The 119,056-nt window shown below is 46.7% G+C and overlaps 5 protein-coding genes across 17 annotated transcripts; 1 reads left to right on the top strand and 4 right to left on the bottom strand.

The window, feature by feature from the left end:
* Positions 1 to 617: 617 nt before the first annotated feature.
* Positions 618 to 26,767, bottom strand: LOC120951034 (ichor). Of its 4 annotated transcripts, none has more exons than XM_040369515.2 (5): positions 26,436 to 26,767; positions 24,148 to 24,501; positions 23,181 to 23,342; positions 22,942 to 23,052; positions 618 to 4,953 (listed from the first exon to the last, which is right to left on the bottom strand). In XM_040369515.2, the coding sequence occupies exon 5, from the start codon at positions 4,590 to 4,592 to the stop codon at positions 2,679 to 2,681; it is 1,914 nt and encodes a 637-aa protein (XP_040225449.2). In that variant the 5' UTR covers positions 4,593 to 4,953; positions 22,942 to 23,052; positions 23,181 to 23,342; positions 24,148 to 24,501; positions 26,436 to 26,767; the 3' UTR covers positions 618 to 2,678. The 4 variants fall into 4 exon arrangements, with proteins under 4 accessions (XP_040225449.2, XP_040225446.2, XP_040225445.2 ...); XM_040369512.2 differs by having other exon boundaries at positions 23,732 to 24,501; XM_040369511.2 differs by having other exon boundaries at positions 23,181 to 23,442; positions 23,732 to 24,501.
* A 23,678-nt stretch (positions 26,768 to 50,445) lies between these two features.
* LOC120950087 (cuticle protein 19.8-like) lies at positions 50,446 to 51,562 on the bottom strand. Its single transcript, XM_040367840.2, has 2 exons — positions 51,217 to 51,562; positions 50,446 to 51,142 (listed from the first exon to the last, which is right to left on the bottom strand). Exons 1-2 carry the CDS (start codon positions 51,226 to 51,228, stop codon positions 50,552 to 50,554), a joined length of 603 nt encoding a protein of 200 aa, XP_040223774.1. The 5' UTR covers positions 51,229 to 51,562; the 3' UTR covers positions 50,446 to 50,551.
* Positions 51,563 to 58,957: 7,395 nt separating this feature from the next.
* On the bottom strand, positions 58,958 to 60,526 carry LOC120953715 (uncharacterized). The gene is made up of 3 exons (XM_040373907.2): positions 59,605 to 60,526; positions 59,332 to 59,533; positions 58,958 to 59,239 (listed from the first exon to the last, which is right to left on the bottom strand). The coding sequence occupies exons 1-3, from the start codon at positions 60,519 to 60,521 to the stop codon at positions 59,003 to 59,005; spliced, it is 1,356 nt and encodes a 451-aa protein (XP_040229841.2). The 5' UTR covers positions 60,522 to 60,526; the 3' UTR covers positions 58,958 to 59,002.
* Positions 60,527 to 67,628: 7,102 nt separating this feature from the next.
* LOC120953449 (ATP-dependent Clp protease ATP-binding subunit clpX-like, mitochondrial) lies at positions 67,629 to 90,468 on the top strand. 7 transcript variants are annotated; one of them, XM_049606451.1, is made up of 7 exons: positions 67,629 to 67,721; positions 72,834 to 73,192; positions 86,856 to 87,990; positions 88,111 to 88,387; positions 88,479 to 88,628; positions 88,705 to 88,926; positions 88,999 to 90,468. In XM_049606451.1, the coding sequence occupies exons 2-7, from the start codon at positions 73,120 to 73,122 to the stop codon at positions 89,215 to 89,217; spliced, it is 2,076 nt and encodes a 691-aa protein (XP_049462408.1). In that variant the 5' UTR covers positions 67,629 to 67,721; positions 72,834 to 73,119; the 3' UTR covers positions 89,218 to 90,468. The 7 variants fall into 7 exon arrangements, with proteins under 7 accessions (XP_049462408.1, XP_049462405.1, XP_049462404.1 ...); XM_049606448.1 differs by lacking the exon at positions 67,629 to 67,721 and adding an exon at positions 67,728 to 67,978; XM_049606447.1 differs by lacking the exon at positions 67,629 to 67,721 and adding an exon at positions 67,728 to 67,892.
* Positions 90,469 to 91,148: 680 nt separating this feature from the next.
* LOC120953450 (tumor necrosis factor alpha-induced protein 8-like protein) lies at positions 91,149 to 116,104 on the bottom strand. 4 transcript variants are annotated; one of them, XM_040373364.2, is made up of 5 exons: positions 116,011 to 116,104; positions 113,492 to 114,072; positions 95,076 to 95,390; positions 93,131 to 93,285; positions 91,149 to 93,033 (listed from the first exon to the last, which is right to left on the bottom strand). In XM_040373364.2, exons 3-5 carry the CDS (start codon positions 95,161 to 95,163, stop codon positions 92,620 to 92,622), a joined length of 657 nt encoding a protein of 218 aa, XP_040229298.1. In that variant the 5' UTR covers positions 95,164 to 95,390; positions 113,492 to 114,072; positions 116,011 to 116,104; the 3' UTR covers positions 91,149 to 92,619. The 4 variants fall into 4 exon arrangements, with proteins under 4 accessions (XP_040229298.1, XP_040229297.1, XP_040229299.1 ...); XM_040373363.2 differs by having other exon boundaries at positions 115,937 to 116,074; XM_040373365.2 differs by having other exon boundaries at positions 115,997 to 116,067.
* Between the last annotated feature and the right edge of the window lie 2,952 nt (positions 116,105 to 119,056).

Here is a 119,056-nt window from a genome sequence, read left to right on the forward strand (position 1 = left end):
CAAGAGTATAGCTGGGACATCAAAAGCATTTCACAAGATGTTGAATAATGTGTCCAATAAAAGAAGCCATGTGTCTTATTGCTGTAAAAAAGAACAGTGAGTAAACCTTACCTCAATTCGAACATTTCCATTTCTCTCATTTGCGGCATGACCGAGATGTGTGCCTTATGTTTACAAACAAGCATCAAAATGAGAACCTCTGAATCAAACGTGACACGCATCTTCATTTAGTTTGTAGGTAAGATTGAGTTTTATTTCTTCATCTTTATGCGTGACCATATTAATACATTTATATAGATGAGTTTTCCCTTTTCCGCTCGAGAAGGGTGGTCGGAAGAATTGCTTACTAAGTTAACAATGTCTGGCTTAAACGCTACTCTACCACGCGCGAGCTGCTTTACACCTTTACATTCTACATCGTCGTTTATCTCAAGCTTGAAGCTTTCTAGGCTTGTGTTTGTGTGTACTTAAGTATGTTGTTGTGTTGCGTGTGTGTGTGTGTTATTATATGTGTTGTTTTATTTTACAATACTTTCATAATATTAGAATAACGTTAGAAACGACAGCCGAACAGATTGAGAGTGGAAAAGGAATAAAAAATGGAAAAAAGCATTTTCACTAGTAGTTTTCACTAGCTCCCCGATAGTTGAATTGATAGATTTTGCCTAAAGAGCAGCCGGTACGAACCAACTTGGAATAGGAAAAGAAAGAAGAACGTTATAAGAAACTAACGTAACGTAATCGCACACCTACTTGAGAAGTGGATATGATTAAAGTTAAAAATTGCACATGTTTTTTTCTTCTACTATCCTTCCATTCTACACTTTCTCGCTACACAATTACCATCCCAGTTTTTTGCCGGTCGGTGGCTGTCGCACATCCATGCACACACACACACTCACACTTACTTGCTAGTGGATGATTATTGTTTAACCCGATCGTATTTTAATTCCCATGTCCCAGGTTTTGTTGTTGTTGTCGTTGCTGTTAGGTGCTAGCGGTCTACTAAACACGTGGAGTTTTCGCTACCTTACCTGACCGAGTCGCCTGCCGTAGGCGTGCTTAAATGATGAAATGTATATGGCCGCCCGAAGCGTCGATCACTTCGAAAAGCAGGTGGTGGTTCGTGTTGGTGCGGATAGTTTGTGTAGGCTTTCTATCAATAAACTGTTTGATTTTGTTTTATTCCATCAAAGACAGTCCTGCCCTAGTAAGCATTGCTTTACAATTACTTTATCTACTACTAATTACACTAACGTTAGCTTTACACACACGCGCACCACTCTTCGGCGCGCTTTGGAGAGGGTGAACAGTAACGACTGTTTTGCTCAACGTTTGCTTTCTACTAACTGCTTTCTGCTACAACTACAAGGAAGACGACGATCTGTTGTGATTGTGGGTGAGGCGTTTATTGTGCATCCTCCCTACCGCTTCTTTACAATTATTACTAAGCGAAGGTACTGACAGCGTTCGGGTTCCTGTTTTCGGCGACGCATACTTAAGGCGAATAGAAACTTAAGACGTACCCTACCTAATCCCTCCGTCGTAAGTAGTAAGAGCATTTTGTTTATTTTGTTTTTGGAATAAATGTTTGAACGAAGAAACGAAGGGCTTCGGAGGGAAGAACTGCGCTGCTGCCAGTGAGCCCGAAGTGACAAGATGCGGGAAGGGTCGGGTACAACAAAACAAATATCTAAAAAATCAATAACAATAACACATCTTTCGCACCTTCCCGAATCTGCACTGGGTCACTCTTGAGCACTCTAGTTCTTCTTCTTCCGCAGTGTGACCTCACTATGAGCTTAATAGATGTGTGTGTGTTATCCTGTTCCTTTCGTTCGATAATTCTCTGTTATTGTAATAAAGGTGCAGCCAGCGAGCACACGCAACAGATCACCCTTTAACCAACTGTTCAAGAGTTAATCAATAAATAGCTAACTTAGTTTTGTAGCATACATTTGTTCTAGATATAAATTACATCCACCAACCTTTGATTGCCGTGATGCTCGTGATCGTGCACTAAACGCGCTATCGTGTTTGCGTACTGTCACGCCAAAACTCATCGACAGCAGTTAATAATTAATCAATCTTGCGTAACGCTCGCACCATTAGGCGAACAAACTCCAGCGTCCTCTAGAAAACCGTAAATCCAGAGGGGAAATAAATAAATTTTCGCTTGAGTGTCACCAGCAGTTATGCTGGCAGTGTTGCTGTCCATCACGAGCCGTCCACCCTTTGCTATATGTACACGCCCGGGACCTTGGCTGCCCTTGCTTCTCAACCGCCAAAATAGAGGAACAACCTCTGCTGGGCTCGCTCCTCCCAGCAAACTACATCACTAATCTCCTGAGGTACGAGTGTTTTGTTTTTGTTTCTTTGACACAGTGCTGCACAGTGCGCTTCCAGCCCCCTGCAAGAGAACCTCACCCAGCGTGGAACCACTCTATGCTGTCCTCTCACACGAACGGTACGAACGGTCGATGGAACCGATGCTGGCCTGCCGCATCCTGTTCCAGCTCCAGCTCCAGGTCCAGTTCCAGCTCGGTGGGAAGGCTGTGCCCATCGCCGTCGGTACGATAGGCGCCGGCAACGGTGCCACACTCGGACTCGCCGGAACGCCGTTTGCTCCTGCGCGAGCCCGACGAGTTTCTCGGCTGCACCGTCACCGTCTCCGATGGTCAATCGCGCCCGATCCGCTTGTGGATCTGCTGGTGCTTGATCAGGTGCGCCTTCTGCCGGAACGCTTTCGCGCAGACCTCGCACCGGAACGGTTTCTCCCCTGTGTGCGTCCGCAGGTGCACCTTGATGTTGCTCTTGTTCAGGAAGCCCCGGTTGCAGATGTTGCACCGGTGGACCGGTTTCTCCTTGCCGAGAAGCCCGCTGAGATCGTTCGCCGCCTGGAAGCTGAGCGCTGCGGCCTGCTGCGACTGAGCGTTGAGCTGATGCTGGTGCTGCTGTGGCTGTTGCTGGTGCTGCTGTTGGTGGTGTTGTTGTTGATGGTGTTGTTGTTGCTGCTGCTGCTGTTGATGATGTTGTTGCTGGTGCTGTTGCTGCTGCTGCTGCTGCTGTTGGGCGGATAGGCCACCGGTGGGCGTCGGTACGAGCGTGCTGCCCGGCTGCTTCGACTGCTGCTTGTGGGTTCGTCGCTTGCTTTTTGGTGTCGTCGGGGAGTTGCTGGCGCTCGAGGAGGACGTGGAGGTGGTGGTGGTGGTGTGGGGATAGTTGCCGAGCCCCAGCTCGGGACTGCACAGGCCGTCCGGTTTGCCGAGCGTCGATCCGATCGAGCCGAGCCCGAAGTGCGTGTGCCCGTTCTGATGGTGATGGTGCCCGGTCTGCTGCAGGTACCGGCCGTTGAGTATGAGATTGTCGGTGGAGGTCGAGACGACCGACCCGGGTGGACTAGTGGAGGTGGAGATGAGCTCGCCGCAGTAGGACGTCGAGCTGGGCGCTTCCAGCTTGATCGGCGGCCCGTGCTGCAGCCGGTTCTGGAGCAGCGGCATGTAGCCGTGCGTCAGCAGGCTCTGCAGGGTGGAGCTGGTACCGGTGGACGTGTGGACGGGCGAGTTCGGCAGGATCAGCTCGCTGAGCGAGTCCTGCTGCGTGACGATCAGCTTGCCCCCGTCCGGCACACCGTTGCAGGTGCCCTCGATCCACGCGTCCAGATCCATCCAGGAGTCGCGCGTGTCGTTGCCGTCCTCCTTCTCCACCTTGCTGCTCGGCACGGTCGTGTCGGCGATCGCCGACCCGATGATCGCCGCAATGTCCTCGATCGAGCTCATGTCGTACTCGGACAGCTCCTTCGTGTCGACGAATATCCGCGCGCCCGACACCGAGTCGGCCCCGTTCATGACGCAGCTGTCGGCGGGTGCGCTGTAGATTTTGGCACCGTCCAGCGAGCCGTCCGAGAACAGCTTCACGTCGGCCAGGCTGCACGTCTGCGAGCCCCCGTTGTCCGCACTCGTGCCGTCCGGGTTGAGCACCGAGTCGGGCAGGCAGGTGGACGTGGAGGACACGATGTTGTTGTCGCTGCCGGTCGAACCGACGCTGTTGCCGGTGCCGGGCGCTCCACCATTGCCGTTCGTGTTCCCACTGCTGCCACCGAGGTGGCCGTTCGTCCCGCTCGTGGCCGCATTCGCGTACGTGTTCTGCGTGTAGTTGTTGTTCTCTTCCGGCAAGCGCTGGGCAATCGCCGTGTAATGGTAGCCCGAGATCCCGTTGATCGACAGGTGGCCCGTGTTGAAGGAGGTAAAGGAGGGTAGCGGCTTCACGTCACCGCTGCCGAGACCGCCGCCCCCAATGTGCCCGTTCTGGTGGCCGTGGCCGTGGCCGTGTCCGTTCGCCCCGTTGCTCGTGATGGAGGCGGCCGAGTTGAGCAGCAGGTTCTCCAGCACGTCCATCGAGCTCTTCTGCGTTTCGCCATCGCTCGGCAGCGAGTCGAGTTCGGCCTCGAGCAGCAGCTTGTGACCGTCGAGCAGGTACTGATCGGAGACGCTGGTGGACTGGTTCCAGCACGGGCTCATTAGCAAACTTTCCACCTCGACCGAATCGTTCTGCGAGCTCATCTTGCAGTTGACCATGCTCTCGAGGTGCATGTGGGCTGGGCGGTGCAGGTGCTGGGCGTTGGTCGCGAACCGGGACGCCTCTCCGTTGTAGAGCAGCTCGCCCGTTGCTGACACCACTGCTGACGTGCCGGCTATCAAGAGCTTTTGAAGTTCTTCCAAGGGATGTTACTGTGTTTTTTGTTTGTTTTAAGTTAAATCAAACGCAATTACTGGACTGCGGCACTTATTGAGATGAAGGCGAGGCTGGCTCGCGCTAAAGGTGGCGTAGGTACCACACGGGTACCCGGGTAATGCTCAGTGCTCTGAGCTAGGCTCCGATCGTTGGCTCGCAAGCTATACTCCGTTGAAGATTCTCCGCCGATATCCGAAGCTGATCGTGCATGGTCCCGGCCTGAACGAAACGATACAAAACAGAAACAAAAACGAATCGCTTAGATTGAAGATGTGTTGAGGAGTACGCCAAAGTGCAGATTACATTACAATCTATCTTAAGAATATCCAAACTGTATCTAGATTACTTAATGCTCATGTTTAAATTGTGTTCTTAACTAACTAATGTAATGTAAAGCAAATGTAAATAATGTTATCTTTCATTAAATGATGGTGGTGCATCTATAAGCATTCTGAAACCCCCAATCAGTCACTGGGAACTCGGTGACTTCGGTGTCCCAATTCTCCCAATCAGTTGGTAATGTCTTGAAAAATGCTTGACAAATATGTAAACACATCTTTCCTTGTTTTACCAGCGCATTATTGAGCCCGTCCCTCTCCCGCCGGTCTCTACTGCAAAAGTTCAATGCTTTTGTTTGCCAAACGCATTAGAATATTCAAAACAACGGTCAAGAGACCGTGGTCCTGCTGTGCCATGTTGTGAGTGTGTCGATATGTTTTGATTGTCATTGATGCCGGTCAACTCAAACAAGCCGATTTTAGGTCGAGTACATAAAACCTTTCCTTTGCTAACCCGTCTCCCAAGGGATGAAGCGTCCCTAGATAGCGTACGGTTTTTTTGTCCGGGATGATGCGAGATGCGAAGCAACAGAATCGTTGCAGCTCATCTCCTTTCGCTCACAGTATTTTCTCAGACAAATCACCCATTTACCACCGCAAACAATGCAGCGGGAACGCGTGACGCATGACAGCAAATGAACGCCGAAAATAATGGAATATGGTAGGTGCCACAGCGTGTCGCATTGTCTGTAAAACGAATGCAAAACGCTGCGTCGAAACAGGTTCACCTGAGAGCTGTCAGTTGAGTGTTGAGCATTGGTTTTTGGGGGACCATCACCAGTAACGCATGTGCACACGAGTGCCTGTCGTTTGGATTTAGGTGTTTTAAGGGGTTGAGTTCACGCCGTCAGGCTGGTTCCCCCCCCCCGGGGGTGCCTCCAATAACCCAGAAAACGGATGTAGGTTTGTTGGATGATCTCCTTCCCCAGCCCGTGATCTATTTCCATAAGCACATTGCAACACGCCGTGCTAGATTCGGTCGCTTGGCTCTAACCCGGTTCCCGACCGACCGACCGAGGGGTTGCATGTGTCATTTTTTGCGTCCCCCCTCCATCTTCCCTTCCCTTTGTCTTGCTGGAGTGCGGTCAGGTAGTGCCTCGTTGGCGGTGCACGCGTGATGCGTTCAGCCGGAGGCTCATTTGCATGCGACACCAAAAGCGCAACTCGGTTTACAGACGCGCGCTCGCGCGCTACCGGGGTCGTTGAAGCGCAAGCTTGGAGTGTATGTTGTGTTTGCGTTCCGTTCCTCATTAATCGGGAAAGGGGAACCTCTTGGAGCTGGCAAAGCGGCCTGGTTTGGTGAAAGGCAGCAAGCGTCGTACGCTACATATGAATGGAAGACGATGAGGTGGCAGGCTGGTTTTTGGGCAGGGAAGCAACGGTCCACAGCAAACAGCCAGGCGGAGAGCAAATAAACAAAAGTAAACAAAACGGAGCTTCGGTGCGGTGCGATCTGTGAGTGATGAAGTGTCACCGTGCGCACGAAGCTGCTTGTCACCTGGTGGCCGGGCGATTTGTCTTGTCGGGTCGTGATGGATTGGGAATTTATTCGCGTGGATTTATTTGCCGAAGTCGAACGGCCCGCTTTTTTGTGCGTTATTTACACGGCAATTTGTCTTTCTGTTGTTCTGGATGAGCAAGCTGTTGTTGGGTATTGAAGCAGTGCTAAGCGTGGTGAAGGGATTTAATTAGGATCTTAAATCGTATGGATTGCATGAACATAAAATTGAAATATTCTAAAAAAAACTATATACATAATTCTTACTTTGTCATTAGGAAACCTTCATTGTTTGTTTCCCAACGCCCTTGGCAGTGTAATAATTGCAAAATTGTAACGCAAGCTTTCGCAAGCAGGATCCAATTCCAATTCCATTTCCATTGCCAAACACACGATAGCGAAAGTATATAGCGACGGAGCCGGATCGAAACAATCGTCCACTCGTCGACCGGCGGGAGGAAATGAAAATCGAAAACTGGCAGCAAATAATTACGAAAGTAATGCCGGCCAACGGCAGCCAGCGGACGCGGCAAAGAGCCAAGCTAACTCCGGTGGGCGTCTGGCAGACGTTCTAATGAGCAGGGATGGAAGAAAAATGGCACCCACGAAGTGGCAGTAAAAGCCCACCCGCCACAGACACCCTCCCTTTTTACAGCCGTGGTTCCTCTGCGCGTTTAAAGCCCAGCCGAGAAGTTGAAATAAAACAGCAATCATAAAACATCACCCAACACCCTCCCCCACCGGGGTGGAAGAATAGCACCGCGAGGAATATGCGAGCTGAGAAGTAAAGCAAAACGCAACGATGAAGCATACAAAAAAAAAATCACTCTTCCTATCATCCGACCCATGGCCCAATCATAAACATGCTGCTGCTGCTGTGGAATACGTCTGTGCAGAGCATTCCAGTAGGTATTATTACAGCTACAGACACACACACACACACACACTTCCCACCGAGAGTCTCGAGCCCACCGCATCCAGTCAACCAGCCAGATTGACCTATTTTCCACGTTCGGGTTTTTCCATTTGTTCGCCCGGTTCGTTCGGTTCGCTCGCTTCCCAGGGAAACATGGTCCGCGTCCCTCGCGCCATCTAGGGCTCCCGCGGGACCTGCGCCTGGGTGCGAGAGGGTTGCAGGCGGTTGGTGCTCTTTGCGCGAAAGCGTACCAAAATGGCCGGTGTAAAGGTGGAATGGGATGGAAAAATACGTCGTACAGAGCGAACGGTTCGGTGCAGGAAATGTGCCGACCGAATGCTGGCGCAACCCGCGTGAAAAGGGAACGGGAAAATTCGCTTTCAATACAAGCGATGCCATTTTGTGGGGAGGATTGAGGGTGTTTTTTTTTTTGCTTGCGTTGTTTTGTTGAGCCCACTACCATTTCCGACGATCATTGTGGGGCTATTGTGTGAGGTGTGTGCTGGAGAGCCCACTAGCCACCTGCATCAAAAGGGGGATTGAAAGAGCAAGTGTTGGAAGGGCGGGAAGAATATCATTCTTCAATGCGGTCACAGTACCACTTCAATGGCAGTGTGTATAATGTATGATGCTTTGTTTTAAGTCTGTAAACGTTAAAGTTGCAGTGTGTAAACAGAAAATTAAAACAAAATACAATTCTTTAATTTTGTTTTATTTGTTAAGCTCTTCGATCATCACGCCTAGAAATCAATGCCACATTTTATGTGCAACTACAAACACCGTCAAATAATATTCACCCATCGCTGGTTCGTCACTGTTGCCATCGTGCAAATCTTTTAGTCGTTTTCCTCCCTTGCGGTTCACAGCAACGGCTGTGTTTATGTGTGTCTGTGTGCAGTTTTGTATTTTCTTTTTTTTTCAAGCATCCTCATTCCTCCCGGTCCCCTCCCCCCAGCCCACAGTGGAGCGCACTTGAAAACCGGGTCTTCACGCACACAGCGATACGGCGCATGGGCGGCCCACCGCGAAGAAAGAGCGCAAAGCGGAGACGAAAGTAAACAACAACAACAAGAAATACCGTTATTCGCGAGACCTGCTAACACACTTCCGAGTACGCCGTTTGCAAGCAGCACGATCGAGCCGACCACAACCCCTATCCGAGCCACCCCATTCGGGGGTTGTTTGCGAGTGTATGTGTGCGAGAGAGAGAAAGAGAGAGAGAGAGAGAGAGAGAGAGCGAGGTAGAGAATGATGCGAGAGCGGACGAAGAAAATACTAAACCGAGTATACGAATGGGCGACGCAGCTTGGCTGAGGAAACAGAGAGCTATCTTTGCTGATCGCGTACAATCTTTGTCTCTTTTCGGCTTGCGGTTTGTTGCCTTTGCTTGGTACGGTTCGTCTTGCTGCTTCTATCGCTCAATTTCTCTACTTTAATGTGCCATTCGCATTCCGCAGTAAAAGGTTTCTGGTCTATCGACGAAACAGCCAGATGCTGCAGATGGTGAATTAAAACGCCTTAAAATGATCGGTAGAACGTGGCAGAAATGTTTGCTAAAAGTGTTTGTGGCATAATTGAACCTTGCTTACTTTGAACTTATTTTGCAAACTTTTACCATAGGTTTGCAAAGTTTTGTGCACGAAACTTCGCAACCCGTAACAACAAACACCTGTTTTAAAGGATTTGCTGTTGTTGCTTCCTACAAGTCGAATCATTCACAGACCCAGAGCGGAAGAAGTACGAATGCGAAGCACCTTGATTTCGTAGCCGGTGTGCGGTCGTACGATTTCCTCTTTACAATTCCTTCATGCTTTCTTCGCCCGAGGCATGTGCCCCGAGTGCCGCCGCCCTCGGATGATAATGATGCTAAATGATGTTGATGATGATGATGATGTGGTGGTGCTGGTGGTATGCTCTCGTTTGCCCCTATCCCATATGGCAACGTTGCTATGCAGGTTTTTGGGGTGGTGTGCTAATTGTTATGTTTATGGAGTATGTATCTTTTTTATTGTCTTTCTCATTCGCTCTCTCTCTCTCTCTCTCTCTCTCTCTCTCTCTCTGGCCAGTGTGAGCTATATTTATGTTACAATTTTCCTCTCCTTCCCTTTTCCATACCGTCATCCCCACACGGTCGCTGAGCATCAATCGCTCGCGATCGATTGGACTGCACACCGGCAAGCGCTCGCAGCAACAATGTGTGCACCAATAATTTTCTTAACGATGCTACGATGAAGGCATTGGCCGTAGCAGGTAGTAGGTTTCCAGGTGACTGTTGTTTTTTTTCGTATATTACTGGATCTCGACCAGAAACAATCGTCCGAAGGAAAATAGCTAAGGTTGTATGCTGCACAAATTTCTCATTTTATATGCCATTTGTATTACATTCTTGAAAAGTTTCTATTTTGAAGTCAGAAGTTAAACTAAGCTTACTGTCAATATTTTCTTCTAAAAGACACCTTTATAAATGTTTAGCAAGTACATATGAGATGCTTGGCTAACACACACACACACGTACACCGTATGGGCAATCTTTGATATACCGTATGGGAATGCATGTTTCCTTTCTTCTCCGGTGACATGGTATCGTTAACCTTTGTCGATAGGGGCCAACCCGACCTTTTGGGAAGGTACGTGGTGTTTCGGCATCGTGCATGTTTTTTTTTTGTTAATGTCACCACCGTACAGAAGAAGCGTCCAACTTAGTGGCTTCGTTTGCTCAATCACAGGTGAGAATGATAATGGGCTCGGTCGAGAAAAGGCGAACGGTTAACCACGAAACTCGTTTTGCTTGCGAGGGTCGCTATTTTTAATCTTACAGTCAAATACGGCCTAAAATGAGATGTGAAGAAATGGGTGTCGACGCTCATAAATATTCCACGATAAAGCTGGGCTGGGGAAAACCCCCACAGCGTGTGGCGCTACCAACATAAGATAGCTTAAATGTAGCTTTCTTTTACCTTACAGTTAGCGTCGTATGCAAATTAATTAGAAAAGTAGTTAGCAAGTTGCTGTATGTGTGTCGTATCTTGCAGCAAATATTGGTGAATTAAAATAAGAACAGCTATTCAATTAAAGCATCAGGAGATGATAGATATTTGTGACTGGTTAACAGATTTATTGCGCATATTATTTTAATAAGGAAGACAATCAGCAAAATTTTCTTTTCCTCAAATAAAATTTGGTTAATGAACTTGAAGCCTTTTGGATGACGCTTTAACAGCGATGGAATAAAACTCGTCGTATAAAAAGGCAAGCCTTTAACGTCTTGCTGAGTGTCACGCCATCATTTCACCCGTGCTGGATGATCGTCTTAAAATCCCATCGGCTAAGGCCAATGTCAAGTCCGAAATATATTAAAAGGTCAACATCGTTCTGACACGAACGGCACAAGAAACATAATCGATACATACCCTGTGGCCACACGGCGTGAGCGCACAGTCGAATGTGGGTCAGATTGCCGAATTGCCGAACCAGAAACGGGGCGGCTGCCATCATCGCAACAAACCGGGATACAGGCAGTGTTCGGCAAAACGGCAAGAACTTTAACCCCGCGGGCGGCGTTTGCCGTTGTTCGGTACTCGGTCGCAAATCGATCCCCGTTTCAGGGTGGGCAGAAAAGGCTCACAACGGAACAATGATTGGCGTGATCGTGAGAAGTTGAGGCAATGCGCAAATTCCGCACCGGCTTGTTGTTTGCAGTAAAAAAAAAAGAAGAAGAGAGAATGATAAAAAAGTAAGCTTGCACACACATCAAGGATCAGCCTGCGGCAGTGTTCGTTTTATCTTACAGACCCATTCCTTGTTCAGCACCATCCTTTTTCTGTGGGTTACCACTGAAGCAGCCAACAAACGGGCAATGACCAAGCGCAGCGTGCGTATCAGTTTTTCGATTCACACAAGCAAGCTAGCAAAATTAATCTTTTGGCAAAGCAAAAAAATAAACCGTCCTCGGCAGTGAAAAGAAAGAGCAAAGTTGCGCGCTTCTTATTCTCTCTTCTCAAAATGCTCCGAGGTGAAATGCCAGCTGAATCGGCAAGCATAGCGTTACGCTTCGCAGCAATCTTGTATGAGGTCAGAGCGAAGGTTCCTCTCTTGCTGTACCGTTGAAGTCTTTTGATATTGTTCATCGATGATGATTTATGAGCTTACAAATTCTTGCCTTTTTTTTGGGGTGATGTGGAAGAACAAAAACTTGCTTTGTAGAATGTTTTTGCATGTAAAAGAAGCGAAAGAATTTAGCTCATAAGTCATCGAAAAAAGCATGAATATTTATCAATGCAAAGTGCTCAAAAAACGCACGATTTGACGATGAATTGTGGGTTTTTTTGTATGAAAATATTTTCGATTGAAAATCAGCTAAAAAACGGAATTTTTCTCAATTCATGAATGAATTATTCGATTGCAGGACGTAACAATGAATGGACAGTACTGGATCTATGTTTTTGCACTGCCCATTTCATCACTTAAGGCCAACAGGGGTGTCATAAATCAAACGTTCACTAATTTGCTCATCACACTATTGCCACCGGACGCACGAAACGCACCGGACGCATGGCTCTACGCATGGCCGAACGGTCGCCGGTGCTACCCGAGACGTTTTAATTTATTAATGAAATGTTGCCCGAGAAATGTTGTACAATTTATAGCGATGCGTTCGCCTGAGGCGTCTGGTTTGGGTGTAAGCAGAGCGTGACCACCCGACGCTCTCCATTGCAAGTGCACTGCTTGACGGTGTACAGTTTGGGAGCACCCAAAGACACTGGCAGAGGATTCCGGTCCGCACTGTCCGCGTGGTACGACTCCTATGCGGGTCCGTTTAATAGCAAAGCTTATCCACTTGCTAAAAGCACCTCCAAAAACGGGTTCAAACGGCTACCGGACAGCGATGCTTACCAACCGGTTGCAATCTGCCCGCTAGCAACACGCAGGAATTTGTAGAAAAATGTACCACCCGTACCGCCGAAAGAACCTGTCACCCAGTTTCTAGCTTCTGGTGCTGGATTCATTAATCACTCCGGCAGTATGCAGCCCGCTGCAAGTCGGTTGCAGCCTTCCGTGACCTCGGGGATGGATTCATTTACTGCATTTAGCACCGAACCACTGCTCCCGTCCTGCCGGCTATCGAAAATGAGCTTCCCAGCCCCGGCACACAGCCCCGGTGCGTTCCTGCCAGCGACCCAAAACCCACCCGGGGGAAAGGGTAGGGCAAACGTGTGCCTGGCCTGGTGGCAGGATTTTTTCTTCTCACACCGCTCGTAATGGCGGCGCCCGGGTTTTGCTCGGGCTCGGGCCATTAAAAATTAATCAGAAGCGAAAACTAGATTCCCGTTTACATGAATCCCATCCAACTGTATGTGTGTGTGTGTGTTTGTGTGTGTGTGGTGAGTGTTGATTTTTCATGCTGCTCCGTTTGAACTGGGCTGATCTGAACTTAGCACTGTCATCATGTCTAACGATCGTTTGATGGATGATGTATCGTTCTATTGCTGCCGCTGCTACTGCCGCTGACAGCGAGGATCACGAATGTGGCAGCAACTGAGAGTGGGAAAGCACATCCCTGCACGAGCAGGATGCTTTGAGGAATGATTAATATTTCCAATGTTCCTTTTTTTCATCGCTCTAGATCGGTTGTTTCCGTTCCTCCCAAGGGTACGATTCTACGGTTGGAGTGGGCGTGAAAAGGCAAGAAGAATTGAATTGTATCCATTCTGTAGCTTTTGTAGTTGGAACGCGTGGGTAGGGTTAGCTTGGAGAAAAACTTAAATTTGTTTTTTTTATCTCCTCTTGCCCTCTAGAAAGGGTTACATAATTAGGATGGATTCGCTTGTTGAAGGGTAGAAAATTGAAATACATTTACAACGCGAGACAATTAAAGCTCCCAAGTTCCATTAAATGAAAATAATATGTGTTGGTTGTACCGGTTTTTTAAATACTGAACCAAATTGATGATGAATAGTATTTTTCGAATATGTTGTTTATTCTTGTACAATTCAATAACTACATGAGTTTCAAAATTTCAATACAAAGCTTATCCAGTAATGAAATTGATGAATTCTATTTTACTCCCTTTACGATTTCTGCACGATGCATCTTCACAATCTAAATAATGAATACCCAATGAGCTATGTTACTAATAACTATTGCATTATTGCATACCTGCAACGCAATAGCAACCAATACTGTTCGTTCCACTGTTCCGGTAAGACCTGCAGCGCAAGGACAAACTTACACTTGTACAATCCTTTGCCCCTTGTGCTTACTCAATACCAGGCAGCATAATTCGGCTCGACCATCAACTAACAAGCGCTGGCGGTGAGCTGACGAAATCACGCCACCGAAGCGCCCGCACACACGCGGGGCGTTCTAATGCGGTGCTAATTAATTTGCTTTGCTGATTAACCGTCACAACCGAGGGGGCCGCCTGCGTGACGCGCTGCCTTCCCCTGCTAACGGCAATTAGGGGCCGGGTGAAGACAAACGACCATTTCTTAGCGGTAATTGAACGGTGAAACAATATTTTGAAACACCGTGACGACGTGGCGTTGGTTGCACTGCCAGCGAATCGGATCGTTAGAACGTCCGCGCCGGAAAGCTGACCGACGGAATCTGTTCCCTAGCTCTGTGTGTGTGTGTGCGTGGTAGATGGGTGTAATCTAAGCTAATAAGAATATTTCGTGGTGACAAACTGTGCAGCAGGAAATGAGAAAATTGAGCAGAAGCAATACAGCGGTACTCGGTGACTTACGATGCGATGGATCGTGAGCCAGTGGTGAAACCAATTATTTGCGCACCACACCGCCACCGTGTGGTGTGGCGTTGGTGGGTTTGGTGGTGGTGCAACCGCGACGAACGAATCGCGTGCCCGTCATCGAGCTGCGTCATCGTCGCAAGCGTGCCGCAAGCGTTCCACACGCTTTTAGTCGTCCGCCACCGGTGGGGGCCTTGTTGCCGGAATAAGAGATTAAATTTTATTTTGGCAGCTGCAGCGACAACGCAACAAACGCACCAGCAAGCGAGAAAGAGAGCGAGAGACAAGCCCCAGTCTAACAGCATTCGGGTCTACGGGTGATTGAAATCGGTGAATTGCCATCGTCGCCACGATCGAAGGTTGGACATGGCTGGTGGTTTTGCGATCGTAAAAATCAGCGAACCATCATTACTAGCATATCTTCATTATTACTATCATTAGTATTATAACGCCTTATGGAGGCGCTAATGGTATTGGGTAGCTACGCCACCCGGGGTAGACAAGCCGTGGAGTAGCGCATTTGTCTACGGGTCAGCCTTTTGTCGTAGTTATTTTTTACCCAAGAAGAACGGTTAAACATGCTTTGGCCGTTGCATCTAAGCTTCAGTCAAAAGGTGTTAGCGCAGCGCATCCAAAAGGCCAAGCGGGCCAAACTGTAGGGTTGCGTACCGTTGCGTGGTGCTCATCCGCTAGCGATTAGCGTACGCGGAGGGCGTTCGCGCACGAGCAAAAGACGTGAGGGGGTTCGTCGCCGGAATCTTTTGTCGGTGCCGGCTCGGTGGACCTGGTTTCGGCAACAGCGGCGGTGGCGGAAAGCACCGCAGTGGAAACTATTTCGGTGCGGTCCGTTTCCGAAAGGGTTGGAAATTGCATCGAATTTAGAAGAACCGGCACCGCCCATCTCCTCTCCCTTACCCTTGCAGCGCGCTCTTTCTGGCCCGGGGTGGTTCATCGGCACCGCTCAAGGCACTGCAGAGCTAGCCTTGCGCACCGCTATTTATTAGCTTGTTTCGAGGGATCGTTACGATGCCGAATGTTTTCTGATTGAATTTGAGCGGATTCGGCTGTAAATTGCATCGCACGTTCGGCAGGTTCGACTGTGGTTGCAACCGCACCGGGCAAGCGGGGTGTATCGATGTCTTAAGGAAATAAAATCAAGATGAGGCAACACCGTCGAATTCTTCGGTTGGCCGCCCATTCATTTAATTAGCTCATCGACCAGCACCACCACCGCCACCATCGAAGGGCGGCCGGACCCGTTCGTTCGTTGCGTTCTTTCGCTGTGTTCAATAACGTTAAGCTGCAGTTTTGCTTTTTGGTCCGATGTATCTTGAAAAGAATGAATAATAATTATGGAACCGAAAAGTCGTTCCGAGCCTGTGCCTGTGCACGCTTTTGTGTTTGATAAATTCATTACAGCGATGACATGCAAACACCCTTGATGCATTTATTGGCGTGGTTAGGGTTTTAGAGGCCACCCGTTCATAGGCGCATCCATTTCGACATCGGCTTCCTATGGCACAATCAGCCGTATTGGCTCACTAACTAATGAAAATCAACACGCAACAATGGTTAAAAAAATGGCTCCAAACTTGGTGGCACTCTTGCCTCGGCTGGTGCATTTGAAATGAACGGGAAATGTAACTGTTCGATAGTATACGAAGGTAGTTACTGTTTGGCTCGTGCAATCAGTTGGTAGAGTAGGTTCGTATCCGTTAGCGAGACCAGAAAGGGATTTAAACAGTTTAAAAACAATGAAAATATAACGCCGTGCTTATTTAACTAAGATACGGCTGTAAGGTGAAAAATGCTAGAAGTTACAGCAAGATTTTGTACCATATTTGGTGAATCCCTTTAATCTTAAAGCATGAAGAATTATTTAAATCAAATTTTATACAAAAAACTGGGTTATCAATGCTATAAATAATGAAACAACCACATGCTTAGAGCGATAAAAAACTATACGAATCATGAAAAATTTCACCCAATCAACCTAGAAAACGTGTCCCATCATAAATAATGTACGCACTTGGCGCATCGCTCCCAGCCTCAATCAATGAAAAGCATAAGTTTAATAAATGCAGGGGAGAAAAGTGGAGAAAGAAAGAAAGAGAAGAAGAAAAAAACGCAACCAACACCGATGAACGCTGACCTCGAAACATTCCGGAGCCATTCAGCCAGCGAAGCCACCGAGGCCAAACCATCCGACCCTCATGGTCGATTATGAGGTCAAGTGTGCGCCGTGTGCCGCACGGCGTGCCTTATGCGCAGGTTCACATGCGCACCGACCTAATGAAATTATCAATCCTTCTCACACGGTGCTGCGCGGAGCACGGTGCTCGTTGCCAGCAATCCATCTGCAGCGCGCGGTGTAAAATGGTCCGGCCCCGAAAAGAAACGATTCTTCGCGTTGTGCGGAGCACCGTTTTCCAATGAAGAGTGCGCGGTGTGCTGCGCTCCTTCGAGTTTTGTTTCCGACGCTTTAATCGTCTGAAAACTGGATCTCGTACGTTTTGGGTAATGGAATGAAGAGCAGAGCGCCAGTGTGTCAGTAACGAGAGAAGTAAAGCGGCTACGAATCAATTACGAAAACGCGAACGTACAGCGTGTGTGCGTGTGTGTGCAATTTTGGAAAGAGCTGGCAAGTTGTCGGCAACATATGACATCTGTTGGTGTTTTACTTCGTATTTTGAAGCCAAGCTTAATAGTGACTGTTCCCTGTGAATTGCTGTCAGATTGGGTGCGCGCGGTCTGCCATTCACTGCACACTATTTCTTGTTAGAAAACTTGAATATTATATTTTTAAATCAAAACCTCTGCCTTGGAACACATTGCCACAAAAACCACCGAACGTCGACAATCTAACGGTATCAAGGCTTGGAACCACCGGCACAAGCACGATACACAGATTAAAATGTATAAAGCTTTACTCCGACGGTGTTTTCGGCTTCTTCTCCCTAAGGCGTTCAGTGCGACAGCTGAATCTCAAATGCTCGTTCAGAAGATGGATAAAACGAAGCGGCAGCGATTGTAGCGTTTTATCAATCCGTTTACCAAAAGACAATCAAAAAAGATTTCAATGCTGGTGTTAGGAAGGAACCCTTCAGCAAGTGGAGAATGATCTTACAGATGCGGATGTGGTTGAAACTTAACTCGAGTCGATTAAATGTAAACATGTTCGCTTTTCCTTCCCTTAAAATGTGCATTGTTTTTTTGGGGGGATTGACAGAACGATGAACAATGCCTGGCTTCAGCCGCTGGAAACGGCACCCACACTGTTTAATTCAATCCACCTTTTTGGGGAGGCTGGCTGGATTTAATTCGGGTTCATGCGTGGGTGCCTTACTGCTTGAGCAGCAGCAGAATTAATGTGCTGTATAAAAGCACTCTGGACAAATCCCAACAGAGACAGGGGACGAAATAAATAAATAAACAATATCCCAAAGCCAAGCGTCTGCGAAGATGCGGGAGTCCGAACGAAGCACACGAAAAAAAAACCGCGTGAAATGTAGTCCAGCCAACGATGCAGTTATGTTTAAATGTTCCATCTAACGGGGTTTGGTATTTTTCAACGCCACCGCTCGACCAAGGGCCACATGGTACCTGCCTCCCTTCGCCCCACGAACCAGCCAGCTGCTGTAAGCGCCGGTCCGGTGCGATACAGTTCGAAGCCGCTTGGCTTTGCGTCCCATTCTTAAACCCAGCCAGCGGCGCGCCGTAAGCGTTGCGCATTCGGGAAGCGTGGCAGACGGCGGTATGGTGCAAATGTGACTGGCAGCACGGGCGGCAAGCACGGGCACGCAAACCTGGTGGTAGCGTTTTTTGTTGTTTTTTTTCTTCTTCTGTGGTTGTTGCTTGTGGTTGTTTTTGTATTCCAACGGGCACTGCGCACACGCGGTCGGGCTATGCACGAGCGATTTTGAGGAAAATCAGAACAGAACCGAGGGCGGCCCAGCAGCCTGGGCCACCTTCAGCTAATTAGCGCGGTACCGGTGCTGCCGTGCCGCCGTCCAACGGGGTGTTCGATCCGTTGCAGGTGCATTGTTTACATAATAATGCAGTTAGTGCATAAATGTGGCCAGCGGAAGAAAGGAGAAAGAAAGGAAGAGGAATCGGTGGAGAAAATATCGTTAGTGCAGGCACAACCAATACGCCACACGATGAGCTCAATATGTTGAGGTATTTAAACTCCGTTTAAAGCGCAGCCATTTATCATACGCACGCGGTGGGCAGATAATAACATCATCGAACGGGATTAAACATATTTTATACGATACGATACTCTTCAGGGCGATGCATTGAATGAAAGGTTATTTCCTAAAGCTTTTTTCATTACACAGAATAGCTCATGCATTATGTTTTACGCAACCACTAATATCTTACGAATGTCACACGTTGCTCAAGGTGTTCTACTGGATCAGTTCAATCTCGTTCCATAAACAATATGCAAATGTCATGGAGTGATAAAAATCATGCTCATTTGTTGGCTATCATTGCGACACCTTCTCCGCTACGTTAAATTTGATTCAAATCGAGCTTAGTTCCCAAGTGCAACCCCCAAATGCTGCGTTCTTGCGTGCCATCGGATGCGCATGCGTTGGGGTCAAAGGCATTTTGACATATCGATACAGAAGTAACGGTGCATCGCACCAAATCAAACCTATCTCGGAGCCACCAGTCGAAAGGTTAGCCTCCCTCGGTAGGTGTCCGTTGTTGCTTCATAAAATCATTGATATGTACCGCAACCCCCTACACGTGCGGGAGTCATTCGGTGATCGTCGCGCGAACGACTAATCTAAAATTAGAAGCCTTATTTCCAATTCCGATCCGAAGTTCCGAGCCACACGGGGAACGGAATTGTGCTCACGGGCCGAATCCGTATCGGTCGTTGCGCCATTGACCGTAGCCATAGATAGGAGGTGCGTGGAGATCACACGCACTGCGTACCGTTCCGTTGCGACAGTTTTACGAAACCTTCGCTTCGAAAAGTCCACTTGGTGCAGCGGCACACGGCGTTGGCGTTATCTTCAACACCAACCAATCTGTCCCATCTCCTCCCATAATGGTCAATGTCAAGTCGCTGCAATGGTTGAAAAACACGTTGCCTGCCCTTTGGCAGATGCCGTGCGTATTGCGCATAAGAAACGCCGACCACGGGGTCCAGGTTTAAGGTCAATGCTAGAATCAGGAGGCTGAGGATGCACGTGTTGCGATGGGATTTTGGTTTCGGTTCAGCTGGGACAGGAACCCACGGACGGAAGGCTTTGCAGGCAGCAAGCGGGGGCGAGACGGAGATGATGCGTTCCATAATGCATCTGCCCCTGTATGCGGAACGCATCATGCATAAATTCATAAACGACCCAAAATCCCTTCCCGCGCCCAAAACCTGAAACACCGAACCGAATCGAATTGAAGATCGGCCAACCTTCGGCCAACCATCTGACGACCGCCGCGATGAGCCTCCGTTCCGCAGCCCGCTCCAGCCAGCCCATTCGCTCGCCCAACAAACGCATCGCCGTTAAGACATCCATTAAGTAGGCCCACTAATTTGCTCCGAAAAGCAAATTGAGACCCACCCGGGCGGTGTTGCGTAGCGTACGTGGTACGCATGTTTTTTTCTTCTTCTCTTTTCATTTTCGGAACCTCATCTTCAGCGATGAGCCAGGGCGGCCCCCGGCGTCCGGTACGGTACACGGTGGAAGCCGCGAAAGGGGTGAGAGGGTGGAATAATGGAGCACCGACCAAGGCAGGGTCACGGAATTGATCGCGATGCGTGAGCGATACCGAACGAAATGGACACCGAAGGCCGGCCCCGCCGGGTCTGAGTGCCGTTACTTTTTCACAGTCACTGACCATGATCATGATCGTCTCCGTGAGCCCGTGAGATGCTGGCTGCTTTAAAGAAGGGTAGTGCGAGGAGCGGGAGTTGTGGTCAGGTTGTAGAGCGTGTTCACAAACGAGGCTCTTACTGCGATGCAGCACGTTTGGGTGAAGCTTTTCTTCTTCTTCTTCTTGGAGAGCGCCAATGGTGACTCGCTTTTTTGGGGAGCAAATTTAGTTTGACCGAGAACGACCACCGTACACGAAGAACTTAAATGCGCGCGTAAGGCAGAAAACGGTCTGGTTGCTTTCTTTTGCTAGTTTAGATGAAGCCATACTCTCTACCTCCGTGGAACTAGATTATTAGAGGAGGTTTAATTTGATCAAAACTATTTGGATTCGTTTCCCCGTTTTAAACAATGGTGTCGCTTGGAGGGTTGATCACCCTCAAGGAGGGAACGACGACAACCTGATTCTCAGTCGCAGCGCACGCAACCAGAGTTCGAACAATTAGCGGCACTATTTTCTCTAATTATGTCTGTCAACCTGTGTGCCGTTTTCGTGTTTGGTTTTTCGGTCTAATTTGTACCACCGAGCAGCAGCAGCAGTAGCATGCCGTAACCCTCTGCGTCATGTTCTGCCGCGTCATGATGTATTCGTAGTCGTAAATTTTGTTTGATTCCGTAGACGGAGATTGAGCATGGCGACCATTTGTTGACACAATTGCATAAATTAATCATTTGCTTATTAGTGCGTTGGGTGGGAAAGCGCGCCAGAAAAGAATGTTTTTATGTACTATTAAAACGTGGAATATATTGCTGAGAAACAAGTTTTTTTTTTGTGCGAGTGTGTGTGTCTGTACGTCTTGATACTGATACTAATGATCGTGCTATCGATAAAGCAAGTTCCGTACTCCACGATCGCTTAACAGCGTATCATTGGCGCAGGGGGAAAAAAAGCACGGGACACGATTTTGCATCCGGGCAGCGCTCCCGCAAGACGCTGCCACAGTAATTGGAAGCCACAGAACCTCTCGGCTCCTTCTCCTTCGGTAGAGCGGAGAAATTTATTCACGCTCTGAATTTCGCTGAAGGCACCACGCGGTAAGTGTTGATGGTTTTATTGCGTGGTCAGTTCGGTTGCTTCCCGGATCCCGGGGAGAATCCGGCGCGCTTCATTCAGCGGGCGCAAGACGCAAGCGCATTGCCTGTTGGGGAAACCAGAGCCATCATGTTCGCCTCATGTGTAGGGCTCCCGTCGAACGGCGATCGTGTTTGTGTGCGGAATCGGGACGGAGCCGGTTTCGGCTTACGGACAGCATGAATGATTCAAGTTACCGATAAACGCTGCCTGCCACAGCGACTGCCGTCTGGCCCATTCTTGGCATGCTGGATGCTGGTTGCACAAAACGGTGCAAGCGGCCGGAAGGTAGCTACGGGGTGGCATGGGATGGAATTGCATCCGACGGGCGCAGACGATCGCCGTCGCTGATGACGATGGCGAGTCAGTGAAATGGAAAGTAGGTCATGCAGCCCGCGGGACCAGGATCTTGTTTTTGGACTTCAGGAAAAAGGTTCTTGCCGTATCGTTTCTGTTGTTGTGTCTTTTGTGTTTTTTTTATTGCCTTATTACTCTCATGCGTTTTCGTACATGCGCGCATGATTAGTGCTCTGCAGTGGGTCGTTTGGAAATGGTTTTAAATAATTGTTTTTAACGTTATTTTATTTCACTTCCTTATCAATCATTCCGGAGCACAAGTTGTGGCTCCGGTTTTAAATTTGAGTTTTTAAACTCGTGTTTTTGAAGGGGGGGAAGGAACACTTACCGCAGACGCGCATAATTGGCGCAATCCATAATGGTAGTTTTTCCTGTCTGGTGTGGGTAATGTATTTTTGGGTAATGCTTTTTTTGCACATCTGAACACTGAACGGGTCAATTTATCATCATTATTCGGGGCGTATAATTTTCGTGAAGTGGGACGTGCGTGGAAGGTTTTTTTTGGCAAACACAATTATGGGTGGTAGTTGCGCGTACCATTTCTTCGGTGGTTTGCTGTATGTATTAATAAGTGCAATGCAATTTTACTTCCAACGAATATCAACATCATCGAAGAATCCAGCTCAAATAGAGCACACGCATTTTTAAGCTTGCGATCGATAGACATGCAAATTGAATATAACTAATAATAACATTCGCATCAAATGATTTTTATGTTTCCAAGTGATTGGTTTACCACCGCGTGCTTATGCAAATCACACCTCACCGTACGCAGTGCGCTGTGCATTAACGAAACAAGTAAATCATCAAATATTCAGACGTCCCGAACCCGACGGCGCCGTGACTGTGAAACGCCGAGTTAGGTATTTAGGTCAACAAACTTTAAACTGTACGGACACGGAATGTCTTTCACCCGGTTCCATTTGTGACTCATTCGTGAAGTGGGTTTACTCATCGTGAGTGGAAGTATTTTCGGACCAAGCTACTACTACCGGTTACTAGGCAGCGAATGAACGATGACGCTGTGTATTTCTGGGTTGAGTTCAAGCGATCCAATCTTCTGTATATCTTTCCTCCAAGATCCGGAGGTTGTGCAATCAGAGAAGTGGGAAAATACAACCATACACTATGCGGTGGTTACTATCCTTTCCACGAATAGTGAACGATGCTTAGTCAAATGAGGGAATATCGGGTGACTCAGGTTCAATTTTTCCAAAAAAGTTGAAGAAAGCCGAATGAAGGAGTTCAAGGAGTTATGATTGGGTTTGTAGCAAGAACGGGAATTATTATATTAGACTCTGTACAGTTGTTAACCAGTATACTTTAACACCATGTAAGATTATGCAGTAGTGCTAGTGTAAGTTGTGTAAAAAATGAAAAGTAAGCCAACCTTTCACTAAGCGATTAAGTTCCAGCGGTGGAAGGATAACGCCCTCGGCATCCGTACGGAACGGTTTCGATCCATCCTCAACGAGAGGTGCAATACGTTACGCGTGCGAAACTGGGACCCATGGAAACAGGCGTGGAAATGGATGCATTAAAATTGACTTACAGGTCGGTTCTATCGATTATGCACAGCGATCATCCAATGCCGTGGCTAGCGAACAGTGGCCGCACGTGCTTACTTACTCTGTACTACGTGCACTCGATGGGGCGACGTGTAAAAGTATCTATTCACAAACTCACTGTTACAAGCATTTGCGCATGCACTACGCAGATGATGGACTGCACATTTGTGTGTGTATATGTTTTATATCGCCCGATGAGGCAGCTTTTTTTGGTTACGGCCAACTTGCATGTCCGGTGGAAACGGTGGAAGAAATTTGAGAATTCCCCAAAAGACGTAAAAGGGTCATATTTTTGGCGGTATGCTTGGAAAAGTTGTTAGCTACTGTTACATGGGATAGAATGGGAAATTAAATGTTAGTAGGACTAGAAACACTACCAAGGTAAAACAATGTTTACTGTTAAGCAACGATAAGTGTTAGAAGTATGAGACAACGAAAGATTTTATGTTATTAAAACTTTGAATCATGACATTGAGGCTCCTTGGCCACCAAAACGATGTTAGTAGCTTGCGCCCTAATGTACCTAGTAAGTTGGCAAAGCGTAAATAAGGGAAGCTAATGTCTAATAGATGAAATGATTTACAATAGAAACAGGACAAAGGTTGTACTCACGCAAATCGTTTTACGATAGACCGATGATAGAAGAGTTGGAAGAGAATATTTGCATAGGTAGATGGTATGTTTCGATCCGCTTTCACCCTTCCACACGGGCGGAGTGAATGTATCAAAAAAATAGTTATGCTCTGTACAGATTCAATCCAAAACAAGACGCTCCGACCAAGATCAAGAAGAAAGACAGCAAGATCGAATAGAAGTGGTGTGGTGGTTGTGATGTTGGTGGTATAGGAAGAAGGAAGCTTAGCGTCCTAGGCAGGATCAACTCTATCTTTGCGATCGTTCTTTTGAGGGAATTCCAAATTTCATTCCAACGCAGGGTGCACTATGTACAGACAGGAAGGGCACGGTGAGAATGAAGGGGGAAAAGGACGCGTGCTTCAGGACCACACAGAAGATCGGCGATGTTGTACTCGTAACACTTTGCTCGACGAACTACGGCTGCCCCGGGATCGTTTGCATCCCTTTGCACCTGCACACGAAAGCACTTGTACACACACACAGACACTCACGCACAGACAAATTAACACTCTTTGCTACAGCTTTCAATAGATCACTAAATGTGCACTAATTGGGCGTTTACTTGGTTGCAATTTTGTACTTCAATCGCTGGCCATATGTTTGGCGCACGTAATGTTGTGTATTGGTGGATAAATCCGTCAAACTTCACTGGTGCAAAGAAAGAGTAACGTTGATTTCACTGTATTCACTCACTTATTACAATGCACTGTGTGAACGATATAATCAATATTTCTATGACACTGTCACTAAATCATAGAGCGGTGGATAAAATATGAGCATTTTAAGAAAAAATATATTAAACACAATTATGTTTTTAAACACAACGATTATATTTTTAAATTTTTGGAAATATAACTACAATTTTGTTTAAAATTAGTAAAATAAATAAATAAATAAATGAAAGATTCAAACTATTCATATAACATATGAATGAGAAGAATCTATCATTCAGGACGAGGATGCTTCTACATTCCATTTATATCAACGATGCACTTGTTGTAATTAGCCACACTTTTACTTCCGCTTGTTTAAAAAAAAAATCAAATTTGGCGAAGCCTTATTCACACTTATTCTTATTCATTATTATGTTTGTTCGGTTATTGTTGCTGGTGTCAAATCAAAACCATCTACACACTGGACGGCTAAGAGACTGCGACAACTCGTGAGTAGTGAGCAACATGCTGGACAGCGTATTTTGTTTTCTTTTTTTTATCATAAAAACACCTTTATAAATTACACGCACACACATTTACAAAACATCACTTTATAAATAACCTGGTCAACATTACGCTGCACACTGAATTGAATGCACATTGACACACTTTTGAAGAAGTTACATTTTTTTCATTTGTTTGTTTGTTTGTTTGTTTATTTGTTTTAATCCACACGCTCACTTAGAACACTGTTGCGAGCGCGATTTATGGCACACGGAAGCCTGGTATGCAAAAATGATGCATGCATTTTTAGGGACCCATCGATCACAACACTCCTGCCAGCCGTCGCACCAGTACACGCGATCATGCTGCCGGACAGGCTGTCTCGGTTGCGCCGAACTTCCTCGTACACTTCCAGCACACGCACCAGCGACGTGGAATTCCAGCACGGAAAAGAAAACTATCCACAGCAACAACAACAACAACAACAACGGCAACGGCAAGAGACAGCAACAAATAAGCAACCAACTCCAAAGTGGGTCATCGTCACCAATGCTTTGGCACAGGGGGGGGGGGGCTTCGGGGGTACCGTACCGTCTTCTGGTGCGTGGTAAGTGGACACTACCGCACACCAACTAGCACCTCTGCAGGCCTGGTTACGTTCGTCGGAGAAGCGGGGAGGGGGGGATGCACCAGGTCGCTTCCCTATTGGACGTGCGCCTAATGTATGTTCTATTCACAGCAGCACGTTAAACAGTCACTCTCGTCCTCGGTAATGATTCTTCTGTATTTGTGTGTGTGTGTGTGTGTGTTTTTTTTCTTTCGTTAATTCACGATTTTCATTCGCTATCACTCACACTTACTACTGTCAATTATCATTGCAAGGTGTAATACTTTTTTTTGCTGTTGTTGTGAAACGTTCGTCACGATGTTTCAAAAAATGGTAATCATTTAAAGCATACAATTCACACTACCATTTGTCACTACTTTCTCCGTTTGCCAGTTGAGACACTGCCAGCGATCGATATACTACACGTCTGATTGTACGAGCACATGTTAACGTCGATTAAATTGTAGAACACTGTGGCCGGAAATGATTTCCGTTGCCTTATCATTACATCACCCGTGTATATGCACCTGTGCGTCACATGCTGTGTTTTGTAGCTGTAGATTCTTTGCGCACTTTATTTTCCGGCAAAAAGGCAACTATTTTTCCATTCCTGTTCACACACTGCAGATGTGGGTCACTGGGGTACTACGTCACACTTTCTTTCCCGGGAGCAACCGTAGATCATTCCCCGACTGGCTGCAATTCGCGATCACTGCTCAGCAGCGGAGATAGGTATGCTCCCACGCAAGGACTCTCCTCACCAAACCTTTGTGCACAGTTCCATTAGCAGGAAATTAGAAACAATCCCACACTACCCGGTACCGGTGTGTGCTTTCTTTGCAAACGCCCTAATGCAATCTTGGTTGCCAATCACTACAATTAAAAACCGATCACACCGGTACGCAAATTAACTCACTAATTGCACTGGAAGTCCTGCGAACAGCGGTGACGACGAAGACGACGACGGCAGCGACAGCACGCTGATGGCAGCGACACGATGACGATCACACGGTGGCGAAACCGTGCAGACGGTACCCAGAGCACGGGCACGGCAGACGCACCAAAAAAGCCAAAACCAAAATAATGCGCACGTGAACGGCACGGACGCAAACGCATGGGGCAACGATCGAAAACAAACTGGCATGCTCTGGCCACGGCCTGCCGAACTCCGTCCGGCTGGCCGCCTGCAGCAAGGGATGCTCGTCGCAGAGCCTCTCTTTCCTACCTGCGGCTCGCGACCCGTCTCGCTCTTGCGCCCGCCCTCAGCCCGAGGTAGAAGACCCAAAACGCACCACCAACCGTGAACTCCCGGCAGCCGAGGCTGCCGGTACCGGTGGCTTTCTTTCTCTTTTCCCCGCGCACCGTTTGTTGCAGCGTGGTGGAATGGAATGCACCGAGGGAAAACCTTCACGCCTGAAAGAGAGAAAGAGAGAGAGAGAGAGAGAGAGAGAGAGGGAGGAAGGAAAAAAAGCTCGGCACTGGTTGCGATCGGAATGTGCCATGGTTGCCGATCAGTCAGTCTTTCTCATTTCTCCGATCGAGCGCGATCGGTCGATTGCTGGTGCGTGAAAGCAGGAGAAAGAAGAAATGGTGCGAGCAGGAGCGCCTGAAGCAACACCATGCGAATGAGCGAGTCCGGCACATGTGGTGCGCGGCGAGCTTTGAACGCACGAAAGCTCCACGATCGCGAGCCGAAGAAATGGGGTCAACCGTGTGCGAGCGGGACCGTACGATCGCGACCGTACCGCGTGGACCCGCCTGCCATTGAAAGGGGGGAGGGGGGGAGGGTGCGCTTGAAGTTGGTTTGGTGGAGAGACTGGCTGGGATGGAAAATGGGGGAGAGTACGCGACCAAGCGCGATGTATGCGTGAGCGGAGAAATGGTCCACTGGGACAGCACCACGATGGAGGTGAGCGTGTGTGCGTTCGGGAGAAAATTTCTTTTTGCGGTTGTGTGCGCGAGCGATGTGGCTGCCTGCCTGGCTGGTCGCGGTGTCGTGTCATGTTCTTTTTCGTGCCGTTTTACTTTGTTTTTTTTTCTCTTCATTTGCTCCACTCATCGTCATCTATTGCCAGTTGTCGTGGTTGCTGTGCGGAGGGGTTTTAAGATAGTACTAGCCAGCTTTTGGCGTGGAGTTTTAACTGGTTATTTGATTACAAGATGCCAAATTATTGATTTTAAAAATTCGTTGTCAATGATTTAATATGCTGATATGATACCAGCATTTCAGCATGTGATGCTATAGGTCAGCATTTTAAGCATTTTTTTAATTTATTAAATAAAAATTGTTCCGAAATTAAAACAAATACTTTTATGTGAAGCTTGGCTGCTCGACAAAAACAAATGATTTTATTGTATGAATGTAAACAAGAAAAAATAAATTAATTAAATAAAACATCCGATTACAATACTGCCCATTTCTCGCCAGCCAAAGCCAGCCTCCTTCATCTGTAGTGTTGTGTGGCCCAGCACAAACAGCACGATCGCTCCTTCCTGATGCCACCAAACCAAACCCCCCTCCCGTCCATATCGCTCTCAGTCATCTCCCCTCGCCACTTCACTCGCATCAACACGGGCCGGCAGGGAAACAGCACGCAAACGAACGCAAAAAAGGGGGTCAACTATTTCCCCGTATCCATTTCAGTCGCGCACTGGTTCGCCAGCCAACACCGGCCGTTTGTAGTGGTGTGTGGTGGGCCCGCAACTACCCCAACGCTGCTGTTCGGCAACGGCTTTCTCGCTCTTCTCCTTGCACTTGAAATTGAAATACCCCGTGGATGTTCGTTCGGCCGGCCACCAGGCCTCTAACCATGCCCTGGGTCAGACAGAAACAACACCAGCCCTCTCGCTGCGACACGTAGCAAATCGCTTCAGGTTGCAGAAGCAGCGAGCTCCAGCGGGCCTCTGCACCATGTCCCCAAACAGGGCAGGGAGTTGCGACGCGGGCTGGCAGTGCTTTGGTTTCGTGCTTTGGAGCTTCACGCACACGAACAGCGCAACACGATTGGCAGGCAAAAGGGGCCACCGAGGGGGACGAGCGGCGCAGAGCTTCCCTAGAAAAGCGATGATACGAAAAGATTAACAAAAAGGAACATGCTGGTGCGAGTGGGGCCAACAGTAACCGTGATAGTATTGGAAGAGAGACAAAAAGAAGAATCTGAAAAACGCCACACATTTGGGGCCCTTGCATGGTGTGTGCATGGTATGCATCCAGGTGGGATGTGTTTGTCGCTTTTGTCAAACACCTATCGAGCATCGAGTAAAAAAACAAAGTACAAAGAGCACCAAAACACTGCAGCGTAAGCAAATATGAGCAAAACTGGTGCGTTTTTGTGGACGGAACCGTTTGCATGCGACTTGCGGAACTAAGTTAACAGACAGTCCGGAACACAATGAGCTGCTTACATTTGTTGACATCATAGTAGTTAACATTTATCATTTGTAGTAATAGTTCATAGTTGTGTATGTCTTGGATTATGGATCCAAATGGATAGATTAACACTATAGTCTAGGTTTTGAAAACAGATAATTTATTCCAATTTAATGTCTTGAAAATGAAAAACATACATTATTTTCTTCATGATTGTACAGTCCAAAACAAACACATAATTTAGCAAACTGCATCCAGCGTTATCAGCATCATCATGCATCGCCTTCGCCGTCGTACCGTCTGTCTGACTGACTGGCTATGGAATGTTACGATTGCGGTGGCACGCTGGTTTACACACTCAGCACCGGTGCCGTATTCACTTGGGAGAAAGTCATTGGGCAAAGGGAGGAAACGCTCGTGGTAAGTACCGGGAAGGCTAACCGCGGCAGTTCCATCCTTGCGTCGTCTTGCGCGAGGAAAGTGAAGCTGCCCTGCAAACTGCAAGCATTGCCGCAAGGTACTGGTGCGTTTGCCGCGTGCGTCGCGAGATGAGATGAAGGAGTGGCGCGTAAATGCGAGATGATTTTGCGGTTGTCCGGCGCGCAGCGATGGGCTGATGGGTCGGGTGCCTTTATCGTAAACGGATAGTGCGGGAGAGAATCGGCCGATCGGAAGGCTGACTGTTGAAGCTTGGAGTTTGGTTTTCTTTACCGAATTAGAAGAGTGCTGTAATATTACTAAATTTTAACAAGAAAAACGTTCGTCACTTTTCGGCTGTTGATGTCTTTCGATGAGGGATAAAATCTTTGCATTATAAAACATACAAATGATAAGATAATATTCTTTGTTTCAGATATATGATTTTTTTCTTAATGATTCCTTTTTTGTACACTTAATTTCCTTCGAACTACTAATGCATCAAATCCTCAAAATTTAAATCCAGATTTCTAGATATCGTTTCTGCAATCTGTAACCATTTCGCTTACACAAACAAAGTTATTTTTCCGTGACCTGCTGAAACTGTTACTATGAAATTTCTGCAATTCCTTCGCTTTCTTTACGCATACACGGCAGCCCCAAATGTGTCATCTTAGCACACAAATAGTAACACTGTCTACAAACAAGACGCTGCTCAGCTTTGCACAACATAGTGAAGATTTGTACCATACTAAAGCGGTGTGCTGTCCCAGTAAACCCGTCCACCCCTGGTGGCAAGTTTTGCATGGGGTCCTTTATTTGACACTTTTACCCTCCCTATTCCCCTCCTGTAACCCATAACGCGTCATGACTACCAAGGGGTGCGACATTCATCAAGCCTCTCAATAATATCATCATCGTCAGCGCTGTACCATCGCGCGCTGTCCGGCTGTCGGAGCGATTCGATCCATGTTGTGCCGCTTGTGGCGGAACCTCTCTGAGTTGTTGCAGTTGCAATTGCAGATCCCGGTTGCAGTACCTTGCAGTGGGAATAGACGCGAGATTGGGGGCAGTGTGGGAGAGGAGGCGAACCTGACATGATGTGACAATGTTGGTAGACTTTGCCGACTGCACATGCCCATAAAAGCAATTAAATCATAAAGAGAAAGTTTTCAACCTGCACTCAGCCAGCGTGCAGTGGATTGGCCTCCTCTCCGTGCGAATTGCGAAAAAAGAAGAGGCGCGGGGAGCCAAGGGGGAAACACACAGATCGGGTGGCCCAGCACATATTAGTCAAGCGCAAATAACAACAATAAAGCATGCCCGTACAGGTTGTGGTTTGTGTGTTGGGCGGAGGAGTGTGGCGGTGTAACAACAGCAACAAAAATCGCTCCAATCTGTCGGAACCAAAGTAAGTGATTGGGGCAATGGTATGGGAGAATAAAAAGATAAAAAAAACACACACACACACATACAAGGTAATGGCTGAGAGAGCGAGAGGCACAGAGAAAGAAGGGATGGAGAGAGAGAGAAATGGATGGAAGTAGCAAAAATCTTCAAAAGGGAAAAACAATCGATCGAAGGATGCAAACAGCTACGGTAAACGATCGGCGGCCAGAGCAGGATCGAAAGTATCGAATCGCGGCGAAAAACAAGCCATTGTGTTTGTGCAGGAGGAAAAAGGCAATGGTGCCGGAAGGGTTTTTGTTGTCTTGTGCGCGCGAGAAAGAAAAGGGACGCAGGCTGGCAGGCAGGGCAGGGACGACGGTGGCGCTTGGCGGTCGGCTGTTTTGAAGCATCGCAGCATTTATTGCCAGCAGCATCGTCCAATTGTTCAAGTGAATTTGACCTACATCACATCGTTTCGATGTAATTTTCCCTCCACCTTGCTGATGGTTCCATCTGGTTTGGTTCGCTGTGTGCGCTTTCTTCGGTTAGCAACCAGCATGCCACGGAATGCTGGCTCGTGATGCAGTGTCTGGCGGAATACACACACACACAAACACACATATTTTAACCTGGCAATAGAGGAACAGGAAGCTTGGGATAGACTGCAACAAGCGTGGACAGGAAAATAAACTATTCGATGTGAATTATTGTTTGGCAGTCGGATGCTGAACGTTGATTTTAATTGAGGATTTGTTAATGTATTTTTATTTATTAATAGAAAAGTGTTCCATTTTATTTTCTAATTTTCTCTTCACATGTTTGTTTTACTTCTACGGTTCAAGCCTTATTGTATGTGTTTTATTATTTACTGAACAAATGATTACTTTCCAGATCTTTTTTGCTTCTACTCTGAATCTCTTTTTACTTTTTCTTTCTCTCACTCTGTCTCTCCCTTTCTCTCTCTGTCTCTACTCGTTTTGCTTCCATTTCTTTACCTTGCCTCCACTTTCATGGTTATGCTCGGTCAGGGTTTCACACCATCGTTTCGCATCACCCACGACCCAACACGACGTCAGTGTGCATCTTCTCCCCGCCCGACCGGATCGATAATTGCAGCGCACTTCGCGGGTCAGGCTCGCGGGGCCAATGCGGTCATGAATTGGGTCGATGTAGCTCGGTGCACTAATTTAGCGAGAACGTGGCTGAGCGTGGCCCGACACATACCACACTGAGCGAGAAGGTGTCGACGAAGGTGACGATGCGCGATGGTGAGTGATTTAGATCGCAAAAGCAAAAGAAAGCAAACCGTCGCATTTTACACATTCTGCCAACCCAGGCCAGTGTACAAGCCGAATGAGCGGTAATCGATCGGACAATCGATCGAACGGGCTCATTAGACTGTTGTGCCGTGTTTTTGTGCCGTTGGTGTGTCTTTGTGCTGATGCTCGAAGGTAAGGCGTATGCTTTTGAAGGAAATTGTGCTGACCCTCACCCGCCTTGCCACCTCACCCGATGATGCGCACCTAGTGCGATGTGCTGGCACTTACCGAAAATGTCGAGCAAAGTCGTTCACAAATCGATCACCTTCAAGATCCGGCCTTTCAGGCGGTTTCAGTTGTGCGGCGATACTTTAGAGCCGGGCACTTTCCACCATGCCTAGAAGAAGCTTCTCTCCCCCCCCCCCGGACACAATGCGCTAATGAAATGCATCGATCGATGGCCGAGGACTGAGCAATTGGTTTGAAGCGATCGGTAAAATGGCAACCCTGACACACGAGCCCGCTGAGCGGTCGAATTTGTATCTAATGGTCAAACGGACTGATGGACAGTGCGTCCGCAGTGTGCTCAAGAACAGGGACTCGCCTAACTGGGCCAGCAATTATTCCTATGCGGTTCACTTTTCGAGCTTGTTATTGATGATTGATCTGGTATTTATGCTTTGATTGCGACCCATTTTCTGGGTATTTTGTTCACTCAGCATAGTAAAAGGATGGTTATTGCAGTGTTTAGGCAAAACAAAACGATTTAATGTTGGCATAAATAGCATAAAGGCCGGGCTACATTGATCGTACTCCGTGGCGTAATTTTTATATTCACTAGCGCATCTGGCGACGACCAGCGCAAGCTAGATGTCGGTATAATTTATGTGTCAAAATTATTCATACTTGGTGTCTCATCAAGTTTCGAGCAGGCTACTTGTGTGCCGTATGAAATGTTTATAAACGTCCATAAATTGCAACAAAATAGGCCGTTAATTGTTGTTGGTGGATAAATCGTCATTCATACAAAGCGCTAGGCAACATTTTTCCCCATCTTCCAACATCTTTCCATCATTGGGTAAAATTATAGCCTCCTCGACCCAAAACACTTTTTGACAGATAAATTATACCAGCCTCTAGCTTCGACCCGCCGCCGCTAGATGGCGTACGCGTTCACAAAAATTACACTCAGGAGTACGATCAATGTCGCCCGGCCTTAAAAAGGTAAAAAAATCATGAATAGCTGCACATAAAAATATTGATGAAATGAACAAGTTTAAAGCAATAATTAGCAAACAGTTTGGCTTGCCTGTAGCTTACGCAGGTGCATATTTAACCACCCTTTGGGTGGTTCCGTTTTCCTGTTTTTAACAACCAAAGCAACAAATCACCTTCCAGCAGGAAACAGCTCAGTCTCTGTGTACTTTACATAAATCAGATTTATTAGAGCGCTTTATAGATGCTACCCGCTTTTATTGCATTTCATTCATTCGTTTTTACCCACACATTTTACAGAATGCCTACCATCTTACGGCGGTGTACCACAATGTGCTACACACATAGCGCGGTGTGAAAGGTGGAGCAGTAATCCCTTCGCCCCTAACGTCGCGAGGAAACATTCCGGGCAGCCTTTTGAACCGCGTCTGTTCCGACCCAGGCGTAACAGGTTATGCGGCAAGTGATCCTCTGTCATGTGTGCTGAAAGTGGAACCTGCCCGACACCGACAACTGCTGGACAGCCACACTCCCGTCCACCCCGTTGTTGAACTGGTCCGAACTGCCCGGTGGAAGCGACACATTGTGTCCGGTCGATTCTATTGATCCAGGTTGATCGGCTGCGGTTGATACCAAAATGAGAAGCACGTCTGTGTGTGTCGGTGTGTGAGTGTGTATTCATGAGCGTCCAGATGATCGATTTATCATTTATGCTTACCACCTGCACACACCCCCCTGGCGAACTGCCATGGAGGGAAAGACTTGTGTATGATTCTGTTTGTGTCGTTTTTCTCCCATCCCGCTGCACCGCCGTCGTGGCTTCGGTTCGTCGCCGACCCGCTCGTTGAAGTCGTTCGTTTTGTGTGGTTTTGTTCGGCTGCGCTTGATCAGTAGGTCAGTTCACGCGTTTTACGGGATGATTAATGTCAGCTATTGCCACCGTCGGTATGCATGGGGACATTGTAAAGCATTTGCATAGCCTGGTTCATGAACTTGACTCATGAACGTGAACGTGCGACTTGCATGACGGGGGAACGATGAACTTAAGCACAGGCTCGTACGTTAAATGTGTGGAATTTCGCACTGTAGCAGAAGTTGTGTTTTTTTGTTTGTTGCATTTCAAGGTACATGTTTGAAAAGCGTTTAAAATGTGTAGATTTTTATGAGAGTAGGCTAAGTTGAAGCAATAATTCGGCAAGCTTTGTTATGCTTCGTGCTTCTCAAGGTGCAGCTTGACACTGATATGGGAATTAAAGTTTATATCAAACTCAGCTTGATTAAAATTTATTACTAACACCTACTGCAAAAGCGATTTCCCAAAAGTGATTTTTTCATGTCATTTTAATCGTATTCGTGGCTCGGCGCTTAGATTTGCATCGATAAAGAAACCTCCATTGAATGGAATTAATTTTTCATTAAAACTAGAAAAAAGCAATAACGTGTTCCGATCACGGTGTAACGGTGCCCCAAACTGAAAAGTGAAATTTGAGTTTGATTAGTTTATAGGTCGGCGTGGATTCGAATTAACGTTGGAAAAGTTTGACAGAAATGAGACATTGGCGTGTTTTGGGAAATGAAAAGAAAAGTCCGTTATCATATATCAGCCAGGTTGTGGTAGAACCAGATTGGTAAGGTAATAGCAACTAAGATGCTGCTACGATTGCGTTGAACCACTTTCACATGTGTGTAGGGAAAGGTACAATATGGCCCTATTAAGCAGTTAATTAGAGCTTGTTTGATCTGATGTCAATGCTGACAATGTTGATGTAACGGGATCGTTTGCTGTTATTTATATAAGGCCAATAAATCAATAAACAGAATTGAATGACTGAGAAAAGATCAATTAAAGTTCAAATAATTATAAATAATAAGAAAACATACATTAGCTTTGTAAAATATTATAATTTTCTACACCACACATCATAACGAAGATGGTGAAATTGAGTAAAAGGAACGATGTGCGGTTTAATAAATTGCAATGACGTAGTAAAGGTGGGGTAAAACGAGCCAAACGGACTCCCGAAAACACGCCACAATGTTCCCGAAATCGAATCAAATGAAATGATGAAAACCCAAAACCTGATCCCCCGAGCCAATTGACCCACAGCCCGGGGCTACGAAAAGTTGTTCAATTGCGTCGTGCGTGCGACAACTACACGGAAAGGGCCCGGGTTCGGGTATTTCGCTGTTGCGACGCCGCTAGAACAACACGCACCCGCGGATGGGGACGAACGCGTTCGAAGTTGAAAAACGGATCGATGGTTTAACACAATCGCTCGATACTTTTGCGCCCGAAATCCGGGGGCCCTATTAAGTGTAATTAAGCGTGCCGGACGAGGAAAACGTTTTGCGCTTCTTGGAAGAATCGAATCCTGTCCGATGGAAGGGCCGTCAAGCAGGGCTCGGTGGTCGCGGAATGTGCCCGCAGGTAATTAATCTAGACCTTAACCATCTCGGCTTCTACTGACTTCTGCAAACGCTGCTACTACCAAAGCCGTTGCGATAAAGGAAATAAAAACCGCCAATCGGGCGCAAAAAGGGACCGTCGATCAAAACGCTACGGAAGGCGATCCTATCATCAACCCATTAAGCGGGGTGGATAAATAGGGCCGACGGTGGTGGCTCGCTTCGCTACAGAACAACCCCACAACACATATTCACCAACAACACAACAATGTCAAAGAGAATAGGGTGCCTGGGTTTTCGCCGTCATCGGGACAGCGTTGGCAGACGTTGATTGCAAATACTGCTGCTAAATAAATCAAATTTCTACTCTAATCAGATCAACCGCCAGCAGTCCGCTGTTTGCCCCGTTCGTGCACGTGTTTGCGTGTATGTGCCTGTGTGTATGGAAGAAAGGAAGGGGGGGGGGTCATTATCAACAGAAAGAACCGCCGCAGGGTGTCCACTTTCAGGCAAATGGACGATCTGCGACGGTCATTTGGTGAAATGATCCCGCGCCACACGATCATACACATTCCTTTTTGTAGTTGCTGCGGGCCTCCCAACGGTGATGCGGCAACATAACGGCAACTTAGTCGCTATGCCGGCCCGCTACAGCAGCCGCTGGCAGCAACCCGGCCGATTCGATTGACACAATTGTGTGTTGTTTAATAGTTTTGGTTTTGTTTTACGAATTTATATGACTCCTGTTGCTGGCCTTTCTTTGCATACACGCTACTCAAGATAAACGGGCTCGCCGGTGGTCAACACAGAGCTGCGCTGTTGTTATTTGATGTGCTTTTTTCGGCTTTTTTGTCTAGCACCTCTTCTCCGCCAGCTTCCGATCTCATCCCCTTCCCGCCGGATTCTGCTTTTCACAAATCGGATTAGTAGAAATGCACACACAATTAAGGCCGATTAAACGTACGTTTTTGCATTACCACTGTGCGCCTTTTGGTGCGGGGCTTCGGCTTTGAACGACGGCCCCACGCTCGGCCCGCGGATTGTATCCGTACGTTCGCGAGCAATTAGAAAAGAGAAAAATTAACACACTTGGTTTCATTAGCTTCCTTCGCATGCTTTGCCTGCGGGGCGTTGCTAGGTGCGCTAGTCAGTCGGTCAGTCGGTTAGCGATGCGATTTGATGTTCTTCTTCTTTTTAAATTTTGCAACATTTTACCTCATTTGCTGCACGATCATGGGGCTTCAGGAAATCGCTCAAAAGAGGCTGTAAGGAGAGAGGATGCGTCTATAATAAACGATAACTTTAATTAAAGAAACATGTGTTAGTTTTCTTCCTTTTTTCCGTTACATTTTTATTAGTGTTAGGATCGTTGTGAATACTCTGAGCGCTGAAAATCGTAAATTAATTGTCATTAAAGCCTGTATACCATGAATGATAATAGTTTATATCTACCTTCAAAACATCATTGCCAACTGTCTCGCAAATGTTGATAAAACAAAGTTTGTTTTTCCAGCACAACTTCCACCCTCGGTTAGTGGTCCAGGTAAACGGCAAATCAATCAACCCAACCGCCCAAAACGATGATCGTTCGATAAAGCAGAATATTTTTACTTAATCAATCTTCATCGTGACCTACAATTTGCCTGTGAGCACGCGAGAAGCTTGGTCGGATCGATGGTTCGCCTCTTCCCGTGCATCAATTATTGCTCAATTTATCTTGCCCGTTATTGAAGTTGAACTTGACATTCCCATGGTTTGTTTTTTGTTGTTGTGCGGGTGCTTTATTGACGGCCCTGCCAGTGGGGAGCTCTAGTTCCAGGGCTCTCCGCCTCCTTCGGAACTAATAATCAATCACGAGCCGAAACAGAACGCAGATCAGAGGGTGGAGAGCTTTAATCAATTTTTACTTATGCAGCAGTCGGTCTGTGGAGCAGCACAGACTGTGTGCTGTGCTGTTTGTGTGTGTGTATAATTTTTCAGACACAAAACATGAGCCCAACTGGGCAAGATTGTTATCCCGGGTTCGTCGTCTAAACTGCCGTTGAAAACATTTGTTTTCTTTGTTCGATTTGAACAACATGCTAGCGGCGTAAGCAATTGCTTGCAATGTTATGGGTAATGTTTAGTTCAATAGAGACATTTGACAGGCTAATGGATGTTTGTGCGTGTGTGTGTGTGTACCTTTTCGTTCACAAATCGCTCGGTCGCATAATGTTGGCATGATTTATGCCACTTGTAAAAAATCGGCCACTTTGCGAATAGACACCCGGACCTTACGCCCGTTCCGATGAGAAAGCATCAGCGCAAAACTGATGGCGTGCGCTTTTCCAATAGCCAATATTTGGTTTTTGGTTAGCATCTAGGGATCGTCGGTTGATGGGTTTATGTTTTCCTTTTTATTATTACCCGTGCTTTTTTTTACTGCGCACCCCTTTTTAGCCCTTCGAATGGCGGTGCAACGGGCAAATTTATGACAACCGTCAACACGCTGTTAGCTGTAAGCTTAGAGTGCGCTGGTACCGAACGTCGACAACATCATCAGCTTCATCGTTCACCGCTCCGGTCACCGGGGTAACCGAGCGTATGCATTTCGTGTCTGTATTTTTGCACCGTGCGCACCCTTTCTTCCGGTGGCGATGATGTACGGTTTGTGCCAGCGGACGATAAAACTTTCTTCAAACAACGGGCAATAGAGTGGGCCTAAACAACATCATCTGCTTGCGCGGTGTGATGTGGTCGACGAGCATCGATATGCCTGCCGCGATCGGGGCGCGATGGCTAGCGGTTAAGTGACCATAAACCTAAATTCCTGCGGCTGTGGCGGCTCATGGGGTGAGCACAAGGAAATAAGCACTCTCATGTGTGCCTTCGTTGTTTTGTTTTTTGTTTTTTTTTTTACTCCACCGCCGATAAAATACCCACTTAACCCTTGCGAGTGCCCTATGCGGGGTCCACCCTTTGGGCGATCATCAATCAGGGGAGGAGAGAAATTAGCGACAAATTTTGCATTTGCCCTGCGCCTTTCCGCGTCCATGCGCCCGTGCGGAGGGAGGTCAGTCGCGTTGGGTGGTGCTGTAATTAATTTTTTAGACAGTATAAATTCGGGGCACTGGACATTGCTTAGATCCGTGGTTTGAAATTATGGGGAATGTTTGCTGGCGCGTTAAGTTGTAATTTCAGCGCTTAACTGTGCGTCGTAAAAGTTCCTATGGACTGAGATGGGGTTCCGTCGTGTCTATGTGTGTTTATTTTCTCTTGGTATCATGTTCTGCCAAAGGGCGATGAGTTAATTGGTTAGTTTACTGGGTCAGCACGAACTCATCTCGTCCAAGCCCCTGGTTTTTATAAATACATTTGTGTTTATGAACGTTCATTAGGGTCAATATTGATCAAACATATATTAAAAAAAAAACTATTTATTTATCTATTATTATAAAACTCATGAAAAGATAGTGTTTTTGTTCATTTCATTCAAAAACATAAAAAATAAAAGAAAAACATTGATTAAAAAAAACCCTAAACCAAGCAAATCCTCTCATGAAACATCATACATAAAATGCAAAAAAAAGCCTCAACCCTCCTGACAACACTGTAATTTACAATCCCACCTAGCCTGCGCGGCAGTTCGGAAGCATTTGTTGTGCTGTCTTTCGTGTGAAACGAATTGGAAATGCATCAACACCGCCCGACGACTGGTTATGGGGCTTTGCTTCGGAATTACGTTAAAATTTGCGACAACCTGTTGAGCGGTGCGCATCCGAAGGCAACACAAAATAAACATGGAAACAGGTAGCAACGCTCAACTGGAGGTAGAGGTGCAATAAAACAAAAAAACAACAAACCCACCCAAGACTTTACACCCCGGAGACGGGCTGCCTGGTTTTGTTGTGCTACAGTAACGCATAACAAACTCCGGGGAGGCATAGGGCCAATAAAATCCTTCTCTGACAGCTAAGATAAAAACGAACGCTAACAAACCAATGAGCCGAGGGAGAGTGATGTTTGACAAGCGGACCTTTTTGACCTGTCTGAATTTTGCACGATTGACAACACGAATTTATTGCTTCCTTTTTTTTCAAAGCTAAAAGAGAAAAACCCAAGCCGCTGGAAAGTGTTCGTACCGAAACGTGGTCCACGAAGATCGGAATCGAGAAGATATTGATGGTTGACCAAAAAAACGACTTGAAGTGACTAAAACTGTTTTGTAATCTCGTGCGCGATACAAACCGTATCGAAGTTTACGCTACTCAAGATAGAGGCGCATACTGGGCAGTGGCCGACCTTCGGCGAATTTTTCGGTACGGTTCGGTTCACTCAACGGACGTAAATGGATGGTGAGGAAATGTTCCTTTTTCCATACCATGTGTGGCCGATGAGCGGTGGAATCGACACCTCGATTCACCTAAATCGGGCCAGCGAGTGAACAGGCAAGGTCGTTCGTCCGAGTGCAAGGTCAGTGAGAATTCAGAGCCTTAAAATATGTATAGATGAGTATTATGAAAATAAAATCCAGTTGATACGGTTTTCTTTGTTTTTTATATAGTGGCCACACTGCATCATATGACATGTAGCTCCATTCACCAGAAATAGTTTCTGCCTGTGAGCATTGTTCTTTGCCCAATCCCTGCCTAATTGCGAAAGCCACAACTTTCAGAACGGTTTCGAACGTTTTTCACAGCCAATAGGCCACCACAAAGCTCGTTTCAGCCATGCTTTGCAAACGAAACCCCGAAACCATACACCATGAATGAGTACCAAAGAACGGTGATTGTACCTACCGGAGGGGGAGGGTGAGTGTCTGTCTAAGGCCGCGGCAAAATTCCGCAATCGTTTCGGTCAATCGAAGGTTTTCGAGGGCTCGGCCACCTCGGAACGGGGTTTTTTTCTATTTTTGTTTCGTCTCTTCCAATCCGATGCAAAATCGATTCGCATCCGTAGCGCTTCACCTGCAGTTCGACTGGGAACCAATGATCAGGAGCAGGAGAGTGCATACTGTGCGAAATACATAATCGAAGCGAGGGTGTGGAAAATGTTTTATTCGGTTGGCGTATGCCGCAGCGCTTTCTGTTTGCGCCGTAAACTCATAATCCGATCGATTAAAGGAGAACGAGCAAGAAAATACCCCTGCCGATTATGGGGGAGCAAAAAAAAAAACATGCGCACCCTCGAAAACGCCTGCCGAGCGATTGCCCCAACTTCCCCACTAATCAATCAGTCGCGCGCGCTCGCGCGGTGGCTTCTTGCAGCTTTGTCACGGTTGGAACCGTTTGGTTAAAAATATTGTTATAATTTTTTGCTTTGTATCTCTACCACACTTTGCGTAAAGTTTGTGTTTCTCCCGCTTTGTGTGAGCCAACAGTGGGTTAAACGGGCAAACTGGCAGCTCATTCTGCAGGACACTTGGCTGCGTTCCGAAATCGATTGAGCGTGAAATGGAATTAAGAGATTCGATTCGGTGTCGACCACGATGGTGGCGCGATTTGGTGGTGGTGTATTTTTTGCGTGTGTAAACTTGGCTGACGGAGGGGCCTACCGTCGATGGCAAAATCAATAACCGCGACAAAGTGTGTGTGTGTGTGTGGTGCAATTTTACGAAATGCACCGAAACGATGTGTTTCTTAAGGGTGCGAGAGACGGTACGGTTGATGTGGGATTGGCCTTGCAATACAGTGGGAGTGTGTTTTTATGTGGTAAACTTTAGGCTTGATTGAACGCTTAACAAGACGGAAGGAGTGTTTATCTTCGCTCAAGAGTCAAACAAGGCTTATTTGAGCAGAATTTACGCGTGGCGATTGATACTCACGATAAGGAAGTGCATGCAAAATATTAATTCCTCGTCCTTTGGATTAGCTTCCATTTGGTTCTACGGTTCCATGTATGCTGCTGTTCTTTCTAGAAGTTGTCTAGCATAAATTGCAACTCCAACGGTCACTGGCCTCCTATGCGCTGCACGTGCAAGCTCATTAGCTGCGCCATTATCAGCCAGCGGCGTCAGCATCCTTGAGCGGGAAGGCTTTTCCTGCGTGCAATGCACTCCTCGCCAGCTGGCCTAAGCCTCGATCGGTCGCAATAGTTGCGGGTGGGTTTGCGTGGTCTGCCGCATCGTCGAACGGATTGGGCAACGTTGCCTTGCTAATGGTATTAATTGTACACATACACACTCGCGCGGCCATGCGATTAGTACAGAACTGCAGGTTGCGAGTTCGATGCGGATATTGCACCAATTACCGGCGCTACCCCGTGTGCATCCGATGGGAAGTTCAACGTTCTTTCGGTTCGATTTCTATTTCGATGCGACCGTCTAGCCGCTGGAGTGTTATTGAAGTGAGTGGTTGGTGGAGTGTTTAATTAATTGCTTGGAATAGAGATTTGTAATACAATTTTTATGAGGTATTGTTACTTTATGCTTATCATTTGAAATGCATGTAAACGTTGTTACGTTTTAAATTAGAAATTATATTGTATTTCGACAATTGTAAGCATACCATCTCAAAATCGTGTTGTTGCTCATTTTTTACCTAAAATATCATTTTAAACTATTTTTACTTTTTGACATAATAATTATAAGGCTTTAAGCAATTTTCTTCTTTATTGTTACTTGCCGTAAATAACAAGGAAAAAGCAGCCATTTTGTTGTGTATTATTTTTCAGAGCTTATGATAGAATACATAATTTCCTTTGATCCTTTGAGTTACATGTTTTGAATTTTTTTTTATTTTCTTATGCTCAAACTCATCGCTCGTCCAAGTTTTAAAAGGCTTAACATTGTTATTATCTATCTGTCATCATTACTAAGATGATGACAAACTATGGCTTAAAAGATGTAATTAATCACATCATCATCGTGTTGCTCGTTTTATCACTTTCTATCACTTTCTATCGCTTGATCGACTCCAATCGGTTAAGTGTAAGTTTTGGCAACATTTCCAATACCGACACAGCCGCCCCAAACCTAACCGCCAGCAGTCTCACGCCCTTTTCGAGTGGGGGTCACACGATGCGGGAACGAAAAACACATCTTCACAAGCTCGTCCTCCAGCACCGTAGCATAATTTATTGATGTTCCCTGGGCGACGATCGGTCCGACCCGTTGGATACTGCCTCGGTGCCGATTCCCCGAAGTAGGTCAGCCGGTGTTGCCGCGCCCTACCACGCAAACGACCCGAGCAGTGGGTGTTGACCCCTTGGGGAAGAGATTCGGCGAATAGACCCCGGGCAAGAATAGGCTCTCAATCTTTATCGAACACCAGCGCCCCCTTGCAGCGTGTTGTTTTGTTTCTGCTTCGGTTGCTATCTGTTCACATTTGCCTTTCGTTCCAGCCCGGCCCCTACATTCACGCAACGCTGCATAAGATGCATTGCTCGAATCGGGTGCCGGTACCGTACCTCCAGCCGGGAGCGAGTTCCCGTACGAGTCCGGTGACTAATTGAGCCAAAGGATGTCGGTGCGAAAACAACAGCAGCAAAAAAAAAGGGATGGGAACTACAAATAGCAGTTCCTTAAAAGGTGCTTCCGACCGGGCATAGGTGCGCAAGTGTTGATAAATATTTTCATTTGCACCGAGCGCATCTACTCCCCGCAGGGTGCGCTTTCGGTGACCGGTCCCGGCTTGGGTTTGCTACCGATGGGTGGTATGTGTGTGTGCGTGTGTGTGTGGTTTTGTGGAAAGAGAGTGGCCGCAGCAGCAGTGCACGTAGGGCAGCAAGGTGCCAATTGACAATTGGCAAACGTTTCTGCTAGCCAACTAGCGCACCTTCACTGCACCTGCTGGGTGCGCAACCTGTGGCGATTGTTTGCCGCCGGAGGAAATGCATCGATCACCCACCGGGAGGGTTTGGTGTTTGGGCAAGGTAAGGGAAAGGCAATGGGAATGTTGAGACTGCCATCATGCTGTGGCATGGTTTTGCATCAGCTTCTGCAAACGAGTGAATTATTGCTCAATTTCAGTTCAAATGCTTCGGGCGGCAGCAGGGAAATGGATGTGTGTGTGTGTGTGTGTGTGTGTGTGTGTGTGTGTGTGATAGTTTCAGCTTTTTTGTCCAAGCACCAGACGAGCCCTTATTCTATTTGGTAAAAAGAAAAACAACCACAAAGGACACGATCGCGGTCTGCTGGGAGGTAAAGCCATTCGTAACGGATGTGTCGGGACGCGTTGAGAATTGATTGCGTGGAATGGGCCGTGTTTGGCAAATATTGACACTATCGAGGAGACAGCTATTCTTTTGAGCATTGTATGTGACAGCGAACCCAAACAAAGTTCATCCGTGACGTTGAGATTGATATTCGAATCGAATTGTTTCGAGATTTTTGTTTGGCCAAAACGGTCGAGCGTATCGGGAATGGAAAATAAAAATTGTTTAAACATGTTCAGCTATATTTCTTTCCAACCAATAAGCAGATGCATATGTCCTACCTAATGTTAATCGTAGTCTCTCCTTTGCCCTAACTCGACAGATTACAATCATCTCTACTCACTTGAATATATTTGTTTTAGTTTACCTACATTCTAGACAGAATCCTTTGGAATTCCAGCACAATGTCATCACGGTCCCGTTAGCCAAGATAAAGCTAGTGTGCCGACGGGGCTTGCCCTCCTTTGTTTCACAATATTACCATAATACCAGTCACTATCCATATATCCATTCGAGTCGATCGATCGTTCGTGTCGGGCAGGGCAAAGTAGTGGAGCTAATATGCCCGGGGTAACAGCCACTACTTAAGATACCCGGAGGCATCTCGCACATCGTGGCATCAAGAACACGCGACTACGTACGGCGATGCGTGACATCACCAGGGCAAGAACCGTGTCACAGCGCCCGCTCGGACAGCAGCAGCTGGATCAATCGTCGAGTGTGGTTGTATGCGTGCTGGTATTGTTTTGTATTGCGGGGTTGCGTTTTTGCTGTATTTTGGCAATCGACCACGCATGATGCCATCGTTACAAATGTACAGTTACAATCACTTTGCATGCCGGACAAATGGAATCGCCTACGGTGACTGTTTATTCGGCTATGGTGGGTGGATTGGGAGAGTATTGAGAGCTGAGTAAGCACTTGGAGGAGGATGGTGGAACAGGCTAGGGTTTTGTAAATGCGGTCTTAATTCTTTACCCATTTTGTCCTGAAAAGCGTTGTCGTGTGGTTACGCTGTAATGATGGTAAGAAGCGTAATTGCGTTATAGTTATACTTAGTTTTTGTTTTAATTTAACCATTCAATCTTTGCCGGATAAAATCATTTTTTATGCCTCAAAAACATTTGCTATCCACCATTATATACACTCAAATTCAATAGTAATTTATAAAACTACATTTCTAAATAAAAAAATACATTAGAGTTCAATTACATCAAGTTCAAGACACGAACCCCCTGGAGTTGTTTTTGAGCTGTACTTATTGATTCATTTTGTTTAGTATTAGTTGTATTTCCAATAATTGTTTCCGTTTAAGTTTTAGTGAAACTATCTAGTTTTTTTTTTATTTTAAACCCACTTGACGTGTTCAACAATAGCAAGACGGGCACAATTCACCGTCCAATAATGATAACGAAAGCAACCACCGGTACCATCATTCTTCAATAGAAAGCAAAACTTCGAGCGTATTACACACACACACACACACACACACACAAACATGCGCATGTCGAGCCAGATTCCACAGCTGAGCGCAGAAATTCGCGGCCACGATGGCATCCGCTGCCAGCGTGCTCCGACGAGCGGTGACGAATTAAAAACCTACAACAGTTCTTCGCCCCTCCTTCCTGCGTGACGATTCCAGCACGAAAGCCCTGGTCCTTAGTAGGGCTCCATCTCCGTTCCTCTCTCAGCACCCCTGGTGAACGCGTGTTACCCTTGCCCAGTCCACCCCGGGCCGTCTTATCCGGCTTCCAAAACCACTAAACCGCTTTTAGCACGCGCTCGCGCGCTCGGTTGAGAATGCTTCTTGCGTTTTGGATTTTGTGTCACCGTGCGGTGTGATATTGAGGTTAATGATAGTTTGTTCGCCTGTACACGCGATGTGTGTGTGTGTCACTCCTCGTCTTTATGGATGAATATTTGCCTTTCGGTTCGCACGAAACCACTTCAGCTTGACGATTTGTATTGTCATCCAGCCAGACCGAGCGTGGATTGGAAGTGGCTTTTAGTTTTGTGTTGTTGGTAGGTCTATAAGACATATGTCTTCCCTACCGCAGAGCGCAAGAAGGCGCATTTCTTTTTGATGACAGTTTCGTTTTCGGAAATGGGTGATTACAGGTTCGGCTACAATCGTTTTGTTCAATTTAAGTTTTATGTGTATTACTTTCGACGAACTTTCGGTGTGCATTGCTTTTTGTTTTCCGTCATCTGGTTCCGTTCCAGTTGCAACAGCACGCGGGGAGCAAACATTAGCAAAGCTAGAAAGCATATTACCCTTAACCCAAAACATAAACGCAGGTTAATCTGTTCAATTTTGGGGAGCAACACAAAAACAAAAGTACTACAGCTTTGTGGCGTTTGTTTCGCACCGATTGATCGTTAGCGTAGGGGCGGCAGAGGAAGTGAATGCGCGTACGCTCCGGTGACCATGAGAATGAAGGTGTTTTTCTTTGCCCGATTCTGGCCTCTCGATGTGTTCGTGCACATTTCGCAACCTCACGGGAGAAAGTGCTGCGTAATAGAATGCAGAAGTGGTGCGCTTTTTGCCTGGTTGTTCTTCGTTTTCAGACCAGGTCTTTGTGAGACAACAACAAAAAGCGAATAGCGCAGGTTCGTCGCCTGTGATCGTGGGAAGATTGGCAGTGAGGGGTTTTTTTTTTAAGTTTTACACCCTGCTGCTTGAATTTGCCTGAACAAAACAGACGTGGATTTGCTTCATTCAAGCCCTTTCACAGTCATAAACTTGCGGCGAATAATTCTTTGTTTGCACGAATATTATTTCTTACTGTCTGGGGGGTTTTCTTCCTCCATAATTCTCAAACAGGGAACCGAATGATGCGTTGGATCACAAAGTGTATGATTTGTCCAGAGCGTAAAATTGTACAGTCGGGGGGGTTTTATAAATGTTTTCGATTCATCATCGTCGTTTTAAACAGCTTGGCATTCTTTAACGCGTTATTTTTTTGCAGGAAGCAAGCATCTACATCCATCCAACCAATCCCAGCGGCCGAATGTGTCGACCCAAATGTAGGTCACCGCCAACGCACACTCTGTACACGGCTTACGGTCGGGACGGCCCGGTCAGCTGCGACCGTTTCCAGCTAATGAAGACGCATCGGGATGCGAGCACTTTGCCCACCGCCGTTGTTCTTTGCTGATGAATGGTGTGTTTTTGCCACCGGTCGGTGAGCGGGTACATTATATTTTTCGTTCGTCTTCTAACCCCCAACGCTGCCGCGCATTTGCTCGTGCTTGCCCGGAAGGCGAGCTGATGAAATCGAAAATGATTCAGTGAAACTATACGCGCCTTTCCCGTGAGGCTCGGGAAGGGAAAAAGTGCTGCCGGAAAGCCACCGTCGAGAGTGATGGTCAAAAAAGCATGGAATAAAAACAACAACAAACGGTGGCTGAAACCTTGGCCTTGGTTGGGTACGAAGAAAGTGGTCGAAGATTTGGTGGCAGTCGGCGATGGAAGGAAGCGCACTGCGGAGCACACACACATTCAGCAAAAATCGATCGTGACCTTCTATTATACCGTACGGTTCCCATTCGTCGCGACTGGAAAAGGGCACCACAGTAGCAAAGGAAACAGCAACAAAAAAGGTGCCTTTGAACGGCCTGAGAACTTGCACGGCAATGAGAGACGAGTCACAAAAACCTGGAAAGACTTCAACGCATCCGTATGGCGGGCAGACGACGAACGGTCAAAGTCATCGAAATGGGATTTTATTGAGCTAAAAGCGGTACGCCAACGTGCTGTGTGTGTGCATCATGGTAGCCTTTTTGTGTTTGTATCTGCAGACTATTTGTCTGGCAAATGTCATACCGGTCGTGCGCCTAACCCGTTCCTGCCCGATTGACCTACATCCGTACAGTGGTGGCGTCTGTCCCGGATGGTAGCGGAACGGGGATCTGGTGCATGCAGCCAATACCAAACTACTCAGACCCGATCTATGGTTTTATTTTCTATATCATCCCTAATAGCGCGCATTTGCCCAGTAGCGACATCGGGGTTTAAGCTCAGGAAGAGTAGAGAAAGAAAGAAAGAAAAAAACCTAAAGCTAATAAGCAGCGCTATGGCTGAAGAACCAGCCACATGTGTTGCGGTCACACAACTAGGATGGGGACCGATGGCATGGTCCGCAATTCGATCGCCATCTACAAATCAGGACTCGTCAATCCACTGGCTCGATGACGGGTATAACGAAAAGAAAAAAAAATGCGGGTGAAAATAAGCAAACCCGTTCTCGTACTTCTTTATAGGCTTCTGATTTGCTTCTGGAAGGGCCGGTTGGTTTGTTTTTGTGTTGCTGTACTGTATTTTTTGTTGTTGTAATTCCTCCCTACACAGGCTGTTTGTTTACTTGGCAGCGTTCGGTCTGTTTATGGTGTTCAATAAAAGGAGCAAGGTTGTAGTTGTAGGTAATGCAGGAATGGTCACCTATCTAAACTACTGGCACGTCGTGGTTTTGCTGCTGTGCATGAAACAGAAAAAAAGCAATTGCATCGTATTTGTATGGTGTATGTGTTTCCTTTTTTTTAAATGTTTTCAACCAGAACATTTTATCATTATCGCTTGAAAATTCCAATACGATTATATACAGGATCAAGCACAAGTGATGCTATGCGACATGATAAATAGGAATGAATTTTTAATGTTTATTCTCAACAAATCAATAAATTTCTCAAATATTGGTTTTTATATCTTCCTAAAAGGTTCTTGTTTGTTTTAGTTTGCTCCAAACATATACATCATCCACTATCATACTGCGTATTTATGTATGTTTTACTGCAGGTGACGTATAAATAATTAATTTCCCCAGATCATTAATCATGACGCCCTATCTCATACTGACACTCTCGATTATTCTCTGGTAGGGGTTGGCGTTGCTAACCATAACTTTAAAATGCATTCCTAAACTGTATCAACAGTGACAGTGACAGAGTGCAAAACAAAACTGTAAATATTATGCTGAGATTTTTGCCCTAAACATGGGCCTGTTTATAAATACTTCCACCGACTTATTATGTTTAAATGATGGACTCTTTTTATGACCCATCCACACCGATAACACTGCTTTGCATTGCAATCGCCGTGCACCCCGCCCTACAGCTGCTCTGAGGCAAGCCGCTGACTTACCAACCTTATTTCACCAAGCCGCATCACAATGGCGTCACACACACACACAAACGGGGGCCAGAAACGAGTGATGTGATTTTGTGTTTTTTGTCCATTCGTCCCAACTCCCGAGGTTCCGAGTACGTATTCCCGCGGGTGAATGAGTCGGCCTCGATGGCTCCGGGAGAGTTTCAAAGCCCTCCGTTGGGCTGATGCAAAGGAAGGCTTGCAGACACCGCCAAACACCCATATGCTACCCATAACGAGAGACAGTGAACAAAAACAAACCAACCAACAAAATACGGAAAGGGCACCTGTGTAGCATCCCCCTTGTGTGCCACTTGCCCTCGCACGCACCGATTTAATTACTCATCCCTCACTGAAAGCCTCATTCGTGGAGATTTGAATTAATTAGCTAATCTGCTGAAAACTGTGCCAGCGGAAGTGCCAACGAGGTGGTTCCTCTCCCACCGGCAGACAGGGGTTCAGGGTGGGAGGGTTTTTTTTCCACCCGGGTCGAGTTTCTGTCCTGCTTGTTCCTGCTCACTACCAGGCCCGGGCCCGGTAACGTCCCACCAGCCACCAGGTTCGAGAGAAATGAAAAGTTTTGTTTTCGTTCCGTGCCGCGCGCGTTTTGCCACCGTTCGCGCCCGATGCATTCTTTTCTGTTTTGTTTCCGAGCGTTTTCCGCCACCACCCCGTCAAGCTAGCCTTCCTTTTCCCGTTTGCCACGGTTTGCATTCAGCAGTGTGCACAGGTTTCAGGTCAGAACTATTCCCGTCCCCGAGGTCGCGCTCAGCTTCCCGAGCGATTAATAAATTGTTCCCTACCGGCAGTTTCACCTACTCGCGAAGGCCGCACAATGCAATGGAGGGGTCGAGAGAGAGAGAGAGAGAGAGAGAGAGAGAGAGAGAGAGAGAGAGAGAGAGAGAGAGAGAGAGAGAGAGAGAGAGAGAGAGAGAGAGAGAGAAAGAGAGAGAAAGAAGGGGGAAGTGGTACAGAAATTCACAGGAAGCTGCCGTGGAGCCGCTTGCAATGCCCGGCCCTGGTCCGCTAACGAGTCGCACTTTTTCGCAGCGTTCGTCACTTGCGCTCGTTCCCAGCGTTTAAGTCACCCGAAGCAATCGCTGATGATGGTCGTTAGACCAGCGCTCGGCGCGTCACCCGTCATGAGCGTCTTCCGTTGCGCTTTTGCGCGTTCGGAGAATGCAAAAAAGGAACCGGGACCGAGCGCGACCGGTTGGATTAGGTTGGAGTCGAGATTTAGTGGCCTGGTGTGGTGTGGTGATTTGAAATCGTTTGCTCCGGTGTGTTGGTTGAGCGTGCGGGGAAGCACTGGACGGGAGCGCTCGCCCCGAGGCTCGTTAATTTGACAGCAATGAGATGAAATGGGTCGGCCAAACATGCTGCCATCGGGCCAGCCATCCGGGAGCCCCATAATTCACCCCAGCTTGCGCCGGAAGCGCACCCCGGACAGACTGTCCCGGATGAGGCTGATTGATGAGGCGGGCACCGCTGTCAGCGCTGCCCCGACTTAAACAGACTGCTGCTACCTACTAACATTTCGCTTCGCTACACGCACTTGCTCTCCGTCGAAACTTCAGCCAAAAGGCAGGCATACGTTTGTGTACGGTGGCATTTTATTGAATTAACATTATTGGCATTCTTCGGGTGTGTGCGGGTACGCGGGTATTATCCAGTATCGGAGCGCAGGGGAGGGAGTTTTAGTTGCGCAGCAGAACGGTGGACGTTTGCTGGGGCGTGGTGAGCAGCGCCGGACGATGCTGCCCCGACACGAGATGTCCAACGGTCGGCTGTCGCAGCAGGACGGCCGGCTGCAGCGTGTGGACGAGCTGGGCCCGCGTACCGACCGACGGCTGGTGACGCACGACCGCATTGAAACCGCGCACATCGTCGGCCGTGTAGTCGACGATGCGCTCGGTGCCGTCCGACTCGAGCGTGCGGTACTGGCCCCGGACACGATCGCCGTTGCGCACCTCCTGCTGGCTCTTGATGTCGCCCGAAAGCTCATCCCGCACGGCGTACCCGTAGCTGTAGTCATCCCGATCGTAGTCGGACGACTCGCGACGATCCTGATGCTGCTGTTGCTGCTGCTGCTCCTGATCCTGGGTGCGGCTGGCGTAGCGCTGCTCGTTGTACAGATCGTTGTAGTTGCGGGACTGGCGGGCACCGTCGTCATACGAGCGGAGCTGGTTCAATCGATCCTGCGAGCTGCGGCGTCCCAGCTGCTGGCCGTACTGTTGCGCATTCACGCCCACGTTCACCAGCAGTAGCCCAACGGCGATGAGAGAGATCTAGGAGTAAGAGCAATGGAGAGGATTGTTGTATTTTAAAGCGTTAAGCACCATCAAAGGCGAACACTTATTACCTTTGAGGCCATTTTTGATAAGTGTTGCTGATGCTGGAGTAAATCACTGAGAAGCGGTAAACTCGCAGTAGAATTGCTGATATTGCACTTAGAACACTCAGCTGCTGAATGATGTCTTTGCTAGGATGGGCCAGCGTGTTTTATAGTCGTTCTGCACCCGCCTACGAAGCGAGAGCTGTCTAGCAATGAAACATCAAACCTGAGGTGAACTATAGCTTCTTTTTAGGCTTTACAACAGCAGTATCCAATTGCAGCCAGTTGATCTTCATGCACTAATTGATTACAATGTAGACATTTGATGTTCAGCAGCTCAACAGATCCGTCAGCTTCCTTGCGGTTAAGCGCTCCGTTTCCAATTACATGCCCCTGTACGCTGTCGCGCGCGTGTGCGCTTGTGGTAACGTGCTAAAATACAAGAATATTGTACCAATGTTAACATGCGGGAATTACGATGGTGGATGCTTACAAGGTTATTGTAAAAAGTGTGCCAAATGAATGATGTCAAACTAGTCGTTGAAGAAGTTTGTTTAATTATTAGAATGTAATAGGTTAAAACTTGTCTGTTTTTCATCACATTGCCTCTTTCGGAACAAGAGCTAACTTCCTTTATAACCAGAAATAACATATTTCCATTACAAAAACGTATTGGATCAAGACAGTCTCCGCACCAGGCAAGCCATTCAAGCAAAATCTATAAAATAGCTTGACAAAATAACACCACACCTTTCCACGCCCCCTTCCGCTCGTAAAACGCAGCGAGCAGAACGTTAACCCAATTTTTCCGTTAAATCAATTCGATCGAATCCATAAATAAACTCTTTCCTTTCTGCTGCTGCTGCTGCTGCTCCTTCCCTCTCTTCAAACCGAATCCAAAGTGTCAAAAATATCGGACCCCCCTCTCTCCACCTCTTACCTTCCTGCCCCTCAAATATTCGCCACTCGTTTCCCAGCGTTGACCGCTTCCGGGCAGTGCCCGTCGTGCGGCAGTGATTTATGAATGAACTAGATTTCAATTTCCATCGACAGCGGCTGTGATTGCCGTGCTGCACTTGTCCTGTCCCTCCTCCCCCTTCCTCTCATTAGAGAACCACTCGCGGACTCGCTCTTCCCCGGGCTCTCTCATGAAATGCACGAAGAAAGCAAAGAAAGCAAAAAGTAAGCCAAGCAATCCCCCAAAAAAACCCAAAGCACCAGCGTAATTTTGAGACCCACAAATAAAGATCACAGAAGAAGAAAGGTACCTCGCCGCAGTTACCTCAAACAAAACCGGCACCAGATGCAGAGGGGAGACAAAAGGCGAGGCTGGCCGGCAATTGGCCTAATGTTGGTCCGGCACCGAGCGCACGCAGTAACGGCGATACGGCGCCGGCAATCGCGGGTGCTCGATGACGCACTGTCTGCGTTTGGCGGGCGGCCTAGTGCTGTGTGTTGGCTAGTGGGCACAAAGCACGCCTCGTTGGCCCATGCGAGTTCAATAAAGATGCGTTGGTTGATAATAAGTGTTTGAGATGTTTCTTATTCCCCGTTTCCTTTGATTTTCATTGCACCATGGAGACGGGGCAGATGCGATAACTTGAAGGGAAATTATCATCCGAAAAGGTATCTGTTTTAGATTAGATTAAGCGATGCGTTAAGTACTTTGTGAAGGAGGATAAGAAGCGTGATTATAACGATATTAATTAAATTAACTTGCAATTACTACAGAGCTAGTCGGGTCGTCTTGCAAAGTTAGCTGCATAATTCGTTATTTGTGATTTTGACTAATGTCTCATATTTGTGTATTGTATCCACAGTGCAAAATAATTACTTGGCATTGTTAAAAAACTCAAACAATTAGTTTTTGATAAAAAAATTTATTGATTTTTTATAAATTCAAGATGTGTACTTTTCGACAGATTTTCAGCTTAACGTACGTACAAATTCTAAATCATGGTAATATGCTCTGACCTACTTCTACCATTAACCCGTTTTCACTTTCCACCGCACTGTTCTACGGGGCCCGAACGGCCGCACAGGAAACGATAACACCTTCGTCTTCCGTTTGGCCGGCGAAATGAAGCAATAAAGCGGCAATGCCCGATGCCCGACGATTGTTAGTTTGCCCAGTTCCGGTTGAACGTTTTGTTCCCTCCCCCTCCACCCGTTGTTCCGCTCCCTTCGCTGGTTACCCGGCACACGCGTACGGGAATTGGGGAACTCTCAAATGGGAATCGGGCACCCGAAATCGAGCTGTGGCCGTACAAAGCAGGTTCGGGGTGCTGGGAAAATCGCCACCACCAAGCGCCAGCTTGAAATTGAGCAAGCAATTCTTTCGTTTCTTTTGCGCGCACCTCGCCGCAACGATGGGATAATGGGCGTATATGCTGCTCGCCCAGCAGTCGCCTAGATCCCAGAGTTTGGTTTGTTTGACTGGCCAAACATCGTTGACCTTAATTTTTATGACGCGCGCGCACACACACACAAACGGATGACAAGTACGGAAGATTTTGGGCCAGTTTGGGACCGTTGAATCACACGTTTGTTGGCGAAAAGAGATGCTGTATTACCTGTCTTCCTGGTGCTTGGTTTTATCATCGAGTCGTATGACGGCTTTGGTTAGCTAGGAGTAAGATTGGACTGGCTCTCAGGGGAAGCGATCACGATGACGACAACGATGCGACACTGACCGGGGCTAAATCGAGCTGGAAAGTTAAACGAGCCTTTGCGGAATTGTGCGACGCCGGATGGAATTGAGCTAGACCGATTCCGCAACAACAAAATGACGCATCATCTAAGGCATCAAACCCGTAACCCAGTTAGCATTTCGGGTTTTTTTTGTATTTAATGGATATGGGTGTGTGTAATGTTTGGTCTGTCGAAGCCGTTCAATTCCCGACCAGAATTGGGGTTAATCGGTTGGGGCAGGGCACAAGATGGCTCAATTTGATCCGATTATAGTGCAGAATCATTTTTCTGTTCATAATTTTTAATTCATTGCGGAAATGGGACAAATTTGAACCGAAAAAGAAATGCAACGTTATTTAGAATACATGGTAACGTTGGAAGAAAATACAATTGAAAACGGTAATCCATTAAAGCAAAAGCACGCCAAACACTTACTTGCCAGCGGTGGGAAACATTCCATACGACAATCCAAAAATATGCAAATATTGAACGATAATCTGCGCCCACTGCATCCACGTTTCCGTTGGGTGTGAAGCACACACTTCGAGAGCCGCTCGTGCTGCGCAAACGTTTGCACGGCGATGCTTGCTGCGCCGATAATTGAGTGCTTAAAAATGTCCTCAAAAAATGCAGCACAGACATTTGTTTTGTTATGGAGATGGTCCTTTTTTAACGTTTCTTCTTTTATTTTTGCGCGCAAATCAACGGTGCAAGCAGAACTGTTGGAAAAAGATGCAAATCGGCGCTTTGTATGAATGTCCTCCCGTCTTCACGCCCTTGACACTGAGGGGCGACGGTCGCAGTCTGGCAAAGCCGGCACTGGCAAACGAACGATGCGTTTCGTTCTGCAAATAAAAAGGCCAATGACGCTGATCTTCTCATTCTTTTCATTAGCAACTGGGACTGCACAGATGTTACACCATTGCAGTGCTGATTGATTTGTTTGTGCAGTTTGAGTGTTATGTTGTTTTTTTTCGTAACCATTTAACCATTCACTGTGCGCACCAAGTGTGCACAGGAAGGTTGCAATTTTTCACCATTTCACCCCGAAAACGCTTGCCTCCGCTGGCGCCTTGCAAGCGGGAAATATGTAAATAGCGTATCGTACACACGCGCACGGACCGCTTGTACCGGGCGCTCGTTTTAAAGGTTACCCTTGGAATGGGCGATGGAAGGCCAAGGCCGGTGTAGCAAATGTGTTGGCATTGAGCGGACGTTTTTTTTATCGTACGTTTTTGGGAAATTTGAATCATTACACGTCACAGCAGCATTACACACACACACGGGATTGATGATGTCGCCATGTCACCAAGCGTGAAGCACATCTGGGCGGCTCGGAGGTTGCTGTAAAGCCGAACGGTTTTGCATTCCCGTTTCTCGGCCGCTTGGCCACATCCTTTCCCTTTGCTTGTGCACACATGTTCTGGGACTTTGGCGGCGGTACAGTTTTATGATATCTGTATGATTACATCGGTAGGCTCATTTGCATGTTCGGTCACCATAAAGATGCAAACGGGATGCCGTCGGTGTTGCAGCCGGCGATGGGAAAACGGTCGAGCGGCCTGTTGCCGTGGTGGTGGTCGTGGCGAACCGTTCGGGTGTGCCGAATCGGGGAGGAGCAATAAATAAATAATTATAATTATCATTATACTGCTCTAAGATTGGCCTTTTATCCGGACCCGGGCCGGACGTGGACCAGGCCACGGGTTTGGTGGTTTGCTTGAACGAAGCAACTGCACACATACACACATATCTTATCAAGCTGGATAGAAATAAAAGGGGAAATGAACGATATTATTTATTTTGTTTACCATTTTCTTCTTAAATAGCGCTGAGATTAACGTTAAATAATTCCGATCGAAAATTTAACACATTCGATCGTTTCCAGCTACTGCTTGATTTCGATGCTTGCAGTCTAAAGATAGTTTATAAGTATACATTATAAGTAATAACACTGAAATTTTTAACTCGTAGCATCCTTCAATTAGCCTTTTTTCGTTATTTTATTGACAATTTCGTGCCATTACATTGAAGTTCTGTAAAAAAAATCAATAAAAACGAAGCAGTGAAACAGAAGTGTAAAAGCAGCTTGTATTGTTCGATAGTGGCTTTGGATTGTAGACTTAATTTAAAAAATAACCTCCAAATGACAAATTCTATATGGAGAAAATAACTAATTGGAATCGTTGATCCTCCCAATAACAAAATCGTGAAGTAAATTGAATTAGAGAAATTTTAATTAGAGAAGTGACTAACTAACTACTAAGATTCATATTTATTGAATTTAACGAATGTCATCATCTTTTGAATTGAATACAAATTTTAAAATACTTTTGTCAACTATACATTTAAACGAACAGTTAACAATCGGTACCCGTGTCCGGTTCAGCAAGATGGCAAATGCAAATCATCACACCATAAACATTAATCAGAAATAAATCACATTTGGCAGCAACAAAATACGAGCTCCGTTAAAAAACTGAAGGAAAACAAAATAAACACACAACAACACACCAGCGGCATCGTCGTTAATTGGTACCCGCACGGAAAGGGCTGTAATTATCCTTCTCAACCGTTGCGGCGGCGGCAGCGGCCAAACCGCCCCATCAACGGAACCACAGCGACCAGCTGGTTGTAATAATTTGGCTTTCCTGTTATTTCGCTTGTTTACAAACCCTAGGTCTCCCCACCCCCCAGGGGTGGGTTTACCAATCATCCGTTTACTTCGCATAGCAAAAAAAAAAGAGAAGTAAAACTACTGTCTGATGTCCTGCTAGGGTGGTTAGTTGCCATCCGTCACCTTCCGGGGGCAGTATCAGGCAGAAGCAAACCAAGCCAGGCTCGCTGCGCCGGTACTTATCATAACGCATAAAGCATCTACATCAATTGCCAAACAGGGACGAAACAAAAAGTCTTCTTAAAATCGCATCTCGATCACTTCTCGCGACAGCTCCGCCAAAAATAAAAACATGCACACACACACACACACACACGCATACACGATCCTCTTCGCTTGTCCCAGGAATGTGCACGAAACGGTTAAATTTTGTAGTCCCGCGCAAAAAACTTCCCAGCGTTCGTTCTTCTTCATTCAACTGGCCCGGAGGGAGCTTCCGGCCTTTTTTTGTTTTTGGGAAGGGTGCACCGGACAGCGAAAACAAAACCAAATGAGACAAAAAACAAGAAGGCACACCATGCTCGAAACTGAAGGAAGGAACAAAACGATGCCGGAGTTGGAATTTAGGACACCACGCCCCGGACCCGCCGAAACGGGCTACGAACGTCGTCTGCGTGAGTTGGTTTTGTTGTTGATGGTGTTGGCCGTTGGTCGATGAAGAAAAAAAAAAGAGTTAAAAACGCATAAATACTCACACACACATGCGCGCGCGCACACATGTCCATGGCCGTGGTTCATATCATGCGTTGCGTCAAACGATTCGCTGCCTCGCATGAGCTGGGCCCCGTTACGCGAGCCACGCGGATTCGCGGATGGAAGTATTTTAATTACATTTTTATGTTCTCGCTTACCCCCGTAGTGCCTGCCCGCGAACCTACCGGGGCGGCCGCCCGAGCATTTATTTGTGTGAGTCCTGCGGGCGAAATGACCAAACGACCCATCCCGAAACGATCGCCGCGTGTTTGTCTTCATAAACTGCGCAGCCCGCTGCCCGTGGCCCATGGTCGCACCGACCAGCATCGTACGAACGGTTCGTCACTGGCCGTGACCGTGGACTCGGGTCGCTTTGGTCATACGATCCAGGAAGGGGTAGACAGGGGACGAGGGGCTTGGCGAAAGAGCACCGGGAAAGATGTAGCGGAGTTTGGGTGAGTAATTTCATTAACCTGAGCAATATTCTGGATGGCACAGCAAAGGGTAACGATGGTCGGCAATGGCGATGGGACGGGGAAGAGGGACGAGGAGTGTGTGGTTACATTTTGTCACATCAATTTTCTACCTACATCATTCTACTGCGCTACGTCGCCAATCACGGGACAGGATGACCGGTGTCATCCTGTTGCCGGGCCTTTTTTTTTCTTTGCTCTTTCAGATAGTGTCATAATTTTATTCTTGCACCATTTTCATTAAATATAAGTATACTTAAAAAAACAAAATCCAGCCATCTTACCTTTAGGCTGGGTGCACCCAAAGGAGGGCGCAATTTCGGTGCTTCTGCTTCCCCAGAAGCGCATGATTTATTCGTGCAATTAATACGAAAGACTTAAACAGGCGTAGCAGGCAGAAGAACCGTTGGGCAGAAGGCAGTAAAACAAAGACTTCGTTACAGCCAGCAATGTCAAACAGGCATATTTTAGCCGACTGACCCACAAAGTCTGGGGCGGCGGACGGGTTACAATGCGATGCACAAAAATAACCGTTCTTGTTTAAAGGGGTGCCCCGATGGAGGAAGAAATACAACGGTGCCCCAGCATCACGTACGATACGGCACGCACGCACTGCTCGATGGAAATCGTATGAATGAATGCAGGTGGTGTGTGTGTATTTGCTGTGTCGTGTGATCGGGTGAATGTGAAAATGAGTTGCTCGTGCATGTATCATACAGTAGCGATTGTTTTAATTTGGTAGCATAATTTAGGACATTTTATTTACCGAAAATACATTTAAAAGCATAACATAATAACATACCATTAAATTTGATATCGATAATTGATTAACTTTCAACATTAAATTGTACATTTAGAGTGAGAAGTCGTTATGATAGAAACTAGTTACGTACACTTATGTTAGAACGACCTAAATTAAAAGAATTTAAACCACATTTAAGCGAATTTCCAAATGTTCTTAAACCTGTTTTCGGTTCTGAAGAAAAGCTAGTTTCGATTTTTTAACATTTAAAATTTAATATTAACCTTTTGCATAAAGCAAATTTCATTTGTTTGCAAAACATCAATATCAAACTATCATTTTACTGCTTAACAAACGCTACTATCATTTGTTCATTTCCTTTTGTTTTGCAGATTTTGAAAGTCTAAAATACAAAAAAACATTTTATCATTGCTTCGTATCAATTTTCGTGTCTACACATCATACTCAACATAGCCAAACAGCTACATGTATAATATTGACTCCAAGGATATTCTCCAAAATAACCTAAAGGACACACTAATTGATGCTAAGCAGAAACATAACGATCGAGTAGGATAGGTTGAGAAATTCGGTAAACTTTTCCATCGACACCGGATTGATCGAGCCGCAGGTGAACCGGACCCGGTGCTGGCTGCGCATAATCAGCAATCGAATCGTAAGCGCCGCCGATCGATACTCTCGTTGAAAATCTCTCGAGTACTGCAGCTTCAGCATCCACTCCGTCCCGTACAGCCGATCGCCAATCGATCGGTTCTTTTACAGGTGACCGGCAGCGAAATTGAACGACAAAGTCAGTCCTGGGTGCGACACTTTCTTCACCCCATTTGGCCCCCCATGTTACTTACCATATCCTGCAGCTTCTCGACCAGCTGGCAGAAAATAAAGTACTCGAGCACGACCGAGATGGGATACTCGCTGAGCACAATGTTTTCGCGCAGTGCCGGACCGCGCAGTGTCACGTAGGAGCCGGCCACCACCAGCCCGAGCGAGAAGATGTGATGCTGCAGAAACACGAAGCTGGCCATCCGCTGCAACTTCGGTAGCATCCTGTAGAGACGCGGAGGTGCGTTAGGTGTTTCGTTCGGAAACCCGGAATGCTCAACGAATGTTAGAATTACGTGAAAATTGCACAATGCCGCTGGGCGCATCGGCGTAACTCGCCGTGCAAGGTGGACCAATAGAGCGCGCGACTATCCGGCCGGCCAGTGGGTCCTTCCTCCTTCACCTGCCGCTCAACCGTCTCGAACAGTTCCCCCAGACAGGTGGCCAACAGTTCCATCTCGCCGAGAAAGCCCACCAGCATCGCGTTCACGATCGAGCAGCCCATGAAGAAGCCCACCGTGGGGAAGTACAGACAGCTCATGTACAGGAAGTGGTCAAACTCGGTACCGACCGGCTCACCGCGCACCACCAGCATGGTGTGCTTTTTCAGGTGCTGCCGCGAGATCCACGTCTGCAGGAGAATCAGAACGATGCAGCACTGCGGTCCCAGTATGAGACCGTTGCTCCAGCGATACCAACGGTCGCGGATACCGGTGGCCAGCGGATGGTCGCGGGCAAACGCACGGTCGTTCAGAAAGGTGCCCAACTGCTGGAACGCGTCGTAGTGGACGGTAAAGATTAGCATCAGCAGCAGTACGGCCACGAGTACGGTGATGCCACCGGACACGAACGACACGTAGTTAATGTCCTCGGGGCGATACAGTACGTAGCTAATCTTATGCAGCAAGGTGCCAAGGTATGTCAGGTAGGCTAGCAGCCGAACGACGGTCGCCAGTTTCGAGAGTGCCGGTCGGGGATTGATCGGATAGCCGGCTATCAGCTGGAACGGGCGCAGGTAGCGTAGATAGTCGCTTCCCTCCCGTAGATGACAAATGGCGTAGCGCTGCTGTCTGAACCACTCCATTTCTGCGGATGCACTGAACATTTGAGTGGAGTGTCCGCCAACGGGTTGTACGGTTCGATTCGATTGATTGGCAATTGAAGATGGGACACGGAGTTGATGCACGATGAATCCATCATTAAAGGCAAGCATTGTTAAGGGGACATCAAGTTAAAAGTTTTCCCCATTAATCAAGGCTTATCAAAAATGCATTTCCATGGTACGATGGTACGCATCCTTGTTCCGAGTGCAGCCGATTGGACAGTTGAAAGAAAACTTTGAAAGACTGCTTTGTAATTAGATGTTTACGATCAGAAGGGTATCAATTTCAACCCCTCTCCCTTTGATACTGCAATTGTTCTCCCTTCATTTCATTTTAGTTCACTGTTCCGTTTGATCCTGACTGGGGGAGCCAAAGCATTGTTCAATAGAAGCAATAGAACAGAGTGATTGTTTGCTTTGAAGTGCTACTAACTTATTGATTGGCAATACAAATTGAAATAACGAACCACTTCTTTGTGGGTAACATTACGTTACAATTGATAGTTCCTTTCGTTTTGTGAGAGAAATTGTATTTTATGATAAAATCAGCTCATGCAATACAATGCAGCTTAATACAATGAAGCCTGGTTATTTGGATGACTGTTTTAAATGAGAAAACTAAACAGGATAGCATTCAATTTAGGCCCCGAACATCATTTTTATTATTGGTTTTATTTTTTACACGACATTCTTCTTGTACTTCTGTTGGCACAATAGTATGGGGGTGCATGGTAAAGTCGTACTAGTTGATGACTGTGCCATAGGACCGGCCCATTCAACAACATTATGTCTTATTAAACATTAGATTATTATATCTACCTCATAAATTAGTCTTCGTTCTTCACAATCGTCCATTTAAATAATATTTTGTCTTTAAATGCCGAAATGCTGAAGTGATAGTCGTGATAGGAGACTAAACTTAATAAACATTCATAGCTCATAGCTGTTAGGGGGGCATGATTTGAGTTGGTAAGACATAATGTGCGCGAAGAGCTCTTTCAGGGGCGTATAGATTTAAATTTTCAAGTGCATAAGTAGCGTCAATCTGGTTCGCAAGAATCTTAGCTATAAATGTAGCCTATGCAACTTTCATCTAACAGGCGGTATAATCTAACAGTTATGAATAATAAAGAATTATTCTATTTAAAAAATACGAGTTCAGGATAGAATACGATACGATAAAATACGATAATATGTACTGTACTTCATTCATTATAATGTTTTTTTTTTATTCGCTTTGAGCTTTTATTCATTTCATAAAGGTTATATTACCTAGTTCATGAATTTTAATACAAACATTTACTAAAAATATTACTTACAGTATGTTACTGCATATGAGAAGAAACCTCGATAAGCGAAAATTCGTTCCCGAATGAGTTCATTTTTATCCAAGTTTCACTGTGTATCATTGCTATTATTATAAAATTTTTCCATCGTTCTTTACCAACTGAAAGAGTGCCAAAATTCGACTTGAACCATGCCGGTAACCAATTATTATTTATTTATTGGCCGCTCACTTACCACAGAAAAGCATTGCGCACCTTCCGCATCTTCAGCAAGCATTGTGCGTGCTTGAACTGAGACGGAGGAATGAACCGAAAGCCCCATCAATAAAATAATGTGCAATAAAGTTGCAAAACAAATGGGCACGCATAATGGGAAAATCTCACCTTAACCCTCTACTCCGTCCTCCCCACCAGAGCCGTCCGGGGAAATGCTCGGGGTGAGAATAAATCGCACCTGACCCGAATCGGTCACCGCCGACCTTTCGGTGTATATGGCCGCGAGGCAGACGAACGAATTTTTTTCAGCATCCATGGCCTTCTTCCCACTCCTTGTCGATTGTGCACATCTTTCAATTTAACTCCACTCAGGGAGGATCGATCTTTTGGCACAATATGTTTTTGTACTGAGTGTGTTGGATTACTTTGTTGGAGAAGTTTTCCACATCCGAGCGGAAATAAAGGAACGAACGACAATGAGAAGATACTTGATCATCGTTTCGGCGTTTAATTGCTTATCTCATATTGTGGACAGCGATGCTTATTATGATTCATACACTACACTAAAATCCCAATAATCACTCGGCAAGATGTTCTCCAAAAGCATGAAACCATATTCCACTAACCCAGCGACAAAACTCGCACGCTCGCAAGCAGTAAACCGCGGACAGTGGCGCTTGGTGTGACCTCAAATGCAGTTCACGGCTGACAACTTTCACCCAAGGTCACGTCCGACGAATTGATGCGCAAACACTAGAGCAGGAAGCGGATTTTATGATCCTCGAATTGGCGCTGCTGCTGGGTGGTTCCAGGTCGCGCCTTCCCTACCAGACGGCACAACGCGCGCGCGGACTAATCAGCACGACACAATTCCTGCCGCGTATGGATCGGCGGACCGGCCGTTTGGAGGAATGGCACAGTTGCGAAGGTGCCACTCACAACCGAACGAGCGAGCGGGACCCCTAACGGCCCGCTCCATTCCAGCCGATGGAGACAGTGCGATAAAATATAGCAAATCGGCGCTCGTGAAGCGGAATCAATTCGGAGCGAGGCATCGGGCATTTTGGAGGCGTGAGCAGCATAACGGAGCTGGCTGGTCGACGAATATAATTAGATGGAACCGTATGATGATGGTGGAGTGGGCAGGGAGTTGGTAGGAAGGCCAAAATTCGTCACCGAACGAAGAGGACGCTTGGCAGTTTGTTCGACCGTGCCATATCGTACCCGTGGCGTACGCTATTTCATGCTGTTCCTCGAAACTTTGAGCATGTCCTGAACTTGATGAATTACCAATGACTTTCCTGTACATTTAATATATTAATCGATTGTTATGCACTTTTGCCATTTTTCCATTTGAACATGGTCTCTTTGTTTATTTTACATAAAATTATATGTGAGTGAAAAATTTCAGTTCACGTTCTATCTAGAAATTAATTCGTAAATATTTGTGTTGTAATTGTTGTAATTAATTGTATACCATAGTCAGTAAGCACTATTGCTGTAACTCAACGTGGCCGAGCAATAAATAAAATAAATAAATAAATAAATAAGAAAATAATAATTGAGAAATGTGATAATGCTCAATGTACGTTTATGTCCAAGCTTATTGTCGGTGAGATAGACTCGCCGGATCTATTGGCTAGAGTCAATATAAATGTCCCTCTTATAATGTTCTATAATTAGTATAATAAGAATGACCTTACAAGACGCGCATACAGTGAGAACGACCCTATAACTGCGATGGCCCGTATGATTAATCAGCGTTACATGTTTATTGACTGTCACCACGTGGTACCCTACAAGTTTTTGTTGATCCATCTTGATCTTGTACACTGCGTTTGATACGCTGTTTGTTATAGTTATTTAAGTTTTTGTTTTAACTCAGTGATAAGTCCGCTTGTTTGGCCAAACACTTAAGCACAATAAACAATTTAAAACGAAACAAAATTATGTATAATTAGGATGTGCTGATGACTGCTTCAGATTATTTGTGACACGTTTTTCACATAATTTTCGAAATTTTAATTTTTTAATTTCTTTAAAAAGCTAAATACAAGTTATTATATGACATCTTTTGAAATTCGCTAGCTTGCATTAATTCCTGGAAAGTATTTTTTTTTAATTCTTAACTTATTCAAACGTTTCAAAACGTCCCCTAACCGCAAAATCCGGTTTTCGCCGCGATTTTCGACCAAGCGAAAATAAAAATTATGCCATTTGTATGGGGCGAACACACACACACAAATTATGGTGGCTGATTATGGATGGGAAGATTATGGTTTTGTCTTTTGTTTCACTCTCGCTCACAGACGATGATGTCCCGTCGCATTCTCTCCATGTTATCGGCTCAACGGTATGGTTGTTGCTGCTCTTTCTCACCCATGAGGAAGTTTTCTTTCTCCTTGTTTTTCCCATGTGTAGCAATGGCATTGGCTGCGAACGATCATCTTCCTCACGATATTTTAGTTAGTTAAAGGGAAATTGATAGAAAAAATGGCTCTGGCACACCAAATGCTATACAAATTCGTGCACGTTGATGTGCCACACAGTACGGAAAGCGTTTTGTGACTAGCACAACCACAAACGCAGTATCTTTAGGACACATTTTAGTAATCTTTTTCTGCGGTCGAGCACCAATTAAATGCCGCATATTGTACATCCTTTAAACCAAAAGGCAGAATGCATTTTATCATAATTGTGCTATTCGCTTCGACATGCGCCCCGACTCATTAAACGTATGCTGTGATTAGATCAGTTCCTACGAGGCCAGACGAGTTCGATTCTCATTCGGACCATTTTTCAGGGATCAAGAGCCGACTATCCGATAACGTGGTTTTAGTAAGGTAAAGAAGCCGTTACAGCCCGGTCCACAGTATTACTCGTTACGTCAAAGAAGAAGAAATTTTGTACGGCAAGATGTGGGCTTGAGCTGCTGCGCTCGGCCACGACACGTGGGGGATGCAAGATCATTTGAACAACTAAGAAAGTAGGGAGTTGGCAGGGAGCTTTGGGGTTTTATCGACCACGGGCTGCAATCGACTACGCGGTTCCACGGAGCGCTAGTATGTGGTCAGCGGGAACGCTAGGTAGTTTGACAGCCACGACGACAATCGTGGGAGCATCGAGTTCGAGTCGACCCAAATGATCGGGATCGTTTACGGATGGTTCCGACCCGGTAGGTCGACACGCACCCAGTGGCGGATCAACACAAGTGGAGACCCTAAGCGGTCACACTAATGTAAGCCATTCGGATATGTCGAGCGAGAAGTTGTATGAGGAATTTTAAACCAGAGAAGGATTGGGAAGCAATTTTACTTGTGAGCGAGGGGGGGGGGGTCCTTTCCACTAATGCGGCCGCTTAGTTAGTGTACTGGTTAATCCACCCCTACAAGCACCTCACTATTGTTTGCCTTAAGGCTTACGGCAAATACAGTTTACATTTGTTATTCTAAACTATGCTAGCGGAAGTGGAAGGGATCGGGGGAGCAGGAAGGGTAATAGTCGAAGAGGTGAGATGAGAAGATCATAGCGGGGATTGCATGTAGTAGCGTTGACTGTTCCGAAGCGACGATGGGTTCTAAACAATGGGGGACGAGAGCGAAGCGAACTGGAGGGAGCATACAGAAACGGGGAAGACATACAGGAAGAGATCAACATGCATTTTTTGAAAATCGATGTTCTTATTTCTGTATTGTCCACATTGTCCACATCAATCTTATGAGCTGCGGATCGTACAAAGCTTCTTCATCTTTTTCTTATTTGACACAGTAACCATTGCTTTTCTGCCTGCCTGCCTCAGTCATGCCGGATAGTTAACCGTTGCTACGAGAGACGGTCCATACGAGGCTTGAACTCATGGCGAGCATGTTGCTAAGTCGTACGAGTTGACGTGACCTGTTACTAATTGGTTTACCCATATCGAGATAGGCAGTCGTGGGCCACTAGGATCAAACGGGGCTTGAACGCAGGACGGTCATGTTGTTGTGTTGTGTTCGGGTAGTGCGACAACGAGGGGCAGCCAAATCCAGCCAAGCCTTCCATAAAATGCGGGGACGCGTGGAGCAGCTTTGCGCGTGAAAGGACCGGTTGTATCACCGACATTTGAGGCTCCCGGGGGCCGGTCGCCACATCCAATCCTCGAGCGCAGCCGCAGCGCTATCGTCTATGCATGCAGGATAAACGCCACTTACGCATCCTGCGTCAGGCGAGAGAAGGAGCAAGCCAGGCAACGCGAGCGATGCGTGCGTCAGCCAAGCCGGGGCGGGTCGCTCCTCGCTTACAGCATCGAGCGAGAGGCGGGGGAGTCGTTCCTTTTTCTCTTCCGAACAGTAGTCCCCGGTAACTAGGATTAAAAGGGTACACCATGGTAGGTAAATCCTAACCTTCAATCCGGTGGGTGGGAGGGAGGGAGGGAGGGAGAGGTGGAAGAAGATTGAAGGGTTGTACATTATTAAAGAAAAATATAATGGAAAGACAATATGTGTTTAATGTTATCCCTCATTTTAATATTTGACCTTCCGTTGACTGTACCTAAGCATTGGTTGGTTTAACATGAGCGGACTAGTGCATTGAATGATCTTTTGTTTGAATTTTTTTTTTTGCACAAGTGCAACTAACTGCACTAACAAATAACATAAAACCAGAACGAAGCATGCATTCAACCGATCTGGAAAATAGCTCGAACGGTAAATCGATTCCATCCACACGACAACTTGCGCGTTGATCAAATACAGATTCGAACGACGGCGCTCTAGCCAACGCGCAATACATCAGCGGCCAAAAAAAACGGGAAGGAAAAAAACAATCACCCCAAGTCAAGCACGCTCACACAAGGTCAAGCATTCGCCAATAACTGCTGGGAGAGTGAAGGAGGTGGGGAAGGACGTCACTGAAAACGCGTATGATCTGGTAGAACGGATAAAGAAGACAGCAGATAAGCGATATCACTCCCACCACTATCATATGAACAGCTGGTGTGATCGCAACTACCGACCAGGAAGGAGTAAGGGGGAGGGCAAGATTTTTTTTCTTGCCATCTATAAAATTTATTTTTTTGTGGCTGCTATTCGATACAACAACCCTTTGAAATCCGCCACAATTTTTGCCATAAAACCCGTCTAAAAAAGTTCGCTTGGTCGAGTAACCTCTTAAACCGGACGTCGTGTGGACGTCGGGTGGACGTCCACACGACGTCCACACGACGTCCGAAATCTTCCATTTTGCGGCTAGGGATCCGTTGTACCTTGTATGGAAAGTTGCGTTCAAGTAGTTTCAATCGATTTTAGAACACAAGATTGCTTGCAAGCGCAATGCATTGTGGTCGGCCTGTACGACAGGGGAAAACTAATGTAAATGAATGTAATAAAATAAAATTGAGTTTACTAGTATTTCATGATTTGTACATGGTAGTACATATTACTTTGAGCTGTGAATTGGACATTTTTATGCAGAATATTACGCCAATGTTTATTATATTACATCATTATTAATTGAGGAAAAAACTTTCTTTTGGTTGGAGTCATCATGTTTCTACACGTAAATATTTTCCACATTTTTATAATGTTTTTGGAATTATGAAAATTCTTTCTGGGGCTACAAATACAAATTTATTTCCAATAATTCCCCCTAGCGATAAGCTGGGCTGGGAACGATAGCTGGTCGGAACATACCGGCCCGTTGCCGCATCCGGAGCGGATCGGTTCCGGATCCGCTGTCAGCTTGACGTTCGGTTTGTTGTTGGTTTTTTTTTCTTCCCGCAAGAATTAAGAACAAGAGGCACGGACCGAAGAAGGAACAAATTACGCACACGGTAATAATATCGCAGAGCGGAAAGTGAGCGGTAGTAGGAAGACGAAAGTCAAATCGCGCCCGTGCTGTTCCGTGCATTGCCCGTCCGTGCGATTATTGCCCTTCAATTTTGTGCTGCTTTTGCTCTTCCCCACCTGGATCGTCCAGCAGTTCAGCAGTTGGCCGTGCGTGAGTGTGTATGCCGCATAGTAGTTTAAGCGAAAAACAGTAAAATATTCGGCCTATCAGCGGTGACGGTAGCGGGCCCACAGTGTTGAAGTGTGTATTAAAAGTGCGAGAAAAAAACCTCTATCTGAAGCACATTTACTTTGTGTCTTTCGTGTGGCTTTCACGATTGTCGAAGCTCTTCCCTCGGCCGTACCAGCAGGCGGCGTAAGCAGAGCGACCCAGTGATAAGAACTGCTTCGAACTGCGCCAATGTGTGATCTCGATAGCGCTGCTGCCCGAGCGTAGCGAACATTGCAAACATTTATGCAACAAACACACTCCCGAAACCGTGTGCGAAAATCGACCAGCGAATGGGAGCAAGGCAAACGAAGCGCACTGTACCAGCGGAATAAGTGCAACGTTCCGTAGGCTGGCTCAAGAACCAGTTCTCGGCTTCGCCCGTCGATATATGCTTTAATGCGTCGCAGTTTCTGTTCTGTGCATTTGCTCGCTCCCGCTGACAACCGACCGCTTTTTCTTTCTCTTTGTAGCCCGTATCATCCCTCTTGCGAATGGCGTGACTGTATTTATTTTGCTTTGCGATGCGATTGCTTTTTTTTCTAAAATCGTCTGACGTTTTGAACTCCGTCGCCCGTCACCCCCGTTCCCCCGCGGTCGGACGTTCCGGGTTTTGAGTGGGCACAGGTTGAGTGAAAATGATTTCATAACAAGTGGTGAAATTGCGCGCTCTGCGTCCTGTGTTGTTTCGCGGAGTAGTGTAAAGTTCTGGCAGCTGTGACTGCTACACTGCTTGCGGATTTAGGAACGGAAGCTGCCTGCAATTCTACCCAGTGAACAGAGAACACATATTTTTGCGCCAGCTAAGCGCACTGAGACGGAATTTAGAATGGTAAACACCGTGCTGCTGTTGTTTCGTAATGTTTAGGGGCAGTGCTCTTTGTGCGCTGTGCTGCGAGACAAGGGCCAAAACAAAAACTCACTGTACCACCACTATTACTACTACTACTACTACTGCTACTACTGCCGCCATATGGTTACCCCAAAGAGGGAACATTAATAGCGCGCGCGGACATGAAAAAACGAAATATCATGCCTCGAAGGGAATTGCGCATGTCGCTCACAGAAATGTAAACAAACAGCTGAAGTGGACGTGTGGGGCCCTGAGTGTATCGACCACAGAACGCGCTACGATAAACAGCCAAACCGTTTGGGACGTATGCAAATCTGGCTCGATAACAAAAGCCACTCTCCGGTGTGTATGTGCCTGCCCAGCATAAGGCAGGCCGCTTCGCAGGGCAATGTGTGGTGACCACATACCATTATCGTAAGCTAATTGAGCGATCTGCTTCGGTTAATGTGAAACATCCGCCTTGAGCGTCAGCATGAGCATCTCACCCCCCTCCCATTCCAGCTGGAGGAAATCCTGTTCTCTGCGGACCTCGGTTCTCGGATGCTTCGTCCGTCCCCGTTTCAGAAATGCCGTCATTGGGAGGTTTATAAATAAGCAAACCGATCTAGAGAACGAGCGATCCTTCACCCGCCGTCGCGCCCTTGTTCGGGTGGTAATGATCGGTTTGTTGAACACCTTCAACGGGTCATATAAGTGGCACGTTCGATTTGTGGGCTCGCTTCACGCTGGCTTACCTTAGAACGAAAGTGGGCACGGAACCGGTTCAGGCTCGTGCGCCCCACCGGGCGGGCGAATTATTTGCAACAGCACCCACACCGAGACACGCCGCACTGAGCGGTCGTCTGTCCAGCTAGAGCTTTGGATCGAAAATTATTATTGAAAAAAAAAAAACCGAATCATCTTAAGTTTGGTAGGATTTTCAAAAGATTCAAGGTTATCCTGTCGCGGTAGAAGATTCATTCGATTAGGTGTGCCATCGTTTGAAGGGGTGTGTGTGTGTGGGTTTTTTTTGTTCGTACACATCTTGTTGTACGTCTTGATGGTCATTTTAACACAAAGAACCATGAAGTGGTACAGCTGACTTCGCATTTTTTTCGGAATAATTAACATTCGCTGGCAGCGAAGAAATATTTGTCTAATAGTAGACTCATTTCCGCCCTGTGCTATCCGATAGGCGGACGAAAAATCAGCTGATTTATTTTTTGTTGGGTAATTAATGGTTTCCTATTATACTAAGGGCGCAGCAAATTTAACTTTTTTTAGGTGAAACCCACCTCAATCGTATCAAAGCTGTCGAGCATACTGGAGGAAGTAGATAATTTGCTTTTAGGTTGGTAAGATTGAAACCGTTTACAGACATTCCCAGATATATTGCCATGCTCGATACACGTGATATTCTAAATTTGACAGTTCTTTGGGTAAATTGCACTAATTTGACCCATCCATTATCAATTGCAAAATACAAGGGTTTCCAGTGGCTCTCATAGTTGTGGGACACTTTATTGACTCTTTCTAACAGGAAGCACCCTTTTTGGACAGAATCCTTAAAAAATCATATTGAATTTGTCTAACAGGGGGTCTATAGAGTCCAATTCCCATTACATTAAGTTCATTTCCCGTACGAAAAAGTCAAGCAAGTATCCCAAAACAAAAGTACAAAAGTGAAATCTTCAGTTGGAATCAGATATAATAAAATATTAAATGGCTAAAACCTACGACTTCAAGCAAAATTACTTTAAAATTTGCTATAATTACACTGAAAACCAGAAAAATTCGAGATACGCGATTGCCTCCGGTCTTCATTAATACGGTATATCGTGGAATGCCTGCATTGGTCTAATTTGGTTTATTTTAACTAAAGGTAAATTATGGTTACAAAAAGTGTAGAAATGGACGGCTCAGAAATGCTACCTGCAATCCATTAAAATCGATTGTAGTGTGTCGTTCATGACATTTTGTTTCTGTTAATACTACATGAATCCTCAATGCCACATATCATCTACCTATGTTCGGTGCGCTGGCTCATGAAAAACCATTCCCTATCAGGTTCTCTTTCTCAAGGTGGACGAGAACATTTCGCACTGATTAAAATCGCCAACACCGTCACCACCACCAAGGTCACACTGATCATAATGTTCTTCCTATCCGAACCTATCTGGCTCTGGGGATAAAGCACTCTTCCGTTTTTGTGAGAAATTATGCAAATCAGTCCTACTGTCCTACAGTCCCCGGACGAATTGATGTGCTATATTCAGCAATTTGTTTTAACCGGTGCACCTTGAAGCGGAGAACAACAGTTCCTCCGGTGTTAGTATCGGAAAGCCGGACTGGCCCGGTCCGAGAATGATGCCGGTAGGTGGGTTTGTTGTTGTTGTTTGCTTTGTTTCGTTCCTTCTTTTGCATAGATCGCGTTTCTTTCTTTCCCTTTGCGATCGGCGCCAATTCACTGCTTCATGCCGTGCACACGGGGCTGTGCGTGGTGTGGTTGGGTCGTTGGGCGAGCATAGTAGGCGCACATTTGCCGGCCCGCGGTTGCTATACCACCAAGGCTGATGATGATATGCTTTGGAGGAGGGGTTCGCTGCTTCGCGCGCCGACTCGCTGCTCTGCACGTCGTCGTTTTGATCGCCGCGTGGCTCAAACGCGATCTTGCCGTTGCCGGTGTAGGACGTGTTCGGTTCGTTCAGTGTTCGCTTGGGTGTGCTGTACACGTGATCTTATTTTGTTGGTAGTGTTTTTTTTGTTTATTTCAATTGTTGTGAAAATAGGACTGTACTTAAGTACAAGGTAAAGTGTACTCATCATAGATTACAGTTGGTGAATACCGTAATAATTGTACATAAAATACTACCCACAGAACAATGCAATGTTTATTGGCATTGTTAATGCAATGAGCGATTCCCTTAAAAGTGTAGCAGTGCGTTAGGAAATACACAACTGATGATCGATCATCTCAATGTGATCTTGTTTCGATTGATGTTAGTAATCAAGAGAGAGAAAAAAAGACACACACACACTTTCTGCCCTTACTGAGTGAGACAACCAACACTAAACCGTACATTAGAGTGATCTTGATGAACAAAGACGCTTCGTCTCTGTACAAACCTGAGACCTAAAATGGTTCAAAACCGTGTTCGCGCACAGGAAAAGAAGTAACACCAGTACGCACGCTTGAAGGCGCAAAGAAGAGTGGCTTTCCCTTTCCGCTACAGACAGTCAGGCTATTGTTCTTCCATCCCCAGCCGGTCGCGTCGATAGACGATGTAGAAGGTGTTGATGAAGATGCTGATGATGATGATGCAATCAGTGGGCCTGTTGTTCAGGAAAATCGAGTGCGGCTACAGCAGCGGGTTCGATCATGCTTCCGTGTACCCGATCATACTTTTTATGCTCAATATACGCTTCCGAATCATACCAAGCTGGCTGGAGGATAGTGAAAGTGGTACGATCTTCTCCGTGTTTGGGGGGTTCCCCCCCCCCCTCATTTTTCTAATCTGATCTTTGTCCGGAGGGAAGCATGCAATGTACGCCTTGTTGCGACGGTGGGTGGATTTTGAACTGTGGTAATCTATTTTCGCTCTTTCCGTTAGATATTGTGTCCATTCCTTTTACGGTGCTTTTCCGCGTTTCTCTATTCCTGGCTTGACGCTTGGCGCGTTTTAAATGCATTCTCTTTTTAACTTTCCCGGTTTTGGGGCGGGTTGTACGAAACCGAAAGGAGATGTTGAATATGGGTTATAAGGTTTTGTGTGTATGGTGTGAGTGTTTTTTTTTCTCTCGCCCTGTGGACTGTTCATGGACCAGTACGTAGTCTCAAACAGTATATGAAAACCGGACAGCGGAGCTATCTATTTCATCACATTGTGTGCAGTTCGTGAATTAATCCTTGGCGGGTGCAAATGTTACTAAAACTACCTTCATTCAGGCACACGCCCTAAACTCTCCAGTAGCAAAATACCGTGGCAATATCATCCTGTCTTATCTCTCCCTTTTTGTTGCTTTTTTTCCCTATCCAACGAAAAATTTACACCAAAGTGGTAAAATCGGTTTAAAAAGAGTGGTTCTTTCGAACGAAATTAACTGTGAAAACTCGTGGCAGCGTGTAGCGGAAGAGAAGCAGTTGACCGTGGCCCAGTAGTGCGTGAGATAGTTGATTAAATTAAAACGTCAGTCAGGCGGACGGCCGGTGGGCAGCAGCAGGCAAAAGGAAATCGGATTACAGCCGTCTACGAAACCGGAACCGATCGAGCGCGTCAGTGTTGTCGGATCGTGCAAAGCTCTAAGGCCCTTTGTCTCGTGTTACGCCGTGTGGTTTGCCGAGATGCGTAGCGTACGGAGCAGCTTCACCATCGGGCGGTTGGCGATCTATCCCAAGAGCTCAAACATTCGCACTGGTAAGTACTGCTGAACCGTAATTTAATAACGTACGCTTTTTGCGAGCCCAGATCCAGATTACTTCTTTTAAGGTTTTCTTTTAATGCTGTGCACCCCACTGCCTGCTCAATCGATCGGATTCTTGTTTTTAAACCTCGCCGGCGGTGTGCGGTTGTGAACTGTACCTTTTGCAACCTTGGGCATTCCGTCACAACCGGCAGGCCAGGCATGGCGTTTCGAAAGGACGAACGGCCCTGCCAGCCGACATTGTGGGCCGAATCCGTTGGCATACACTTGCCCCAACTATTCCCTGCATTTGCCGCTTTTCGAACGATTCTGTTGGAAAACAATCGAAGCGGGAACGGAGCGCAGGGCAGAGAGATGCAGGTTTTATGCACTGGTTGGCGAAACAAACAACACGCCGTGCCAAACCACCAACCAAGCACACTATCAATGGCACAGGCACCGTGCAGTTGCACGTGAATGGACCAAACCACCTTCACTCCCAAAACCCCCACCCCAAAGCGCGTGCATTCTCGGCGCACTGGTGAGCGGCGCGTTTTGCACGCCGGCTGCGCACCATAAATATACAATCCTGCGATCAGATCAGGGCGAGAAATTTTTGGCAAAACCAGATTTCACCTGAACCATAATGCGCCTTCCAGAATCCTCTCGTTCTTCGAGCAACGATCAATTCTCGGCCCGGATTCTGTCTATAGGTAGAGCTTGCCGGCTACGGAAAGGTAAACCGGTGCGGGCAATGCGTTGTTTTTGCTGCTTCTCTGGTGTTGTGGTGGTCGCAGAGAAAGGATAAAGGTGAGAAGAACCATTCAAAAAATGCCATCAAAACACACACTGTTTGTTGCTGTTGCTGTTTGGCAACCTGTGCATTGATCACTGCTGCTGCTGCTGCTGCCTTTGCCTGCCCCATTGAGGACATGGTTAACGAATCAATTATTTTATTTTATGCTGTTTACTTTACCACTGCCCGGGTGGTGCATATTATTCAACAACTGGGTGCTAATTACTTGTGGCGTTGCTTCGCTTTGGATTATAGTAATTATCAGTTGGTTGACGAAAAACATATTGGGGAATATTTTAAAAAATGAATGCAATATGTGTATGCTCCAGTATCCTTGAACCACATGTGCTGCGCCACCTGAATGGGGTTGTTGTTTGTGCATAATAATGCGGGAAAGGATTTTTTTTAGTGGAGAATGCCATGAAACAGCAATAAAAGCACGCGCAAAAGCATTTAAAGGATTTTTCCCTCATTTAATATGTTTTAAAGATCCACAACTGTATCGGCCAGGGTTTTTTGGTATTGTTGGCTGCTCGGCTCGGGAAAAGAAACCGTAGCATTGTAGGGCTACGCTTAACCAGCCAACATTAACCACATAGGCAATTGCTGAGCCACATATAGACGGGGTAGGGTAGTACGAGATCGGATGGAGATCGTGCGGATGGTGGCGCGATCGATAGCTGTCTCCTCGGATGGAAAGTGGAAGGTCGAGGCCTCCACCGCGGTACGCGTGCGATCGTATCTACCGGAGGGTGGACCGGTGGCAGAAAATAAAAACATACGCCAACAAACACACAAGCACAACACGATAGCACAGAATAGCATATGGTAGATAGGTCCGTCTCTAGATAGTGAGAAAAAGAGCGCCATAAAACGGTACATAATAGGCTTAGCCCGAGTGGCAAATGCAGCAGCAGCAGCAGCAGCAGTAGTAGTTAGTAGCGTCTTTTCTCCACCCAGCAAACTGTCGCGGTGTCGTTGTGTAATCGAGCAAAAAAAAACAAAGACGTGATCGCACAAAACGGGTGTGATAAACAAAAAAAAAACAGGCAATCGAAACAAATGCAAACACTAAACAAAGCTCTGGGTGAGCTCAGATGGGATAGGAGATGATTAAAACTCTGCGGCGACCTTCCTGCCACCGGTGTACGGCACACGGGGAACGGCCACGGCGGTATGCAATTAAAAGTTGACCCTTTTCTCCTGACCTAGGCGTTCGTTGGTGGAGCGCCAGGCCAGGCAGGCTCCTAAGGCAGGTCCGCTCGCACGTATCGCGAATGTGAACTTGACAGCGGACAGAGCAGTGGCAATAGTAAATGGATGGCTGTGTGGCAATGACGAGCAGCGCTGAGCTTTGTGTGAAGCATTAGAGAAGCAAGACGCGTCCTTCGAGACCAGATTGTGCGGCTTAGTACAGGTGTTTTGGATGGTGAGGGGTTTTTGTTGTCATTCGTAAGTTCAATTACGTTTTAGTTTGGCTTTGAGAAACTGTTTAGTAATCGTAACGTTCTTTATCTGCCGAGTACAAACGGTTTGCGTCACAACGAGAAAACAAAACACTCGCTGAAGGCCCGCTAGTACTCGCGATAAAAAGGTGTGTATCATCACCCCATCACCTTCTTATCTCATCGAAAGCGATAAGACCGCCCCGCTCCATCGAACGATTCCCCAGTGCCAATCGGGCGTATGGATTGTTGTGTTGTGTTTTTGGGAGGGTTTTTTGGGGTTGTTGTTGTCATTATTCTGCCTTTGTTGTTGAGGTGTTTATTACACTGAGGAGAGGCTAGCGAGTGCGGTGTCCTTATGTGACGTACAATTGGCATGGAAAATGTTACCAAATCTGTCACTGTTCGGCGCGTCCATACATCAACCGAAATGCGTACTTATCTGATGAAGCTTTCGGGCGTAATGGCATTAATTGTGAATAGAATCGCCTCAATGAATCAACGCGCGCGCGCACGCGCGTACACACCATGAAAGGGCACTTGAAGCAATCAAGCGGGTAAGATACGCATGCATAATGGGGCATCTTTTGTAAAAATGCACGGGCGAGGAAGACGTCTCAAAACTGGCGGGCGATGCATAAACGAGTTTCTGCGGCCGTCGTGTCTGCCTTGCCAGGAAGGAGGAATATATAGGTAAGGGCGTTGGGCGTCCGCCCCGTACTCCAGGGTGCTGCGACCCAGTTTCGGGACGCGCCGTGCGTCCGTGACACGATTTAATGAACCGACGACGCTGTGAGAAATCTGGCCGGCAGAGAGTGTAGTGGTGTACGTACGCGCACAGCATCATCATCGACCACGCTTGGTCGGGAGAGATGGCCCGCATCCCGCCGTGCCCAAGGACCCTAGCTGCAAGGGCGGGTTGCAATGCAAAAGGACGCGTGTTGCAATGTGCTTGCATCGTGTTAATGGTGCTTTGGGTGGGTTGTTGTTTTTGCTTGAGCAATTGCAAGTCACTCAAATGCATAATGCCCCGTCCCGTGCTCCTGGACGGGGCGCGTCCTGCTCCTGCTGCCTGTCGGGCTGTCCGGGGTTGGTTGGCACGCAACTGCACTAACGATGTGCCATTTGTGTGTTGATCTGTTCAACAAGCGTTCATGTGCCTCATTGCCACGACGGCATCTTCCCGCTTTTGAAGGACCGTTTCGACGGGGAGCATGGGAGGGGTGGGTGGTCCGGCTGAACCGGTTCATACTATGCACGTATTGTGATTTCATATAAAGTGTGTAACGGGATGATTTATATCCCGCGCAAGGACTGTGCATAAGTTTGTAAATGCAGTGTTAATCCGGAAGACGAAGAACACTGCGAAAGTCCCTACAATTTTTGGGCTGGATGATGGACGGATGAAGAAAAATGACACAAAAATACTGCAAAGAAGAATATGTTTGAATAATTCCTTGCAATATCCTAAAATCTGTAGGAATTGTGTGAGTCCATTGAAACAACAATGGGACCCTTTTCGTTTTAAGTTCGTAGGCTGAAATTTCAGCCTGTCAGCTGTTTGCATTGTATAGGAGTTTTCGTGTAGCTATCTAAGGCTGGTATAATATACAGGTGGGCTTATCCCAAGGTATATGAATTTAAAAGGCTGATTTTTATCGCTTCTATTCCTGAATGAAGATTTTAAGAGTTATGTGTATTCGTCAAGCCTTCAGAAAGCTTATTTGAACAAAAGTTTTCACCAATCCTGTCAAAAAGTGATATTCAAATTTGGTTATAAAAACATGCTATGAGACCACCTGGACTACATACACTTTGATTCTGGATTCCATCACCAGATCTCTTCAATGCACCTTGGGATAAATGTAAACACCACCTTGTTTTGTCATTTTTCGAGCAGGTAGTCGAATCTAATTCTAGCTTTGAGGCTAGAATAATCTAGACTGAAAAATGCAGGCTAGTTTTGTGTGTGGTTTTGTATGGAGTGTTCACATGATTTCAGCCTCCAACTTTCAAACTCCATACAAAAAATTCACTAGAATCGCGAAGGGCCCCATTGAAAACATTTTGCTAAAAGAAGGATCTTTCGTTGATACAGAACCACCCATGTTGTGCGTGTCTGAATCATCTTCTTCTTCTATTTGGCGTAACGTCCTACGCGGACATGCCGGGCTATACAGGCTTTCGAGACTTAATTCATTACCACACAGCCGGATAGTCAATCCTGGCTACGGGGGGACGGTCCATTCTAGGCTTGAACCCATAGCGGACAGGTTCTTAAGTCGTACGAGTTGACGACTGTGCCACGGGACCACCTCTGTATAGGCCGGGACCGGGACCGCGTGTCTGAATCAATCAAACATAAATATGAAATTTTCACCAACCAACTGTCAACACTTGTCGTCAAACTGCTTCCCCACGGGATCATGCATCTAGCAGCAGCTCAAACATGAAACTCATCCGTTTGCTGAAAAAAACCCCGAGATTGCTGATCAATTGCCAACTTTTACGTCAACGATCGCAGCGTAACAACCCTGGTGGTAGTACACACGGTGGTTCGGACTGCCGGCTTTATTGATTTTTGCTCCAAGCTTCCATCGTTTGGGCCGCCGCCGCCGCCGCGCAAAGAAGACCTCCTCTGTCTCAAGGTCAAGGTTGGCCTGTTGGACGCACTGAGCTGGGACGGTGGCTGGAGTCTACATGATGGTCTACCTTTCAAAGCTCATGCCTTGTCGCACGACAGCAGATTGATCGTCGCCGCTCAAATCAAGTGTTAGTGTTTGTTGCGATTTATCGGAAGGAATACATTATCGTGTGTTGTTGTTCCGCTCGATCGCTTCGAACCGTTTGCCGGCAGTGCTCTGGCGCCAAACCGGTGTCCCTTTCTCTCTCTCTCTTCCCATCCACCCATTGGGTTGGAAATAAAAAAGAAAAACCAGTATCCACCTGTAGATTAGACGACCGGTTTGAAGACGTTGAGTTTGGGTGACGGTTTTTTTCTCTTCTTCTCCAATCTGCGTCAAAGGGCTCAGCAATCGATGGGTCCGATGCAAATATTTTGCATTTAAAGTCATATTTTGGAGTGGTAGAACTGTCGATTGTAAGCAAGAGAATAGAATCATTGTCATAGGCTCCAGTACTTCAGACTTCTTCGACTGCTTTTGCTAAGACCTGCTCGTCTTAGCGGGCTTTATATGTGCATCGCTTTTTCAAATTTTTTGCCTACGTTGCCACTCGGCGGAACCCCTTTGGATGCACGGCCAAAACGGCCAGGAATAGCACATCAGCTGATATTTCAACTTGCCCCGCGCGTCACTATGAATTAGAGCTCACCGAACTGCTGCTAAACGCCACGAACACAGCCCACACGGGGGTAGGAACGTGTTGCTGTGTTTATTTTTCCTTTCCATTCTTCGTTTTGTTTGTTGTTGCAAAATGTTGTTTACCAGTTTTTAGTTCTCTGTCGTCGCCGTCGTCGTTGCCGTCGTCGTACGTCATCGTCGTGGGGCGCGCGAGGATCACCGTGTCGTCGCATGAACCACCACCACGGCCGGGGCCTGTTTGCGGATCGTCGTAATTGTTTATCACTTGCCTTCGTTCTTTATCAAGCTCAATCATCGCGGTCAGCGTCTAACGGCGAGCAGCCAGTCTGGTCGAAGGTGGCTCACCATGTGTTTGTGAGCGGACTTGTATGTGTGTGTGTGTGAGTAACGCGAAGAAGGGGGCGCGTATGGATTCATACATCGGTTTTTTTGCAAGCATTTGACAATCAACAATCAACAGGCACACACAACACTGTAGGGTGGATAAATATGTTGCTTTGAAGGTCATTTTCATTTAGGCAAGGGGGGGGGGGGGGAGGGGTATCGTTCAATAGTTCGTTCAATACAGGAAGTGCGAGATGAGTAAGTGCACAGTAATGTTCTTTTCAGCCTCCTCAAGCTGGTTTTTTTTTGCTCAATCTTGAATGTTTTTGTCCCCTTTGTTTGCATGATGTTTGTGTGTGTATGTGTGTGTGTGCGTGTGTACCAGTTCAGTTTCGCAAGATCACATTTTATCGTTAATTGCTGCGAGTTTTCGCATCTTTGACTGGGTTGAACGATCGTAAGGCGTGTGTGTGTGCCAGGGGATGCTACTGTTTGTATACATTATTGGTGATAATAAAACAATTGGACATAATGTTGAAAAATCAGCTGATCGATTGCTGATCGTCTCCTCTGGAGTTTTAAACTGTACTACTCGTGTTGAAGCTTGATCTGTAAAAATAAAGCCTGGCCATGGGAAACGCAACCTTAAAAGTGTTGATCAAATGTCCGTTGGACATGAAGTTTGTCATGTTTATAACCAGTGTTGGGTAAATCTGAATCAGATTCATGAATATGAATGAATTTTCAAAAGGATTCAATGAATCTGAATCTCGGTTGCAAAGATTCATGAGTCTCAAAAAAATCATGAATAACCAATAATTCATGAATTTCCAAAGATAAATGAATCTTCAAAGATTAATGAATCCCGCAAGACTCATGAATCTCGAAGGATGCGTGAATTTTAAAAGAATCTTATATTTCGAAAGATTAACGAATCTCCAGGGATTCATGAATCTCTAAGGATTCACACATCTCCTAAGATTCATAGAGCTTGAGCTTCTCATTATTCTTCTTCTTGGCGTATCAACTTACATAGTCATGCCACCCTTTTCCAGGATTTTGAGACTTCTAGGCAAGTACCAAGCAGCCGGATAGTTTATTTTGCTACGGGGAGACGGTCCATGCGAGGCTTGAACCCACGGCGGGCATGTTGTTAGGTGGGATCGCGCCAATATTGTGAAAATCATACATTTCTAAAGATTCATGAATCCCTGGAAATATATGAATTTTAATGAATTTAATCTTTGAATCTTTGGAGATTGAAATATCTTTCGGGATTCTTAATATAATCCTTGAAAAGTCGATTCGAGATACGAATCACTCTTCACTGAAGATTCATATGAATGAATCTCAACGAAAGATTCATGAAACCCAAGACTAGTTACAAACTCGTGCCATCACGATGTGCTTTTTACCCTCACGACAACACCTACACCCCGTGGGGGGTGACCTTCGACATCGATTGCAGTTCAGCAAAACCACCACCCCCAACACAAACGCGTTCACCACGCACGTAGGCACAATACACGCGGGCATGACGCGTAGCAGTGTGCAGTATAGTTTTAGTTGCGAATCACGCGATCGTGTGTGTCACGATCGTGTAATAATGGCGGTACAGAAACGCGCACGTTTTCCAATCGCGCCATGATTACTTGCTTGCGACATTTCGCTTTCCTTCCCTTGCGCCGCTTTGTTTCAGCGCGTTCGATTTTATTTGCTGACCCGCCCGCCCGCTCGCACACACATTCGCTCCGATTACACTCTCTAGAGTTACTTCCAAGATCATCGCCACTCCGCGCACAACATCGCTCGGTTTGTTTTGATCGGTCCACCGTTGGGCAGCTCCAACGCGTTCCCCGCCAATGCCGAGGTCAGCAGAGACGATGGTCCACCACCACCACCATCGCCCGCCGACCCGCCGGCTGCAATACAGGCGTAATTCGCCAATAATGCGGCGCACGTATGCACACACTCTTTCGGCAGCAGCGCACCACCACCGCATGGCGAAATGCACCGTGTGTGCACCGCCCGCAAACGCATGAACATGAAACAAAAGCGGCCACTCTTGCGCACACCCGCCGGCTGTGTTTGCGTGCGGAGAGATATGGCAATGGTCGGTTTGTTGTAACTTTTGCACTTTCTTGCAAACTAATGTTTTGATGCACTGGCTGTTAGTGCTTTTTTGGTAGTGCAGCTTTTTTTTGTACGCGAAGTCGTTTGGAATGGCACGGCGGCCTGCGAGCGTTAGTGATTCCTTATTTTGCACGAGAACGGCAGCAGCAGCAGCCCGCTACGGAATAGATGGCATGTCATGCCGGTCATAATCGGTGGCAATAAAACACGCACAAGCCAGCTGAACCTCTGGCTCGGTGTTGAACTGTAGCACGAGTCATAAAACTGCGGAACAACAATGCAATGGCCGGCGGGTACCAGACACCAGGCTCTGGTGCAAGACGCTAACACTGCAACTGCTTCACGCCAACATTGTTGTTGCCATTCTTTGGTGGGAAGGGGGGTGCAAAAAAAAAGAATTATACAGACTGACGATCGATGCAGACTTTTGCGGTCGAAAAAACCAGTCCCGTATGGTTTGATCGATCGGCATTGGGAAAGGGGTGGGGTAAAGTATAGAATATTAAAAGGGAACGCCGAAAGGGCCGTGCGCGGCGCTGATCGGTGTGCTGATCGTGCCAATATAAAATGCAATAAAATGAAATAAAAACACTCACCGGTGTTGTGAGCGACTCGTATTGATATGTATGCTGGTTCAATTTGGGAGTGCAGAAGTGGGACAGCGTGTTGCAACAAGCCTCCCACCACCGCCACCCTCGCGCGGGACCGCAGTCGGAGGTGTATGATCGGCATAACCGGGGTCTTGCCTTGATTGCCAAATAATTCCACCGCACCGCACGCGGCAGAGTTAATATTACAAAAGTAATTCCGCCAGCTTGCGTTCGTTTACGCATTCCAGCCACGAAACGGTTCGATCGAATGGTGTCGTCGGGTCATAACAACAGTCCTGCGGGAGGAGCGGGGGATGAGAGGGGGGTGAGAGGGGGAACTGATACTTCAAGGATTTACATTGCCTTCATTGTATTGTTGTACCGGCTTGGTAGTATTTATTGAAGTTGCACTGCATGAATCTTTTAAGTGATGTTTTAAGATTTGTTTATAAAAAAGAAGCTTGGACTAAAGAAATCATAATGAAGTATGTGTGAAATGTTGTAGTTTTGAGTTTCAGCGTTGGCGTTCGTTTTTATTTGTGCGTGCCGGTTTTTTTTTCTGTTGACCCAAAATAAAAACTCCAAAAAAGGGTATCACTCTCGCTCTCCGCCATACAAAAGGCTCAGAATCACACTCACTTGGGCGAGCAAGGGATCATGGATATGTTACCGATTTTTGACCGACACTTGAGGCACAAGGGTCTAAGCATTCGAAACAAACCGTAAACCATCCAAACCGCCGAAAGCATACAGAAGGAGAAGGTGGTAAGCCGATTTGAATTAGTCTATTGCATTGTCCGGTGACGAATGACGCCACATTTGTACGATCGGTCAAACTGACGAAAGAGGTGTGTGAAGTGTTCTCGAGTTGTCGCCTCTCGAATGATGGAAAGCAAATGTGGGCATACGGTCCTCCCGAAATCCAATAATCCCATTGTTGTATGTTATAGTGATGGGTAAAGCTGCCAAAAATCCGGAGTAGTCTCCGATCCGACTCCGATAATTTCGGAGTCGACTACGAAAGGTAATTTCGCATAGTATTACCCGGAGTCGTCCGGAGTCGTCCGGAGTCGTCCGGAGTCTTCCGGAGTCGTCCGGAGTCGTGCGGAGTCGTCCGGAGTCGTCCGGAGTCGTCCGGAGTCTTCCGGAGTCGTCCGGAGTCGTGCGGAGTCGTCCGGAGTCGTCCGGAGTCGTTGGTAGTCGGAGTCGTCGGAGTCTGCGGAGTCGTTCGGAGTCGTTGGTAGTCGGAGTCGTCGGAGTCTGCGGAGTCGTTCGGAGTCGTCGGAGTCGTTCGGAGTCGGCTGGAGTTGGCCGGAGTCGGCCTGCGACACAAAGGCCTGTATACAAAGTGCACGCGCAAAGTAAACGACAAAAAAAAAACGTAACGAAATGAAATTCCTCATCACAACCACATTGCACCGAACGGTTCCTGTTGACTCCGACCGACTCCTATAGACTTAAGATGACTCCGAATGACTCCGACTCCGGTTGACTCCGGCCTACTCCACTAGACTCCGGTCGACTCGGAACAACTCCGAACAACTCCGACTCCAACCAACTCCTGGCGACTTCGGACGACTCCGGACGACTCCGGACGACTCCGATCCACTAGTTCTGCGCGATTTCGAACGACTCCGAATCAGAGCGACTCCAGACGACTCCGAACCACAAGTGCTGCGCGGTTCCGAACGTATCAGAACGACTCCGGATGACTCCGGACGACTCCGAACGACTCCCAACGACTTCGGACGATTTTGGACGACTTTGCACGACTTTGGATAACTTTGGACGACTCCATACGACTTTGGACGACTCCGGGCGACTCCGACTCCTCGCAGAACTAGTGGTTCGGATTTTGCCGGAATCGGAATCGGACTAACAATAGCCGGAGTCGGATCGGAGTCGTGGATGCGCTCCAAAGAGCACATCACTAGTATGTTATGCTCGGCTCAGTGCGGCGGCATCTATTTGTCAGTAGTAGCAGGAGGAGGGTCACCCGTCATGCACCTGAGGGACGGTGGCTCGATAGCCTTACGGTGGCGGTTTGAAAAATTAAAAAAACTTAAACCCAGACAACGCCCCATCCAGAAACTAGGTGACTACCCCCCGCACGCGTGCTCCTTGCAACTGATGCAGTCGATCATTAGCGCCACCAATCCGGCGGCAGCGCGTGGTCTGAAGCGCTCATTAGAGCGTGGCAAAGAAAAAAGGGGGTGCTTCATGGCGAGAGGGGCAGCACGGGCCAAATCAGCGCTCCAAACCTCCATACATGGGAAGTTAACGAATTTTTCGACATTGGTGTGGTATCATTAATCACACGAGCAAGGGACGAAACGACACAGAGCGCGTCAAGTAAACAAAGTCTCCTTTCTGTGACGTGACGATGCCGACGGTCGGGCTCTGGTGTGTGGCTTTGGCTTCTAAGCTTTATGTTGCAAGGTGTGTGCACTAGAAATGTACGACACCGCCCTGCGCGCGCTGTTTGAGAGATAATTGAAATGGCAAAGGGAATCGTAAAAAAGTATCTCTCTTTTGGCCGACCCTCTTTGTTATAAGCATCACCAAAATGCCTGTTGGATGCCTTCGGATGCTCCATATCAAATCTATGGCACTCCTTCAAATATGATTTCAATGATCAATCTAACGCTTCAACCTCTAAAGTTTTCGCTCTGCCGTGAAAGCTTTTTTTGAGGGATTTTAAGGTACGGTCGAAAACTTCAATAATGCCATCGCAATCCCAGACAATGGCAAAGTCTGTCCGGTTGGGGAGGGAAGATTGAGCAATGCTGCTAAGCGGGGGTAAGCGCAACATTAAATTAATCTACTTCACCGCTGTCATCGAAAAAAAAAAGGTTTGAAACGATTCTCTCTGCAAGGGTATGAAACTGGGGCAGGAATAAAAGGAATGGTGACTGTGAACCCCTTTTGGACAATAATTTCTAACAATCTATGGATGGTGCTGTTGGCCTCATTTGCCATTCAAGCAGCACCCCCTTTTTCCTTTTCGGTCGCTCTAAAGACCCAAATTTTGAGTTCATGACACCTCGTCGTCGTCGTCGTCGTTGCTCGTAACCTTGACGGGTGAGTGCTGAAAAGATGCGGTTAAAAGAATTATCTCACGTCGTGAGTTCGGTTAAAAGTCGTGGGAATGTTGCCCATCTTGCCCTGCCCGAGCGCTTCAGTCACTCTCTTCTACGCCGGTGCAAAATTGTCATTTATGTTGTACACTCGGGCCACCCGGTCCCGCCCCCGGTTTGTTTACCATTTCACGTGTCGCCCTCTGCAAACAGCCATTGTGTGGATGAAGCGCGCGCGATCATAACCATTTCACGCACAGTTAAGCATTGCACGCAACAGCATCTCGGAGTGGTGAAGTTTGTTTTATGAGGAAGAGCGCTTTGCGCTTTGCTTCAATGTTACCCGTTCCGATGCTTAACGGAGTGTGCGTGTGTGTTTATATGGCACTGGCACTGTTTATTAGCACTCTGGGCTGGCATCCTCCGCTTCTCGGAAGGGTTTTTCGGACGGAGGCTGGCCAGCAAATTTGCGCCATTTGCTTACGAGCGGGCGCAACACTACGACGATGCACGTTGGGCGGCTGCGCATTATTTACCAGTTGTTGTTTTCTCGCGGCACTTACTCATTAAGCGGGAGACGCGCGTAGTCGCGGGGCGGGGAGGGGTGCGGCTAATGTTTGGATAGTTACGGTGTTTTATGATCTAATGGTTCCTACAATTACGTTGAACCTGCGTTTGTACTATTGTAAGCCGCGGGTATGATGATGATGACGATCATCATCATCAATCAAGAAAGTACAAACATTGACGAGGGCGCACAGTATCCGAGCCGGAGGGAAAACACTCGCGAGCTCAAGCTGACTCAGGCGCACAGATGGCAACAGACGGCGGGGCGCACACGAGCCGCCCTCCCGCTGATGGAAAGGTGTCGCCCGCGAGACGAACGCGTCTGGATTAGCAGCAATGGAGGAGGAGATAGAGAGAGATGGGGGCAGCAGCAGTCTGACTTTGCATAGCGCCAATCCTAATTGGGATTTGCATCGTATGTGGGCGCGCGCAGACCCGTAATCTTGCTGCTCGATCGTCCGATTGCCATCGCGGGAGATTAGGAAAAAAAGGAAAGGGTTTTTTAGTGTGTGCGTGTGTGTAGTCGTCGTCGTTTTGCTAGGAGAAATGTATGATCATGCTTTAATTTGGCAGATCTCTCTTACACACACACGTCGCATCTGCCTGTGGCTCACTTGGGGTCATGGCAAATTACTTTTTTTTCGTGTCTCTCTTGGTGGCTTAAAATTGAAAGTTGAGGCAGGGTTTTTTCTTCGGAAGCTGCCGCCCCTCTACCTGGTTAAATGATCATGCGACTTATTACATCAGTGTACGTCGGGAAAAATTGTCGAGTTTGGATGATGCTGTCTGCTCTGGCGGCAATTATTCCACAACTACGCTCTGTGTACCGTGTCCCCTTTCTCCTACTGCTCATTGCAGCAAATGTCTGTGGTGTCCCGGTCATGTGCGCTAATGATTTTTGCATTCCAGGTCAAAGTGTCAAACAATACGCGAGAGCGCTCGTTTCGTCGCTCCGTTTGTGGTTCGTCGTAGCGCGTAAGCCGATGAAAAGTGTAAAAATAATGCAAGGATCATCATGTACCGCATGACTCGTTGCACCCGCAGTGGACGGTGAAAGGGTTTTTGCCATTGATGTCGGTAACGCTGTCGCCTGACGATTAGTATTATGTCACTTTGGCCTGTTGATCGTTTGAAGACGGCGTTTTGGTATTATAGAGAGAGAGAGAAAGAGAGAGAGAAAGAGGGAGAAGGAGAGCAAATTCAGGCAGCAAATAATGATGGGCTCGAAGTACATTACTTCGCAGTCCCGTTGAAGTTTGTGAAGTTATTGACCTCAGACGACCTTGTTTGTTCTTCGTCTCAGATGGAGGGTTTCGTAAAACTATTACTTGCTTCGTGTCTCATTTACCAAACGTCCCTCTCGTATGAATATACTTTACCAACATTAATGAACATTCTTTTTTTTTCGATTCCTTCTTCCAGGTTCGATCTGTTTGGTATCGTCCAACGCCTCCAGCAGCGGCTACCAGTTTTACCTGCACCATCCACAATGTAGCCTAACGACGCTTGCGGCCAGCAATCCCGCCGTCACAGCGAGCGACCCATCCCGGAGGACGATCGGTAGCCACAGCGTGACAGCGTGCCCTTCCTCCCCCGTGCTGCTCAGTACCGGGCCAACGGCCACACAGCGTACCGGGCGCCGCTCGTTTCATCTTTCCGCGGTCTGTGATAAATCATCATCGAAGGATGGTAGCAGCGGAAGCAACAACAACAACAATAACCCGCCCGGTGGACCGGGTGGCAATGGTAACGGCAATAGCAGCACCACTACCGCCAGCGGATCCGGTGGCTCGGTGGGAGCGGGAGGAAAGGACGGTGGCAATGGCAAGGAGCCGCCGAACAAGAAGAACACACTGTCCTGCCCGAAGTGTGGCGATCCGTGCACGCACGTGGAAACGTTCGTCAGCTCGACGCGGTTCGTAAAGTGCGAAAAGTGTCACCATTTCTTCGTCGTGCTGTCCGAGGTGGACTCGAAAAAGACGATCAAGGACACGGAGACGAAGGGTGCGCGAAAGCCGCCGCCACCGCCGAAGAAGATCATGGAGTATCTCGACCGGCACGTCGTCGGCCAGGAGCTGGCGAAAAAGGTGCTCTCGGTGGCGGTGTACAATCACTACAAGCGCATCTATCACAATCTGCCGCCGCCGGCCTCGTCCGCCTCGAGCGCCCAGCAGCAGCAGCAGCAGCTGGATTCGATGTCGCGCAGCGGCGATCTGCTGCACATTTCCGGCATCGGGCACACGATGATGAGCTCGGCCCCGTCCGAGGTGCCGCGGCCGCCGATCGGGGCGGGTGGCGGCCACGGTGCGGGCTCGAGCGCCCACCAGCCCGGCTCGGAGCTGCTGGACAAGAAGACGCACGAGCTGAAGCTGGAGAAGAGCAACATTCTTATGCTGGGACCGACCGGGTCGGGCAAAACGCTGCTGGCGCAAACGATCGCCAAGTGCCTGGACGTGCCCTTTGCCATCTGTGATTGTACGACGCTAACGCAGGCCGGTTACGTCGGCGAGGATATCGAGAGTGTGATCGCGAAGCTGCTGCAGGACGCTAACTACAGGTAGAGTATGGTGTGCTGTTTGCCGTGTGGCTCATTATGCGCAAACGGGGCCTGTCTCTAATTTGTGTGCCTGTGTGTTTCTACCACTTTCGCTCTCTCTCTTTCTCCCTTTGGTTGCAGTGTCGAGCGGGCGCAGACGGGCATCGTGTTTCTGGACGAGGTGGACAAGATCGGGGCCGTGCCCGGAATCCATCAGCTGCGCGATGTCGGCGGCGAAGGCGTGCAGCAGGGCATGCTGAAGATGCTCGAGGGTACGATCGTGAACGTGCCGGAGCGCAACTCGCCGCGTAAGCTGCGCGGCGAAACGGTGCAGGTCGACACGACCAACATTCTGTTCGTGGCGTCCGGTGCGTACACCGGTTTAGATCGGCTGATTGCGCGGCGTTTGAATGAAAAGGTAGGCGCGCGCGTTGCAGAGGAGGGAGGTGGTTCGTCCCATCGAGCCATCATGGATACGGTTTATAATACTTCCTTACACTTCGTTGCAGTACTTGGGCTTCGGCATGCCGGCCAGCTCGTCGGAAGGACGCCGGGCAGCGCAAGCGTCCGCTTCGCCGATGGATAATGATCAAGTGGAGCGGGACGCCAATCTGAAGAAAGTACAAGCGAAAGATCTCGTCGAGTTCGGTATGATTCCTGTAAGTGGTTGCACTCATTTCGGTGATTAGCTTTCAAAGGGAACAATCAGTAATATTCATCTCCCTTGCTTTGCAGGAATTCGTTGGTCGCTTCCCAGTTCTGGTGCCGTTCCACAGTCTCGACGTGGACATGCTCGTACGCATTCTTACCGAGCCACGAAATGCTCTCGTGCCACAGTACAAGGCCCTGCTCGGTATGGATCAGGTTGAGCTCTCGTTCACCGATGAAGCTCTGAAGCAGATCGCTCAGCTGGCGATGGAACGGCAAACTGGTGCTCGTGGTCTACGCGCAATTATGGTACGGCAACTCACACTGTTTTTTCGCCTCCACTTCCGGCACATATTAATCTTTACCGTCCGCTCATTACAGGAAACGCTGCTGCTAGAGCCAATGTTCGAAGTGCCCGGATCGGATGTTAAGGGCGTACGCATTACCGAGGAAAGTGTACGCGGTGCCGAACCGGTGTACGTACGCCGGGGAGAGTCCAGCACATCGAGCAAGGACTCTACCGGGTCCGGCGAGGCAGGACACTCCGGCAGTAATTCATCGGAAGAAGAGGAAGCGACAAAGGTGCGCGTGAAGCAGTAAAAACAGGTATGGGCAGGCAGGCAGGCAATGGGAAGTGGGGTGCGGGCGCGTGCAAAATTCTGACAGACATCGTAACAACAACAACAACAAAATAACATACATTTTGCCCACAATCGTTGGATAAACGAAGCAAATGTATTTGTACATACGATTTTTCTTTCTCCTACGAAAGCGTTCCTAACTGTTTTGTTTGTTATTCTGCGTTCCATCGTGGTTTGTGGTTCGTTTGAAAGCCATTTTTGGGTTTTTTTTTCTTTTGCTTTCCTTTTCAGTTTGACTCGACTTGTGTGCGAGAGTACTATACTAACTTATTGTTGTGCTGTTGAATTGGAGATTAAAACAAGTTTTCTTTTAATCTATGTGTAATCGTGACGCTTTGTTTCGCTAGCAGTTGGTTCTGCGTCACCCTGTTGCTCGCAAGTATTCCTACGGCTTTTGGTACCATTTATTTTAAAATGGCTTTTAACTTTCCCTTAAATTGTAGAGTCATATGATCGCGTGATCGTTTCATTAAACAATTAAAGTGAAACCTCTTTCCCGCGACGACGAATTACCTGCCACGGAAACATTAAAATCAATCCATTAGCACAGAGAGCAGAGTATACACAAAAACATGCCCTGTATAAGTCTAAACATGGGTATAGATCTAAACAAAACACAACAACCGTTACATTGCTTTGACGTATTGGAAATTATCCGCATTTTTTGTTTGTTTGCGAGCGGTTTAATTATGCTATAAACAAAAACTACAAAATAGACATGAAACTGTTAACGAATCTTGAAAAGTATATGAACGGAACAGTCACTCTCGATAGTGTAAAGATGAAGCACGGGAAATCGCCCAATCCTGTTTAGGAAAAAAAAACAAAAAAAAACAAAAAACAAAAAGCAGATAACCCCCCTCACCTGCTGTTTGATGCAGGCTGGGACAAAGGCTACCCCATTTACGCAACGTAAAGTCTTTAATTATATCTTTCAGCGTGCGAGAGAGCGTGAATGGAAGTGTACGTGTAATTAGTATCGTGTAGAAGTGTATCGGTTTTTTAGAGTAGGATTTTTCAAAATTCCTAATTTTGTTTATTGTTTCCCTCCTCCTCCACCATCCCCCCTCCCTTACACTCGTTCCTCAATAATGTTGTGCGTCGGTTAGGGACGATTGTACTATGCAAGTTGATTAGGTGGTAAGTGAATTTAAGCGTAATAAAACACAGATGCCCGCGAAATAGAACGTTTTCGCGTTAAAAAGTGAAACTAATGGCATGATGGCGAAAGTATCTGATGAAAGAAATTAGTTTAGGAGGGGCGGGGGGTTTCTTTCTCGTTAGTCTAATGATAAAAAAAATCTGCAACGAAAGTAAAATCGTGATTAAAAGTTGAATGCCGCTACGAGACGAGAAGTAGGTTAGGTTAATCGGTTAATAGTGCGTGACGAAGGCGAAGTGGGGTACGCGTTGAAACGGTATGATGCAGATCCAGTCATATGGTAATTACACGACGAAATGCATCGTTTTTGCTAAAAATGTAATCAAATAGAACGAGTGATGTAAAATCGATCGAAGGTTTTCATGAACAAAGATGAGAACGGTGCTTTTGATTGTTTCGTGTATGCTAGTTGAGCATTGTTTTCTTTCCTGTTGATAAGTGTTATAATGTTAGTTTTCTTTTCTCTTCTAAGGTGTTTTACGATGTAAAAAATGAATTTGTCTCTAAATTTGCGAAGACATCCCACAAAAGGTTGCCTGTTCGCAGCTTTAAATACCTTTGGAAATATTTCACGCGTGGTGATGAAATATTTCATTTCAAATGTAGAGCAACGGAAAAACTTGTTTGAATGAACAAGTTACTGGTTTCTAAAAAGCTTGGCATAGCAATTTCATTATGTTAGTGTTCTCAAGTAGTAACATGCTAAAGAAATAGTCAACAATGGTCGATTTTCTACGTGCCCATTCAAAATATCGTCGGTTTTATTTCAATTAATATCAACGGCTTTCCTTCCACGCCTACACACTTACACAAATGATGACAGTATTTTACACTGCCCATGCAATTCGTTCCATTTTCATAGCATCTGTTCATTAACATACAATAGCGCGTTCAAACACAGCAAACATGTTGCACAGCAAAACATTCAACAATTCCATTCAGCTTGTAATTCGGTTCTGTATCTAACACAACGACGCACGAGTTTAACATACGCACGGCTCTACCACCGATCAAATGCCATTTCTAACGCTCCGCAATAATCCAGTACATTCGGAATTTTGTTCCTATTGGTTGTGTAGATTTTTCTAAGACTTGCTTCAGGTTGTGTTGTTGGTGCATTATGAATACGTTCTTATCTTGCTATATTCAGACAGCGTTCAGAATGGAATAGAGATTTGTGGTTTTGTGTTTTGCTAGTGTTTCAAAAGTGGTCATCAAAACTGGTCCTCACTGTGTTTTGTTTTAGCAGTGTAGTTGCTCGTCTAGTGATGTGTTTATATCTGCTAGCTGTGTGTGTATGTGTGAGATATGAATCGAAGTGAGGTCATACTGCTGCCGTGTGTTCTAGGGGGGTTCTTTACCCATTCTAGCCATTTTATGCGTAAGTTGTGCCATCCTTTCCATGATAATTGTGACGCCGATGTGTCATACTAGCAAAAGTGTGTAGAAGTGTTTCAACAGTAGCGCCAATAGTGCAAAGTCTACAATACTGCTTTCTCTATAACCGCGCTAACCATACGTACGTTATTATGCACTTCCCAAAAGCTCATCCACCCCGCCACTGACTTAATTGATATGGACAATTAACCTCACGATAAGATGCTTGAGTATGTACTTCCTTTCTTTTAATACTTTTCTCTCTCTCTCTATCTCCCTTTTATTTATCCTACCACGCCTGTTCCTCGACCTTACCGAATGCAAAACAGGACACAAGCGTTAATTGCTATGACTACGTAGCTATTCGAAAACTTAACTTAAACACGATCGTTGCATTAAATAAAAAACTGAAATGTTTTGCTTCGCTTTTCCCGTTTCCCATTTCCCCTCAGTAAATGTGTGACTTGCTTTTCGATTTGGGTTTGAAATTAATTATCCTTCTTGCTGCACTCGAACTCCCGTGCGCAGCTTTGGTGCATCGATCGGCTCCCGCTCAACCGAGAAAAGCGGCCGACTCGCGACATGGGCGATGATGATCACGTTTGGTGATGATCTTCTGCTGCGGAAATCTAAAGCCTTGCGGTGCGGTGCGGTCATACACGATGGGTACAGTTTCAGAGGGGTGGGGTTTGCTTTCTACCCCACACCCCAAGAAGCTTCGTCGCTGGCAGCAGATGAAAGACATCTTTTTGTCCGATTTTTTGTTTCTTCTTCTTTCGAGAGCAACTTGCATGCAGACGGAGCCAAGGAATTTCCCCAGCATTAAATGTCTCCATTCTCCATCGCTTTGTTCAGATCGACCACAATCTTGTCCATGATTTCCCGGTACGGCGAGTCCTGCCGGAAGGCCGTCTCGAGCAGGGCGGAGTCAGCGAACGTGTCAAACACCTCGTCAATGCGGCCGAGCGATTTGTCCGTCAGGTGGCGCACCACGCACGAGCGCAACAGGCTGCGGCAGTCGGCGAGCGATTTCTGCAGATAGTTGAGATCGAAGCTGTAGTCCACCTCGTAGAAGGACAGGATCGCCATCTGGAGCGTTTGGAACTTGGTGCGGAACCGGTCCGCCTGGCGCAGCTCGTCCGCATTCAGCTGCCCGTTCCGGTGCAGGACGGCAATTTTGATCACGATTTTGATGATGTTCTTAACCAATCGTTCCGCATCCTTTTTGCTGCCGGTCTGTGAAGATGAGAAGAGAGACAGAGAGAAAGAGAGAGATCAAGAATCAGTGATGGGTTGTTTGGTCTTTCGCGTTCCAAGATTATCTTTTACTTACATGCACCTTTACCAATCGGTAAACGTTGTCTAGAAGGGACGCGGTCGTACCGTCGATGAACACTTTAGCCACATTTTTGCTTGCCATCCGGGAGAGGATTTTCTTCTGCGCCCGCAGCCCAATGTCCTTCGCTTTGAAGGCATTATCCGTCATAACTGAAAGGCGAAGGAGAAAGAGACCGTTAGAGACGTTAGGCTGATACGGATGCAAGCCACCAAATCCGCTGTGCATCGAGGCCAACCAACGGCAGTCAAGTAGAGGCGTAGAGACTGCGAGACTATCAAACCTCCACAACTTTCTAGCCTATCTTCACCGCAAACAGACGTGTATCTTATCACCAAAGCAGTGTGTGTACAACAAGCAGAACCACATTTCCATCTCAGATGATTGTGCTGTGTTGGTCAACGCAACCACCAGCCGGTATCGCGGAATGATCACCCAACTCATGGGCCCAACAAAAGCTAATAACAGAGGCTTCGAGTGTGATTGTCGTGATTGCCGAAGTGACATCAATTTGGTTGATTGGTTTCCCTACTTTCTGATGCTGATTTGATGCTTTGTGGTTTTGTTTATTGGTTCGTTACACCACCAATGTACCGTTCACTTTTATTATTTCACCTGTTAGTGTACCGCGGCTTGGGTGAATTGTATACGTACCTGTATCGATCATTGTGCAGGGTAAATGGTTTGGACGAGAATGCTTTGGACTTGAGTGATTGAGTGAGTTTGCTCAGCTTTTTGGATGACTTTTTATATCTTTGTTTTGATAGTACCGATGAATAACACAAACAATAATTGAATCTGCACGCTAATGTTTTCAATGCAAAATCAAAATAAATGATGAATTTTCCTGAAAGAATAAAAAGAAAAAATAGATAAAACAATAAATCGTACATAAATGAAAAAGAAAGAAAATAATTTAGATCAACTATCAACTTACAAATAGAACATAAAACAATGATTAAAAAATAGAAAAGTGAAACAAGATAAAACTAAATAATGCACACAAACGCAATTAGTTCCTCCGTCTAGCCAAAGCAAGGTCTCGCGGTTAGTTATTTCCTTTCAACATGCGACAGTTATCCTTATCTCACGGCATCTAGCAAGAAAACCACCGCATTTCCATACCGTCTGGTCCCTCTCGATGAGTGCCATTTGCCTAGGTCACAGTGTCACCTGCTGTCAAAGGATATTTGACGGTCACACGCTACTAATGATATATTCATAAAATAAACGTAGCCGTACGAAAAAAGGGCCAAAAGAAAAAGACCAATGAATTATGAAATAAATCGAAAAAATCTGCCCACAAGAAGAAGATGTCTTTAGCTTTTGAGCCAGAATGCCTTAAACCGGGCACATTGGCAAGGACGAAATCGTTCACCCACGTGTCACCATTTAAGAGGATTAATGTTGCTGCTCCCTGGCCCCCGCCCTGCCCTGCTTGGCGGTTAACCTTTTTTTGAAATTAACCCTCCAAGAGTTTACCAATTTGTGCCACAGCCCGATCGTATTCATCCTTTTCGGGTAAGGCATGGACATTGCTCCCTTATTTGCTTTTCATTACCAACCGCTGCCCAACCGGTGGCGTATGGACAGACGACGGTAAGGATTACTGTGACGGTTCAAAGCGGAAAGCGAAGCCCAGTTTAGGAATGGGTTTGCTGCCCATCCCGGCAAAAGATGGACCGATGGCTTAATAAGCCTAGCGTGGTTGTCTTACCGCAATTGTTTGTGCTGCGGCGGTTCTGCTTGTAAGGGTGTTGTTGTCCATTTCCACTACCCTTTTGGGCGGAGGACAAAAGTTGAAGGAACGCACGCGTAAGCTTTTACACATGATCCCCCGAACGGTTTGTCTTTGGAAAAAGGTACCCGAACGGAACAAGTTCATTCATCGCAGCCGTTTGCCAAGAAGCGTGTTTTGTTTTGGGGCGGGGCAAATACTTACACAAACAGTTGGCACACTCGGCCGCGATGCGCTGGTAGACGATCCAGGTCTGCAGTTCGAGAATGCTGGCCGCGCTCATGTTGTACATGCTTTAGAAGGTTTTTATGCTAAAATGGGTTTCGTTTGGTGTCTGCTGATGTCCAGGTCCAGTTTCGTTTGATATTGATTCCTTTTTTTGAACGTGAAGCTATATCAATGCATTTGTACTTTTGCACGGATGGATCGAAGGGCGGGCCCCCAGTTGTGCTGCCTTGGATGGAGTGCGATTATTTCCAACAAGTGTCCGAGTAAAGATGACTCACATTACGAATTGGTCTGCGAAATAGACATAGAAAGGATGGAATGATAAAATTAGCAATTTTGCTGGTATTGAGAAGAAGCTGTATTAATGTATTAAATTGTACATATCAATCTGTACATTTTGTGCTCAAAATAGGAAAGTTTTGATACTATGTTGGCAGTCGGCGATAAATAACTCAATCCAAACTGAAAGCTGCTAATAAAATTTGCAATAAACGTGTTCGATGAAACTGTAACTTGCACATTTTAGTCGCCGCCCGCAGTACAAGCCGATGTACTAATAAAATGAATGGCAGCCGGCTGGGGCGCGTTTCACTTTCGCATGGGTTTGGCACACGAAACACGAGCACGAAACATGAGGAGAAAATCGATTTGATCATGGGCGCTACTCCTCTTTGATCTTTGGCACCGTGTATGGTCAAGGCGGTGGGGCTTTCCTTGACTTTTGGGGGAGTGTGCGACGTAGTTTTGATAAATATTAATGAATCAATGTAGAAATTCGATCACACTATTCCCCTCCCTGGTTGCGCTGCTAAAATTGTAAATTTCTAAATTGACATCATGCACTAGTAGTTGGGTTGGTGTAATGGTTAGAAATTGTAAAATCACTTAATAAAGAGGGAAGCAAAAACACTTGCTCATATTACCATTTTTAGCGCTGGTGGTATTTTGTAATTCAAACCCTAGCTTTCTGAAAAAAAAAAAAACACAAACAAAACTAAACGCACTCTCTTTTCATTAAAGAAATTATCATTAACAAACATCAGCGCACGGTAGCTCCGCGCGCACCTTTTAAAGTGTGCTGCTGCACACCTCTTTCTGTCGACCGGTCATTGCCGCTCATCATTTCCATAATTCTCATCACCGTGTTATGTGTGTGCTCACTAAACGTTGCCTCTTGTTTCGTTGACTCACACCTATCCAACGGACTTACGGAACGAGTGGAGGAACGGTGACGAACGCGAACAACGATCCAAAGATGTGGCCCAGCGAAAGGAAGACATTAAATATGAGGCTTTCAACAGGGTTGAGACGCGCAGTGCAGCAGCTACCGGTGATGCACTTTGTTTTGCGTACAAAAAGATAGTTTTGAAAAAAAAAATCCTCAACTCTGCACAAAGAGTCTCTCTCGTCCTACCAGACAGGGTGCCACGTTTATCATGTTCGCGCTGCTGTTCAAGTTGCTGTTGTTATGATGATTTTCTTTCTCTGCAAAACCATCATCTATCTCGCAGACATTGTTTGGTATTTTAATTTACAAACGGAAGCTACACCATCCCCGCGCGTGGTGTGTTCCGCTGTCGCCTTAAACACACACACAACAAAAAGCCCCAACATGACGTTAGTGTTTGGTCTTGCCAATCTACACATTCACCACCCCCATTTTTTGACATGAAAGAAATTTTAATGGAGTCACTTTTGCTGCTCCATCGTTGTTCTGCTGCTCTATTTGTGAGGGCGTCCATTGGGACGCATTGGGCTTGCGATGGTGTAATAAAAGGCACAATTTCATCCGTACCTCACTAGCATGCCGTTGTGTCTCGGTGTGTTTGTGTGTGTCTGTGTGTCGGGATGGGTTTTTGTCGTCACTTCAATTTTCCATCACAAAACAGTGGATGAATTGGTGCTGCTCACATTGTCAGCATGTGCTGTGGAGGAAAGTTTTCATAAGAGGGAGAGTGAGCTCTAGGGGCTGAACATTTGATCGAAAACGAACAACTTTCCCTATCGATCGTGAGAAGTGACTGTGTGTGTATGCGAGAGAGAGATAGAGAGAGAGAGGCGCTTGGAGGGAAATGGTCTGGCACAGACGGGCACATTTTCTGTTTATTAGTTTGATGTCTGTTGATGAAATTATTGACATGATCAATCATCGTAAGGCGAATGCTATGTGCTGGGAGGGAGGCACTCTGTATTAAAAGTGATCCTACATCACTGGTACGGTGGCCATCATTACGATGGCAGGGGGAGTTTGATTTGATTTTGACTTCATAATATCACGTAACCAACCGTGACCAAGAAACAAGCAAACACGATATACAATGTGTTCGGTTCAGTACTTTTACGACCAAACTACCATTTGCTTGACCAAAACCGGCAAAAGTAGATAGATTTGATGCAGCAGCATCTAATAATGGTGTCTCCAGTGGCTTCTCTGTTTATTTCATTACCATTCCCTGAGTGGCCCGTACTTTGTCTTCAGGCAGCACCCACAGTCCTATTCTCAGCTTTTCTCAACTTTCTACGACACAAACGATGGACGATGGACGAGGAAGGATTCGTGGAATTCGGGAATAATGGCGAAATTACATTCTTGCCACCCATTTTCGCCCAGAGTAGTGTACGGTTACAAATGTGCCTTTGGGGGTGAATTTATCACCCGCTGTGTCCATTTACAAGCAACGGCATGCGCTGGGAAAATAAACATTCTATTCAAAGAATTACCATAAATGATTAAATTTACTCCCCGAGCTACAGGGATACAACACCGCACCAGAACGATGGTTGTTCAATTTCGTGTTATCTGTGTACACTGTCTTTGCAATGTTACAACATTAGTTACGCCACCCCACTGTCCGGAGGGTTGAGCAGCTTTCGACCAAAAATCAATTATTGATTGTTCTGTAAGGATTGTCGCAGGTATCGTACAAGGCAGCACTCGGGATGAAATTAGCTGCCTACGCCTACGGGGATATCGGAAAAGCGGGCTAGAGCGTTAGGAGCCAGAGCCGTGAGGATTAGGATTGTACTTCAATCCTTAATGGGGTAGATAGACAATAAGTGAAAAGATCAAGAGCTGTTGAAGTAACAAAAAACCAACCTGATTTCGGTAAGAATAAAGTATACGTCTAATGAAACAGAGTCTAATGAAAGCCTTAAACAGCAAACGGGTAGTCTAATGGTAAACACATGGGCTCCTGTAAAGATCGGACATGAATCGATCCTCATTCGGGCCGATATTTTCCTCAGTAAGAACTGAGTAAACCTACAAAAAGCCGGCGTAGTTCGTTGGATAAAGAAGAATAATTAGAAGAATCAAACGAACAAACACAAAAAGCACAATTTTTAATGTAAGTTCCGTTTGCCGCTCGGCTCACTTCCGAGCTTCTCTATTGATCTGTGGTATATCTGGACGTGTTATTTACAGTGACATAGAAGTTGTACCGGAAGGCGTGTGCAATTCGCTCAAACAAATTGCAAAAAGGGGAGAAAAAAGCATTTTGTTCATTTACACCGTGGGTGGAACGATTCTAGCTATTAATTTGCGCTCGTTTGTTGACACTCCGCGGTCTGTGACCGCACCTTCATACTTCTGTTCTGGAAGATGTGTAATATATTCGGAGCAGTACAAGGAAAAGTGTAATTCAACCATCACTCACTGAACATATTTCAGCTATCAACAGGACAAATTATTAACGCCAACAACTGCTCTCCTCGTCATCGGTAGAAATGTGTATGAAAGGTTGCTGTACGGCACACCACACGGAGAAGCGAAAGCTTACGGGCACATCCTTTTTTTCAGGGTAAGTTTTTCCCGCACAAAATATTCTTCCACCTCTTCGTTTTCACACGATCATTGATACTTTAAAAACATTATTTCATCCCCGAGCCGTTTGTTGGTGGTGAGTTTTAAAGCGAAATGAACGAAAGTAAAGTTTGAAATGACTCCATCGGGAGTCATTCACCCGTGGAAGAACGGTCGTGCCAACCGAAATGGGGAAAAGTTTTTCGCTTATGTTTTCATTCTCTGTTTTTTGGCACATAACTGCCGAAAGGGTGAGTGAGTGTGTGTGTGTGTGTGTGTGTGTGAGCAGTGGTACGACTTTGAACGTTCGCGGGAAGCCGAAAGGATGCCGCTTTTCAAGATTGCTTTACACTGTAGCCCACACAAATGTCACCGTTGGGTGCATTTAGAAACCCTTCTGCCATATCATACTGCAATCGCCAAGCAAAGCGATTCATTCTACCACAGCCACAGGCGTCAGTCGTTGGGAAGAAAGGATGATGTGCTGTGGAAGATCGGCTGAACTTGTCTTCTTCAGAAATTCCAGTACTCCAGCTCGTAACGGCAGGAAGAAGCCATTGTAATCAGGTCACTAGCAAGACTCGCAGTACGGAGATTGCATCTGGCGATAGATGGAAGAGAGTGGGCCGCTTGTTTTATGTTCCAAATTTCAATGCAACCATCTTCCTGGTCCGGTCACGTGTCACGAGCTTATTGCTTTGTTAACGTGGTGTATAAAGGCAGGGTAGGCGCAGCGAACCTTTTTTTCCAGCGACAGTTTCTATAGTTACTGCCGTGTAGGCAGGCAGCAAGTTTGTCTACCAAAGTGTGCCTCTCAAGGGCAGAAAATGTACTTGAACCCCGTGGCAAGCCGTTCTAAAGCGCCGAGGTTCAAAGAGTTTTCCACGTGCAGGGGAAAAGAATTGTGAAGAGCATCGAGAACGGGAAGATAAAGGGTGCTCACACACGAAAAGCGCAATGTAGACATAAATTGGAGCTGGAAAATGTGGCGTTGTGTGTACACGGGCCACTAACGGCACGACACGTGATGTTAGAGTGTGCTGTTCGCTTTCAAGTTCCAGTACGCTGGGGAGGAGTGCTATGCTTTTAAGTGAGCATGAATTTCCATGGTGGATTACAGCCGTGGATACTACACCAAGCATTAGGAGGTGATATTTTAGCATACCATTTTACATTAAAACATGGTTTCATTAACCTCAAATTGAGCCTTCCTTTTTTCTTGACATGAAAGGAATCAGTTTTGGGAGGGAATTTATACTTAGAGATGGTGAGTAAATGATAATTGTGTCTTTGTTTTTTACAAAATATCAAATTTTAACCAAAATATCAAGCACGGAGAATAAAGAGAAGAATTCAATTATTGCGTAACGTAACTTATGGATGAGCCCCCTCAATTGCATCAAACAAGGTACACACATCTGTTTAACATGAAATGGCCACTCCGATGGGAATTTGCAGACACGAGCATTCGTTGGTTCGAACGTCCGGAGGGGCCACACAGAAGCCCAGGGATGGAAACGAAGCCACAGTATGTAATCCACATGCACCGGTCGGTCCGGAAATCGGATCCCTTTTCCGGTTCCGGTGTTGTGTCAAGATGTACTCGCCACTAAAATGGTTCCAGTTGCTGGAAACGGAAACATGAGAGCTTACTTCACAACAACAACAACAACAACAACGGAACGGAAGAAAGAAGAGTGTTCTGGGGCACAGAGACACAGCAGAAAATGGGACTTTCCGTCTCTCTTACCTCGCCCCACCTCCCAAACACACACCGGCCATGTGTACACACAAAATATATCCAGTTTCCAATAACGATGACGGAATAGCGATTAAAGGAATGCTTAACGGCATTCCAGACGTTCCTCAGGACCGGTTTTACAGGGCGGAGAGTGGGGCGTGTTCTTTTCTTCTTAAACCCACCAACGACCCCAGCTGACTGGCCGGCTGGCAGTTGTATCGAGCTCCGAACGGAGCGCTGCCGCGAAAACGTTCGTACGATAGCTTAGCGCAGGTTGATGACTGTGACGTGACACCGATGGTGAAGAAGCAGCCTCGATTTCTGCTGCTGCTGCTGCTGAGCCCAACGCCACGCCACCGGAGGCATTAGCGGTAACGGTTATTGGCATATTTATAGCGCCAGATGACCCGGCCGGCCGGTCGAACTCACAGGTAAGGCAGGGAGGGAAGGGCGTATGCTGATAATCGGTTCGCTGCATTTGTAGGGCTTTGGAACCGTTTTTTTCTGCTTTATGCCAACCTCCGGTGGGGAAATGGACGTGGCTGAATGTCTGAAGCATCGAGCCCACAAGTCCCACGATCATGACGATCGTGACACCGACCGACCGACCGACCAATGCTTGGGCCGAAGCATTCTAATAAAGCGATTACTGTCGCAGTGGTTTGCCAGATAGGCGGATTTTGTTGTGAAATTGTGTTCGAAAATGGGAAACAATGTTGTTTGCTTGTGTTAATGATGGAGGAGTTTGGTCATTTTATTTTATAGCCATTTCTTAATACTTTTGTTTGCTGTATTTAATCCACTTGTAATTGGAGGAGGGCATTGTTTTGCAAGTCTTTTGTTTTTCATTAATAACTAGACATTTAATGAGGCAAGTATACAACAGTTTGCAACATTTAAAGTTAAATTTGCAGTGAAGAAATAGTTTTAAGAAGTATGAGCAGTTTGGTGTATTGTTCATAGTATTTTTGTAGCAAATTCCATCACATTACATTCAAAGCTTACGTTACGTTACTATGCCAAATAAATGTGAATCGTAAATAAAATTAATCTTTCTGCTCTGCTTAGCTTTTGTTTTGCAAAAACCTTGGCGGAAAAGAAAGAAAAAAGCTTGTTATAATGTGCTTTGTTTGCATAAATTTGCAATGCCGCTCATCACTTATCAAGGCAATTGAAAAAAAATCCGTTGGTTGAAAGCATCAGATATGCACAGCTTAAGTGTTTATACTTTAGATACGCATCAGGCGAACGGCGGAACCCCTATGACTACCACACACAAAAAAAAGCTTTCCTTTCGCTTTGACCAAACACAACACAACAACCAAAATACAACCGTTCGGCTGTGCAAACGTTAATTAATTTGATTAGCAAATCTCCAAAAGCTCGCACACCGTATCGCGCCAAACTGTTTTCGACACTTACGCCATCATATTGCGCACACCGTTGGGTGATATTTTTGCGTTCACAACGAGCGCAGGCTTGTGTCTCGCGTTACATTAATTTGCACATTTTAGGCGGCCCGATGACCGAGACCGGTGGGCTAAACAAATAGGCTCAAAATTTACATTCGTGTCGGGGCCGCAGCTGACGAACGAAAGTTTAACGAAACCACCCGCCACACCGTGCAAACGTGTGCAACTCGCTACTACTACTCCTATGGCGGGTGTGATATGTTTAATCTTCAGGCGTTGGTGATTGATTCTACCTGCTGCCTAACGGTGCCTAACCAAATGTACTCCCAAAAACGTTACTCTTACTCTAACCCATTGAACCAAGGGCTGCGGGTTGAGCGTGATGTGGTAAACTTCCCACCAAATGTGCAACTGCCTGCGCACCGTCTCTACTACACGGCACCGTCGGAACACACTTTCACACGGCTGCAGGAATGTTTATGAAATTCCACCAACGGCAAAGAATTGCTTCGGCATTCGGCGTTGGGAAATGATCGGCAGATGCGTCGAATGTGGTGGCGAATGGGCGACGATTTTCAAACACAGATGCACCATATCTAGCGATGCACCTCAACAAAACTGGGGATTACAGGGTTTCCCACGATATATTGGTTGGTTCCCATCAATTTTTGGTGGATTCCCATATTTTTTTGGTGCGTTCCCACGATTTTTTGGTCGTTTCCCAGAATTTTTTGGTCTAATTGTATTGATATCCAATCGGAAAATACCAATAAATTATAGGATCGAACCAAAAATCTATGGGATACAACCAAAAAATCGTGGGAACGCACCAAAAAATCATGGGAACTGACCAATAAATCGTGGGAAACCCTGTATGTGACCGCAAGCGCGTGGTTTCGGTAGCAGCAACAGCAGCAGCAGCAGAGTTTGCCGTCTGCATATGTAATCGTGGTAGATGATGTTCATACGCGACTGTGAACCAAAGGGCGCCTGGTTGAGATAGATGACAGTGAAACAATGCGCTGGAATTTGCTTTCACACCGCAGTGTGTCGAACTGCATAGCAATTGTTGCATCTTCACGACGAACGAGGCAAACCGTCATGTCATATCAATCGGCGAAGGGTTTTTTTGTATGTAAAACGCAACAAATGTTGTTATGCTAAAATTAATCATTTTTTGTATGAAACATCGTTCAAAACATCTCCAAACGAACACACAGTTTTTGCTTTTGGAACGGGTACAAAGTTTGATTAAAACCCGCCTCCCAATCGAAATACCGTTGAGACCTGTGCTAAGTTTCAACGCACACCACGGTCTCGCACGACCGGGCTTATGTGATGCATTTTAAGGTACTCAGAGCGCGTAGGCGAAGCAGAATTTCAAATTAGTTCATTAGCCCGCTCTCGCTGCTGCTGCTGCTGGTGCTGCTAATGAGCTGGCGCGGTTTGCCGCGACGAACGAGCCGGTGAAATCGTTTATTTATCTATTTTCCAGTGCCAGTGCCACTCGGCGCTCGGTGTCTCGGATCTAATCTCGCCCGCTAATCCATCCATCCACGGTGCGGCGACGATTCGGGAGTGAGAAAGGTGTTGTTGTCTGTTCTGGCTGCATCACACCGATGTGTGAAATGATCTCTCTTGCTCTCTATCTAGTCTATTCTAGTTTAAGACACAACATGCGTTGTAAATCTACACACAATACAAATCAGCAGCAGAATGCTAGCGGTGGTTCTAATGTTCTGGGTTGCGGGCATAGGCACAAGATCGTGCTGTGTTTCTAGAATGTACGCTCAGGTTTCGTTTGATTCGTACGAGGCGAGATGATGAATTCTATTCTGTTGTCGCATTAACCCTTCATGAGCTACGAAGTATTAAACCAAATCTAATTAAAATAGATGATTATGCCGCAAAATATATTCTAAGTATAAATAATGATTCTGATCACATTTCACTGTATACATCTGGATAGAAATGTATCATTCATGACACATAAATGTTGTATAATAAACACTAAATTGAACCATCTATTGATTACAATTTTTTAGAATGTTATTGGATTTTTTCCAAAATTGATAAAAAGTTCAATTTCATTATGGTTTAACAGCAAATGCTTGAGCACGGAAAATCAAAGTGTATTTTCATCGCATTCACGCGACGACTGCATGAAGGCGGGGGTTTGTTTGGACAGGGAACTGATTTTTATTCTCGCATCGTCGATGAAGTAAACATTCATTTACATTTATCTTCCCGCCGCAAGACAAACCAACGGGTTTTGCGGTATGGGTTTTATCCCCAACTCCCCAACAGCTGCTCCCCAAGCACGCATAGACAAATCTTTCCCCAGACGGTTTGAGATTAAAACCGCAGCGAATACGAACGAGCAAGACGGAATAGGGTGTGAGAGGAAAATCAAAGTTTTTCTTGGAGTTTTCAATAATAAATTATGCTACCGGGGGGCTAGCTTCGGGACATTCGGGCAGTGTATCCCAAACAAAGACACAGCTTCCGGCGAGCCACAGCAAGACCGTGCCGCTGACCGACCAACCAACCGATCCCAGATTGGTTTTTTCTCCCCCCTCACATAATGGGAAATAGATAAAGGGGGTAACATTACCCCGGGGAAAGAAGTAGTAGATAAACACAGCGGATAAGAATGGACCAGAAGCGGTCGAACGCTTGCTTGACCGAATCGATCCGAACGGTGGAGATATGGCGGGGGGGGGGGGGGGGGGGGAGACAAATCTTCCAACGCTCGCGTTCGATCGGAGCCACTCGCCACCGCAATGGGTTAGGAAATCGTTAAGCAGAAGTTTACCTCGGAGCGTCTGGGGGATCTGGAACACGGCCCTGCTGTTGCCACGGTTTGTCGCCGTTCGGCTGGAGCCACCGTGATTGTTTTATCGTTACGATGGCCCGCGTGAAAGCAAATGGGAGGAAGTGAAACAAACCGAAACTGAACGAAGAAGAAGCGAAAGAAATACATCAACGATCGCACTATACTATTGATCAAATTGTACGAGACAGAGTGTGCTATTGCCACACTGTCACTAGTGCTGCTGCTGCTGCTATTACTACCACTATTACTATCCTATTACAAATTCTCATTCGCCGTGAAACAAGTGCATCGATCCACAGCACTGCCGCGGAACGCGTTACAGTGAGGCACAATTTGTAACAACATCTAGCGAGATTCCAACTATGAATGAAGCCATCAATCTTGTGACAGTACGATCGGTACGGGAACGCTACTTATGAAGAAAATATTTCCTGCAAATTCTATTTTTCGAATACGTGTGAGATCTGTGAGAATCTATTCCCAGCTACCGGTTTCAAGCTGGACGATCACGCGATCGCGCGTGCGCTCGCGCTGCATTTCGCGCTGCATTCGTTATGCAGTTTTGTGTGTGCTGTGATCGTAATGGCATGCCTTTCGTCATGCATTACAAAACACTTACAATCTGAAGCGGCGCGAGGCGTCGTGGAAACCACTACCGCGATGCACGATGGAGCAAGATGCGTTTTAGCAAGAGACGGTCTGGAAAACGGTGGTTTGATTTTTTTACGGCAGAAGTTATGTTAGAATTGGATGTTGTTTGTGTGTGTATGTTTTTTTATGATCACTGTGAGTAAAATTTCACACAAACACACTCATAACCGAGGGCCCACAATAATTCGGTTCCATCCGATGGATTTATATTTGACGCTTGCTGGCTATAAATCTCACACAGCAGCACTAAGCCTTGAAAGTGTTGCCTCAGGTGGCACACTAGCAGGAAAAAAACGAACGAAAGGAACCACATTTGGTCGTGTCACCCACGAAAAAGCATGAAATTCCCATTTTCGACCCGTCAAAAATCGGAGCGTCTGGAGTGGAAGCTTCGGAACTATTCGATCCATTACGCTTGGGATCAAAGCGAAAAACGGTGGCAAAGTAGAAAATTGGCTTTTCTTCCTTATCGTTCTTATTCAGAAAAAAACAATCTCCATTTGTGACAAATGGCAAAAAGGTTACAACACGAAAATGTGTGTCTTGCTGCCTCCATGCTGCCCATTTCAGGGGTTTGCGTTTGGCGTACAACTTGCGCATTGCCCAAAATCCCATGTCATGGCACTTGGGTTTTTCACTGTGAGCTGGGCCAGGCTGTCACGGGTCGCCAAAAAGGTGCAAAAGCGTACCTTGCCAGCCCATACCCATCCGCCCGTCAAGCCCGTTCCAACTGGTTGGGTTCGGCCTTGTGTGGGAGGCTTTTGGAGGAGGCTGAGCAAGAAACGACAAAACAGAAGAAGCTTGAACTTGAGCGAAACCTTCCACCGGTCTGTGTGTTGTTTGAGGTGCGGTGCGTGTGCGGTTGACAGCGAAACTGTGAGCTTGTGGGTGATCGTTACCGACCCAACCGTTACCGGTATGTTAGCTTGCCATGCTTAATAGTTGCGAACAGAAAAGCGCTCGAAATTTGTTTCACCCAGCGGGCGGTGGTGTCGTTTGCGTGTGCTTCAGTTACTTACTTTATCCATTACATGATAAACATATGAACAATGATCATTATTATAAAAACTGCTCCATTTTATTGGGGTAGAAAAAAATGAACAGTTTCTTAATAGCCCAAAAAACAGCACACCCTTTTTGAATTATTAATAGAGGGAAGGAGGAAAGCAAAACCGACACGAATCCAATTTCCAGTCCTGCAATGCCCTGCCCTGCGCATGTACTGGTTAATTAGAAAGATTATCACGGCAATGCTAATGATGTGGTAATGATGCAATCTAGCCCGCGCTTCGGCTGAAATTCACATCAGCCGTAAATGTTGGAGCATCAGCGCACATATCCTCCGGCTGACGCACACAGATTGGACCATTGAAGCAAGCGAAACGTGCTTCATGCTATGGCTATAGCGTACAGGCATAGCATAAGGCCATCGTCCCATCAAAGTCCCGTGAACATGAGGCGCTTGCTAAACTGTTTCATGATACACTGAAAGGCGCAAAAAAAACTGTAGTACATAATAGTGATGTACTCTGCGGAGCGCACCCACGACTCCGATCCGACTCCGACTATTATTAGTTAGATTCTGACTCCAGCAAAATAGAACCACAAAATCCGCCCAGTATCGGAGTCGCCCGGAGTCGTCCGGAGCAGTTGGAGTCGTTCGGAGTCGTTCGGAGTCGTTCGGAGTCGTTAAGAGTCGTTAGGAGTCGTTAGGAGTCGTTCGAAGTCGTTCCGAGTCGTTCGGAGTCGTTCGGAGTCGTTCGAAGTCGGAATCGTCCAGAGGCACTTCGTATATTGGCTTTTGTTTCGAAGGCCGTCTCCGAACGACTCCAACTCCGAACGACTCCAGACGACTCCGGACGACTCCGACTTTGAATGACTCCGGGCAGCTCCGGACGACTCCGGACGACTCCGGACGACTCCGGACGACTCCGGACGACTCATAAGGACTCCGGACGACTCCGGACGACTCATAAGGACTCCGGACGACTCCGGACGACTCATAACGACTCCGGACCTCCAAGGCAGGGCGGACCTACCTTCCGGAGTCAAATCCGAATTTATCGGAGTCGAATTGGAGTCGACTCCGGATTTTTGCTAGCTTTACCCATCACTAGTACACATGCCCGGAGTTGACAGATTCTTGTAATTGGAATGGCTCATGGTTTAAATTCCAGTTTTCCATTAATTTGCCAATTAAAGTGAAATAATTTTAGTAGCGTAATAAACACACTGCTCATTGCTCCTAGTCGAACACCTTAAGGGGAATATTAATTTGCGAGTTTTGCAATTGTTTTTCTGCTTCTGTTTATATACTCATCGCGCGGAAAGTTTTTGCTTTTCAATGAGTCGCTGCTAAACAGCACAACTTTGCAAATCCCTATCGCGCGCAAACACTTGCGTACTCAAATAAACGCTACGCCAAGGCACGCAAAGGATATCGCGCTAAAGTCGAGTCGTCGTTAAAAATGGCACAATCAACGTGATAATGAGATCCGCTTCCCTCTCTGCCCTCTATTACCTTTACCTCTCCCTGAGGGTGGATAATACGAAGGACAAAAGCAAAACAAATTTCATGGTTCGTGCAAAAAAGTCAATTTCGCTTGCTCTCTTCCCTTCGTTCGGGGGACCGGAGACTGGTGTTACCGTTTTTATCCCGGTGCTTATGCTGCTGGTAGCAAAAGGCACCATTTAGAGTCGCTCGCTCGATGACTGGTGCTAAAAATATCAACCAACAACACGCCACAAACACAGTTGCCGCCCTCAACGACACATCGCTGGTGGACGATTTTCGGTGGCGCACCGTTCTGTTGCTTGGGTTGCTTCCAATTTTCTTTGATGATATTCCAACGATATCCGTCCAGCGCTTGACCACAACAATTCATCATTGAGTAGAAAAAGCGCCCGGGACGGTGGTGGCCATCGAACGGCTATGGTGAGCCGGTGGGATCAATACACGGATCCGAAGCAATCCGGCCGGCGAACTAGAACCAAGACCGCAACGCTGCTTGGGGGGAGGTCGGAGCTAAGGAGCTAACATTTCCAAGCTTTTCCATCGCCCTCGAACTATCGATTTCGTTCAAGGACCCCGGGTTGCCCTGGCGATTGTTTGGTACCTGTCTATTTGAGCACGATGTAAAAAGCACCAAACACTGGATGGACAAGTAGTATGTGTTGCGTGTGAGTGTTTGAGTGCTTGTGTGTTGGAACCACTGGCGAAAGTTCGTCCATCGGGTTTTCATCGGCTGACCTTATACCCTCCAAAAGCCATGGAGCAGTCCCACCCCCCCCCCCCCCCTGGCCCAACCAGGGCGGAGGAGTTTTAGAATCGATTTTCCCCTCCAATCGCTGGCTTAAAGGTAGCCCGAAAGCAAGAAGGACGATGGTGAAATCTATGCGTTCCACACCATGTTGGGGGAATGGATGTTTCGCAGCACGGTTAGAGGTCAGGGCGAACGTAATCACCTCTCATAAATGAACGAAAATATCGTTAGCAGAGTAGTACGATAGGGACTGATGATAATGATGTGGATGATGATGATGATGATGGCACAACATGAATGTTTGACGTTTTTGACGGACAGCCCGGAATGGTAGTGTGACATGATGGCGTGTTATTTTTTGTGCTGATTTTTGCTGGCCCATTTACACCCATGATAAGGATATACTGGTTTATGTAGGGTGTGTGATTTTTGGACACTATTTTTGAGTAGCGATAAATTGAATGATCGTTAGGCAGGATGCTGGCATCATTTATGAACCGTAGACTTTGCACCAAGTGGATCGTTTTATGATTTTGGAGCGTTTTAAAGTCAAAATTGATTATTCAATTTTTATCCCTGTTTTATGGATATTAATGACAATAATAATAAAAAATATTATTATTATTACTTCAATTTGGGACGATCCCGTGGCACAGTCGTCAACTCGTACGACTTAAGAACATGTCCGTCATGGGTTCAAGCCTAGAATGGACCGTCCCCCCGTAGCTAGGATTGACTATCCGGCTACGTGGTAATGAATTAAGTCTCGAAAGCCTGTATAGGCCGGCATGTCCGCGTAGGACGTTACGTCAAATAGAAGAAGAAGAAGCCTTCAATTTGAGTAAATACATTGGCAGTCACGTCGGCCTACACAAGCATTGTAGACTAATAAAGCACCACGCTATCGGATAGTCACAATTCTTTGTTACAGACTAGAGAGCGATCGAGATGGGGCAACTAACTAGCGGGCTTGTAGGTCCCGCACATCGAATAGAATAGGCCACCACTTAATGCTTTCTCACTTATGCACTTCTATTGCTATCCAAGTAGCGTACTAGTCCGATGCAGTTTGTTGTAGCTCGCCTTACAGCAACTCCGAAGCGGCAGCATACAACACGCTTTTATGCACTTTACATGTTTTTCTTCAATACATTCATGATTCAATGCTCTGCACGCAAAGCATAACCGGCACGCGCACCATACATGCCGGGCTGGATGTTTTTATGTTGTATTATGCTTCATAAATTGCAACATGCACTAAGCCACGATAATGGCAGTAGCGATACATAAGATGCACATGGCGCATACATTGCTTGTTTTTTTTGTCGTCATAAAATTCACATTAATTGTCTTGAATGAGACTGTGAGACAACTGAGCTACTGCATTAGCGCCGTGTGTTTTGCACTGGTCTAGCCCTGTGTCACTGTGTCCACTCCATCACTCAAAGCTGAGCGCGCAAATGCACACATCCTACTGCATTTTTAATCCCCCTTACTCTTGCTCTTCCTTCCATTCGGTCTATGCACTTCCATTACAACCATCATTCCACCAACCATCATTCATTCATAAGAGAGCACCTTCAGGCACCGGTGCTGCTGCTGCTGATGCGAACGGCGGGGCTGCATCGTGCAGGAGTGTGGAGTAACCCTTTTACCGGTCGCTAAATTTAGCGCCACAAACACACAAACTGTGTAGCCCAAACGCACGACCAACCGTCCAGAAAGAAGCCAAAGCAACTGAGCGCAAATCGATCCGTTTGGGGGTAGGTGCGCTTCACCGTCCACTGTTAGTGGGCCCGGTCAACTTGTTTTAGTAGCAGCAGCAAAAAAATAAACAAGCGCCCTCGGCCGCTTTGAATGGCACAAGTAAAATGCGAAAAGCGTACGTAAAAATGGTCCCCAACCATACCATGCATCATTTGGCTTACTTGTTTTTCGTTTGGTGTGTGACTTTTCATGCTGCTTCGTTGCTTTTGATTCGTTGCTACAGCTCCTTATGGTGGATTGGTAAAGCAGTGGGCGAAAAGGATATGATGGAATGGCATTAAACATTTACACCACGAATCATAAACGCACGCACGCACGGAAAGGAAAGGACACATACGCCGAGCTGTGTTTTTCTTGGGAAATCTATTTCCAGCAGGGCAAAACGCGCACTGCCGAAAAGGGAAAAGGTCCTTGCCTGGGTTGTCGTTCTAAGAATTGTCCCCAATAAGGAACCTTTCCTTAAGTACTGCCGGTATGATCGGGTGAAACATTTCGTTTCCTGAAGGCGAAAACTTGACGCAAACATTAGAAGAGAAATGAACCATGCGTATCACTTTCCTGTTTCATTATTCATCCAAAAGGGTTTGTGTTAAACTTTATATTTAAAAAAAAATGTACGTCTAACTCAGTGCAAAACACACGCACAAACACAATTTCTTCTACTTCTCACACGCAGACAAATACAACGCGCGGACGTGTAAAAATCAATTCCCAACCTAAACCCAAGCGCGTCCTACCAATTCCCTAGCTTTTACAACCGTACCATTTCCGTTATGAATGGGTCGTTAAATATGTATAAGGTCTGTACGTGCGTGTGTGTGGCTGTGTTGGACGAGAGCAAATTTCCGCCCGGAACAGGATGCGTATTGTCCTTTGCTGGCGATGGAGCATAAAAACCAAACCCCGCACCAGCAGACGTCAATGACGAAGAGAAATAAATTCGCGCACATTCACATCCTTTTTATTGCGGAACCATTTTTTTATTTTTATTTTTGCTTTTCGGTTCACAACCCCTCGAGGGTAAATGGTGTACCTTTGTTTTGCGTTATTTTTTCTACAACTGCGTTTTTGTTTATTTTTTATAGGATTTCTGGTATTTTGCATGTTTTTAAGCAGTGTTGCGTAAAGGATCTACTGCCACGCGCATCGGTTAGCATCGGAGACGGTGTTTTCTTCCTCTGTGCATTGAAATATCTCTATCGAGATGTCTTTATGCTGCCCAAAGCAGTGCAAATGGAATAAATCATTACCCTGATGATGATAAAAACGATCATAATCATCGTCATTTTATGTGCCAGAGCATTAAGATCACATAAACGCGCGCGTGGAAGAGAAATGATGGCAGTGTTAATTATTATAATCTGGAATTTTCTTCTTTTCGTCTTTGGGGCATACTTTGTGCGCGCGTGAGAGAGAGAGAGATAGAGAACCACAAAATATGATTCATTGCTAAATGTGTTTTACTGCAACACGTTTCGTCGGAAGGAAATGATTACTGATGGTCTGTGGTGTGCGACAGTGTGGCAGTGCGTCCAGAAGGTGGTGAATGACTCAACTGTCATCGGGAGCAGACCTCGGCAGTAAGTTCCAACTTAGAGCGCTTAACACACCAGTCATCATCGTTGGGTATGCTTGTATGCTCAACTCGTCCCCAGGTCGGTATGAGTCTCTCTCGGGGATAGTTGAACGAATTGACCCTGACGGTGACTACACACAGGCACAAACAAACAAAAATGCGTCACTTTCAACGTACTTAGGTAGTTTGCTTCAGGTTGATCGTTTAGTGCTGTTCGCGGAGTTTGTTTGCAGGTTGAGGCAAACCAGCCGAACAGCAGACGCATCTTATCTAAACTGTCTTCATTACACCAATGTCTTCACATCGTTTGTCATATTTGTTTTCGCTATGACAACCCTCTTCCAGGAGAGCGTGGCGATGTATTGGTGTTTGTGTGTGCCCACTGCTGTTGAATGTAAAACGGTGGATGGACGGAATTTCTGCTGATAAGAATACCCTATCCACATTCGATAACAGTGTGTAGAGGTTGTAAACCGAACAGGTTGTTGAGGGAACAGGGACCAGCAAATCAATCGCCACTCGGTGCACTTTGTACCTTTGTTAAATTTTCAATCAAAAGAATGTGATAGCGCTGGCATTAAATTTAACAATTTGTGTGAATTTCAATAAGGATGGCAAAATGGATCAGGCAAGACAAGTATCGTCCACAATCCACTTACTACGTGTGGCACCTTCAATCTGCTTTGGCTGCACATACATCGCACGAAACGAAAAGAGCGAACGAAGCGAGCGTAAGTGCATTGGCACCACCTAACGTGATGCATATGGATCAAATGCATCAAGCGAAGAATTTATCCACCCTTCCTGACACCGTTTCACCCCCATTGTATCGCTTCCCCTTGCTGAATTCTAGCGACTTCTCAGTCTAGTGCTCCATTCCGTATCGTGACGAGGTCGAGCTGCGTTCGTTCTACCAGATGACTGCAGCAATTCGTGATCGTCGTTTCAAAGAATGTTCGTTGTTGCTTCACAGCTGCGTCCTGTTACAAGCTGGGGTTCTCGGGGAAGAGCGAGCACACGTGTTCCGGTTGAGCGCACACATACACACATGGTGCAAGCCGGTAAGCCATTGTATGAAAGATGGGATTTTGAAATAGGAAGGGTCGAAAGACATTAATGAAAGTGTCTGGAGACATACGAAGGAAACACATCTTGAACAGTGCGTATTACAGTTTTAAGTTCTAAAGTGTATGTTAGATTCTTTTGTAAAGCAAATTAAAAAAAAAAAATACCCAAAAGGATAACAATCAATCTACAAACAAACAGAAGCTTCTATTTTACATTAGGCAATGTTTGGACTTAAAGTACTTAAATTAAAGCGTTCTCGTAAGGAGAAAAACTTACCCAACTGTAGGCCTAGGATCGTTGACCGAGAAAGAAAAAACAGCAGAATCGACGGCAATACACAATGATTCTTCTTGACCCGCCAGTTTCTTGACACCCGGTTCCAGCTGACACCGTTGGCCGTCGCCCTTTCTGCCTTGTTGCGTTGTTGTTTTGGCGGTTATTAATCGATATCCTTTTTTCACTTCTCTTCTACACACAGGCACGCATACACCGTGCCGCTCTGTATTACACGCACCAATACCGGCACGCACGCACTCACACAAACACTCTATTGGAGGGAGTTTGCTTCTCGCACTCGCTCGCGCCTAGCTCAAGGACGAACACTGTGGCCAGCTGCTGCTGCTGCTGGTATGACTGGGCAGGTGCTGATTGTAGGGCACACGACACAAACTTACGCACACACACACTGAGGGATAAAAGGACGAACTGCTGACAAACGCCACCCGTTGTGCCTGTTGGGTTCGCTTTCCTGGTCACACAGCGGCGCCTGACCGAGCGATCCCGGCTACAGTACAGTGAACACACTTTAACGGAAATTCGATTTCCTACGCGCAGAAGATGGTGGCCAGCTGTGGATGCTTTAGAGATAGGAATGATTGAATTTATTACCCCTGAAAAAAGCTGTTTTACACTCAATTTACAATGCACAAGCGGTTCGTTGTGATGTGATGGGATGCTGCAAGGAAGCGGACGTTGCGAACAGTTGACCTACTTTTCACTACCCAGCTCGCACCCGAACCATGCACAAGATGTTTGTTTATCCCCCTCCACACACGAACACACGAAAGCCCCAGAGCAGTAGGCTATGCGCACACCTCGCGGTCATTAGGCAATTCGCGCGCGAGTTTATTCAATGACGAGAGGTGGGGAAGGAGAAAAACAAAAATCAACACCAACAATCATTCCCGCTTCGTCTTAAGGTTGCGACAAAAATCAACTTTTTCCCATGCAATGTGACTTCATCAGCAACCGTCCACCATCGTGACCATGGTGATGCTGCTGCTGCTGCGTGTTGGATTGGATGGGATGGATGGTGATTGTTGGGTTTGTTTCGTTTGGACAGAGCTAGCCGGCCAACCGTGGGAAGGGAACTTGGGCCAATCGACGGCCCGTAGGCTGTAGTTGAAGATTTTGTCACACTGGCAGCATGGCAAGACAACTTGCACCACTGACCCGGGGGCCGGTTCGAAATTAATTATTGCTCAACCGACCGCTGACCAACCGACGTCCAGTTGACAAACGAGGGGAGAGGGAGTTAAGCGGAAGGGGAGCAGACTAACACATGGGATCTGATGACCGTTTGTAAAATGCTAATTACACCAGATGAAGCGTGAAAGGTAATAAAAAATCCCCCCTCCCCCCCTCGATTGGCGTTTCTGGCAGGCACGCAAACCACACCCTGGCGGTGTCGCGTGAGCTGGTGCCGTACGGAAACTTCGCCATCGTGTGTAACTATGGTTTTACCCAGCCAAGCGAGCTCCATCAATTAAGATTAATAAATTCATCAACCTACCAGCGCCTGGTTAACGCAGGAAAAACGTATGCTTTAACAACACTGGAAGTTCCATTCCCGCGGAGAGAAAAAAAGGCAGCAAAATCAGCAAAATGTAAAACAAATTCCTGCCAAGTACAGTTCGTTCTCCCGCCAAGGACATCATCTGTTGGTGGGGGGGATACGATACGCGTCTACTCACACACACACACATACACGTCAGTACGTTTCGCACAGCAGCAGCTTGTGTATTGGTGCACCAGAGCTGTTCCGGGCCAAGCCTTCCCCACGGTCATAACAAATCTAATACGACACCGCCGTTCGTCGCCTCTGGTCTGCTCCGTTCCTACCACTTTGGGTTGCTTTTACTGCAATTTTCCGCCCAACAATTTCCACGCTCTGTGTACGTTTTTGGTGGAACTCTCTCTGGCACAGAGAGCAAGCAGTGTGTAGCGAGACACACAGATATATACCACCGGTTGCATGGTCCTGTGGCCAAGCCTTCGCTTTTCTTCTCCCGTACACGCTTGTGCATCGTGTATGCGTGCCAGGGTTTTCCTCCGAATGGCAACGAAAACGTAACGATTTTTTTTTTTGCGTTTACTATCGGCGACGACGCGTTCCATCATCCATCGTCAGCCTTAGTACCACCACACCACCACCACCATCATCACCAGCACTACTGCTGTGTTTAACGATCTTTTGCATGTTTTATACTTGTCGTATATGTTTCACTCACAAACACTGTTTTTTTGTAGTTGTTGTTGCGTATAAGAATATTTCCCTTTCCACGGACACTGTGCAAACACGCGATTCGGTGAGTCAGCAGCCATCAACAGTCGACACGCACGGCACAGCTCAAAGATGTTTGTTATTTCTTTACTTTTCTTGGTAATCAGTAGTATTGGTATTAAATTCGAAACACACTTCACTGCATCGTAAATTCTTACCAATTATTTATCCTATTTTTTTTAATGTAGAATAGCAATTCATAACACAGCTTCACGTACGCGAACGAACTTACTATTGCGGATACGCAGCGACGCTCTGCACGTCCGTGCGCTTTGAGTGACGGGAGAGAATTGATGTTGCTGCTCTTTGTGCGCGGTCAGCGAGCATGAGCAAGCGTTTCCCTCTGGCGTTATGTACGTAACGGTAGGACGGAAGATGCGTTACATTCAACGGAAAAAAACCCGCTGCGCAAATTCGAGCAGTTTCCAGCGCAGAAAATGCACCAAAATCTGCGCTGGCCAGCGCAGATTTGGCCTGCTCTCCCGCGCTGTTCTTCAGCGATTTCTGCGCTGGGTCGCGCAGTTCGGGCAGTTCGGACAGTTCGGACAGTTCGGGCGGCGGCGGAGCAAAAAAAAACGGTCAAAAAATTTAAAAAAATAATGGCGCCCATTTTTTCGTCCGCTTCTTCTCCCTCCCTCGCCCTGCCTTGCACTACTTGCGCTTCAGCCCGTGCCTTCCGCCGCCAGCTGATTGGCTGTTGCGGTGTATGCGTTGATACTCATATGTGCATTGCGGTTGTGTATTGTTATTGGTGGGTGTTAGCATTTATTAATTTGTGTGTGACCTTGAGACGCTGTGGGAGAGGCTGGAATGGGATTCAAAGTGTTATCGGTGTATTGATGGTTTATTTTATTTCGTGCCGCTGCTGATGAGACCATTCGATGCCCCTGCCAGTTGAGGGTGACGAAGCCTATTTAAAACAAGCGTAGGAGAACTTCTAACACTAATCTAATATTTTTTAATTTGAACATGTTTGATGCTTCAACGACCTTCTAAGCATTATGTAGCACAGTGTATAGTGGCAACAAAATATTTTTTTTAATGTGCCGAAATCTGTCTCGCGTTTTCGGGTCTCGTCACACACACACACACACAGCTCGGTGAAAGTGGCCGTTCACTCTATCATGTCGCGATCCCCCACCCCGCCCGGCGCTAAGGATGAGGATGCTACAAGAAAGCTGAACCAACCGTTCTAGTGATAAGGTAGCCGTAATCGATCATGCGTGGAGGGGGGGGGGGGGTTGGTCTAGTGGGGGGGGGGGGGAATGCGTGCTTGCGCGACTTCGGGGGTGCGTGCTCGCGAGCGCGCTTTCGTGGGTGCGTGCTAGCGTGCGCGCTTTCATGCTCGCGGGCGCGCGTACGTGCGTGTGTGTGTGCGTGCGTGCGTGCTGGCGTGCGCGCGTTCATGCATGTGTGCGCGCGCGCGCATGTGTGTGTGAGTGTGTGAGTTTGCGCGAGCGTGTTTGTGTGTTTGTGTGTGTGCGTGCGTTTGGAAACCCCAAAACTATTTGATTCTGATGGGTACATTTTCATCCGCTGCGGCTACAAAATACCACGCATTTTCGATCTCGCTACCTGAGAGACAACACAACCATTGGTATTGACATCTTTGCGATCGGCTCTGCTGTTGGGGGTATTAAAACGACACACGATCAAAGCAAACGAGCGTGCGATATATTGCACATTTATTTCTAATTCAGCTAGCGGGCGCAAGCGGAAACAACATTTTGAATTGAATCCATACAAAAGAGGATTCTGGATTTGTTTATTACGGTGCGCGTATGATACTGCACCTGTCCGTCAAGGATCTGGTGGCTTGTTGGTTTTGAGTCGGTATCATGACGCCGTGCGACCGGCAATGCCTTGGAATGGGTTCGGATCGGTAGGTTCATGTTTTTATCGAGTGCATTCCGTGCATTTGTCGCGTCACAGCGGTAGCCCGGCAGCACCAAAGTCAAAACAAAAACCTTCCCCGGGTGTGGACTGCTATGCTAAGTTCTTCTTCTTATTATTATTATTATTATTGGCGTAATAGCCAACGCGGTCATGCCGGCCTTTTCAGGACTTGAGTACCACGTAGCCGGATAGTCAATTCTTGCTACGACGGACGGTTCATACGCGATTAGAACCCACGACGGGCATGCAGATGAGCGGAATGATGGCGGTGTCGCGGGCCCGCTCCTATCCAGTGTGCAACTTGCATACTGCCACACTGTCTCCTGCTGGATGCATACGCTGCAGGCAGGGGGAAGGATGCACATCCACGATAAAAAAAACGCCGTCATGAACCAGCGGTGGACCTAACGGTAGGTGGACTGGGCGGTCGCCGATGATCTCTAGTCTGTAGTATGCCGTATGTCTACAAGTGGACAGAGTATTAACGACAAGAGCCCCCGGAAAGATGGTCGTTAGGGCTCCGTGGCTGGAGAACCATTTGCACCTCCCCTCCCCCCATGGCGACTACAATTTTAGGGCCTGTGACCGATGATCGTAGGGGTCCCATAGCCACCCCCCCCTCCCATCCGCCGGCAATTTAAGTATACCGTTCAATCTTCCAACAGCTGTGTGCCAGTACCCCCTGCTCCCGGTCATCAGTTACCATTGACAGGGGCCTCAATTCGTCTTTCCGCCTTTCATGAACACCTTCCTTTCTTTGACCGATGGATCATAACATGCCAGAAGAAAACACATTTGGCGAAAGTGTTGCACACACACGCACGCTCACACCCACGCGCAGATGGCTCAGCATATCTGTGTAAGCTACAGCATACGAAAGCAAAAGGTTAAGGTAACAAAGTTATGCTTAATGCTTAACACGTTCAGCACGATGATATGCCCCAGGGACTGCAAGTGAGCTTTCCAATATGCCAATGTTTCACAATCAGCTTGCGTTCTAAATGCCGGCGGATAGAAAAGTTGATGAAAATCAGCGCCGGACTGAACGTATTAGAGTGAATTAGGGTTCAGTGCGTTGCACAGCAAACCCTCCAGCGTAACCTAGCGATTCCTTAGTCATTTTTACATTGCAGCAATTGAACTCATTGCGCTTTTTTGGTTTGATTTGTGAAAATACAACTTCATCGCCGCAATGTTTGTTAACGGCATTTTTTGGCGCCACAACAGCTCGCGAGCATTGACAACACGCGAGAACGAGATAGCGCTAGGGAGGGAAAGAGCACGGACGATGGCTGACAGCGATTGGCCGCCTGACGCACCAACACATTCAAACCTTCGGCAGCGCGCTCAGGCGAGGGGTATGAGGCGGAGCCAGGGACGGG

The sequence above is a fragment of the Anopheles coluzzii genome, chromosome 2 (assembly GCF_943734685.1).
Source record: "Anopheles coluzzii chromosome 2, AcolN3, whole genome shotgun sequence".
Classification (NCBI taxonomy): Eukaryota; Metazoa; Arthropoda; class Insecta; order Diptera; family Culicidae; genus Anopheles; species Anopheles coluzzii.

Bases quoted from the DNA above. Each gene is read 5' to 3' on its own strand.
- LOC120951034 (XM_040369515.2), bottom strand. From the start codon at position 4,592: ATGCACCTCGAGAGCATGGTCAACTGCAAGATGAGCTCGCAGAACGAT.
- LOC120953715 (XM_040373907.2), bottom strand. From the start codon at position 60,521: ATGCTTGCCTTTAATGATGGATTCATCGTGCATCAACTCCGTGTCCCA. The intron at 59,534-59,604 runs GTAATTCTAACA...GCGTCTCTACAG, and splicing joins CGGCATTGTGCAATTTTCAC to GATGCTACCGAAGTTGCAGC. The intron at 59,240-59,331 runs GTAAGTAACATG...CACCTGTAAAAG, and splicing joins TCGAGAAGCTGCAGGATATG to AACCGATCGATTGGCGATCG.
- LOC120953449 (XM_049606451.1), top strand. From the start codon at position 73,120: ATGCGTAGCGTACGGAGCAGCTTCACCATCGGGCGGTTGGCGATCTAT. The intron at 73,193-86,855 runs GTAAGTACTGCT...TCCTTCTTCCAG, and splicing joins GAGCTCAAACATTCGCACTG to GTTCGATCTGTTTGGTATCG. The intron at 88,927-88,998 runs GTACGGCAACTC...CGCTCATTACAG, and splicing joins GTGGTCTACGCGCAATTATG to GAAACGCTGCTGCTAGAGCC.
- LOC120953450 (XM_040373364.2), bottom strand. From the start codon at position 95,163: ATGTACAACATGAGCGCGGCCAGCATTCTCGAACTGCAGACCTGGATC. The intron at 93,286-95,075 runs GTAAGTATTTGC...TTCGCCTTTCAG, and splicing joins CGAGTGTGCCAACTGTTTGT to TTATGACGGATAATGCCTTC. The intron at 93,034-93,130 runs GTAAGTAAAAGA...TCATCTTCACAG, and splicing joins ACCGATTGGTAAAGGTGCAT to ACCGGCAGCAAAAAGGATGC.